Below are 139,177 nucleotides of genomic sequence, written 5' to 3' on the forward strand. Positions count from 1 at the left end.
CTACACTGCAGACTTCTCCCACAATTCCACCCAGTGCTTCCTGCAGAAGTTCTCTGATGACTCTGCAATAGTCGGCCTCATCACTGATGGGGACGACAAGGAGTACAGAGGTCTGACCCAAGACTTTGTGGACTGGTGCCAGCTGAACTACCTCCAGATCAACGCCAGTAAAACCAAGGAACTGGTGGTAGACTTCCGCAGGCACAAGCATTCTCCACTGCAACCACTGAACATCCAGGGTATGGACATTGAGGCTGTGGACAGCTACAGGTACCTTGGTGTTCATCTGAACAATAGACTGGACTGGACTCATAACTCAGACGCCCTCTACAGGAAAGGGCAGAGCAGGTTGTACCTGCTGCGGAGACTCAGGTCGTTTTCTAATGTTTCTAATTTTTGCCTCATAACTTTTGCACTGTCCACTTCCTGCTGTGACAAAACAAATTTCCCACGTGTGGGACTAATAAAGGTTATCTTATCTTATCTTATCTTATCTTAAAAGTTTTTCTCCCTGCACACACTCACACTGTAGCACCCAAAGAAAGTGAAGTCAAGCCTGAGACAGCACAGTGACGATGCGATCATCGCTGTAGACCGTGGAGATCACCTGTGCAGCCCAACCACACCTCAGGTTTAAAATCACTGATGATTATTTTCTGCTCACTGTTTTCTGTGAGAGGGTGACTTGGCTTCAAGAGAAAAGTAGCTGTTTTATATTATTCATTGAAGTCTAATAAGTACAGATCACAGTGCAGAAAACACCCTGCAGGATACATCTGGGATTACACGGTGAGCATCTTTCCTGTAGAGTAAAACGTGCATTGTTCTCAAACTTGAGGCTTAAATTTCCCTTGATTTAAATCTTAGTATCTGACCTGCTGTTTATGATGCTGCATTTGTGTGGATTGTGTTGTTATATTGTTTTTATCTGCTGGTTGTGTTCTCGGGTTTCTCTTGTAGTGTTTAATCACAGAGAGGCTGCCACCAACAGGTTGGATGATTTCTTGACTGGTGCTTAATACATGAGACAAAAAGTGCATAATCATAGTCTTCCTCATTAAATACATTATTTGTGGTGATCACACAGAAACCTGAATAAATCCAGTGTCCCTCTATAATATGTGCTGTTTATTTTATGCCGAAATATAACAGTAAAGGTCAGAAAACAAAGGAGGTACATATCAGCACAGATAACCTTATTTACCCAAGTGTAGGAACATGACATCCAGCCAATGATGGCTGATGTCCAACGACCTGGGCACCACTAACAGCTCGTTAACATTAAGTATAAAGAATAATGCAAAGATCAGCACATAGAGGCAGACCGGCGTTATTCACAGCGGGCCTGTGCTTTAAGAAAACTAACAACAGACAATCCAAAAGAAATATATTTCTGTGTTGCAGCGTTTGTGAGCACCTGTATTTGCCATGTTATGGTAAAAACTCCATCACAGCCACTTTTAAGTGGGTTCATTTATATGTTAGGTATAAATCTGTAGCAGGGCTTTGTGCCCATCTCATGTATTAGATCAAAGTTGAATAGCTGTCAAAATCTACAATTCTTTTTGGCTTTAATACCTATATAATATCCCTCACTTGCTAACATCTATAGATTTATACGCGCTTTTGATTCAGTGCATGTGTGTTTGGGTCACAGCCGCTTCCACCAGGCAGCTTAAAACACAGAAACAGAGTCGAGTCGTCTTTAGCTTTTACTTTATTTGTTTCAATCGCTTTATAGCGTATAGAGGGCAGGCTGAGAGCAGACTGGACCCAGTCGGATTACATCGATCGGTTTTAAAGCAGCAGTGTAAAATGTGACAACAGTGATGTTAAACTCACCAGCAGCAGCTCTTCCTGTTTCAGTAAAACAACAAATCGACCGTCTAACTGGCCTGCGTAGTCCCCGCCGGCCTGTGGAGCAACACCTGTGCACATAATCTGCTTCAAGCCTCTCCACGGCCCCTAAAAGGTTTAATAGACACGTCGTCATAGAGACCAGCAACACGCTTTACACATGCGCATGCGCACGCCACCTGCTAAACGCATTCACAAAAAAGAAAATCTCCATGAACACAGCGTAAACATGAGGGAAAAGCCAGGGGGTGTTAAAAGACCGTAAATATTTAATAAAGTAAAGTTATTAAATGAGTTATCTGTTCCTCCAGGCTGAGGTCGATTAAATTTAAAGCACTATAGATAAACTGGGTCCTTTTGTGCGAGTCTTTCCATTATTGCACATTTTTATGACTAAACAAAACTAAAGCGCACATTTGAGCCCGGATAGGCTGCACTTAGAAAATTGCCTCTTTATCTACGGTGAGAATAAAAAAACAAACCAATTCCAAAAATGTCAGGACGACGTGTAAAATGTAAACAAAACCAGAATACGAAGAGTTTAAACACTGATATGTTTTCTGTGTTATGTTCTGAATAAAACTTGGGTTTGTGAGATTCGCGAGTCTTTGCATTACGTTTTTATTTGCATTTTATACGTCGTGACATTTTTTTTATTTAAGTTTGGGTTTTATTAAAGAATAAAAAAGGCAGGCAAGTAAAACAAAATCAGGCAACAGATGAAAGATTAAAAAGTGTCAAGAGGGCAGAGAAAAGAGAAAATTTACAAGGAAGTCATTTATCTCCAACCACCTCTCTGATAAGAAGTATGTGTACAACACATCAGTGTAAATGGTTAGCACAGGTTAAAGTAAGTAACTCTAGACTTTCACCCCAAAGTAGTTTAAAAAACTTGGAAGTTATACTTTTGCATGCTCTCATTTGTTTATAACAAGCCTTGTGATTAAAGGGTGAACCTTTGCAAAGATGTTTCTCAAAAATGAAACAACTGAAAGGAGCCTTCAGCAGGAAGTGTTGTGGCAGCAATGCTGCAGATGCTGGTGAATGATTCAGGACTTTATAAAAACGAACACATTATATGATGTGTTTACTTTTCAAAAGTAAATTTCGTATTTCTTTATGTATGAGTCAATAAAAAAAACACTCGTGGATGATTAGAATCAGCAACAGTGCACACTACGTGGGTACAAGTTTCTGCCTCTTTGCAGCAAGAGAGCTCGATTTTATCAAGCTAGCAACTGGATATATATACTTAATAATAATGTCACAGTATTAAGCATTAGTAAGGTATTAGTAAGTGTTTAATTCATCATTTATACATCATTACCCAGTATGTCATTTATAAATACAGATATGTTTATCTCTCTGTTACTGTTACACCCTGTATGACTATATTTTAATCATAATCGTCGTCATCACCGTATTCCCACTTTGAATATGTATTTTATTTTATTTATTACCTTCCTTTATCTTCCCCATGCCTCTGCCTTGTCTCCACCCTTCCCCTAACATTTTTCCATCTACCCCAGCCTTCATCCATCCCATCTCTTTACCTCTTATCTGTCCACCTCCTCATAACCCCTGTTTTTTCTTTATTGCCCCCACCCTCTTTATTACCTTTCTACCTTTCCTGTGTCACTGTCAGACCCTTTCTTTTCCCGTTTACTCCCAACTGCCTCTTCTTTAAGTGCGGAGAAACACTGAAGCTCCACAGAACTGACCACCTCCAACAGTGCAGCTCAGTGTGTCAAAACCCTGAACACAAACTTTACACTAATCCGAAACTCTTTCGTTGTTACAGATAATGATAAAAATGTATAAGAAGGGAAGCCATAGAGCCTGGGGATTTTACATCCAGAAATGTTGTGTAAAACCAGACACGTTATAATTAAAAAATACTGAAGAAGAAGATATGATAGGGAGTCTGTACGCACAATGCCAGGACGATCAAACCAGTTTAGATGGATGAAAAAAATTTAATCATTACTTGTTATACTTTTTTCTTTTTCTTGATAAGAAAAGCGGGGATCCAGAGCAGAGATTTGTAATAGTTTTAAATCAGTTTGATCTTATGTTTGTAGGAGCAGTGAAACTTCTGTCAGTGTGAAAATGTTTAACAACACATTTATTCCTGCATTTATCCTAATATAAGAAAAAGAAGTGCTATTTGAACAATATGTCTTTTTTGCACACGATAAACAAATGATGCTATCAGCATGGCTCTCTGGGCTTAAATTGTAAGAAATTACTCAATTACAGAAAGTTCTGGTAGCTCATTGGCCAGGTGGTGCTGTAATTATTAAACACAAAGTTTTTGCTAATTTTCAGAAGCATCCACTTTTAAAATAAAGAAATAATTATAAATATATATAAATATTTCTATAGTAGATGGTCCAAAAAATGTTTTTTCCCCATCTTTTTCTTAATTACTTTGGTGTAGTTTGAATGGCCATGGTGGTGTTTGTCAGTAGAAAAAGCTGTTAAACTTATGAAAGTACAGTTAGAAGTCCAAACTGCCTCCCATCACATTTTCCAAAGACATCCAGTGGGCCATACTGGAGTTTGTGGTGGGCCTATTCTGGCCCTTGGGCCCTATGTTTGACACCCCAAGCTAGGGAATCAGCTTGTTTTATATTTCGACTCACTGATAAAGAGTAATGCCTGATTTACACTTCTGCTGCAATTCTAAGTCATAACTTATGAAGTAAGCACAAACTCCTTTTAACGCTCCCCGATAAACTTCCATGTAACCGGATGTGCACCTCCCAGGATATGTAACATGTAGCCCGCAATGACCTGAAAGCTGTAGGAGGTTGCAGCGTTAGGGTTAAATGGGGTTTCCGCTTACGTCGTCGAAGTTAAGACGAAGATTTCCCGCAGAAGTCTAAAAAATCAATCAATGTTATGAACAATCGTATGAGAAACAGAGGTCCTTAAATGCCTCCCCAAACAGAGAAGTCTTTGAATGCAACGTTTGTGTGGCGCACTGAACTCTGGGTCTTGGAGTTTTGTGTAGGCATGCATCATTCTGAGCCCCGCACCGCGATAATGGAGAACGACATTTCCCATGTTGCGTTTATCTCCTTTGACAAACCACGCCCCTTCATCTAAGACATGCCTGATATCACGTAGGTGAAACTTCTGACACAGTTTTAAGTTGGTGGTGAGAACACAGTGACAGGCCGGACACACGGACAGAGAATCGTGTCTTGTCCACAGATGGCCACCATCGTCTTTTACTCGGTGAACAAAACGGCTCACAGCGCCGCGAGACGATGTTTAACTTCTCCGTTAAAGGGGCTCGCTAGTGCCGGAGAGTCCGTTTCGCGGCTAGCCTCCACTCACAGTCGGTCAGTGCCTTTGCTTCCGGGAACGAGATGGTTTTCGAGGGGTACCGGCGTGAGGTTCATGTCCCATGGGACCGCAGGCAGGTCCGGGAATACCAGGAGGGGAGCCCTGGCGCTCAGCGGAGCCGCAGCAGTAACAGCGGCGGCGGCCGTAGCGGGGTTTCTAGCTAACACTGACCACTTCCAGCGCGCAGAGATGGCAACGAGGGTCCCCCGAGCCGCAAAGGAGACGGGGGAAGAAGCGGACATTCTTCAGAGGTGCCGGGGCTTCATGTCTCCGCCGGTGACTGACATTAGTGTGCTGCAGGGGAACAAGGACGAGATGCGTACGAAGATGGAGATGCTGATCATGGAGACTCAGGCCGACTTCTGCAAAGCCCTGGAGAAAGTGGACGGTGGGACGTTCAGGGTTGACCGGTGGAAGAGGAAGGAAGGTGAGGCGCTTCTGCCTGACATAAAATATCCACGTACAGCGTAACAGAGTGTAACATGATTATATTTGCTTAAAGAAGAACCAAAAGTAAACAGACTGTGTCTGTGTCAGGTGGTGGAGGCATCAGCTGTGTGATGCAGGACGGAAAGGTGTTTGAGAAGGCGGGTGTTAATGTGTCGGTGGTGTTTGGGAACCTGACAGAGGAGGCGGCGAAGCAGATGAGGAGCAGAGGAAAGGTCCTCAAAGGGAAAGATGGTGAGTTTTGACTACTGCGATTTGTGTTCTTGAACACAGCGGTTTAAACTTTAATATTGGTATCTTTATTTTTCCCAGGTAAACTGCCATTTGTTGCCATGGGAGTAAGCTCCGTTATTCACCCCAAAAACCCCCATATTCCCACTGTGCACTTCAACTACAGATACTTTGAGATTGAGGAGGAAGATGGTAAGCATTAGGCCTTCATCACATCAGCAGTTGGCTCTCAGTGTCAGTGACACAGCTGAGTGTGGAGTGAATGATAACCCTTGTTTCCTTCTTCCTTGTTCTAGGCACTAAGCAGTGGTGGTTCGGTGGAGGCACAGACCTGACCCCGGTGTATATAGATAAGGAGGATGCCTTTCATTTCCACAAAACCCTGAAGGAGGCCTGTGACAAGCACCACCCACAGCACTACCCCGACTTTAAGAAATGGTACGGTTTGGTTAGCCCCACGCTCGTCCCCTGCACTTGCACGTGCGTCCTTCAGCACGTACGCTGTGTGTGGATTTGCACTGGGTGTATCCCCACTGTGGAGTTATGATAAGAGGAAGTCTTTGCCTAAAATCTGCAGTTGCAGAAAAACCGTTGAAGCAAGACGTTAGTCAGGGATTGACTTCAGTGGGAAATGATGGGTGTGGTTTATCTGATGTTTGCTGTATGAGGTAAAGTTTTACATTTAAGGAATAATGTGATGTTTTCATAAATATGCCTTTCCTGTTACAGAGACGATTGGCACCCCTCTCATCCACTAAATGTAGCACAGTTTACTGTCTCTACAGACATGCTTTCAGTCGACTTGCTGTTAATTCATTTAGAGCCCATTTGGAGCTTTGATACCTATACTGACGTTTGATGATTTAAAAGTCTGATATATTGGCCGATATTTTTCTTTTTCTCTCAGGAAAAATGGAACATAAACACAATTCATATTTATTTTTAATCCTCACTAAGATATTACTGCTGTTTTGTTGAATCTGCTGAGTTGGTGTGTTTGTGGTGGTCCAAGCAACAGAGAAGTTGCAGAGCTCCCTCTGGTGGACAAACTGGAACATCACTGCTCATAACGTGGTTGAGAGGACATTTTCTCTTTTTTTTAAACGTTTTATTTTACTTTCTAAATTTTCATTACTCGGTCATTATAAATACTGATATCAACATACAGGCAAATCTGTCTTTCAGACTTCATTTGTCGTATGTCATATATTTGGATATTTATTTGGCCCTGCTTCTGTCTCAGTATATGTTACTGCATGTTGCCCAGGTGTGACAGGTACTTCTACGTCCGCCACAGAGGAGAGACCCGCGGTATAGGAGGAATCTTCTTTGACGACCTGGACTCCCCGAATCAGGAGGAAGTGTTCAGCTTCGTCAAGAGCTGCGCCCGCACGGTGGTGCCCTGCTATCTGCCCATCGTGTACAAACATCTCAATGACTCTTTTTCTGATGAGGAGAAGGACTGGCAGCAGGTTCGACGAGGCCGGTGAGTAGCACCAAACGGTAAATAAGAGAGAACCCATCTGATCAGTTTGATTTTCAGATCTTTGTGGAAGTCTACAAACAAGACTTCTGAGGTCTTCAACAAAGAGCTGTTCATGCTCGTCTTGGATTTTGCACAAATAATAAAATTCACACATCAACACAGTGACCTTAAACACACAAGTCTTTGTATCATAGAGGAGTCGAAGAAGACTAAAGGGACCGTTTTGAAGTCAGAGTGAGCGTCCTGACACGCAGAAATGTTGCAGAAGAACCTGCAGTGAGCACGTCATGCAAGGAAACGCAGACGTCCCAGAGGTGATGCTGTGCTTTGCAGAGGAAGAAGCTACAGGTCGGATCGACACAAAGCTTTAGTTACAGTTACTGCTGCAGGAGGGATCCACACTAGACACCGAAACAAAGCTTCACTTATTTTTGCACCTTTGCTCATTTTCTACAACAAGTAAAACATCAAAGTTTGATATTATTTTTATTCAGATTTTCCTTTAAGAATATTTGAGCTCAAATAAACACAAAATTATAAAGGGTTCACAGACCAGCTGATCCAAGTCAGTCCGTCCTGTTTTTCAGGCCACACACTTGCAGTGACTGCCAGTCTCAGGTTTAGTCTTCCTTCACTTGTGTGATTGAGCTACTTAATGACTGCAGTGTGGTCTGAAGCTGGAGTGGATCCTGGCAGGGAGTCGCTAACAACACAGAGACTGACTTAAAGGGCGAGTTTGAGAGGGAAGTACATAGCAAGCTGGAAACCAGTAGAGTGATTAGACTGTTCAGATTAGCTCAGTGTGGTATGTGTTGGCACATACAGAAAGCACCTCACAAAACTTGTGACATGACGTAATTCAGCTCATAACTTTCGCACGTCGGGGCAGTATGCGTCACGTGACAGAGCGGCTGTGGCGTGCGAGGCCTGTCGGCAGTCTGGTTCAGCATTTGCTGCCTCGCTACCAACCCGGCATTTCATCTCCGAGGAAGTTATCCCAGAGAAGTAAAGCAAAGGGGCGGATCTAGCAAAGTTTAGCCAGGGGGGCCGATAGGGCATGAACAGGGAAAAGGGGGCACAAAGACATACTTTTCTTTCTTATTCTCATTTAAAATGTCCAGCTTTTAATAAAAAAATTATCTGAATCTTACACCCAAAGTTTTAATCTGATGTATAGAAGTCCATTACTGTATATACACTCAACAAAAATATAAACGCAACACTTTTGTTTTTGCTCCCATTCCCCATGGGATGGACGTAGAGACCTAAAATTCATTCCAGATACACAATATAACCATCCCTCCCAAACAGCGGTCACAAATCAGTCCAAATGTGTGGTAGTGGGCACATCTGCCATATTGAGATAATCCATCCCACCTCACAGGTGTGCCACATCAGGATGCTGATCTGACATCATGAGTAGTGCACAGGTGTACCTCAGACTGCCCACAACAAAAGGCCACCCTGGAATGTGCAGTTTTGTCTCACAGCAAAATGCCACAGATGCCACAAGCAATGAGGACGCATGCAATTGGCATGCTGACAGCAGGAATGTCAACCAGATCTGTCGCCCGTGCATTGAATGTTCATTTCTCAACCATAAGCCGTCTCCACAGGCGTTTCAGAGAATATGGCAGCACATCCAACCGGCCTCACAACCGCAGACCTCGTGTAACCACACCAGCCCAGGACCTCCACATCCAGCAGGTTCACCTCCAAGATCGTCTGAGACCAGCCACCCAGACAGCTGCTGGAACAATTGGTTTGCACAACCAAACAATTTCTGCACAAACTGTCAGAAACCGTCTCAGGGACGCTCAACTGCATGCCCGTCGTCCTCATCGGGGTCTTGACCTGACTCCAGCTCGTCGCCGTAACAGACTTGTGTGGGCAAATGCTCACATTCGATGGCGTCTGGCACGTTGGAGAGGTGTGCGCTTCACGGATGAATCATGGTTCACATTGTTCAGGGCAGATGGCAGCTGAGAATGTCCCAGTTCTTGCATGGCCAGCATACTCACCGGACATGTCACCCATTGAGCATGTTCGGGATGTGCTTGACCGGCGTATACGACAGCGTGTACCAGTTCCCACGAATATCCAACAACCTCGCACAGCCATTGAAGTGGAGTGGACCAACATTCCACAGGCCACAATTGACAATCTGATAGACTCCATGCGACGATGTGTTGCACTGCATGAGGCAAATGGTGGTCACACCAGATACTGACCGGTTCTGGGTCCCCAGACCCCCAATAGCGCAAAAAACTGCACATTCCAGGGTGGCCTTTTGTTGTGGGCAGTCTGAGGTACACCTGTGCACTACTCATGATGTCAGATCAGCATCCTGATGTGGCACACCTGTGAGGTGGGATGGATTATCTCAATATAGCAGATGTGCCCACTACCACACATTTGGACTGATTTGTGACCACTGTTTGGGAGGGATGGTTATATTGTGTATCTGGAATGAATTTTAGGTCTCTACGTCCATCCCATGGGGAATGGGAGCAGTAACAAAGGTGTTGCGTTTATATTTTTGTTGAGTGTAGTAACTGTTAAGTCTAATATACCCTAGTAAGCTATAGTACTTTTTCCTTTGGGAAGGTACCATCTGTGCAGTCTGCAAATCTGTTGAAGGAAGATGTTGAATCTGTTTAATATTTCTTGAAAAATAATTGATTTCTGTGAATTTTCTTTTACACACATGAAATGAAAGTTGATTACGTCGATTAAGCATCACGAAGCGGAGGGTGGGGGTGGTTCCCTAGTTATTTATTTTTTGTGGGGCGTTTTCAACCCTATTAGTCAGGTTGCTTAATATTTCTGCTAAGTACTCTTTAAAATACCAGAATAGGGAGGATAGAGCAGGTTTACGTTTATTAGATTGATCAGTGTTGCTGAACTATGAAATAGTTTTTACACACAGGTTCAACAGAACAGCTTTAGTGTTTGTTTTTTTAAACTTGAGTATGAACTTGTACAAAATGCAGCAAGATATTAATAAAACAGTCGTACTGATTAAAACACTATCGGATTCATGTCGGTATCGGCAGATATCCAAATTTATGATATCGGTATCGGACATTAAAAAGTGGTATCGTGCCATCTCTACCACAAACCTGTCACAGTAACAAAGAAAACAAAATGAATAAATACGCATTACAATATTATTCCTGTGAAAGTAAACCCAGAGCATGGGCTGCCTTGGTTTGTTCTTATGTGTTTTCATACAGCACCTGATCACCTTAAACAATGAACAGGAAGTTTTGAGCCTACAGTGAGGATGTGTTGCTCTGCAGGTATGTGGAGTTTAACCTGGTGTACGACAGGGGAGTGAAGTTTGGCCTGGCCACGCCCGGCTCAAGAATCGAGAGCATCCTCATGTCCCTCCCACTCACCGCAAGGTAAGCTGCTGCCTCTTCAAAGCACTGTTTGCACCTCGCTTGTGTCAACAGCAGGCTGCCCGCGTCGCGTGGTAACAGAATCACTCGTCATCCTCAGGTGGGAGTACATGCACGAGCCTGCCAAAGGCACCCGGGAGGCTGAGATGCTGGATGCGTTACGAAACCCCAAAGACTGGGTGTGACCGGAGCGCCCCCGGGTTTGGACGTCAGTATGGACAAAAACATCTATTTTATAAAGCTGGCTGATCGACTAGCTGGGCAACATTTAACCCTGCTTTTATAATATGGAGCTGCGCTGTAGATGTCTGAAGAGCTTTTTCATTTTGTCAAACGAGCCGTGGTAAAACGGACCCTGAATAATGTCAAACTCAGTTCATGAGCTTGGTGCCATTGCTTACTGCAAGACCAAATAATGTGACTTAATGGGCGACCTCCTTTTCAGGTCAGCTGCACTTCCGTTGTGCTCCTTTAAACGTGTGTGTTTTGTTCTATGACCAGCTAAATGTGGCTCGCTCTGCTCAAAGCTGTTAAAGCCGTCCTCTGCTCGCTTTCAACAAACACCTGAAAAGGACAAACTGAGCCACTGTGTCAGCTCTGCCATCTAATGTTAATAGAAGCTGGTTTCAATGTCCACAATGACTGTTTCTGCCACAAAATGAATAAATGGATATTCGCCACTCTCTGCTGAGGCCCATTCACTTTGTGCTGGTCTTTGATTTGTGGTTAATGAATCACTTTATGGTTTGTTTGAACAGCAGTAAACAATCTCTGACCCACAGAGGACGAATGTGAGTCACAGGCCAGGTGGAAACAACAATCTGTCTGGATACATCTGTATCCTTGGTAAGAATCTCACTTTGTGAGCGCCTGGAAAACCACCAGGCGATGAATAATTTGTCCCTTTGTGAGTGATGATGGTAACAGTGCGGGGGGGCAACAAGTGCTCACCCAAACAAACTGAACATGTTCTCGAGACGCTGAAAGATTCATGCAGCGAGTTTTAAATATTTTATTACAAATTAATTCAAGCTTTTGCACAAGTGAAAGATTTATAACAAGCTCCTTACTTTTAGTGTTATGTAACGTGTTTTTCCTCGATAAGGCTTTGTAAAAACAGGGTTCGGTTAAGTAACAGTACAACAAGTGGCCGAACCAAAATTGCTACCTCTACCAGCACGAGTCAGCTCAGTGTCGCAGCGAGTGCTGAGGCTCAAAGGTCACGCTGCAAACGTTCAGTGCTCTGCTGCGTGACAGTGATCAGCATTAGTGACGACATATTTGGCTTTAGAGTGTATGCAGCAGCAGCAGCGTTTCATATAGACCGAGCACTCTGAGGATTACAACATCATTGTTACTGCTGAGTGACACAGCAAACGTGAAACAGACTGTCCTACTTTCCATGAAACAGCTCATTCTGAGCTTCGCCCCTCCATTAGTCACAACCGACTGTACTACGGTTACATCAGCACCGGTGCAGTCACTGGCCTTTAAGCTTTAAAAAATGCCTCCCCGTAATGTTTGCACACAGATACACAGTTACATAGATACATTACTCATGCTAAACATAGACTTTATCCACGGTGACTGTAAATACAGAAGCTTCCCCTGACAACCCGTCTCTGCTGCTTTCTGCCCCACATTTATGTGCAAGTCAGTAACTGTAGCACAGCTGCAGCTTCACATCCAGGAGGTCCGTTTGGGAAGGAGGGCGTTCCACAGTTAAAGCAGCTGTCAGAGGCCCCACTAGTGTTCATGGGCCAGTGAGTCCTGACCATTAAATCAAATTAGACAGTACGGAGACACCTCTAACCTCACGAGGACAGCATGAACTACAGGCGTTACCGAAATATAAGCAGGTAATGACGCATAACTGCCCTCCTTCCCTTAACCCTTTGTGTTTACTAAAGATGGACCAATGCTTTGGTTTGGCGTGTCACCTCATGGTTTAAGGCATATTAACTGAGTCATTTCTGTAACTGGGAGACACCTGCTGCTGCCTATCTTGGCCAGGTTTCCCTTGAAAAAGAGGTTTTTAATCTCAGTGGGATCTTCCTGGTTAAATAAAAAAATATATATTATGCCTTGACATCTGTTTACTGTTTACAGGTAAAACCCTCATTGGAGCCACATGCAGGCTCCCGGCCCACCACGAGAGACCGGCTGGTGAATAATGTCCTTTCTCAAAAGTCTGCATTATGTTCACTTATGATCGAGTCACACACGGCAAATGTACAACCACAAACTTGTGGATGAAGTATTTTTGACAAGGACGTATTCAAAGATGAAAAACAAATGATGTGACGCTGCCCACTCGGGTCTCAAACTGGCATCAGTCGGTACCGAGCGCCACTAAAGCATTGGTCTCACACCTGTGATACAAACCCTGTTTGTGAATCTGTAGCTGTGACACAGCGTGAGGAGAAGCAGCAGCGTGGTATTGCACCATCACTCGTTCCTTCAACGGTTAGTGCAACTTCTGTTCCAGCACTGATGATTGCATTAGTCCACTGACCAAACAGTTATTAGTGTTTCTGTCGTGTGTGTTGGATTGCAGGGGGGGGCTGGTGAAACCACAGCAGTAGCACTGCTAAACAATAAGTCTTAGTGTGTGTTAGGGCTTTTGTTAGGCTGCTGGTTAAAAACACGTTCACTTCCCTTGGCCCCCACTGACACTAACAGAACTGCTGTTGACTATGTCCTCATACTGTGGGGGCGGCTCAGTCTCTATTTGGACGTCCGTGTGGCCCACAGCCTCTTCGTAAGATGGCGGCGGGTCGCCGGCGCTTCCGCGCCCTGACGTAAACTCTGAGCCTGGATACGCTGGGCTGCTGTGGATGCTGAGTTCTGATTGGTCACCGTGGTATTCCCTCCCCCAGTGGTCCATAGAGACCACTGACAAGACGTTGTTGTGATGCGAGAGTCCCATGCTGGGGCTGCGCTGTGAGCGTTTGCGGGAGTGGCAGCGCCACACAGTGATTGCGACGCCGGCGATGATGACCACGACCAGCAGCAGCGGCACAATCAGGTAGAGCGAGTGGATCCCGCCCACCGCCGCCTCCGGGCCTCCAGGCGGACTGCTTTCACGCACATATTCTTCCCAGAACTGCCTCTGCACACAGAACATCCACACTGTCAATAAAACAGCCCAAACGTGCACCCCCCCCCACTGCAAGCGCTTTTTATCCACATTACTGCAACGCAAGGAAACCGACAACAGCACCCAAACAAACAAAAAGAGACCACGTGAGCGCACACATGACCTAGCTCCAGCCTCCACACAATGCTGCACTGGGCTGTTCTTCCTGCTGATCGCAATCACTTTCTGACAAACACCCTCGTTCCGCTCTCGGCACAGGATTTCACTGCTGGACACATGAACGCCACAAACTATCACTTGTAGTTAGAGCGGCTGGCGTGGGTTACTCTCCACCGGTGATGCTGACCTGTGGGATTTAGCTGCAGTGGAAGCCATGTTTTCATGTTTCAAGTTTCCCAAGTGCTTTTAAAAAGGGCGAGCAGTTTCAATTATCCAAACATCCTAGTTTTTTGGATGATCATGTTATTTTACTACCAGGGTCAAAATGATTAGCTCCCCAATGCTAACACGTGTCTTCTTCAGTGAATCTCCCAAGATCCTCCAGACTTGATCACCTTGGCCTAGATCTTCAGGCCCCCCCACAGACTGGCACTGGTGTCAGGGCTCCGTGCAGACCAGCTGTTCTTCACCAGGCATGTTTTGGGTTGTTGTCGTGTTGGAAGACATTAGGACCCAGATTTGCTGCTGGTTGCCTGAGGTTTTCTTTCTAAAGCTTCCTTTCAAGGTAAAGTGGTCGCCCCATGATCGCCCCATGATCGGAAGGTCGGCGGTTCGAATCCACTTAACGGCTACCCTGAGGTACCCCTGAGCAAGGTACCGTCCCTACACACTGCTCCCCGGGCGCCTGCTTAGTGGGCTGCCCACTGCTTCACTGAGTGAATGGGTCAAATGCAGAGAAAAAACAAGTAATTTCCCCATGGGGATCAATAAAGTATCCATTATTATTATTATTATTATTATTATTTCCTTCTTTCTTCGCGATTCCTTCCATCCTGAGACTCTCTGTTTAAAGTGGGCTGAAGCATTCCCACGGCATAATACTCCCACCCCCGTGTTTCACTGTGGAGCCAGCGCTCTTTGGTTGTACACCTCTCACTTCTCTCTCCAAACATAAGCATCGTCTCTGCTTTCTACTCTGGAAACTCTGTATGCTTTCTCAACTGATAGCTCAGACCCTCGCTGAAGTTTTTATACTGAGTGAAAATAGGAAAATAACCTTCAGTTTTATCCTGATTCTAGAAGCTCTGAGCATTACCAAGTTAAATCACATCATTTCCCAGCAGTGCTTTGTGCGGTGGCACGATAAAAAGGTCTATTTTTCCAGAAGGGCGAATAATACTGACCCCGGTCAAACTAATCTGAAACAGTTCTGTTATTGTGCACAAACATGCTCTGTTGAAGAAGCACCCGGGAAAGACTTTAAATTTCATAGGTGGGCTAATAATTTTGTCCTCATCTATAAGAATCAGGAAAACTTTAAGCTGTTTATTTCCAGCACTCCACAAATGTGCCCCAATGGGAAATGATTTCCTGTTAAAGAAAAACGACGCGTGGTTCATGTTGGAGTTCTGATGTGCACTGTGTGATGCGACACGCCTCCTCATCCTCTCACCGTCTTCTCTTCGTTCTCAAAAGCTTCCCGGGCCTCCTCATAGGTGCAGGTCTCCTCCCGACACTCCCTCTGGATGTTACCCTGCTTTATTTCCTCCAGAAAAAAGTTGGCCCTGCGCAGCCTCCGCAGGACCGAGTGGGCCGCTTCTGCTGGCAGGAACACTGAAACGAGTGGAGGAGGGAGGAAGCAAAGACAGGAGCGAGTAGGGGAAAGAAAAAAATGCATTAATCAACAAGCAGAGACAGGAAAGGAATGAAGATGACAGGAAAGTGAGGGCGAGTCAGCAAGCAGAACAGCATGGGGGAGGAATTTAGACGGCATTGAAAGGGCGGCAAAAAGGAAAGAGATGCTGGGAAAAGAATAATGAGGAAAATGGGGAGAGGAGCGAGGTGGGGACTGAAACAAAGGCAGCCGAGCCGAGCGCTGGTCAGTGCCCACATTTCTACATAAAGACAAAAGCTCCTTTGATTTAGGCATCCGTCCCTCTGCCAAATAAAAGAAACTGGAAGAACGGACTTGAAGAGACAAGGTGGCTCTCTGTTTCTCACACCCAGAATATAAACATAAACTCCCCCAAGGAAACAGTCAGATGCCACAACATGCCCAAATTAACAAGTAACGGCTGTCTGACTCATAACTTCGGGAATGGGATCAGCAAAAGGCTTAAAAGCAGAAAAAAGGACAAAGAGCAAAATCCAAACAGGAATTTCCCCCCGGACAGAATGGGAATTGTTACTGTGTCAACAAGGGGGGGCACTGCAGTGGTTTAGTAGCATGGACAATGAGGAAAATCAACACAATGGAACAGGAAAAACAAGTAGGAAAAAGAGGAATCCGTGTTTCCGTCTCTGCTTGTGGGTAAACTTACCACTCCCCATGATTCCCGCGGGTCTGTTTGGGGGGGGTTTATCTGCAGAAAAGCAAACAGGCATTAAGCTTCAGTTTGAACCTGCTGATGGAGTAAGATGACAGTTAACAAGAACTTCCACCTCAGCAGCTACACCCTTCCTTTGGTCCTACTTAAAGATGAGCAGCACGGTTTCCAAGCTCCTTCTCAGACACCACATCTCTGCTGTTCTCACACAGACCGACGTTTTCTAACAGGGACACGGTAAAGGGCGTCGTTACGCCATGACCACGAGACATCCGTGGCTGAAGTGACAGCGACCAATGGCGGCTGCCGTCCAGCGCTCCGCACGGATCCAAAAATAGATGACCATCAGCACAATCATCCATCACAAAGCGCCTCCGCCCCAAACAGCCACCGGGGACACGGCGCTGTGCTAACGGTCTCTATCGGGTTAGGTTAGCTTCGGTGGTGTGTGGCTGAGCGGGTTAGTGTCCTGGCAGGTCGATTAGTGGGCTCACGGAGCCTTCACCTTTAAATTCAATCTGGCCATCAACACAGGATCCAAACAAAGACTTCCCGGGAGAGAGTCCCGCCAAACGCTACGGGCTTCACTGCTTCTCGAAACCGCGTGTTGCTGCAAACACAACGCCTATCGCTGCGACTTACCTTTTTTCGTCCCCAAATATGCGCATTAGCGACCGTTCGTCTCCTCCGCTGCCCGAAAGATTTGTTGTACAAACTGCGCAGGCGCACAAGGTCTGTTTGGTATCGCGGCTTCACGAACTGCCCCGAGTTAAAGAGACACACCGCCGTTAGCACGAAGAATAGCAGGTAAATGTGGAAAAAATAACTAAAGATACATAAATGTAACCAATAATCTAATTATGCAAGTTAGTTCACAAATAGGCCACCCAATAAAAATCAAAGGTCATCGATGAAAGGCGGCAGTTCTTGCTGTCTCCATCCTCCGCAAGGTTAATTAAACGAAGCTAAAATCGTATGTGACAAAAAACATAAAGAATAATGAAAAATAATGAAACTATTTTGTGAACTTGGAAAACTAGCTCAAATAAAATAAAAGAAAATAAAGAGGAAATATTCGTAGTTTTAGGTAAAACATTTAAGTCTTATATCTAACATTTTTCACGTTTCTGATAAGGCTTTGATTGACATGTTTATTGAGAGTTTGGACGTCTAAGACTGAGTCAGCTGCTTAGATCTTTCCGCACGACAATAAAAAGACTGAAACTAACGAAAACCAAACCTACATGCCTTCAAATCACAGACGCTAAAATGAAACTAAGCAGAACAAAAAGTGAAAGAAAATATTTAAATAGAATAAATCGAACCCTTGCTATTGTAACCGTGTGTTCTTGCGTGCCTGACAAAGAAAGGTAAAGGAAAGAAAGACGTCCAAGTCATTAACTTACTCGCTCCAGCTCCTGCAGCCAAATACAAACAGGGGGGGTTAGCTCAGCCCATCACAACTTCCAAGCTAGCCAGAATTATATATTCAGCGTTAACGGCGCCTACAACACATTTGTGGCACACACATACTACACATTTATCTAACAAAAACAGGCACAATGATGACAATAAATGAACTAAAATAACAATCAGAAACATCAGGGTGGCTAAATATACGTTATATGTGTGTTGTACAGTGTTAGGAAAGCAATGACGCCAACCGCTCCCACAGGAGAATTGTAGAGGCCAAAGGGGTACACTGTATTTCAAACCCAGTGGGAGTTTCCCCCCAAAGAGGGACAAAGGACCCCCTGATGGTCCTCTTTGGGGGGAAACTAACACTGGGTTTAAATCTGGGACTCTCCACCAGTTAGAACTGAAGAAGCTTCTCGGATGAGAGGTGAAACGTCTTCAAGCAACTTAAAGAAGTCCAGACGCTTTTCTTTCCAAGCTCCTTAGACTACGATGACCTGGATCACTGAGAACCTTCACAGAGACCTTCTGTTTGGTTTGAGATTTTGGGACGTTAATATTTGCCAAGCTGAGACAAATTTCACTTCAAATCTCAGATAGTGAGGATGATTCTAAAATGCAGATCCAGAAAACCATCCTCTTTCACACACCTAGTCAGTTTTGAAGATTAACAATGGCTAACACTGAGCAGTGCTGATTTTCTAACTCTGGAAAATAACTCAAAATGTTAGAAATATTCCAGTGTTAGAAAATCAGCACTGCTCAGTGTTAGCCATTGTTAATCTTCAAAACTGACTAGGTTACTTTTAAACATATAACACTGTCAACAGTGTTGTATTTAACACTCAGAGGTGTGGACCCATATAGACACTCTCCAGTGTTAATTTAACACTGGAGATTTTGCTGTGCAGCGACGTTAGTATTAAAGAATATATTTATCTCTAGCGTTTGCCTGACATTTCATTTTTTGCTCACGTCACCACATTTTCCAATTCCTCGTGGCAGAGGAAGATACAGTTGTTCATTTCACTTTGTTTCCACATGGTTTCCCTCGTGCTCAGTGTTCTGTGTCAGTCATCAGTTCAATCTAAGCATTGATATTTTGTGCCTTAGACGTGCAATCAAATATGCAACTCCGAGCAGTATATTAACACTGATGAGTCATGATGTCGTGTGGTGTGTGTGTGTGTGTGTGTCTTACCAAAGTGTAGGTCAAATGTTCCTGCCGGCAAAGTCTTTCAACATCATTACTGATGAAAACAGATTGTAATCAGGAGAGGCTGGATGGGTAAATACACACGCACACACACACACACACACACACACACACACACACACACACACACACACACACACACACACACACACACAGTACAGTACAGTACAGACCTGCATATAATATCAATGTACTGGTTCATGAAACTTCAAACGTTGTGTTTTATTTTCAGTTTCCTTTCATGCTAACTGCGGTCTATAACCTAAAACTAACAAGGACACAGATGCTGATGGTGCATTTCTAATTAAATGTAGCTATGAAGTTAATTTACTCGTCTACGTCTCTCTCAGGGTGCATTTGTGATCAATATGAATTAATTCCAAGATTCGTCCCTGGGGACAAAAATCACTGAGTTCAGTTAGAAAGAACACGAGCAGCCTTCTAACCGTAGCTCTGAGTCTGTGTGAGACAGAATAAAGGTTTGTCTCACAGAGTGTTTAAAGTGATACAGTCGGTGTCTGCGCTGTGATCCACAACCTCGCACTGCTCAAAGCACTCTTGATGATGTCATTGTGTGGAGACGTCCTTAAAGTAGTTTTATCAGCACAGCAGCTCCACCTACCAGCTTCTCTGTTTGGGAAGGGCAGCCAATCAGAACAAAGCTGGCCTAAAGGGAGGATGATCTTAAAGCCAAAGTGAATGAACAAAAGCCGAGCCCTCATCTTCCACTTCTGGTGACTGCAGAAGATTTGCTGTGGGGTTCACCGTAGCAGATCATCTGCCTCCATCTCACCCTGTCTCTAGTATCCTATACCGTCACACCAACCTTCTGCATGTCCTCCTTCACTACATCCACAAACCTTCTCTGAGGTCTTCCTCTTTTCCTCTTTCCTGGTAGCTTCATCTTCAACATATTTTGTCCAATATATCCACGACCCTTTCTCTACACATGTCCAAACCCTCTCTGCCTTACCTAAGTACACCTCTTCAGCTGCTTGTTAATGCAAATATCCAATGAATTAATCCCATGGGAGCAACATACAGGCATGTAGACATAGAAACGAAAACCTCCTAAAGTTCAAACTGAGCATAAGAATGAGGAAGAACAGAGGATTTAAGTGACTTTGAGCATGACATGGTTGTTGGTGCCAGACGGTCTGCTGGGATTTTTCCCACATAGCAATATCTGGCATTTACAGAGAATGGTCTGTACACGTCACGCGGCTGCAACTGTGTGATGCTATCATGTATGAACCAAAAGCTGCGGGGAATATTTCCAGCATCTTGTTGAATCTATGCCACAAACAATTAAGACTGATTTGAAGGCAAAAAGGGGTCAAACCCAGTACCACCAAGGTGTACCTAATAAAGTGTCCAGTGAGTTTATATTGAATGGTTATATAATGCAATTTGAACAATGATTTCATATAACATAGAGATCACAGACAGCATCTCAGGAATATTCAGCTATGCTTTTTGGACTTCCTGTATCCTACAATAAAACACACCTACTGTCACACTCACACTATGACATGTATTTAGGCATCCAGTGAAAACTGATGATAAATTGTACACAATACTTTAAATTTGTAAAATAACACACAGTTAAAGAATAAAAATTAGTTAATTATTAGCTCAGATTCTTGCACTAACATGCTGCCTTATGGATGCATTGGGCATCCATTGTTGCAAGAATGTAAACTTTCAGAAATGACTTCTTGGCCTATAATCCGTCAAACATATGTCAAACATGCCTCTCGGGAATAACATCAATGCCTTTTGAGCCAGAAAGAACATTCCTATCACCAGGTAGAAGCTGCAGTCAGTTTTTGGAAAAGTGACTTAAGGGAGTGAAAAACTTAACAAAACAACATCGGAAGGCTGCGTCATTAAAAGGTTTTAAGTTGGGGCTTTTATTTGTAAGGTAAAGACCCTACAATGATAAAGAGAAAAGAGAGAAAACTGCACCCAATCAGATGAGCCCCTATGAGCACGCGCTTTGGTGACAGTGCGAAGGAAAAACTCCCTTTTAACCAGAAGAAACGTCCAGCACAAGCAGGCTCAGGGCTGTGACGGGTCCCTGGTGAGGGGAGGGAGACAGGACAAAAGACAAGGTGTCGAACAAAGCCAGGGATTAATAACAAAATACAGAGGGGTGTATAAACACACAGGGCGGGGAGAAAAAACACTCATAGCATCATGGGAAGCCTCCAGCAGCCTAGGCCTTCTGCAGAATAACTGAGGGAGAATTCAGGGTCACCTGATGCAGCCCTAAATATATGCTTCATGAAAAATGTTTTTTTTAAGCCTAAGAGGGTGTCTGGTGCCCAAATCCAAACTGGGCTAAAGCTTAAGTCTCCCATTCTACTTTTAAATATCCTGGAACCACAAGTAAGCCAACAGTCTGAGAACAAAGCGCTCTACTGGGGTGATAAAGCGCTATAAGGAGGTGTGTGTGGTGGACCCAGGTGCGAACACAGGTGAGGAGACGGGAGTGAACTTAAACTGAAAGCGAGCCTTTATTTGGGCTGATATAGAGGGGAGTAGACAAAACATAACAGGGACAGAGAGGCAACTAACCAGAAACCTAAACTGGAAAAACACTAACACGACTGAAAGGGAAAACTATGATCACTGTGAACAGAATGCTGTGCAGATGCATGGAAACTGTGAACCAAATGGCGTGACGAAACAGACATGAACATGACCTGCACGGAACCTCATCGTGCGGCTGCATGAAAAACAACATAAACCAAATGGCAAACACGAACTGCACAGAATCCTGAAAAACACTTAACTTGACCAGAGGGAAGGTACACAGACTAAATACCCACAGGGGTGATCAGGGGAACACATGAGGAAGAACAGCTGCCACACATGAACCTAATGACAGGACAGGGGCACTAAATGCAATGAGCAAGAACACCAGAGCCTTTCAAAATAAAACAGGAAATATGGAGACAGACATGACACGAACTTGACAACAAGGACCACACAGACATGAAACATGACAGGTAGACAGTACAGGGGGAGATGCCAGAAACAACTAAGACACAAAGGACTAAACTGCAACTTAGAAATTAACTAGATGAGCTAAACTAGAAACCAAATTAATACAAAAGATACATAAAAACTCAAACACTGGGTCACACGACCCAGTACCGTGACATTAAGGTCTGTAACATAAGTACACACAGATTTAACTGATCTCAAATCAAGAGCAGGACCACAACAGCTGGGAGCCCCCAAATATCTGAATATGGAAACATAAATCTGTCTGGTTATCAGTGAGAGCATTAGAACACACACACACACACACACACACACACACACACACACACACACACACACACACACACCCTGGCACTAGGACCCAGCAGGTGCAGCCCCGTTATTTTAGAGCTCCGTGGCACGGTTCCGTCGGCAGAGCGCCGGATCCACAGCACACACCGCGGCAGCGTCCTCTGGGCTCAGGACGCAGAGTGAGCGGAGGCTCGCCACCACACTGTGCGCGTTCAAGAGGGAACAACCGCAAGTTATTACTGGTTCAAGGTTGGCGATTTCCCGCATTTGTTTCATTGTTTTTTGCTACTATTTGTTATTTAATGAGTAAGATACTTTAGACATGGCTTCATCCGTGAGCGGCACAGAGGAGGTGCGGGTGACGGCGTTGACGCCCCTGAAGTTGGTGGGACTTGTGTGCGTCTTTCTCGCTCTCTGCCTGGATGTCGGTGCCATGTTGAGCCCGGCGTGGGTCACCGCGGATGATCAGTACTCCCTGTCCTTGTGGGCGTCTTGCTGGAAGCCCGTCAGCTCCGAGGATTGGTCCTGCAACAGCACGCTGGCCACGGGTGAGAAAGACGCTCATGTGCCCGCACAGACACGCTTAACACTGGCGGCTGCTGGCGTGACGTGCCACCATGTTGGCTGAAAGTTTTAAACCAGTTGGGTGTTGTAGTTTTAAAGGATGCTTCACCTTCGAAATCGCAGGGTTGTGGGCGCAGACAGACACCTACATTCATATTCAAATGAAGTGCGATGCACAGCTCTCAGGGATAACAAAGGGTCCCCGCGGAGAGTGCGCTGCTGAACCAATCTGTTCTGTGGGTGAGAATTATAAAACATCACCCCAGAGAGTGCTAGATGTTAATTACTTTATAATTAGCTATTGCCTGTTTAATTTAAAGTGCCGACATTTTCTGCATGAAATAGGATCTAGAACGGTGTGTTGCGCACTGCTGTCCAATTGGGAAATAATCGAGTACAGGAAAAAGTGAAGTCTCACAAGTCTGATGAATAAGACGCGTTGGTTTCTTTCTAGGCCGTTTGACTCTTTTTTGCTTAAAGCGTTTGCTCAGTGCGCCACAGAATGATGTGGGAATGTTGCCTCGCCAGGAGCGGTCCAGCTGGGGTTTCATTTGGCCTTTTGTTGCGATCAAAATGAGCCTTTGTGTGGGTTTCTTCACCGGCCAAGGAGCAGGGGCAGCTCAGAGCAGAGAACTCCCCCGAGATCCAGATGCCTGCAGATTAGTAACCAGGGAAACAAGCTGAAACACTCCAGAAATTTTCTCTATTAGGGAAAAAAAATTATTTATGGAGTCCCCTCACTTAGCTTTTTTTTCTAGAAGCATTTCATATTTCCATCATAGCTACTAATCCACCGAGAGAAAGGAAGAGAGAAGCTGGCTGAACTCTCAGAAAATTGATCCTATCGCTAGTTGAGTGTTTGTAGCGCTGTGCAAAATATCTACTGCATATGTAAAGCAGTGCAACAGCCCTTTATGACATTTCTAACGCACTGGCAGGCTTTCAAGCCACAGTTTGTAGATGACGATCCATCTTGCAACACAATAAAAGCAAAAAAATGTCGAAACTGATCGCACAGAGAAGGTTTGTCATTTTAATTTTCTTGTAAATGTGCCTAAAGCTTACACGGGTTTATCCTGCTGTATCCCTGAGCAGACTGTCTAACATTTCCTGTCTGTGTTTCTGCTGTCTCTGAGCGGCTCCTGCGTGCTGACTGGTGAATTGCATTTTTGTTAGACTGACAAAATGTTTTCTTTCTGTCTGAGATGAGTAACTGCGGGCCACTCTGGCCCCATTCCTCCTCTGTCAGCGCAGATAAAGTGCACTTTGGTGCCATATAAAGACACGTAGTCTCCGTGTCAGCTCCCAGCAGCAGCAGCATACCACAGTAAATGCACACAGTGAACTTCCCATTTCCTCAGGCTCGTGCTTGGCTAGGGCTTATTGATTTGAATCCCAGTAATCAGTTTCTAACCACCCCCTCCCCTCATCAACCCGCGATATTTCCTTGGTGTCATGCTTCGGGCATTAAATAGATCCTGTTAGTCTGAAACAGCAGCTCAGATGTTTTGAACTTGTTCTGCACAAAGTTCTCTTTAAACCGTAATAATGTGCTGTAAGGTAGACATCAAGTATGGCCTCATTACGTGCTCTAGTGTTTGTGCAGATGCATATAGGTTATCCTGTCTGCGTGTTTCTCTCTCAGACAGACACGCACACACATGTAGTCAGGAGCTGCCGGTGGTCAAGTATAAATGCTACAGACTCCACATAGAGCCAGGAATGCAGCAGCAGCAGTGTGTTCATGCCAGGGTGGTGCGAGATCAGGATATCAATGTGGAGCCAGAGTGTGAGCACGTCCAGCTCAGTGAGATGCAGTGATGGCGAAGCGTATTAATAATGTAATATGTTAGCTATCCCATTCTGGGGGCCTGCTTCCTCTTTACGGGAGGTCACAGAACTGTGCAGGCCACATACCGGCTCTGTGGGACAGAGCCTCAGCTCAGCGACACAGAGGACACGAACCTGGAGCCTCCGATTGAAGATGGTGCTTCTTCAAACAGGCCTTCATCCTGCTGCCTTGAGAGAGTGAGGCTGAGATTGTGTGACAGTGCGAGAGAGAGAGACACTCGAGGCACTTCTGTGACACAGATCTTCCACAGTTGTCTGAGACAAAGCAACTGAATCGGGGGCCTTGAAGGATTTATTTGCTTAACACTTCAGCAGTTCCTGACATCCGTACAGAGGACCATAATTAATGCTCAGATTGGATCTTGTGTACTGTATCTCCTTTTCCATCTGTTATCGTGCGGGGCTCAGATTAATAGTTTGGCACTTCCTGCTCGTCAAAGCCTTTAAGCACCCTAACTCTGGCTGTGTCTCTCGCACAGCGAACAGGATCCGTTCCAATTCTGAGATGAGATGACTTTCTGCATCCTGCTGTTTTCATGATAAAGTTGCGCGCCGGCTGGGCTGCGGGCACCAAAATGACCCAGGAAAGATACAGTATCTCAACAGTGATGGGTCTGTGACAGCTGCGGGTCAAGTCAGTGTAACCCTCCCTCTTTGCTGAGAGGCAGCAGCAGCGAGGGGGTCGCTGTGGTTGTGAAAGCAGGAAGGCTGAAGGAAAAGTGGTGCTCTGCTTTTTGTGGGCTCGCTCCAGCATCCTGTGGTGACAGGACCCATTTTTTAAACTCTAAATCCTGAGCCATATTTGGTCAGAAGTGGTTGATGTTTGTTTATATTTGAGCGGCTTGGCCCCTCCAATAAAATTTCCCTCCAACAAGAGTGGGAACTGTATTTTAAGCAGCTTATGTTCCGTCACTTTCTTCTGCTGTTTTAATGATTTTCTGCCTCAGCAGAGAGGAAGTATTCTCAGCCATGCTTAATCTTTTTTTTATTTCCCAGACTCCGTAATAAACAATACCTCGTACACGTACTAAAAACAGACTAAATAAACTTTAGTCAGTCACTGTAAACTTTTCCACACTCTGTAATACTGAGCCGCGTATACAGAGCCCAATCCCCTTTATGCTTTGATGTTTACCTTTTTCCACCCACCGTACTTTAAATGATTTCCTCCTGTGTAATCAAATGCTTCATCATAATATCCTCCTCCTGTTTACATGCAGACCTCCTGTTTCCGCAAGTAAACAGTAAAGCAATGAAAGAGACCCCTAATCTCTAAACAATAACGTATATTGTCTCTCAACAGTCAGTTGGTGTCCCGTGGCTAATTTAGACTAAGAAAAACTGTTTTCTCAAGAAAAAGGCAAGGCATCTAAAAAAGAAGAAGAAGCCTACGATCGTATTTTTCTGCCTTTCACAGCTGCGTCTGTTTGGGGCAGACAGCTATTTCCACTCAAGTGTGGATGGGATGCTGAGGATGCTGCTGAGCAGTCATCAGCCGACAGGGATATACTCATTGTCAGAGTCACCTTTCTGCTCCATTGGGATCCATTACTGGACTGTTGGAAATGTGCACGTGTAACCAGGCGCGTGTTCGTGCCAGAAAAAGGGCTGTGCTCAGTTTGAGGGTTTGCATTCCTCATCTGCACCCCGCCAACGGGTCCCCGGTGGCTCAGAAATGTTCCGAGCCATCGCCGCCATGGCTCAGCCTCCGAACCACAAATAGTTTGTGTTTACACTGTGGCAATTCACCACCAGTGTTATTTACTTTTGAGGGACTGAGTATTGCACTGTTACTGTGGCTAACCACTGCAGTCTGTGACCTATTCTGCTGCCTCTGTCTTCTTCCCTTTATCCGTCCTCATCTTGTCTCTCCGCTTCCCCCCTCCTGTCAGCAGCGCCGACACGGCTCTCCAGAGTAACCTTTTTTTAGCTACCTGTGTCACTCTCTGTTTCAGTGTGATTTCACGGTTTTCCTCCCTCCCCCTCTCCCTCCTCTCTGCCCCTGTGTTTGTGCTCGTCTCAGACTGGCAGATCGCCACCCTGGCTCTGCTGTTGGGGGGAGCAGCCCTCACGCTGCTCGCCTTCCTCGTGGCGCTGTTCTCCCTGTGCTTTGGCTCCAGGAGTCGCTGCTACAAGCCTGTGGCCGTCATGCTTTTCTCTGCAGGTATGTAAAGAAAATACATTTTCATCGAATGTGCACAGGAAGACCCCAACTTTAATGATGCATCTTGCGTCTGAACTGTCTGTTTTTCTTGCAGTTGTGCTCCAAGTGTGCAGCTTGGTTCTCTTCCCCATCAAGTTCATAGAGACGGTCAGTCTGAGGATCTACCATGAATTTAACTGGGGCTACGGCCTGGCATGGGGATCCACCATCTTCTCTTTCGGAGGCGCCCTCCTCTACTGCCTCAACCCCAAAAACTATGAAGACTACTACTGAAAAGACAAGAGGAGAAACCTGGGACCTCACCCAGCTAGTGTCCACATTAGTAATAGCACCTCTGTTACACATCGCACAACCAGAAATAGGAAAAAAAATGCTCATTAAAAATTTCAGGACTGGAAAGGAGCTCTTGTATTTGATACTGTGAACTTGTCTGAAATGCTGTCCTTGCTCATTGGACTGAAGCCCAGAGGTCTCTTAGGAGGGTTGGCAGCGAATCCAGTCATATAAAGAAGCGAGGCACTTTCATTTGGGAGCGAATGCCACCGGTCAGATAATCCTGCGTCCCCTTTAAGTGTAACTCCAGTAGGTCTTAGTTCTGGACACAAGGTGTGTTGTGAACAGATGGATTCGCTGGCCCCATACCCGGAGGAATTGATGGACTAATTAGCCAATCAGAGAAGAGAAGGAGATGTAGAGAGGAAGACATTCTTTTGAAGTGATATCCTGAGGATGACAAACTGAGGAGGCACACCTAAAGAATGCAACATGCCACATTTCCCCAGAGACGCAACAATAACTGGAGGCTGGCCAAGCTTTCTTCTGCTGCCAGCAGACTTTAATATATCGGAGAAAGCATGTCACGGAGCTCCCTGGACTCACTGCATTTGTCCTGTCCTGCTTGTGTCTATTATAACTGGGTCAATAAACAAACAGAAGCTACCTAAGACAGCTAACACCTTCCAAACGGGTGGAAGTAACACAATCCTAGTTAATGACTCACTCACGAGTGTCTTCTACACAAAACCTGATTTACAAGATGCGATCAAGAAGTTCTGAGAACAAAACTATAAAAAAAATCCAAAGCATTGCCTGAATTTAATTTGGTCATCTAACGTTCAAAGTTACCTTTTACCCGCGACACGCCCACAAAGCTTCCAGCACAGCTGTTATTTTTAGATCGCTCCCTGGAATTCCAAGTATCCATGACCACAGACTGCAAACATTAGCTTCTGTTTTCTTCCTGTTAAAAGGGAGTTTTTCCTTCCCACTGTTGCCAAAGTGCTGCTCATAGGGGGTCATATGATTGTTGGGTTTTTCTCTGTATCTATGAAGCGCCTTATGTTGTGATTTGGCGCTATATAAATAAAATTGAATTGAATTGTTTGAACCTGAGCCCTCCGTAGGGAGGACAGTCGCTGGTTTAAGATGTCCAGCTACAGGAGTCGAGCTGAAGAGGTTCCTCAGCATTTCCCAGGATAAACTGGAGGAGGTGGCTGGGCTGTGGAGGTCTGGGCATCCTTGCTTAGGCTGCTGCCCGGCCCCGGATCATAGCTTTTACACTATGGAAGATCCAGCATCAGTGTCAGAGGGCGATCTAAAAGTAGCGGCCGATCGTGAGATCACCTGAAGTCTTGGCTTTAGTAAACCTGCTGTGAGAACCTTTCAAATACCCCCAGTCATACCTTCTTTTTCAGGAAACTGCATCATAAATAAAATAATAAAGCTTGTTAGTTACAAGCACAGCAGTAGCGTTCATGAACTCCCTCCTGCAACATCAAAGTAAATGAATGTGTGCATGCATTTACAATTCCCACTGGTCTGATAAACACAATAAACATGTAGTAGAAAATAAATCAATCGTGCGTGTTTCATTTGGGAAGGAGAGAAACTCTGCACCTGCGCAGGATCAAGTCACATAGAATCAGCTCTTTTATTAAGTACAGCAAGTTGAGGCATTTGCACAGGAAATCAACATCTGTTGAACACATAATACAGGGTGGTAATAATATGCATAAAAGTACCAGGAACATACTCGTATGCAAGTGTCTTTAGTGTTCTTTCAGTGAGCTCTCATACAGAGCCAGATACAGTGTAAAGTCTACATTTCGCATTAGTCACAACTTATATACTCATTGCTTTCATTGTTCCACTGTCAGAATGGGGGAGCTGGAGGTCCTGGATAAAACAAGTGTCTCCATTTGTACTTCGGGAATGGGCACAGTGTAAACAGGGCAGTCATTAGTTCTGCATGGAATGGTCGCCAGGTAAACCACAGCTCCTCCTCCTCAATCCTTAAAGCGCTCTGACATCTCTGAAGCCTGCTGCGCCCGCCGTCTGAGCCGCAGTATGCTCTTACATGTCTGCCGCCGGAAGCTCCAGCCCTCCGTGGTCATTATCCATCAAAGAAAACAAAGGTCAAAGTGCACAGGAGTAGGGGACCAGAGCAGGACGAGAGGGATAAGTGGCTCTTCCTCAGCAGGTAGGAGGGGACGTATACTGATTGATGGGATGAGACCTCTACACAGATTCTGCAGACTGTAGAGGGGCGGGGCTTATAGTATCCAGGGATTTGCAAGGGATGAGGCAGGAGTGGAGATACAGCACAGTGCGTAAGCTCAGGTGTAGCGTGGCATCTCGCACTGTTCACAGCGGTTTAGTGCAGGGTGGTTGAGGAAGGTGCAGCTTTCACAGTTCCACTGGGCGCCTTCAAAGTCCTCGTCCGTCTGGGGCACCCGCTTCGAGGCCTGTGTCCCTTCTGACAAAAAGAAAGAAGCTCATTCACGTGGTAAAACATGCGCATCAGTAATGAAAGGCTGCAACTCAGAGCTGCATTAAAACGAATGCAGGTAATCATTCAAATGGTAAAAATGGTAAATGGCCTGTATTTATATAGCGCTTTTCTAGTCCCTAAGGACCCCAAAGCGCTTTACATATCCAGTCATCCACCCATTCACACACACATTCACGCACTGGTGATGGCAGCTACATCGTAGCCACAGCCACCCTGGGGCGCACTGACAGAGGCGAGGCTGCCGGACACTGGCGCCACCGGGCCCTCTGACCACCACCAGTAGGCAACGGGTGAAGTGTCTCGCCCAAGGACACAACGACCGAGACTGTCCAAGCCGGGGCTCGAACCGGCAACTGTCCGATTACAAGGCGAACTCCCAACTCTTGAGCCACGATCGCCCAAGGGTGAAACCTGACAGAAACATGCATTTACTAAACCGCAGAGCGAATCTTACATCTCTGTCCGAGGTCCTGCTACACTCAGCAGCTGAGCAACAGGTGCATCGTCTGGCCCTGAAGGTTTTTCTCTACATCAGATATTATGATGCTAGATGAACTGCTTCTCATACAGCACCTTCCTACTCTACTCCTTTTGTCTACGCTAAACTATCATTTTATCGAATGTGAGTGAAGCAGCTCTGGGATCAGTATCTGCTATCAAACTGGAGAAGCTAAGAAACCACCAACTTTCCAATTAGTGGATGTCCTGCACTACAGCCAGTTCTACTTTTGGGTGGGTAGTGTGGGAAGTGCCGCATGTTTGTTTTGGCCAACTTTAACTCCAGATGCTCGAAAGGGTTTCAGTGAGGCGATCGTGTAAGCTGTGGGGCCACCACAGCACCTTAGAAAAGCTACACAGCATTTTAATTTCACAACAGTGAAATCAGATTTTTATCCACTAAAGTTCAGTTGAGTCTGATATAATGTCGACACGTTGCCTAGCAACTAACTAACCTAAACTGACCTGATTTTAACGTTTATCTTCCTAAAATCCTTTTTTATAAAAGACTTTTGTTTTAATCTTAAGGCAACAAAAACTCGTTTATAGTTGAATTACACACCTATCGCATCACGATGCTGCCGAGCAACCACATGTTTAAACGGACACATTTTTATGCATCTGCAGCACTTTATAAAAAGCTCTGTGTCATTTAATTTCACAGCTGTCAGCATGAACAGACCAAACAGTAAGAATTAAGACCAAAGTGAGACAAAGATCTGAATGAAGCCTCAAATCTGCACCTTGGTAAAATATTAAAATGTCTCTGACTTCTGCAGAAGTGCTTACCTTTCTTTCCAGATGTGGGTGGCACCACAGGACCAGGCTGAATATTGTCATAAAAGTTGTTCATTGCTTTGGGGTCAAACTTCCCTGCAGAGATCAGACAGAAAGCTTTAGTTTGTTTTAAAGAGAGCCTGTTTCAGCCAGAACTGTCCCAACAGGCAACGACAGACAGAGGCAGCTGTCACAAAGACTCAGTTTACTCAACAACTTGTCGGCCAATCAAACACCTGGAAGAAGACGAGCATCGTGCAGGCCTACTTGAAACGTCTTATCCTACTTTGGGAGCATCAAGTAATTGTTGCTTTAACTGTTTGATGACAAATAATTAAGTGTTTTATCATCTATAGGAAAATATTTTTTCTCAAAGATTTTTATATTAAATTGAAGCAAAGAAAAACAGACACACACAGAATCGTTAAACAACAAACAAGCAGGCTTCACAACGATTGTTTGAACTGAAATAATAGATTACAGATTAATGACACATTCACACATGTTGTGATTGCTTTTATCAGGCTGGTGAGACGTTTACTTAAATAACTGTTGGATTTTCTCTGTAAGCAAAGTCCTCGAGTTTGTAGAAGAAAGTTGTAAACAAGTTTTATGTAAAATGTTTGCGTGTTGTCAAATTAATTTTACCTTTAACAGCTACCATTTCAGGACAACAAGAATCTCACGATGTGACATGAATAACATGAGGCCACATCTCACAGGCACACGAGCTTATCTTGAATTAACGGCACTGATAATCTTGTCTTTGTTAGAAAATTAGGTATCAGACTCCTAACGGTGCTGGCACAGGTGAACACGAGCACTGTGATTTGCTGCCATCCTGTTGAACGAAACGTCTGATCGCACAGGCCAACATTTATGTCACATCCACAGACACACAATGTGCCATGGAGTGTGTTGTGGCAGCATCGAGTTGTGGGGCTGCTCTCTGCAGCACATCTTGCAAAGCAGAGGGTCAGACGAACACAGCCAAATGAATCCTGAAGGAAACGGTCCCTGAGAGTGTGCTGCTTCCATCATCATCATCACTCCTGCTAAACAGATAAAGGATTGGAACTAATGTCCACACGCTGTGTTGTAGGCCAAGTGTTTCAACTGCAGAATCAACAAGAATCATGTGCCAGCGAAATACTACGCAGGGCCCAGAGTGGAGGTCGAGCACAGATCAGCCCGAGGCCTGCAACGCACCGGCCAGTCATTTCACAAGCCTGCATCTGCATGCGCTGCAGCGGATACTCGTCCATCATTCTGGACCCGACACCGTCTGCTTCAGGCCTCGGCTCTTTCAAGATCAGTGCTTTCAAATAAATCAGAGACACTTCAAAGCTTTGTGTGGGAATGCATTTGTGTGCGAGTGATGCGTACATACCTCTAGACTGCAGTAGATCTGTTTCCTTCAGTGTACAGTCAATATCAATTTGAAGCTGTCGGTTCTGACTGCGTAGTCGGGTCATCTCCTCAGGCTGCAGACAGTAAGCACACGAGCCGGTCTGATTAGCCCACTCCCACACTCGCACTCCACTTTCATATGTATTAGCAGTGAAATCAAACCAGTCTTAACACCAGCTTGACCGTCTCAGTGATTTTCTAATACTCCTTAAATATGGTGTTTTTACAGGCAACATATCACCACAAAGTGGTGGCAATATACCTTAACACCACAAAAAGCCATTCACTGCAGGTGTTGGACCGGTGAGGCGTGTGCAGCGGGTGAGATTAGATAATACTGCACAAACAGGACAAACATGCACAGACAAGTCCTTCAGCACATCAACGAAAATGAAGTCAAGTGAAAACTCTGCAAGGTAAGCAGCAGCCACGAAGGTCTTGGGAGAATAATCAAGCAGTTCCCAGTGAATAAAATAATAATCAATAAAATCAGTGATCATTTCACAGCTTGCCTTTATAGCTTTGGTCAGTGAAGCAGCACACAAAGACTGACATGTAAGACAAGCACACGTTCAGGCCTTACTCGGGGGATAAGACTGGTGGAGTTGACTCGTCGGAAGCGTCTTTGAAGGGCATCGTATTCCATGTTGTTGACGTCACCCTTCAGCTGCTCGAGTTTCTGCTGCTCCAGCCGCAGCTCCTTCATCAGACGCTCCATCCTCGCCCGCTGGTGGAGCAGGAGAGCTGAAGGGAAACGCACCAAACACAAAAAGGCTTTTTTTAAAAAGAAAAGAAAAGCTGCAATGCTCTGCTGCGACTCCAATCTGCTATAAGCCTGAAAGTGGTGCAGGTAGAGGGCGTGGGGAAGACTACAATCACATGAAAGCAGTGTCATGTGTACTTAACACGTGCAAAAGACCAACATGCAGCCTTAAATTAAAAAAAGGGCTGACAATCACCTTTTCTCATCACAACACGCAGACAACCAAACATACTTAAAGATGACAATCAAGCACAAAGCAGTAAAAAAATATCACAAGGCTGAAGGTGCAGCTGCAACCACACTGTCCAAACAATGAGCAGCAGAAGTTGTCACGCTGCTTAATAAACCCATGACAGGCGAGATCTTAAGTATTGCAAAGCATAACATATATAAAATGATATGAATATTGAAATATAAGATTTTGATGGACAAACCAAAACAAGAAGCCCTTACCTTGCGTGTAGGCATAGTCATCAGAGCCCGAGCTGGAACGTCTGGGCATTGGCTGAAACTGACTGGTGATAGTCCCCGGTAGAGCGGAGATGGGCAGGATGGGTGCAGGGGCGGCGTTGTGCGCCCCTTGGTCTACTATGTTGAGAATAGGCTCGGCTTCAGTGACGGGTGGTGAGCTCGGGGGCCTCTGAGCCTGGCCTCCTGGGGACACTTTGATTTTGAACGTATAGGCTGACTGCCCCGGTTGAGGGGACGAGGCGGGCCGAGGTCTTCCCTGCATGTACACCCCAGGGTGGTACGACTGCGGACCTGCACTCATTGCAATGCCCCTCGAAGGGGAGCTGGGCGAAGAACTGGTAGACATGTAAAGTTGTCCCTGGGGGTGAGGAGTGTGCACAGGTGAATTGCTGCGAGGCCGCGGACCCTCCAGAGTAATCTCTATCTGGTTCTTAAGGAGGTTCTTTGTTTGGTACGGCCTGTAAACAGGAGGCTGTTGCTGGGGCGGCTGCTGGTGATGGTAGGGCATGCTGGGAAGAGTTGGGGAGCTAATAGGGAGGAAGACATACTGCTGGTGCTGGGGCTGCAGCTGGGGTTGCAGCTGGGGTTGCGGTTGGGGCTGCGCCTGGACCTGATGCTGTGGGGAGCTGTAAGGTGAGCCGTATGTGGGAGTGCTGTAAGGGGACTGCTGATGTTGATAGACAGGTGCACCTGAGGAGGACCAGGGTGCTGGCTGCGGGCTTTGAGATGGCGAGGGTCGAATGTACAGGCTTGGGTTGGTGTTGTTTGCGTAGTGTCCAGGAGGGATCTGCAGAGCTTGTGGGACGTTGGGTATGCTTTGCGAAAGAGTGACTGTTATAGGGTTCATGGTGTAATGTGAAACAGAAGAGTATGTGGGAGACATGCCTGGCATTGTGGGTGGAGGGGTGGGAGTACTGGCCGAGCGGCTCTGATCATTCATGAAAAAAGGATTGTATCCAGGGGAAGGAGCCATGGCGGCAGGGGCTGACAGCGGTTCGGGGTAGTTGGGTCGCTGCGGATCGATGTGACTGTCACTGGTGCTGTGCACTAGGGAGCGCCCTACTCCTCCTGCTCCTCCATTTGATTTGCTTGCATCTGAACCTGGGTAGCCCAAGCTAATGTGTAGCATGTGATTTCGGTTCAGCCGCCCCTCCTCTGGACTGGGATGGAAATCACCATACAGGTATCTGTTACTCTCCTGAGCCAGCAGATGGCAGCAGAGATCCAGGTTATTGTTGTTCTGAGGCAGAAAGGAGTGTGATTAATAGGTATCATGTTCTGATCATAAATATCTTCTGCAATGTTTTTACGATGCAAGAATTAGTGCAAACACATGATGCACTAATACATATATTATAACAAGTCTCAATCCAAATAGCAGCTTTCAATATGTACCTGCAGAAGGCACTGTGACACTACCCCCTCTGGGATCTCTGGGAAACGCTGCTTGAGGTCCTGCAGGATGTGGTAGTCGAGCTGAGAGCCTCCCTGCGCCATCCTGAGCCAAAACAGAGAGTCAACGAGCCCAGAGCTGCAAATGTCGAAATAACCGATCTCGTCTCATCCCCTGATGACAAACAAAGCAAACAAATAATTGAACGTGGAAATTCCTGCAATGATCCCATCAGGACTGTCGGCCTGCCAAATGACAGTCACACACCCTATGTGTCAGCAGTAATCTTAACGCACGTATCAATTAAACAGTCACTGTGCGGCATGTCATGTTGCTTATTTAACCGAATACAGTTAATCCGTGAATGGAAGACACAGACGAAACGAAAACATGGATTATTGTGCCATTTATTCCCATTAGCACACGCGTGCTAAGTAAGGAGGTGGCTGTCAGTCTGTTGTTTGTTTGCCATACTGTTGCACCAAGCAACGACGACATACCAATGCTAGCTAGCAGGCTAGTTATCAGCATCAATTAGCCTCCGTACATCACTCACATAAACAACCGCACCTGTGCACCCTAAAAGACAATCCTGCCACTCCTGGAAGACGCTCCGATGTCACCTGTCACTAACGCAGCGTCATAAACCCCTAAACCAACAATGCGTTTAAACCAGGCTAACTTAATTCAACAGCCTGTCAGCTAAATATGCTAATGCTAACCCTAGCTCGGTCCGGCTGGCTGGTCAGCTGCTGTCACAAGCCCGGGTGTTGATGGATTAGCTAGCTAACTATGCTAAAGCCAGCCAACGTTAGCCACTAAAACGGCTCCATGGCTCTTACCACACGTTAAGAGTCCCCTTCATGTCTCGGGCTGTAGCGGAGTCCCGAGGGATAGCTGTGATACTTCTGAAAAGGTGCGCCGACGTTTCCCGGTTCTTTGTTTGGGCTAAATAACTTATGCTTTTGCATTCCAGCGTCAGGCCCGTGCCGCTGAAGTGCAGAAGTACTAACAGATCAGCCCGTCTATCGCGATAATGTCAGATTTTCCCGGACCAGGAAGTTGTTTATTCGACGTGATGGGCGCTGTCAATAGTGCGCATGTGTGGAGCGTGCGCGCTAAACTGCTTTCAGTATTTTGTCTCGGCACAGGGGCACAAATGCTTGTGAATAACAATGTATTTCCTGTAAATACTGAGCCAGTCCCCCCCGACACACACACACACACACATTTTCATACAGATATATAAATAGATTCTATCTTTTTATTTTTTGCATATTTGTCACACTCAGGCAAATAACAATAGACAGTTTAAATTATTACGGGGAAAAAAGCCATCCAAACCTACCTGGCCCTGTGTCAAAAAGCTTTCCACACAGGGCTAAAACAATGTCTAAGAACTGTGGGCCTCACCTGTTAAGTTATTGTTAGTGTTGATGATTCAACAATAAGGAAGACAGAGTGGGCAAAAATGGAAAGAGCCACTATTAACCAAAAAGAAGACAAAGGCTCGTCTCACATTTTCCAAAAAAAAACATCTTGATGATCCCCAAGACTCTTGGAAAAATAATCTGCGGACTGACGAGACAAAAACTGAGCTTTTTGGAAGGTTTTTCATAAACAGACCATCGTAGCTAGTCTGTTAGTATGATGGTCTGAGCTGCTTTGCTGCTTCAGGACCTGGACGACTGCACACTGTAATTGATGGAATCGTGACTTCTGCTCTCTATTAGAATATCCAGCCATCAGCTCATGCCCAGAAGGTTTAGTGAGACCTTCTATGATGTATAGTTCAGAGATGGCAGCACTGACAACAAGACAGAAGAAGGAGCTGGAGGTGGCAGAGTTAAAGATTTTTGGCCTGAGGGACCAGAACGGACAAGATTAGAAATGAGTACATCAGAGTGGAAGCTCAGGATGACCAGCTTGGAGACAAAATGAGAAAGGAAAAGCTGAGATGGTCTGGACATGTGCAGAGGAGGGACAATGGATACGTTGGAGAAAGGATCTTGAATATGGAGCTGCCAGGCAGCAGGAAAAGAGAAAGACCACAGAGAAGATTCATGGATGTACTGAAGCAGAGCAGGCAGAGGGTTGATGTGTTGGAACCCAAAAGAAGAAGATACTTTAACTCTGGAAGCTGAAAACATGTCAGATGTCACATTTTAGTGAAATAAAGGTAGGTGGGGTATAAGAAAATTGTACTTTTTTCTACAAAAATCACACACACGCACACACACACACACACACACACACACATATATTTGTCATCATTTTATGACAACAAACATCACATTCATTTAACTTATTTTCAATCGATATTTCCACTAGTCCACACCCACACGTCCACTGGCTCTGTGCCCAGCAGCGCCCAGCCCACAGTCTGAAATCCACTGTTTATGATTAATGTTTGACTTTCTTACAGCACTACCAATAAAGCATAAACACACCTGTAGACACATGTTTCACAACATTATGGAAATAAAAGAAACAAGGGTGTTAGTATTCAAAGCTCAAATAAAGTAACAAAAAAACCCAAAATTCAGCAACAGTCAAAGAAAATCTTAATGTTCTCTCCATAAAATCACTTAATTTCACATTTCAGTGAGACTGAAAGGCTCTGATTCTAAAGTGAAGTAACGTGTTTTGTTACTTAATAACTGGTTCAGCCACAGTGACACAAACCGACGACATCAATGCAAACACATACACACAGGCTTTTAATGAAGGGGCTTCAGGTCAACACATCATAATGAGTTTCTTAGTTTGCTCAGGTCGTTGAACAACCTTTAAACTGAAGCATAAAGACATCAAGTGCAGAATAATGAATATTTATAATTAGTCACCAGCTCACATGATATATTTCTTGCCTTTCATTTTACGGTCAGGACTGTTACAGGTATTTTCCCTTTGTTTCCACTAGGGGGCAGTGAGAGACGCTCATATTCTGCATCCACGCTGACAGGAAGGCGCCTCAATGAAGGTCCGGAAAAGAAAAATGTACACAAGGTTTAATTTGTTTAACAGCACAGGAGGATAAACCAGCTTTCCTCATGATTTCAGGTAATAAATGTACACAAGCCCCGGGCCATGAGACCAGCTGCTGACTGATGCACGATTACATATAAATCTGCCCTTGTTAATATTGTGTCCAGTCATGGGTAGTACCATAATAACCGTCCCTCGGAGGGCTGTCACCAAGCCAGTGGTGCAGAGTGGAAGCCAGTGCCTGTTATCAGATAACTGGAATATTTTAACTTTGGGCTGTTTTGAATCATTATTACGGAAATGTTCTAAGTCCCTACTTTAACACAGAAGAGCCAAATAAAACCACATTGATCTCATGTTTGTATGTAACATTAACCCAAATTAGTTATAATGTAGTTCAAGAGAGAAACTGTTAAAAACAACAACAACAAAACAAACACGGATGCTAACAAGCATTCATTCTGATTATTTTGATTTAGACACACGGGGGCACGAGCTGAACAACAGTCTGCTTGTTCTTCTGAAAACAGCACAAACATCTGTTCATGTCTCAGCTGATGAAGGGTTGTTCTGTTCTTTCCGGATCACCTAATTTGATTACATTTAACTATGTAGGCTGGAGAAAAGGCAGAGGCATCACAGAGTTCATGTCCTACAGTGCATTGCCAAGTCTGGCCAGAACACAGCAATTTCTTCTAAAAATGCAATCATCCAGCTCAACCTGCAGATTAGTACTGCTCTGGGCCCGAGCAGGCTGTTGCTCATGATCACACTTTGTTACTTTCCATTTGCCTTTTAACTGTTTCCAAAGCACAACTTTGTATCATGATTGCATGCCACTGGACTGGCCTGTCTGCTCAGGAGGAAGGATTGCTTCACAGTCCGACATGGCTGAGCTTCATCATGACCAAGTGTCAGGAATATATTTTATATGAGGCGTGGATGGAAGAATCAGAGGGTCGCTGAAATGTGTTTTAACTGGTCCAAGTCCTGCTTGTGTGAATCAGCCTGTTTATAAGTGACTTAAATGAAAAGAGACATAAAAGATTTGATGAGTTTTTTTCCTTTTGCTGAGCTCATGAGCGTGTCACGTAGCGCCGGCCTTTTCTATTGACTGCTTGGTTATGTGGTTTGAAATTTGCTCATAAGTTATGTGTACCTTTGCTAGAGGTGTGGACAGGTGTGTCCATTCAGCAGCACATGGCGCAGTTTTGACCCGGTGAGCCACTTAACAGGGGTTTCAGCGTGGGGGCGCGGGCTGTACCACCATGAAATATCCACAGGGGAGTCTGAGTTGTTGTGCTGCAGCAGCTGATGCTAAGGCCCAGTCTGACTCAGGTTAGCTGTCCTTGCAGTGCTGATTAGTTTCCACAGCTGTGGTGCTATTTAAAGCAGTCCCCTTGTTGTCCCTAATACCCCACCGGACTCGGAAACAGAGGAGGACCACGACCCCAGTGCCCCGAGAGCTCACTGAACAGTACCCCTGACCAGCTAATGCTTTAATCTGGGCAGGAAGTTCATGTGATCATTCAAATGCAAACATCAGTCAAAGTCGAGACGCAGATACAACAATCCAAAGTTCGATGCCTGCTTGAAGACGTGTAGTGACCTTGGCAAACTCTCTGTGTTTATTATCTACACTGTGCACTTTTGATGAATTGTGTGCACCGAACGAGTTAACACAACAGCTTAGTCTTAATGTTGTTTCCTCAAAGGACTCCTCGAGCTTTCTTTCTTTTCCAGAGGCACTGTGACTCTCATGTTTCACTTAGAAGTGCAACACTAGCCCGAGTTTTAGCTCTTCAGTTTGGGAGGGGGGGGTCCAAAATATCAACACCTCTCACATAGTCACAGTGTAATTGCTAGAATCATGAAGCTTTCCTACATTTTTGGCATGTCCAAAAAGTAGATATGACCAAAGCTTTGACAAATGAGCAGCATGATCAGCAGAGCCTTTTGTGCGCAGCCTCTCAAAAACTGTCTGCAACATTCCTGGGCCCGTATCCCTAAAGAATCTTTGTGCAAAAAGTGGCTCCTAGCGGCCAAATTCTAAGAAAATTCTCAGAGTCATGACGTTTTCTTAGAATTTCCCCTAAAAGTGACACGACAATCCCAGTTAATATAAAAGCTATTCCTCAAGATTCCTAACGCTTAAAAGGGCTCCTAAGGCAAGATCTGCTAAGAGCAGGGAAGAGGACTTTTAGTGGCTTAGGAGTTCCCCTAAGCAGCTGCACAAAATGGCCAACAGAAGAGGCAGGAGAGATGTCCTGCAAACACTGGATGACAGGGAATTATTGAGACGCTACAGATTGGATCGTGCAGGAATCATGTTTGTGGTGGATCTCCTTAGAGATGCAATTACTTCACCAACTCGACGCTACAACGCTATTACACCGGAGACGAAAGTAATCACAACCCCGAGGTATTTGGCAACCGGGAAAATGCAACAATGCAGCAGTGATGACTTGGGTCTGCAATCACAGACATTGCTAAAAGCTGAGCCGTGTTACCCTCGTTAAGACCACACTGGACTTGTAACGTTGTGATTTCTACTTCATTAAGGACAGCCTCTTGAGATAGGCCATCTTGTTTTCAACAGGGTCCATATGGGAGTGAAAGTACAAAATATGCCAGCTAGGATATTAATATGAGCAAATAAGACACGAATCATTATTTGAACAGGGTGTAATGAGTTTAAGTTTTCACATATTTTAGATTCTAATGGCTATAACCCCTACAGCTTACTATTCATTTTCCAGATATTTTCTTGAATGTGAAATATTATTTACAATTACAGTCAGCATAAGATTAGAGTGTATAATTATGTTTATTGATTTGAGGGTACATCCTTTGCTCATTATCACCAAAAGCTCATTTCCATCAAACTTGTAGGATCAACCAATCACGGCTTTTGAAATGATGACTCATACCTAGCAACGGGGTCAACCACACCTCCTCACTAAGATAGGATTTTCCATCCATTCCTTGCTCAGAGTTCACTGAAAATGTTCTGGAATCACTTCTAAGCTAAAACTCCTGGCAAGGAATTTTTAGGTTAAGTTAGGAGCTCTCTGAGAGGATTCTCAGAATCCTTAGGGATACGGGCCCTGGAGTGCTTGAATGGGGACTTAACTTTGTGCACTTTCTGCCGGATGCCTGTGTGGTCAGTGAGTCAGCAGCTGTGCATGGGGGCATTAGAGCGGGCTGTCTGCAGCCAGGTTTCTATTTACATCCATCTACAGTGAGAGAAACACTTTGTCACCTCAGTTTAAAGAAGAAGGCTTATCAGCACTACCGTGGAGCTGTTATTCAGTTATTTGACTTAAGATAAGTTAAACAGATGCCTGGTTCCTGAGCGCATGTGACACACTGAACAACTGGATTTGTGTTGGCACAACAATGTCAGCACCAACTGTCACTGCATAGCATACTGACAGCAACATCTAGGTCATTTTAGAAAAAAGGAAAGGGCAAGCTGCTGTCCCTCTGAACTGATAAGTCCTGAATCTGCGCTGAACTGGATAACGAGCAGATAATTATAATCTGTCTGCATTTAGACTCCAGTTCTACCAAACAGTCCAAACGAGCTGCTCTTATCTCAGCAGTGCGTCCTTGGTTAACAACAACAACAACAATAATAATAATAATAATAATAATGATGATGATGATGATGATGATGATGCTCATTTTGTTCATTCTAAAAACAAAACAAAAACGTTAATCAGACAAATTAATAAAAACCAAAAATGATAACCTATCCATCTGTTGTCATTGGTATAAAATCAGCAATAATTAGCTCGCTAATTACACTTTTGTAACGATCTTTTCATAAATACATAAATAATAATCTGACAAAAATAACGCTGAGTCTGCAGCCAGAAATCCTCCAAAACAATTACTGTATTTATTTTATTAAAAACAAAGGCTTCGAGCTGTGAATAAATGACCGGGATAGGGCCGTGCGCCGGTGCGCGTGCATGTGTGTGGGAGCGCGTGCGGGGCTGAACAGCTGAACCTGCAGCAGGCGCGCGCGGAATGCAGTGTCCGGTAGAAAGTAACGGTACTTTTAAGGAAACTGCTCACCAACAGGCAACCAGCAACCAGAAGCCAGTCGAGTGGGTGGAAGCGGTCGCTCCTCGCATTGTTCCGCTTGGTCTCACTTTAGGTTTTGTGGCTTCCCAGAGGAATAAGAAAGAAAATCAATCAAAGCAGGAGGACGAAAGCACTGAAGAGGTAAAGTCTGGTTTCATAATTCTGTAGCACGAGGGGGATTGGAAAAGACCAAAGTGTGTGGTTTTAGATTATTTACCTACACCCTGAATTAGGATTAACCAGCTCTTTGGTTACTGCGGGTTTAGCCATGCTCATTGGTGTCGCTCTAGCTTCACTGCTTAATAATAGTTTTAAACGTGACTGAGGTTAGAATCAGGCTTTTATGGCATGATTTTGCCAGCTGTGCACAGAAATCACACTAGCGTTTGTTTAAATATTGAGAGTATTTATTACAAAGCAGGTTCTTTTTATTTATCAGCAGCAATAGAGTTATAATGGATTTCTTTCAAAATCCCTCTAAATTGGAATTTAAACAGTCAGAATATGGCGTGAAGATCCACAAAGGGCAACAAACACTGTCACTGTCTGACTTTGGCATTCACCTCTTAAAACGAGGGTGGAAAATCAAATCAGCCGTCCCTAAATCAAGCTACAACCTACCCTGGCTCCAGCAGTGTGTTGTAGGCCTAAAATTGATAACTATAATTGCTTCAATTAGCCACTCTCTGCTATAATGTAAAAGTGCTTCGAATACTTCTGAAGTCGGGCTGAACCCACCTGTGAGGCCTACAGTGATCCGCCTCAGTGCGTTGACTGTTGGTTCAATGGCAGAGCTTCTGATTAGCTGTGCCGGGTCACAGTGAGATCTTCATATCTGAGTCTGAAAGGTATTTGGGGACGCTGATACACAGCAACAGTTTTAGTGTGGGGTGACTAACAGTCCAAACAGCTCTCATTCATCCAGTTGTCCTGCTCTCAGTTTGGCCATTTTGTCGAGGGTCTGTGGGGCGACATGTGGGTGCCAGCTCGAGCTGTGTCCAACTGCCTATCAGTCATCAGAAATAGTCACGATCACATGCCCTAGAGCCACAAGTGGGCTATAAATAGGGGCCGGCAAGCTTCCATTGCACTCTTTCTCCAGATACTGAGTAACAGCTCTGTTTGCAGTGGTAAAAATGTGACAGTGCAGACAGACAGTAACTGTGAAATGTAGCAAAACGACAGTAAAGTGCTACGCTGATATTCAGCTAAAGGATGGAAAATCAAATTAGGCAAAGATAGAAATGGCATTAAAATGATTGATTCAAAACACAGATTAATAAAAAAAAAACTTTAAAATTAGGATTTTAATCATGTAAAATTAATGTAGTCTGCCATGTTGTCGGCCAAAGGGAGCACTTATGTGCGGCACTACATGGCAAAGGTTAACAAACTCAGCATGTATCTGTCAGTTTAGTTTTAAGCTTTTATTCTGCTGTGATGAGTGAGTTGTGTCTTTGTGTGTTTAACAGCAGATTCTTAAAAACACGTTTGGTGGAATAAAAAAGCAAGGTTGGCTGGTCATCAGTGTTTGAACCGTGACTTGTGTGCTTTGCAGGTGAAGAACTTTAAACAGAGTGTGTTTGTCGGCCTGTCACTGTGGTACAAACATGACTGAGGTGGCAGCTGTAGATGCCCACGACGTGGAAGATAAAGAAAGCGATGTGACAGCCAATGACGTCGAGGGTAGAGGTGAGAGAGCATCCACAGAAGATCAGAAACCTCGTGGCAGGAATGAAACGGCGAGCAATGAGACCGACAAGACACACGTGAACGGCTTGGAGCACAAAGAAAAGAAAGGGCGAAACGAGAGCTCGGGAGATGTTAATGGTGTTTCACAGAAGGAGGAGGACGAGGAGGAGGAAGAGCCTGAAACAAATGAAGACCAGAACATTTCTGATGTGGCATTCAAAAAAGAGGTGAGATGGAAAACACTGGCAGCATCTTTACATTTCTGGTACCATTTTTTCCCACAGTTACATCAACGAACTCATCATTTTTTCGACTGTTAAACCACAGAAACTCCTCAGATCCAGAAAGCTGGTGGCAAGAAGCTACGTGCCAAAGCTCAACAAAGACAAGGAGAACGTGACGAGCAAATTTGAGTCCATGCAGAAGGCCAGGGAGGAGCGCAGCAGGCAGAGGAACAGGGAGGAGCAGCAGAAGAGGAAGGAGCAATACATCAAGGAGAGAGAGTGGCATCGCAGGAAGCAGCAGGTCAAAGGCTGATAACCCCACTAACCTCCCACTGTGATCTGCATGGCATGATGAGGCATGGCGCCGTGACAGAGACTGCGGTTTGTGAGAGAACTCGATTTTTACACTGCACCGACACATCTGTCACATCTCATGTATTAACCTGCTAAACGTTGTAGATATGAGCCCATGTTCAGTCAAACTGGCCTGTGCTTGTTGTTAAAGTGACCTTTTGTAAAAAGCCATCTTTAACCATATTAATATGCACTGAAACAGTCGTGCACTGAACAACTTTCTCACCACTACTTTAAATTCAGAATTCACCATATGTCAAATATCCAGCGGGTCACGTGATAGTGAAGCAGCATGAACGATGCCCGAAACGTCTGAATCCAGTGATCAACTAATCAGATTAGTCCACGATGGTAAATTGCTTTAAATTGATTTAATATATCACCAAAACGTCATTAATCCATTAGAAAAAAGCAGACATCAGTCCCACTGAGAAGGTCAGAGATCAAGAATTCCAGGGTTCAGCTTTTCTTCCTACTCGACTGCAGTGAAATACAGGCAGTGATACGGTGTTGTGTGATTATCAGGCACTCAGACAAAACGCCCTTCCTGTGTACTGCTGTGCTGTAGCTGGCCAGGCTCGGACACCTGCACTCATCCCCTATCTGTTCAACAACACGACGGGCCAATCAGAGGCCTGCTGCAAGCCACATGACCCTGCTATTAGCAGGGATTAGGCTCGTGTTCTTGCTGGGACCAGCATGGCTCCTGAGTGGCAAAGGAGATGATCCCAGCTAAACCGTAACCTCACCTCGTCACACTTTCTATCTGCTCGATCACAGATAAAAGAACTGCTTGCTTCCAGTGATGAGGAAGAGGAGGTGAAGCCAGCGAAGGTGGAAAAATCTTACGTCCCCAAAATCAAAGGTAAGGGATGGTAATGAGCGATGACTATCCAGGAGGAAGACGAGGCTTAAGGCTTGTGTCTCGCTTTGTGAAATCCTCAGGTAGCGTGAAGGGGAAGTTTGCAGAAATGGAAAAACAAAGACAGGAGGAGGAGAGGAAGAGGATGGAGGAAGAGAGGAAGAAGAGGGAGGCCCAGGATAAGCTGGAGAAAGCCAAAATCCAGAAAGAACTGGCTCAAAAAGCCGCTGAGGTCAGTGAACCTGGGCTCAAGCAAAAACAAAGTGTGTTTTGGTGTTTGAGAGGCTGCGATGAACCAGTGTGGTTACCACTGTAATGGTTAATCCTCAGCTGCCTCTCGGATGAGTTGTAATGGGCATTTGAGGTCCAAAGAGTTGGCACAGACTGGATGTAGGTCTGAATCCACCAGTAGCATTGCTAACATGACCAGTCTGTGAACTGCTGGCACACATTTAACCTCACTATGCAGGAAAACGATTCAAGCTAAATCAGACGGAGATTTCCAATTAGTCCACTTTCAGGCTTCTTATACATTCAGACGGTGCAGTTCTTGGAAATGGTTACGTCAGTGATCTCGTGCCAAATAGGCAATTACAAGCAGCAGTGCACTACTTCTTTGCCCTGATTCTGCTGCTGTAGCAAAGCAATAAGGTTCACAATGCTGTCTGAAAATGGGACTTTTATATGGATCCTGTTCAGTGTGAAACTTTGAATGTGGCTGCAAAGCTCTGCCTTAGTCATCACTAATAACACTGAGCCTGAAAGACCAGGAGCGTAACACTGTTGCTTTCACTGAAACACAATCGGAAAAAAACAAACCCAAAAGATGTTTTCTCCTCAAACTTGAAACAATAACTTTTGCTTATTCAAATATCTCGCTGAATCTGTACCAGTGAACAGATTCCATTGTACTTTGTACGTTACGTTACACAATTACGTGTATCTGGGACCCTGATTATGGTAAAGATCAGATCATGAAGTCAAATCAGTTTCTTCAAAGCGTGTCTAAAAAGCTACTCTGACCCCTGACTGCTGCTTTAACCGTTTCCTTTGTGCCTCGTTGACCACATAAGACAATGACGCTTCAGATCACACCATTAAAAAGAGCCTGTTCACATATAGGAATGCACTGATCTGGAAACAGCTGGAACAGAGCTGCCAGGTGTAGACAGCAGATGACTGGCAGCTGTTTCCCACACCTCCCACAGACAGAATTAGCTCGAGCCTTCCCTGCTGCGACTGCTGCTATCTTAGACTGACACCCGTACACTGACCTACTGCGAACTGCAGAGTCGCTCCCTACCCACACACAGTCCCAGTGAACGTGGGAGGTTTGCTCTCTCAGTGCTGCAGACAACACACATAATAGTAATAATAATATCATATCTGACTCGTCACATTTGCTTTAATATAAACTGTGATGATATTGTTGTTGTGAATTCTCTAGACCGTGATTATCGGCTGTTTTAACTTTTTAGGAAGGAGATGACACAATCCTGGTGCGTGTGGTCCCGGCGAAGCCGTCACGACCTCCCGGCAAAATCAAAGTGAATTTTGAAGACATGGAGAAGAATCGAGAGGAGGAGCTAAAAAGGAAGGCAGAAGAGGAGAAAAAAAGACGCTACGACGAAAACAAGCGCTCCTTCCGGGAAGTGAAGAGACGCTCAGTTAATCAACAGGTAAATGAAGATGTCAATGTGAACGCAGTGTTAACAGGAGATATTGTGTTTTACAGCCACAGGTCTGCTTTCTTGCTTTCTTTTGCTTTAGGATGAAGAGGAGAAAGCTTCCGATAAGGTTCAAGTCACTCCTGGAAAGCTGAAACTGACCTTTGAGGAGCTGGAGAAAGAAAGGCAGGAGCAGAGGAGGAAGCAAGCGGAGGAGGAAGCCAAACGCCGCCTGCTAGAGGAGAAGAAAGCTTTTGAGGAGGCCAGGCTGGGAATGGTACACATGACTGCAAAACAGCAAGCATAGCTTTTGTACATGTGCGATTCACTGGCAGATCTCATGAAGGCAACAAGTGCGCTTCAGCAGCTTTAGCATTCCCATAGTTGCTGTACATCTGCATGTCGCTTTGCAACCCTCCTCTGGTACCGCCCTCAAGCTTAGGGCGGTACCAGAGAAACCACACATACATATCTACAGACAGATATAACAACCTTCCTTCTGACTGCCAGCATCTTCCAGTGTACAGTTACTTCAAGCAAGATATAAATCACGAGCCATGTGAAAATATTTCAGAAGTCCTCCTGGGATTAACATCTCATAAAAACAACTTTAGGGGATTTGTGTTTGCGCTTCCAAATCACTTTTGTGTTGTGAAGATGGCCTAATCACGTTTGCGATATGTTTGTGTCCCATCAGGAAGAAGACGAGGAAAGCACAGGACAGGAAGACAAGGAGGAGTTTCGCCCAGGAAAACTGAGACTGAGCTTTGAAGAGCTGGAGAGACAAAGGGTAGAGGAAGAGCGCAAGAAAGCAGAGGAAGAGGCCAAGAGACGGATGGAGGAGGAGAGAAGAGCTTTTGCTGAAGCCAGGAAAAGCATGGTCAATATTAAATCTGCATTTAATACAAAACCTTTCTCTCAGAGTGGATACATATCTGTTGATTATATCAATGAATTTGTTTGCCTTAAAAGTGTAGATTGAACTTTTGTGCGTGAGGAAGCGATCATCTGCCAACTGAACGTTACACTCTAGTCAGCAGCTGGTTGGCCTGGTTAGTGAAACAAACTAGTCTGGATAATTATCGAGCTTTCTGTGCAGAGCTGCCTTTACTGTGTGTACAGGCGGTGAGATCAACTGCTTTTTAAAACCAGGCAGACATTAATGTGGTCTTTGCACCGTTGGGTTTTCACTCAGCTTGTAGACGAGGATGACGAGGTGCTGATGGCCTTGCTGAACCTGGAGGGCAGTGAGCCTGGGAAGATATGTGTCAGCTTTGAGGAGCTGGAACGCCAGAGGAGAGAGGAAGAGCAGAAAAGGGCAGAGGAGGAGGCTAAGAGGAGACTGGAGGAGGAAAAGAGGCTGTTTGCTGAGGCCCGCAAGAGCATGGTAAACGTCCATCACAGTCTGCATGTATTGGACTGATCACTAATGTGTTACTGCTTTTTTGTGCTGTTAAAGCCTCAAGTTGATTTGCTGCTGCTTTGCTGCTCAGCTCTCTTGTTACAGAGCAGGAAAACATGCATGAAAAGCAGTTTTACGATATTTGTAAAACAATCAAACACAGTTTCATTCAGCATCAGTGGATTAAGCCAACACCTTCTTTAAGTGACCCTGCAGAAGTGTTGCCTGTAATAGATTCATGCTGCACATCAGTAATGATGGGCTACAACTGCACTGCTGTTTCCTTGTCTCAATTATTTCTTCAAGAGCCCTGGTCTGGATCAGAAAAAGTCTGCATTTGGAGATGAAACAGTAAGAGATTTTCAGTTTCAGATATAGTATAAATTATTTTTACTCCAAGAGTCTTATTATCAATGTGTTCCCTACACATACAAGGACACAGTGGCCTCCAGACGATGCATCTTGTTTTTTTTGCATGCAGCTGTTTATCTAATGTTTGTAATGCTTTAGATTTGCACTTGCTTTTGCAAATTGAAGATGTTACTGCTGCAGGATTTCATTAAACATTAAAATACTGAAACACTTTTGTGGGTGCTTGTGTGTTTAGGTACTAGATGAGGACGAAGGGATGGTAAAGAGCGAGTCTCAGGAAGCCCTGCACCCCAGGAAACTGGAGATCAACTTTGAAGAGCTGCTGAAAGAGAAGGAGGAAGCTGAGAGGAGACGCAAGGCAGAGGAGCGCAAAAAGAAAATGGAGCAAGAGAAGCAGGAATTCGAACAACTCAGACAAGAGATGGGCGAGGTCAGTCTCGAACAGCTGAAAATATCAGACAGCAGCCAGTCGAGTCGACAGCGTGTCTTACAGAAAAATGTGACTAAATGTTTAAAGTTGTGTTCCACATATCGTTACAGGAAGAAATAAATGAAAGCTCGGATGTTGTAAGCAAAGAGTACGAAGAGCTCACTAAGCTCAAGAGAACCGGCTCCATTCAGGCCAAAAGCCTCAAGTCCAAGTTTGAGAAGATCAAGCAGCTGACTGAGGAGGAGATTCAGAAGAAGATCGAGACGGAGAGAGCCAAGAGGAAGGCCATCGATGATGAAATTAAGGAGAGAGAAGCTGAGCGGTTCCAGGAGGTAAGAGCACTTTATAGCACATGTGGTTTTTTTTCATATCAATGGAAGATGATCTCGGCAGCATGTATTACAAGTTTTTGTTTTTTCCGGAGGATGAGGACCAGGAAACGACTCCAGCGAGGGCCGAAGAGTCACCGTTCAAACAGAAAGTGGACATGCGAGCCCGCTTTGAGCAGATGGCCAAAGCAAGAGAGGAGGAGGAACGGAGGAGGATAGAGGAGCAGAAACTGCAGAGGATGCAGTTTGAGCAGCAGGAGATTGATGCCGCGCTCCAAAAAGTAAATCTTCCATTTTCATGACAAACTGCACCGAGATAACAAACGAACAACTTTTTGTGATTGTTTTGTCCTCTGTTTGCAGAAGGATGACGACGTGGAGGACGAGGGCAGCATCATTAACGGCTCTGCGGCTTACGAAGATGAGGAGGATCACGCCAGGTCAGGGGCCCCGTGGTTTAAAAAGCCCCTCAAAAACCAGTCGGTGGTAGATTCTGAGCCAGTTCGGTTCACCGTAAAGATCACCGGGGAACCAAAGCCAGAGGTGACCTGGTGGTTTGAGGGAGAGGTGCTTCAAGATTGTGAGGACTATCAGTACATAGAGAGAGGAGAGACATACTGCCTCTACCTGCCGGAGACCTTCCCCGAGGACGAGGGAGAGTACATGTGCAAGGCCGTGAACAGCAGAGGCACGGCAGCAAGTACCTGCATCCTCACAATAGAAAGTAAGACCACCTTGGTGTGATTGCATGCCCGTCTGGATATGAACCTCTCTTCACGAAGTGGATCGCATGCTCCTCTTCCTCGTAGACTCTGCCAGACGGCGAGTTGGATAACCGTCCTTCTGTTTCTTTCTTGCAGCTTACGACTACTGATGCCGCCTCGTGATCTAGAGAGTTTCCCTCTGTCTCTCACTCCTTTTGTAAAACGTCGTCCCTCCTGGCATTGTCAAACAGAGGGAAGGAAATAGCAGTATGCTTGGCATTCCTAAGGGAGGGACACATAACACACATATGCAAAAAACAAAGACAAGATGTTGTTTACGTATTGCTCAAATGTAAAGCTGCACTCCCCTCTAGGATGGAAGATGATACCTGTGCCAAAAACACGTGGTTCTTGTTCCCACGACAAGGGCTGCACCAAAACTTCAAAACGATCTCTCCTGCGCGGCCCTGACAATACTCGTCATACCAGCACATTTCCTGCATTGCTCTGGTACTGTTCTGTAAATATCACACGTTTTGGTCCATAAATGGCAAATGTTAAGCTTGAGGTATTGAAATGTTAAATGTAAGATGTGCATTCACTTAAAGAACAGCAGTTATATCGACGATTTAGAGGCAGCCACATGTTGCAGGAACAAAACAGCTGCATCCCTGAGTTTTACTTGCAGCCTCTACAGATGAATTTTTCATGCACCAACCATTTTTGTGTTAAATGTACTACACTTAAAGTTGTCGAGGATTGATAATGAATATAAAAGTAGACATGTCCGATTATTTGTCGTATATTATAAATAGAAAAAAAACCTTTTAATAAAATGAACACAAAGAACTGCATTGTTGATTTCTTTCACTGTTACAACCTTTGCAGCAACAAACTGCAACCTGTTGCCTGAAAGGACGGACTGTCCCGTCACGAATGAGTAACCACAAGCTACACCTGAGGAAACCCATCATCACTCCACAAACACTAGCATCCCAGTGTAGCATGCATCCATAGTACAGCACAATGAATGGAGCTGTATGCCATGGAAATGCAGTGGGTGGTAATTTATCAAAATGAAAAGTTCCCCATAAAAACCATGAAAATGTTCGAATACTCAGAATGATCCGTTAAGACATGGACAGCGCACCATGGCTCCAAACCGTCTGAGGTGGACATCTTTTTGTCCAACACAGAGCTGTGCAGAGAAAACATACAACAATAAAGACATGCACATAATAAAAGAACATTATACATGTTCATAAGAAAAGACTGTGGGAAGGAAACTGCAAATACATAAATGTAACCTTTCTAGAATGAAATGCCAGAATAGGTTCATTGCTTTTTTCTATAAGTTTTATTTTAAGGCAGCAAAGTATTTAAAATGTCTTGTGACCTGACATTGTAAGTATTGTGTTCAAATGCAATCAAAGGGCCTTGTAACTACAGGATAACACTGCTGAGTAAACTGCAACACGCTGTGAACACAGGATGAAGCAGTTTCAAGAAGGAGGCCGCACAAAGTTTTCCTCCCTTACAAAGACATGTTTGGATCCCATCCTTGGTTGACTACACATTAGAGCAGGGGTGTCAAACTCAAACACACAGTGGGCCAAAATTCAAAACTGGAACAAAGTCGCGGGCTAACGTTAATATTTATTGAAATATATTTATTCCTCCAGATATAAGAATGAATCTTTTCTTATGGACACGTTTTGCTGAAAAACTGAATATGGAACAAGCCGAGCTTAATACTAAACAATATATATATTAGCTGTATAATACCAGTGGGCCAGCTCTAATAGTAATTTGGTATGGCTTCGCGGGCCAAATGTAATTAGGCTGCGGGCCAAATTTGGCCCGCGGGCCAGAGTTTGACACCTATGCCTTAGACAAAGCAGGCAACTGCCCTCGAACCGCATCGTCGCACTGCCCGTTCATCAGCTGCACTTGATGAGAACTGCACCTCTTTAGTTGTTGTTCTGTCACAAAATGTAGGTATTAGTTTTGTTATTTTTCTTTATCTGCATCTCTACATTTGTATTCAGAACACGTTCAGCTGAAACGTGATTTCAATACAGTTTGTGTTCAGACTTGAGGAGTTACACAGCAGGAACAGGGCCTGTGGTCATAATGTTCAACCAAGGAGCAAGTTCCTCAAAAAGAGGTTTATAGTCTTAGCAATTTACACACTGTCAGTTTAAAAACATGCATTTGATGTATTTTCTTTTTTAATCATTCCACATATTTGGAGGGTCTACGCCTGTGGTTTGGCGGCCCCTCTAGCCCTCCTTGCTCTGGGCGAGGTTGTGCTAGCATAAGCTTAGGCTAATACTTCTGTATACAGTGCTGCTGCTCATTGCATCCTGCACTTTGCAGGAGGAACTACGTCACTGTCAGACTGATGGAAAAGCTTTTTGTTAATTCTTGCAAGAACACTCTCACTCTTATAATCTGAGAGGAAGATGAGAGCCAGGCCCCTCAGCTTTTCCTCATAGTACTTTCAGACACATGGTTTAGATACAGGGTCACATGCAAGTCAACAATATTTCTCTGCACAGCAATTATTTCATGGTCAGTCTGTTCCTTTGTCGTCTCTCATGTCCTAGAACACATTGTTCCTCGTGCACAGCAGGAGGTGAAACAGACGCACTTAAACGAGCGTTTATAAGCACACAGAGTTCTCAGAACTTCATTAACTTTCCTTCTGTTTATAATTTAGCTACATATTAATGAAAAAGCTTAAACAGTAGTATATAGAAAATATAACAAAGACCGCCTTTTATCATTTGAGGAACATCGCCAAAATCAGACAAGTTTTGTCAAGCGACACTGCAGAGGTTCTTGTCCATGCATTTGTGTCCTCACGTATTGATTATTGTAGCGCTCTTCTTTCTGGGCTACCAAAGAAAAGATTCAGAGGTCTACAGATGTTGCAAAATGCAGCTGCTTGCATTTTAACAAGAACTGGGAAATTTGAGCACATTACCCTGTTCTGAGATCACTGGCTACCTCGTCAGGTTCGAGCAGATTTTAAGGTCCTGCTGCTCACCTACGCGGCTCTAAATGGATCGGCACCTTCATACCTCTCCGACCTTTTACACCTTTATGTTCCATCTCGTGCGCTCCGATCTCAGGACTCTGGCCTTCTAAAGGTTCCTAGAGCCAGAAAAAAGACAGTTGGAGAGCTTTTACCTTTCGTGCCCAGTTTCTGTGGAACAGCCTCCCTCAAGATATTAGGCAGACCTGCACTGTGGAGGTTTTTAAAACTAAGTCGAAGACATGTTTGTTCACCCTATCCTACAGGTCTTAATTCTTTGCCTTTTAGTTTTTAAATTCTTACTGTTTTTACTTGTACTGCTATTTATCTCTTTTATTTATTCATCTTCTTACTGTCAAATAGCTGTACAGCACTTTGTTTGAAGGCACTTTATAAATAAAGTTATTATTATTATTATTATCTAAACAATATCAAGAAGATCAAAATACATGAGTATAAAGGGTAATAATACCTCACATGGAAAGCCATGAACTATGGAGGAAACGTAGAACACGTATGACAACAATGTGAGAAAGAACAGAGGAAGACTGAAGACGTAAACACACACATGAGGTAAGAGCAGAGTGGAAACATCTGGGGAACACAGCTGAACAGAACCCACAAAAGAACCAAAGCTAGCAAAGCAGAACATCACACACGAGACGAAGGACCATCGACGGCTGGGAAAAAGGATCACAAAGGGAATCAACTTAATATGACTGAACTCGGAAGATTAACCAGAACCCAAACAGACTGCAAATAAAATATAATAAACGCAAAAGAAAAGCTACAACCAAGTTCATATGTAAAGGAGCTAAACCAAACACAAAGCTATAGATCGCCAATACTTGGTGTCATCATGGCCACCATCTGCCCATCATGGGTACCTCTGTATACAAAATTATATCATCTATGCAATCTACCTTAATCAGTGCTGTAATAATAATTCTCTGAATCAGTCCTTGAAGACACGGCACACAGCAACAACCAGTAATGGTCAGCTGCTGCACATCACTTAGTTGGAGCTTGGCCCAGTCTGGTTGGAGCAGGGTGATTTTTCACTCTTTGGTTCCAATGCAGTTGAAAGGTTGGAAGGGCAGAGCACATCGTACACCCTTGCTGTCTTCCTCAGCATCACATAGAAATCTTTCTAACCTTGTACCAGCCCTCCTGTTTGTTTAGGCATAGCATGGCCCATGGCTCAATAAGGCTCTCTACAGTTAAATGTGGCTATGTTATCTCAAAGTAGTTCCCAGTGCATCAGACGTCATCTCTTTGTGTGTGGCTTGCTTCCCATTTTGATCTGTTGATCATTTAAATCAGGTCGGGTATCTGTGTTTATAATATAAGGTACAATGTAGTTCTGATAGTTGTTGCTAAGTTGTCTTAAATGGCATAATTATGTCTTGGTTTTTCTGCAAAGATCAGAAGTTATTGAGGATCGGGTTGCAGAAGTTCCCTGTACTTCAATGACTTAACAAGCAAGCTTCTCGTTCACTAACCTGATGGCTCGCTTTCCCTTTGCACTTGGAATTACACTTAAGTCTGATTTTATCATCAAACATTTTCCTGGTAAATTTATTGGATAAGATTCAGATAACACAAATGTTGTCGGACAGGTCTTTTGAATTTGTGGTCAGTGGGAGTAATAAGGTATCCAGCAATGGTCCCAAGGCCTCCCACAATTTGCAGGTTCCTTATTTTTGGCAAAGGGCTGGGATGTAGGATCTGACTTGAAGGAGCGGAATGTCAGATAAATCCAAAGGTGACACCACTTTAATAAAAACCAAGGCAATGGAGACCCCGATCGATGTGCTGAAAGAGCTTTTTCTTTTATTCTTGCAAGAAGAAGCAAAATTGTGATAGTCTGAGAGGACGTTGAAGAGCAGTCCTGTCAGCTTGTTTGAACCGTGGGTTTCCCAGCATAGTTTCATAGCACTTTCAGACACATGGATTAGATACAAGGTCACATAAAGCTCTAAGATATTTTTCTGCAAACACGATTATTTCATGGGCAGTCTGTTCCTTTTGTCTTCTCTCATGTCCTAGAACACATTGTTCCTCGTGCACAGCAGGAGGTGAAACAGACGCACTTAAACGAGCGTTTATAAGCACACACATTTCTCAGAACTTCATTAACTTTCCTTCTGTTTATAATTTAGCTACATATTAATGAAAAAGCTTAAACAGTAGTATATAGAAAATATAACAAAGACCGCCTTTTATCATTTGAGGAACATCGCCAAAATCAGACAAGTTTTGTCAAGCGACACTGCAGAGGTTCTTGTCCATGCATTTGTGTCCTCACGTATTGATTATTGTAGCGCTCTTCTTTCTGGGCTACCAAAGAAAAGATTCAGAGGTCTACAGATGTTGCAAAATGCAGCTGCTTGCATTTTAACAAGAACTGGGAAATTTGAGCACATTACCCTGTTCTGAGATCACTGGCTACCTCGTCAGGTTCGAGCAGATTTTAAGGTCCTGCTGCTCACCTACGCGGCTCTAAATGGATCGGCACCTTCATACCTCTCCGACCTTTTACACCTTTATGTTCCATCTCGTGCGCTCCGATCTCAGGACTCTGGCCTTCTAAAGGTTCCTAGAGCCAGAAAAAAGACAGTTGGAGAGCTTTTACCTTTCGTGCCCAGTTTCTGTGGAACAGCCTCCCTCAAGATATTAGGCAGACCTGCACTGTGGAGGTTTTTAAAACTAAGTCGAAGACTTTATTAAATACTTTAAAAAGGAATGGACTTCATATTTAGACTTTAATGACACTCCCGGAATATCTGCTTCTGTTCTATGGGAAGCAGGGAAAGCTGTGATGAGAGGTAAAATAATTTCTTTCTCATCACACAAAAAGAAAGAAGAAAACAAAAATATTCAGGAATTAGAAAAAAACATCAAATCACTAGAAGAAGCCTACGCGTGCGACCAAGATCAGGAAACATTGAACAAAATATGCAAAACAAAACTAGAATTAAATGAAACTATTAATAAAAAAACACAATTCCTTATACAAAGACTTCGCTTGCAGAATTTTGAACACAGTAACAAATCAGGTCGATTTCTAGCTAACCAGCTAAAAATAAATAAAGAAAAAATAACTATATGTGCTGCTAAAGATTTATCGGGGAACACAATATATGATCCTGGAAGAATAAACAACATTTTTAGGGACTTCTATGAAACTTTATACTCACCACAAATAAACCCATCTAAAAATGAAATTGATCTGTTTCTTGACAACGTAACTCTTCCAAAATTACTAGATAGTCAAGCAATGGAACTGGATTCGCCACTGACGCCAAGTGAACTCCAGGAAGCCCTGATAAGTATGCCCAATAATAAGGCTCCAGGTCCAGACGGCTTCCCTGCAGAATTCTACAAAGAATTCTGGACAATTTTGGCACCAGTATTCCACAGCATGTTGCAGGAAATCGAGGAAAAGGGCAGACTACCACCAAATATGAATTCTGCCAACATTAGTCTCCTGCTAAAACCAGGCAAAGACCCTTTATTTCCCTCAAGCTATCGTCCAATTTCTCTTTTAAATGTAGACCTTCTCTCATCTCCAAGCACACATTGTTCCTCTTTGTTGGCAGGGTGGTGTGGTAATTGAAATAGTGACAGTTTACAATCACACTGATTTCTCCAAACTTAACAGTCACGGAGGGGAAATGATCATGAATCAAATATTTAAAAAAATCACAGTGGTGATGTATTTAAATGAAGGATGAAACATCATTTCAGCAGCAGCTCCTGAGCTGTTTGTTGTCCGTAACAATTTATTATCTGTGGTGCATCTCTGTGGTATTTAGATATGAAATCATCCCAGACTGGTTTCTTGAACATGAGTGACTTCACTGTACTCACATGGTTTCCACAGTAACCACATCTCAATCTATAGAGCCGCTTTGGGATGTGGTGCAACAGGAGATTTGCATCATGTGTAGTGAACAAATCACTACACAAATTGAACGAACGTAATTCAAAAAAAAAAAAAAAAAAGGGGGGGGTCGAATCCAGTGCTACCGAGCTGTACCGGATAGAAGCTGTACCCACAAACCTGAGAGAAGGGCACCAAGGCTAAAGTAGCCCAGGGCATCAAAAAAGCTCGAAGCGTCCGTGAACGACTAGCTTTGCCATGGTAACGCAGCCGTACAGGGTCAGAAAGGGCCGCAGTTTCACGGAGCTGTAGCCCCCGCGAGGACACCCCACGACACCGAGTGGAGATTGCATGTTTTTCACCCTGTTTGAACCTAAACTGTACCCAGCCATGATTTATTAAGACCTTAACAATAAGCAGCTAACTCAGCTCTTCAGTGCTGTCGGCGCAGCATCCCGCTGCTGTTTGCTAACACCATGGCCGCTTCTCGTTGATCATGTATGCTAACACGGACAGACTCGTCCTCGGCATGGTCCCTTCAGTCGAAGAGGTGTCTTCGTCCCTTGTACGGGAGTATTTGAGTCGTAAGGTGAGTCGGCTAACGTGTGGTAATTCAGACTGATAGCCCATCACAGCGTTTCTGTGCAAACCGCTAACACTGCTAGCTAGCCAGCTGCAGCTCCGCTGCGAGTTTGTGTCGATGCGATTCTGGTCCAGCGAGCGTGTCTGTAAGCAGCCCTGCTTTATTTAAAATAAGAAAACGTGCATGTAGTCGTAGCAGCAGTGCACGAGGGAGAGCATGCGACCAAGATGCAAGCTTTCGCAATATGAGGGGAAATAAATAGACTAATTCCCAGTTTGTTTGTTTTTTGTTGGAAATGTTCAGGGGCTGAAGAGGACTATTGCCTGCATGGATGAGGAGCATCCACGCACAGAGGCCAGTATCAACAACAGGTCGGAGCTGAGGCAGATTCTCAGCATTGAGGATCTCTACAGGAAGAACAAGGTAAGCGTTAAAGCTGCAAGGTGACTGCTGTGGTGCGCAACAGGTAACGTGTGTAGCTGATCTCTCTGTCACTGCAGCTTCAAAATAACCCTCTGAAAACATTACTGGAGGTTATTGTAAAGCATCTCATTGAACAAGTAAAGAATGAGAAACCAGTGAGCAGTGAGGTTTCCCCACGGAGAGCCCAAACTAGTTCGATGGATAATGGAGGAGAGGAGGACCGCAGCCCGGCTTCTGTTCCAAGCAAACAGACCAGATCGAGGTATTTTACAGGCAGCGTTTGTGATTATTTTCTACTGATTTTACTTTCTTTTTTGTAATAATGTGCTTAAATGAATATGCTGTTGTCTTTCACAGGCTTGATATAACAGCAACATTCCCTTCTCAAGCTACAAATGCTTCACTGATGCCAGCAAACGATAGAAAGTCCAGTAATAATCAGACAGGTTTCCGGGGTCCTGACTTAGGAGTTCAACAAGACCATCCAGCGATGGATTCCCTCCAAGACAAGAAGAGCTTAATCCAAAAAGAACCAGAAAAAACCACCTCTGAGACCACCCAAAGGAGCAGAACTAATCGCATTAGGAGAGGCATATTGGTTGGACCGGTACCCCAGGTACTAAAGCTTTTATGCCTAAAAACACATGTGATCGCGTGCTCATCTGCTGTTAATCCTCCACTTTCTCCTTTCAGGAATCAAACAGAAAACGTAACAGTCGAAAGGTGTCCCAGCCGCTACTCAGAGGAGAAGAGGAAACCAGACCCACTCAGGATGGACATTTGGTGACTGGAAGTTTACAAGGCAGCAGAAGTGAAATCGGCTCAGCTGACCGTGTACGAGCGGGGCGCGAGGCGCTGAGCGTTTCACAGAGAACACCGAGTGAAAACAGCTTTGAGCGAGTGAGACTGAGCATGGTGACGACAGCAAAGTAAAATAGCTTTAAGTTGTTTGACTCCACATAATAAGTAATGGCCTCATGCTCACTGCTTTCCCAGGCTTTGTTCTCAATATTTACACGTTGTTTTCTTTTTTAGAGCAAAGACCAGGCCAAGTGTGGCTGATCTGGATGCGTCTGCGATGGTCTTGGGTAAGTGCTGTGCAGTACAGGGCTGTTAAAAAGTGCTTGTCCCTTTCTGATTATTGATTTATTGATTTCTTTTGCATATTTGTCACACCTAAGCATTCAGAAAACCAAACAAATTTTAACCTTAGAGCGTGATAACCCGAGTAAATGCAAAGCGCAGATTTTAAAAGTTATCCAAACCTCCTTTATTCATAAATTACCCGTGGTTAATTCATTTTCGGGAAAGCTGAGGTGGATGTCAGCAGCCACACCCTGACTCTCCCTGATGAGTTAGTAGCATTAGTTAGATGGCTGCCTCGCTGCTTTAAGACCCGAATGACTTGCTGTAATTGATGGAACCACAAATTCTGCTCTCTGCTATAAAATCCAGAAGGAGAAGGTTTAATCATACGTTTGTTTGTGAAGCTCAAGTGCACAAAGCCCTGAAGCACACCGGCAGCAAAACAAACAATCATACTTTTGGAATGACCTTAAACAAAAAGGGGCTTGCAAAAAAAAGCCCCCATTGTGACTGGATCAAAGCAATTCTGCCAAAAAACGGGTCCAAAATTCCTGTTGGTGGCACAAGCAGTCATTAGTTTAAGGTTTGGATAATCTTTTCCCATTAAAAGTGAACTCATCGTTTAAAAACGGCGTTGGGCTGTCTTCATCTAGTATTAAAGTTTATTTTAGGGCAAATACTTTCTGTATGTGCGGCCCGGGGCTTCACTGATTGTTTCTCGCCCTTTGAAAACAAATCGGTGCCTAACTTTTGATTTTCAAGGATATATTTGTGTTAATTATTTAGATGACATCGAGGATTATGATGACGATCTGCGAGAACTCTGCGACGCCCCTCTGCGGGGAACCTTACCCGAACACAGCCTCGCCAGTCGCCCGATGGACCAGGGCACTGCCACGGTGGGTGATTTACACCAGGGTTTCTCTCAAGCTGCTGCGCAGACTTTCTGCAGTTGCCTTTGATTATGTCTTTGTTTTCCGTTTATTCCCTCTAGGAATTAAAAACACTTCTTCTTGGATCCAGCCTAAATTGTTTCAATATTGAGTGGAGGAATCAGGGTTTCACATTCTCAGACACGCATGACCTCCGATATGGGATTGTGCAGAGAAAGGTGATTTCAATCAAGCCGGATGCTTAAATTGTTTTTATTTTCACAGGCTTTATTTAATTGTGGCTTTGAATTTTTTAAGGGAGGTCCTTGTGGAGTTCTGGCGTCTGTTCAAGCCTTTGTTCTTAAGAAACTGCTGTTTGAAAGCACTGAGAGCTGTACCACGGGCCTGCAGTAAGTCACCCTTTAGTTCATGGCATGAACCTGCGAGCACTTTATTCCAGTCACTTTCTAAAGCTGTTACTTCACACGGGGGAATGATGTTCAGCAAGTGACTTCTGTATTTCAGTTTCAACCGTACTATCACCAGAGAGCTTCTCGCTCAGATGAGATTTTTTTCCCCCTTCAGGAGATTAAGACCGTCCAACAGCATCAGGAGAAAGTGTCTCGTTTTGGCTCTGGCTGAGATCTTGTGGAGGGCTGGCGAGGAAAAGCAAGCCACAGTTGCAATGTGAGATCTCCAGTTTTACTGAAGCACACAGCCGTTTTATTGGTGTTGTATCTGCAGATATTGTGCAGATGTTAGGAACTGCGTTGGTGTGAGTCTGCTCTCGCGTCGCTACGTTTATGAAGGTGTTGCTGTGGTTTTGTTGTTTGGAAACAGAAATTCAGGGAGAAATCAGTTCACCCCAGCTCGACCCTACAGATCTGAGGGGGTGCTTGAAAAGGTACACATTTTTATATTTGCACTGAAGCTAATCAGAATGAATGTAAGATAACTGGTGAGGTTCATGAAATGATATTTGTCAAACTTACGTAAGATTCAGAGCCGTAACCGTAACTTTGTTCTGTTGACGTTTTACGACTTGTCTTTGTTCTAGATCACCTGTTTGACTGTGGAGAACCTCAAAGATCTGGAGTTGATCCTTGAGCAGCATGTTGAGCAAGTGAGAGAAGCACATTTCTTCTCCTTTTCCCTCTCGAGGGCACAAACGTTTATCCTCCACTTTCCTTTTTATCTGTTTTTTCCCCACAGTTTGAACCTGGGATGTTGGGCTGCGTGCTGCTGACTGTGTCTGCTGTTCTCTCGCGGTCCATTCAAAAGTACTTTTTTAAAAACATCTTTTATGCAGAACAAAGTAGCTGGAACCAGACTGTGAAACAACTATGATGTGGTTCTTCTTTCTTTAGAGTACAGGAAGATATGGATGTGCCCACCACCACGCTGATTGGAGCCCATGGGTACTGCACACAGGTATTGTGCTAGTTGGATATAAGAAGATTCATTAGCTTCAGCTTCTAAGCTGCTTTTAAAGCTGTCACAGTGTTGTTGTGTTTCTGGGCTGTGAATCTGCAGTGATGGTGCGACATCAGGTGTCTTTGAAGTGTAGCTTGGAAGATTCGCCTCTAGGTGTCACTAAATCCTAAACAATACTCTTTAACTGAACAGTGAAAAAGCAATGAACCCCTCGGCCGAGGCCGCTCGCTCTCTGCGCCGTTTGCTGTCAGAGGAACATTTCTTCATTTTGTCTTTGTTGTTTTTAAACATACGTGTTGACAGTACGCGCCACGCTGTCTAAGCTTTACAGGAGGTAACAGAAACACGACGCAGTAATAACTGTGTGTTTTCTCACCAGGAGCTGGTCAACCTGTTGCTGTGTGGCAGAGCAGTTTCCAATGTGTTCGATGATGACGTGGAGCTGGACTCGGGCAACGGCAACATGACTCTGCTCAAAGGAATCAAAGGTCACTGCGACGTCGGCCTGCTGTCCTTGTTTGAACATTATAACATCTGTAAGGTGAGAAACACCGAGCCTCTAACAGACCACATCCCAGTTTGATTCATGTTACACCGACAAGCCCTGACTTCAGGCCCATTGTTCACTCTGATGATGGGAGCATCGCCACAAGTATATTCTTAAACTATTATAGAATCTATATGATATTCAAGTAAACGTATGTGCCGCAGCATTTGGAAACCAGTACTCAAAAATCTTCATTTTTAACTGGATTTTTCGTAATAACTGGTAGCGTGTTGGTAAATGAGTGAACTCCTGACCAGTTGGTCCCCGTCCACGCAGACGGGAAGGCCACCAGCATTATTCTGGGGCTGAATTTCACAGACTGTCTGGTCAGGTCACACCCTGAGGTGAGCAGGGTTTTCCTCTCATAGTTGAAAAGTTTGAATAAGGGGGATATGGGTTTGCGTCACGGCTCAGCTGTTTTTGTGCACACCCGGGACACCAAAAGCTCCAGAAACACCCAAATCCTTCAAAGCTGTTGTAGTTGTTTCTTTGGCCGGTGCAGAGCTTCCAAACTCATGAAGTCTTGGAGCACCATCTGTGTCTGACTTCACTCCTCTGCTGCTCTGCTCGGCGACCTGTTACGTCGACTCTGTCGTAGTTCGCTTCGTTGGCGTCTTACACACGAGACGTCTTTACATCAGGTCGTCGGGAATAAATGGTTAAGATGGGTTTGGCTTACGTACAGAGCAGTAATGCCTGCGTTGCTTTCAGTACACGTATTGCATCACTCAGTGATTCTGTATGGCTGATGTGATCAAAGACAATTGGTTTTCTCCTTCTAAGGTAGGAGCTTACCTGAAGACGCCACGCTACCCCATCTGGGTGGTGTGCAGTGAAAGCCACTTCAGCGTGCTGTTTGGCCTGCAGAGGGAGCTGTTGACCAACGAGGGCGGCGGCACGGAGTTCGACCTCTACTATTTCGATGGACTGGCCAACCAGCAGGAGGAGATCCGCCTCACTGTTTGTACGTAGCATCGTTTATCTGATTGTCTTTGTCTGCAGCCCCGTGTGTCCAGTCTGTCTTCTTACAACCCCCGGGCCTCGGACCGGTACCGGTCCGTGAGTCGTTTGGTACCGTGCCGCGAGAGTAGAGGCTCGGGTGTGAAATGTCTGGTTTTCAGGGTTTTATCGGTTTTCAGCGTTATTTTGTCATCGTTTTTATCGTGTACTCGGTTTTCCTGGGTCTTTCCACGTGTGTTATGAATAAATCTTCTTTTTTTCGGTACCGGTACTAGTTTTATTTTGTTGTATTTATCCGCGACACCTTAAAGGCCGGTCCGTGAAAATATTGTCGGGCATAAACCGGTCCGTGGCGCAAAAAAGGTTGGAGACCGCTGCCTTACATGACGTCTAAAATGTGTTGGGTTAATCGTGACCTGTTTTCAGTCAGATTTTTCAAGTCGTTGCTTCTGAGTGTTCCTAAAGCTGCGAAATAAAAATGTTTTTACTTTTAGCGGTCGGCAGATTGTCCCAGAGCAGTCAGGAGGTGGATACTGACCTCACTCCTCCTCTGGAGCTCTGCATCCGAACAAGGTGAGAGCCGTCATACAGACAGATCCCTGAAACAACCATAAAATGTTTCGACATGTTTTGCTTTTCCTTTTAATCCTGTAACGAGTTCTGAAGCTGTAATAGACGAGTCTGCTCTTCTTGCAGGTGGAAGGATGCATGTGTCAGCTGGAATGACACGGAGCCTATTCTCTGAGCGATCATCTGTTTTCAGTTTGCTTTTGTTATTCTGCTGGTTTATTTCACGTCGGTTTTATTACGTACGAACTTGACAGTGGATACAGAAAAGTGCGATCGAAAGGTTCAGAGCCTGAGCCCGTAAGAAAATGAAAACTGTGACCCGTTTAAATTTGGCCGCCGTCCTTTTCCAAGTAGTTGCTTTGTTCCTCTTCTCCTGCCATGCCTGACACATTCCCTGGAAGTCAGCTTTTTAATGGATGTATATTTATTTATTTTGAATGCCCAAAGTGCTGCTTCTGAGGTCCGCAGTTAAACTTTTAGAGGCAAATCTGGCGCTGGTCACAAAAATACGTGCACTCCTGATGTTGGTTGTGCAACATGTCTCTGAATAATGACTCCGCGTGTTTTTATTATGTACTTTTTCATTTGTTTTCATTCTTTTTCTTTCTTTTTTTTTTCTTTTTTCTAAATGACATCAGAAACAGCAGTATGCGACATTACGTGATGGCAGAGCTTCAGTTCATCCTTTGTCATTTTTTTTTTTTTTTTTAATAAATAGGACAGGGGGAATGAATGAGAGAAAGAAAGAAAACCAAAGGGGAGAAGAGACGGTGAGAAGGGTGGGGAAGAGAGAGGAAAAAAAAAAAAAAAAAAAAGAACTCCTGGGTCACCTGTATGGAGAAAAAAAAAACAAACAAACAAAAAAAAACAAACAGAGGAGACAGCAAACAACAAAGAGCAACATAATAATAGAGAAAACAAAGCACCATCACAATAAACTAGCTAGTCATAGATATCAATATTTACTAAATAATAAACGATATTGTGCAGCACACAACATAGACAGCGCACAGTGTGCTTTGAGGCAGCAGCCAAGAAAGCTTTAGTCCGCGTCTGTGAATACCCATGTGTGCATACCTGTGTGGATCAGCATGCTTGCATTCCAAAGGTTTCTCCATGTAATGATCTGCTAGGGAGTGTGGGGGGGCCACAGCCCCGTCCTCCAGGGTGTGAAGTGGGTATGGAGGAGATCAAAACTCCAGACATCCAGAGGCCCCCAGAACACAAGAGACCAAGGAAGACCCACAGAGGGGCAGCTGCGCCACTGTTCCAGTAAGAGCTGAGGAGAGTCCCAGATGAGGGCTCGCCCAGCAGCCGCGGAGCAGAAGTCAGGGGGAGTTGCAGTGACGCGCCCGTGAGCTCCGCCGGCCCCCAGCTGCGCCTGAGTGACCGAGCCCCAGGCCGAGAGGCCGGGGGCACCCCACCTCCAAAGGGGGCCCGAGCGAGCCCCAGGCCCCAGGCCCCGACAAGCGGCCGCCAAGGAGTGAGCCGGTGTGTACCCGGACGCCCACCCCCAGACACAAAGAACCACCAACACACCGACACCTGAGGGAGTCCGCCACCGGCAGGGGAAGTGGTGGTGGGTGGAGATAGGCCTCCAAACCTTGGAGGGCCTGAGATGTCCCCAGAGAGGTGGCGTCTGATACCCAACCTGACATATAGACACAGACATACAGGCACACACAGACACAAACATCCATTCCCACCCTCATGCTCTCATATGCACTCACTCCACACTCAACCAACGTGGAGACAGACATAAAGAGACGCTGTACACACAATCACACTCCCCAAGCGTACTCTACAAACCGGGTCTAGGTACCCTTGCCCCTGGAGGGGGGAATTGCACCCAGACCCAGGTGGTGTTTCCCTTTTCCCTGCGGTGGGGAGAGGCAGACCGCCCCGACTCCGCAGCAGCAGGGAGGCCCCACACTCCAGACCGCAGTCGGACGGCCAACTCCTCCTACTAGCCCTCCCGCTCCAGCAGGCCGCAGAGAATGGGGGTGGGAGAAGACTCCAAACCTCCCTCCACCCGCTCATTGTAGTGTTGATGCATATGTGTTCTAAGGTGCAATTAAAACCCAGGAGGGCATGGAGCTACCTGCCATGGAGCAGCAGGTAAGCGCATAGTCCCTCCTGCTAGCCCTCAATGACTAAGTGTATTTAAAATTGAGAGGTGGGCAACGACGTCAGGGGTGAGGTGTACACCCTGATGGTAAATTGGACTCCGTGATTGTGCCCACCCCCAAGATCCTATATGTATGTGTAATGAGAGTGTGAATAATGTGAATGTCTAAGTTGTGGGATAAAATTGAGGCAGAGGCAGCCAGAAGGGGATGAATGTTTTCATTCAACAGGGATGATTTACAGACTACTGCCAGTAAATGCCCTTTAGTAAAATGAAGCCGGGGCGGTCCACGAAGAGCCGCAGAGCTCGCCATAATTTGCAGGTTTTGTCCTCAGTTGGCTTTGAAGGTAACAAAGTCACAGAAACATAAAAACGGAGCCGAGAACAGGGAAAGGAAACACTTTGATGTTGACACATTTTGTTCAGGCCAAAACGTTTCCTAATAATAAAGACGTTCTTAACATGACGTTTTTATTTCTGATGGCAGCGTGTGAGCTGATGCACACGACCACGACGTGCTCCATCCACACGTAACGGGAACACTCCCAGAACCTTTCGATTGCACTTCTTGCGTTGCTGTTTTGTCCGTCTGAGACGAAGCGTTGTGCAGACACATGGAAAGCTGTCGGCCGCCATCGTGTCGTCTGTCACAGCCTGATTCTGCTGCCCGCACATTTACCATATTTTGGGGAATAGTTGGTCTTCTAAAGTTTGGCAATAAGAACATGTGCATGTGAATATTTTAGATGTGTTGCTGCAGGACAGTGTTCACCACAGTGGCCTTCTGCTGTCAGCTGGTCCTTTTAACATAAAAGCATCGTATCCACATTTTACACTAAATTAATTTGATTTCTCTGCTGATAAATATTTGGTAAATGGACTCAAAGCGCTCTATACAAAATATATGTAACATGTTATTATTTTAAGGACTTGTGACACATATAATCTAGATGAACTTTTAGTGAGTGTGACATTCCTCATCATTGCCTTGATGCTTGTTCACGTTGGACAAACCACCTGTGTGGACAATAAAATAATTGAATACCTCAGCTGTCTCCATGCTTGATGTTTTCTACACTAAGCACTGTGCCCTCCTGCTGCCTGCCATCCTGATGGAAACTGCAGAACACCGAGTATGTACTGAATACTGCAGTGCAGTAACTTTGTTATGTAAGCTGCTCTTTGTTGTCTGTATCTTGGTAATCAGAAAAGACCATGAACATGGCCTTAAGGGTCAGACTGGGACAGGAAAATCCACGGATACTTCACCACACATACAAAGACAACAGCTTTAATGGAACTACTGGGTTGATGCTCTGTTTCAAGAGCAAGTCTGTAATAGCAGGTCACCGCTGTGAGAGCATGTACTTATTGTTTTTAAAGAGAAATAAAGGAGCAGTCCTGAACACAAAGCCACTTCAGTCAGTGTTAGCTGCTGACTGCTCGACAGGCAGCCGAAGCTAAAACTATACCGAGCTTCATCTTTACATTTATCCATCAAATGCATCCAGAAACGTTTTGGACCCAACTCATAGGAATGCTCTTCAGCATGTAAATGAGACTCATCACCTCTTAGAACAAATGATAAAAATTCAACCACTCAGGAACAAAGGGCTAAATCGTGTTTTTTACACGCCTGTTTAACTGTTGTTTTGTTTTAGGTAATGATTAAATGTATTTTGGGTTTATTGTTTATTAAATAAATGGTTTTTTGTACCGTTTTAGAGCGCCTTCATTCAGACATACAACCCAGAGAGCTCACAGGACAATATTATAAAAGTATAATAATAATAATTAGAAAGGCTTCATGCACCGTTCACCACAAAGTGAATTCCGATTTAAAGGTTATACAGCAAATATTCTTTACATTTATCAAACATTTCGTTAAAAGTTTTGTTTAAAGCTGTTAAACAAACCAAGGAATCCTTAGTTATGATACAGGCAGCCAGGCTGCTGGGATTCCCATGATGCACTGTGTTTCTTCGCATGTTTATACACCACTTTAATTCAGTTATTAGTTCTTCTCTGGCTCTCTTCTCAACGCTGCTTCGTCCCTGTTCTATTTTAAATATGAATAGATTTATCCAGACATTCACGTCATTTTCATGGATAGTAGCTATAAATGACTAGTGGGCAATAAATTAAAATAATCCAGTTCTATGAGGAAACTCTACGGTCTGGAAGCCCATAAAGAAACTCTTGCATTCCTGTCAATTGAGTCGCTTGTCATGAGGCCTCTTGCAGAGCTATGGGAACTGCCTGCAGGAATTAAAGTGGATGGACCGGGCACCTTTTTTTTCCATAACGGGGTGCTCAAAAATAAATAAAATGTAGATGAAAAACAGGCTGCACAAGCAAACCTCAGAGGGACATGACCACAAGGATTTCTGCTAGTGCTCTGTTCATCGGGGGGATTCTCATTAAAAGAGATGGACATGTGCACCCACAGTTTATAGTTGTAAGGTAGCCTGTGGCTATTGCCATGTTGTTTTCTGTTGTCTGAAATAACAGTCTTTGGATGAGAGGACAGCTGGAAAGCTGGTATGGGGCGCCGTTTGTAAACTGAAACATGCCGAAATTAACAGCAACATTTTTCCACATTTAGCTCTAAATCTTACAAAAACATGTTTTTTCGATGAAATGATGATGTCATTACCAATTAAGCAGATAAAAGGCCTGGAATTGATTTGAGACGTAGTGTTTGCATTTTGAAAATTTTACTGTGAACAGACAACATGCGGTCAAAGAGAACATAACAGAAAAAAGAAAATTAAGAAATTAATACAGCCACTACAGTGACCATCAAAACGATGAAAAATATTGACGTAAAATTTATTTTGCGACACCACAGAACAAATGATAGCGTATAATATGAAATGATAGATGTTTTCATATCGTCATATCGAACAGCCCTAATACAGAGGGTTCAATGCAAGGTGCAAGCCACTCATAAGCCTCAAGAATAGAAAGGCTAGAATGGACTTAAAAAAAAAAAAAAAAAAAAAAAAACATCTAGTAAAAGCCAGCTAAATTTTGGAAAAACATTCTTTGGACAGATAAAACCAAGATCAACCTCTACCAGAATGATGGCAAGAAAAAAGTATGGAGAAGGGTGGAACGACTCATGATCCAAAGCATACCACATCATCTGTAAAACATGGCAGAGGCAGTGTGATGGTTTGGGCGTGCATGGCTGCCAGTGGCACTGGTAGTGTTTACTGAATATGTGACACGGGACTGAAGCAGCTGAATGTGTTCAGATACATACTTGTCTGCTTAAGTCCAGCTAAAAGTAGTCACATTGATTGGGCAGCATTTAATAATAAAGATGGAAGATGACCCAAAACATACAGTCCAAGCACCCCATGACTTTAATAAAGTAAAGAAATAGAATATTCTTGAATGGCCAAGTCAGTCACTGGATTTTAGCCCAATTGAGCATACATTTCAGTTGTTGAAGACTAAATTTAGGACAGAAAGGCCCACAAACAAACAGCAACTGAAAGCCAATGCAGTAAAGGCCTGGCAGAGCCTTAGTAAGGAGGAATGCCAGCATCTGGTGGTGTCCATGACTTCAAGACTTCAGGCTGTCATTGCCAACAAAGGGTTTTGAATAAAGTAATAGAAATTATCATTTTATTTTCAGTTATTTAATTTGTCTAATTACTTTAGAGCCTCTGAAATGATAGGATTGTGTTTACAAATTAATTTTTCCCTCTCACATTTTTATGCATTCATTTAGTCCAACCCACTGAATTAAAACTTAAAGTCTGCACTTCAACTGCATTGGAGTAGTTTCATTTTTAATTCATTCTGGTAATGTACAGAAGCAACATTAGAAAATGTGTCTGTATCCAACTACTTATGAACCTGACTGTATATCAAAACCAGTCAGCTAAGATAAGATAACATACCTTTATTAGTCCCACAAGGGGAAATTTCATGATAAATGAATTAAATGATATGTGTAAGAAGGCCTACCGAGCAGTATGGTATCCCAGTGGAGACGGCAGGTCTACTTGGTCCAGGTGCATTGCTGGATTCCTAAGGAAACATTTACATCAAGAACGACTGTTACCTACCTACCAAATAAATAAATAGAGTTGTATGATGTTCGATCTCTGTCTGCTGCCTACCAAATGAAATAATTGAGGACTAGCTAAGTAATTTAGCTTTGCTAGTTTTGCTAACACTGCTATCAACCCGTCCAAAATGCTATACAATAAACTTACCAAGTGCTGCGGCGTTTGTGAGGTCGAGGGTGCATTACCGCTGAATCGTTGAATGGCCGACAAAACGGCTCTTCCAATGTTTTCAGCTAAATCGCTGGACATGCTGGTAGGGAATAGTCGAAGCAGCTCATGGCAGTCAAAAGTGACCGTAAGAGGAGCGCAAACACAGAACCTGACCGCGACCGGTGTTGTGCCAAAAAGTGATTGTCTGCCAAAAACTGATTTCCAATGTTTCTGTGTATTTTTTATGTGTAATATCTTTACGTATGTTCGTAAATAGACTTCGGTGAACAGGGTTTACAAAGGGGTTATATAGAGAATTAAAACAATATCTGTTTTTCAAGTATCTTTACAACTCTCTGCTATTGTACTTACATTATAACCAATCCGGTCCTTTATCCCCACTTAAAATATTTTTACAGAAATATTGTAATATTTGCTGCCATTTCTGCTGTCCTCTTGGCCAACTTACTCTTACAAAAGACATTTTTAATGTTAATGAGATTTTTTTAAACTGGATAAATAAAGGTTATATAAAAGTCACTGCCAAAAACTGATTGCGGCTTCTACCTTGTTACACGAATGTTGTTTGTGGCTCAAGATGACTTTATGTCATCCATGAGGGATGCATTTGACATATGTTTCACATATTATAGCCCAACAAGTTACTTATAGCAGTTTAAATACGAGCAATCAGTTTTTGGCAAATACCGGAAATCAGTTTTTGGCAGACAATCACTTTTTGGCACAACACCGGCACACTTTAGCGCGGGAGGTTTTCTTGAAGCTTTTATTTTGGTATTTCCGTTGACCCGTACAATAAATTTGCATATTAGCTAAATATTTAGTTTCCCGTAACATTTAGATTTAACATTTAACATTTAGATTTAACATTTAACATTTAGATTTATATATAATATTTACATTTAACATTTACATTTAAATATAATATTTACATTTAACATTTAACATTTACATTTAAATATAATATTTACATTTAACATTTAGCATTTAGATTTAACATTTAACATTTAGATTTAACATTTAGCATTTAGATTTAACATTTAAAATCCTGTTTTAAATATGAAAAGTTACAAATATTTTACTAAATGTTGTAAAAAATGACTCGAAAAAACATGTTTTTGTAAGATTTAGAGCTAAATGTGGAAAAATGTTGCTGTTAATTTCGGCATGTTTCAGTTTACAAACGGCGCCCCATAAGATCTGCCTCCTGGATACTCTTTGCAAAGTTGTTGCCAGCAAAGTTAGCGTCCATGGGCAGGTTAGCTTTGTTAGAAATCACTGAACTCTCACATCCAGATGCAAAGTCTTTTAGACTCAAGTAGTTCAGGCAGTTCTCAGGTAGCCAGACCAATAAACCCGCTGAGTCTGTTAAAAACAAACAAAAGAAAGTATCTGAGTACATTTACAATTGAAACGTGTCTGTGCGTCTGTGTGCAACAGCTCATAAACATGTCCTGCGCAGTACTGGAGGCAAAGAGTCGTGACTTATGAGATGAATCGTTATCAGTTTTTAAAGTCACATTTTATTGACCATTAAATCAGTGTGATTTTCACTTTTCTCAATAATCAGTTAACACAGCAGAGCTCTCTAAGATCGTGCTTTTCTCTGTCTGCCTCTAAAACTGTGTTTGAAGCCCCGTCTCGGATGAAAACAGCGATCAGGACTCGATCGTTTCTAAATGACTTGCAACACAATGTTCCCTGGAATAAAAAAGCTTCCCTCACCCTCTCACATGTTCCCAAAGTCATCCAGCTGGCTGGGCCGGACTCGGCACGGCTATAAAACTTCAAACCCGCATGGAGCCGTTATTGTTTCCATGCACAGGTTGAGAAGAGTTTGTAATTATATGATAGATTAATTGCTAAATAAATGAAAACATCTTGTGGAAAATGACGTGTTTATCGTCGGTTGTCTGTGGCTCTGGCATGAATTCAAAACACAGTAAAATCCCCAGAAACATTACTCTAAACGATATTCCACGTGCACAAATCACTTTCATTGATGTCGCTGATGTTCTGTGATGTGAAGCATTTATTTTTAACGATCATGAAAAAGGACGGTTTATGTAATTTCTCCACATAATGGGAACAAACTGACCGTAAATTAACTCTTAACTATATGTCACGTCTGGGTGAAAAAAAAGATGCCTTGAAGTTAATCGGTGCGTTCAGACCTAACCGTGGCAGCACACTCAGTGTGGGGCATGCAGAGGGGGTGGCAGGAAGACAGCTCCAACACCTCCAGGACACGCGATCAAAGAGGCTGGCGCACAGACAGCTGCGGCGGCGCACTTCTCATCAAATCACACGGCACGGCACGGACCGGCCCAGGCTGCGCAGGGGTCACAGAATCCCCAAACAATCTTTTTATAAACACACAAAAGAACAACAGGTGTTTTCTTCACATCACTCAAACCCACAACGGCTCTTTCAGCACGATGGAAAAAGCCACGAAGGAACTGGACTGTGATGATGAAGATGACAATGCAGTCGTCTTTCAGCTGTCAGATTCCCGATGAAGGATGTATTATCTGAATTGACATTATTGGTGACTCATGTAGGATTTGTGCATTTCGCAAAAGACATGAGAAGAGAGATGAATTAATCATGAGACATGAAGTGAATCAATGAACCCTCGACAGCAATTTTACAGTCATCAAGACGACTGCGATCACTATAAATAAGGCGGTTTGACTGAATGAAGCCTTGGGGTCCAAGCATTTGGATCAAAGTGTTCTTCTGTGGATGGGGCAGGGCTTTGATATTTACGTCATAAGAGCCCATATTTAGGTTTTAGCATGAAATATGTTAGTAAGTGCCAAATGGCTAACAAAACTGCAGGAATGGGAGCATTGCATCCACTTGGTGAGCTGGTATCACATCCGAACAAGGCCCGAAGTTTACAGCAACGTGTCCTCCAGCCTCCATCTAAACATGGCTCCATGAACACGTTTCTCCTCACTGGTCTTGAGCTCTGATGGAGCTCGGTACCGCCTGACAGGAAGGAAATGGCATGGCTTTGGTCTCTATTTGCTATTTATTACAGCAGCATTTCTCAGAGGCACCAGAGGAAGGATTTGGTGCTTGTGTGTAATTGTATTAACGCCCTCCCACATACTGTCCCCTGTGCATCTTCTGTCTCCTCTCCTAATCTGTGCTGTTTGTCTCCAGATAAGTGATATCCTCCTCAGATTAGGATCCGGTGTCCCTGCTCTGCCTGCCCGAAGGGAAAGGGATCCCCAGTGTATCCCGTGGGGTGCGAGCAGTATTTTTAGCTTCCTAATCCTTTTATAGTTTGGGCTGAAAACATCACCCTTTTGCCTAATTGGTCCAGTTCATTACCGCACAGTACGCCACAGAGGAAGTGCTTCATCTGGATCCTTTCGGCTATTTGGTTTTGCAATATGCTGGTTTTTGGTGGGGCATAAATTTCTGAGCCGGATTCGTCTGTTCCTAAGCAACTTTGATTTGTGGAAGGGAGGCTATCACCGATTTTATTGCCCTGCAGCACAAGGACATCTCCTATCATGCTGGAAACATTGCACTGATAGGATCTGTACATCATCAGCACTAAAAAACAACCCAACCCGCCCCCCACCCACATATTTTCAACGGAGTTTAAGTTCACAACCCTTTGAACTGATGTCCGCTGCAGATGATTTTTTAACGATCCCACAACAGGCCAAACTTTGTTGAATAATGCATGATCCCTTGTAAGAAACACTTTCCTGCTAAGTCTGCAGAGACATACTGACGTGAGAACAGAGCTGTTGTAATCTTTGGCTTAGGGTATGTTTTCTTAGCTTATCAGCATCCTCACGTGTACGTGGGTCATTTATTTCACTCCCCAAATAAAAACAGCAATCACTATCACTGTTCTCAGAGCACAAATGTACGACATGAAAAAGAAAAATAGATTTCTGACCTTTTTATTTTGTCAGCAGTTTAAAGCACTCTGTACTGTAACCACAGCCAAGTTGACCCCCGTCCCCGAAATTCACAGTGAATTCAATTAAAGCAGCTCGGACGCCTCCATCAGTCACTGAACAACCTGCAGTTCTCATACGGTGTTTGCTGCTTTAAAAGAAAACACGAGAGAACCTCTGGAAGAAAAAAACACACATTTCTTTCTTTCCTGGCACAAAGTCAGACGAGTTGGAGACTACGCTCAGTTTAGCCTGTTAACTGATACAGCAGGTGGCCTGAGGCTTGAACACAAAGCACATTTCAATCAGTGAATTTTGATGATCGTGAACAAACTTTCTTCAAACGGTTTTCTTTCCCTGCTTGATTGCACTTGTAAACTGCAAGAAACTTTCGCCAGAGCCAATTTGTCAAGTCTTCCGCACGGTACACAGATGTTTTCAAAGCCCACCATCAGCCATCGTGCAGCTAATTTAGATTCTCCCTATCAACAGCTACAACTCTGAAAAATGCCTTTCACGTGTGACTACTTGAGGAGTTCATCAAACCTTTGCTGAGCTTATCCAAAGCTGGTTCTTTGGAGCTCGGGTTGCTCAACATCCCGTCGAGTCCAAGATATCTGACAGCTAAGATTGAGTGTGTGATTGCCAGAGACAAGCAGAGGAATCTGCCAGAAATTTTGCAACAAGCTCCAGTTAGAGGAGAGAGTTTAGTAATGGTGGTCCCTGTTCAGAGAGCGTCAGAAAGGTGCTGAAAACTGAAAGAAGAAGAAATACTCGGGCCAGAAGGAGCATAAAGACCCACTGGCTGTGGCTTTCCCACAGCATAACAGCTGTAATGAAACGCAGTCTCTTTCAGGACACCGAACGGTGTTTCCTCTGCAAACTGGAGAGGCTGGCTTAATCCTGAGCTCATCACACTGCTCTCCACCAGCTTCCCCTCATCTTCAATGATGGCGACATGCTGTGCTTCAGTATTCTTTATTGTTCAGTACTGCAGTGCATTATCACCATTGCTCTTATTCCATATATTCTCAATGTCAGCCACATCCTTTAGTTCACTCCAGTGCCAAATAAAATGTAATGAAGTCAATGACAGAGCGTAACATCAGTATAACAGTGGGAGTCTTATATATGGATGAGAAAAGAAGCTTCTTCCTCATCCATAACTGTAATAACCAAAAAAGAATCAAATTTTGAATGACTGTGAAATTATTATATACATTCCTTCTCAATAAATAGGTGCATTTAATATTAAATTAATATTTCTTTACAGATACATGGTATATACAGGTACATCCATTCAAAAACAACCAACGGCGTCCGTCGATGACAGCGAGAACAACAGAAAGTAGAAACACTAGAAACACAACCACGTTCTCATGACTGCTGTGGGTTTGAAGGCACTTCCTTGGCACCACGTCGATCCTTCTTCTGTTATTCTGGGACCTGCAATCAAAAGAAAATACAAAACCTCGATGAGGATGAACCGTCACTCCTTCCTGCATCCTTTCAGACTGCATGTTTGCTTGTGGCTCCCAGAGTTTGTAGAATGGGAGGCAGAGCGTCTTCTGTGGAAGCAGCTCCCACTGTGGATCCAGGAGATAGACACCCCCAGCGTACATGCAAGTTCAGGCTTTTCCTTACAGTTAGGATCAGGTGACCCTGAGGCATCCTTTAGTTCAGCTGGAACAGGCTCCTTTTCACTCCCCACGTGTTTGTGCACCACTGCTGCACGCCATTACACTGCTTCTTCTTCTTCCTGTCTCCCACGCTCTATTTCTTTTCTATTTGCAAACGTGATGGTTTTCAGAAGCTCCTCTGCTAACAGTTAACGACTGCTAGGCTAGCTACAGTAGATTTGTTCATTACTAAAATTTTGCAAATCAGATTTTCCCTGCAAGGCAAACAGAAGAAGGCTAAGACGCCCCCGCAAAGCAGGAACTGTATTTAGAAAACTAAAACTAGAAAACTAATTATACTTCCACGTTCACCTCCAACACCTCCATGCAAATTTTTGTTGTTTTCCACTCAACGATGTAATTCTGCTAACATCTCTATTAAGAAATGACCAGAATGACGACATAACGAATCCTTTAATATTCCCTCTGATTGTTACATTTGTCAGATTTCGCCGACAGGATCTTATTATCTGATTCACTTGAGAAACTGAATACCTGGGATGTGTCAGCCTCTTCAAATTTATAATCACCAACTCCACTACAGAAAAATCCAATGAACCAAGATGACCGCTTGTAGAGATGAACTGTAAGAGCAATCACTCTCCAGCTAATTTCCTGTACTGAATGTGTGCGTTTACGCTGCAGCATTTAGACAGCAGTGAACCCTTCAGACCTGCTGTCACAGAAGATCAATTTTAAAAAGGCCTGACAACGACAGCGTCGTAAATTACTCCACTGATGTCCGTCCTCTGTCCTGAGAGCGGTCGTATTAATAGATTTAGTGTGAGGAAGTACACGAGTGGCGTTTCTCCCACGAACGTCGGGAAGCAGTGACGTTCATGGAAAAAGACTATACACACACACACACACACACACACACACACACACACACACACACATATATATATATATATATATATATATATATATATATATATATATATATATATATATATATATATATATATGTATGTATTTTTACTTTAACCCCTCTGTTGTTGTGGATGCAGGAGACCACGGGTGAAGTCTTATTATCTCTGTGTGCCATTTCCTCACATGTGCTTGACAACATGAATTACATGCTCTAATGTGCATGTTTGGCATAAAGAGAACTGAATGTATAAAATCTGCATCTCTGTTCTTTCTGACTCTCACTCCACTACAGACCTAAATTTAAACCCTGTTCTGACAGGCTAGCATGTCATCAAAGCATACAGTCTTCTTACGTAAAGAAATGTTGAATTTAACATTTCTACTTACGTGAAAAATCCCCCCCCCCCCCCCCCCCCAGCTCTGTATCACACATTCAATTAAACTGACCAAAAGCAACAAAGACCTCTGAATTAATATTTCTGTCTTCTTTAACCTCGTTTATTGTCTATTCAGAGGATGATGACAACAAATGATGACAGTCAGGAAAGCAGGAAAAACTTACATGCAATATCTAGGACTGCATGCAGAGTGGACTCATCGCTAATCGTGTTAGCAATCTCGCACATCGTTTGTAATCTGGGGAGAAAAACATGATGTTAATATAACGCCTCCCTGGTAACCATATCAGTAAAAAACAAACATGAAACGTTTTGATTTGTGGTAAAAATAGTAACGTAGACATGAGGTCTCAGGTTCACAGTGAAATACTTGTTAAACCGTGTTCTGCTGTGGCATCTATAGTAAAGTATACTTAACTTACTGGTAAAAGATAAAAAGCCAATTATATGTATGTATGTCTGTGTATATATATACATACACATACATATATAAAAAGAAATAGACCTAAGAGAAGGTTCTGAGCGCTGCTGCCACATGATAACTCCTGAAATACAGAGTCCCGTTTTCTGACCCTGACATCTGTAATATCTGCGTGACATGAACTGCGTCCCACAATCCTCTGGGCCAACCCAGCATCCTGTATGTGATCCATTGGCCAGCATTGTCTCACTATTGTCAGGCTTTAAATAAACTTCCTTAACCTCGGGACAATCCTGATTATGTGATGTAGTTTGATGCCTGTTTGACTCGGTCACATGTGTGAAAGGCATCAGGAAGAGGAGGAGCTTCTCGCTCTAATTTATTGTGTGACAAACGCACACCACCCAGCATTACCGTCTGCACTCACTGATGTCTGTGGACGGTTTCCTCATAATTCCCATATCATTAATATCCCAGAAGGAAGACCGGGATTTTCATAATACATCACCAAATTGTCTTAACAACAGAATCAAATAATAAAACATCGTGTTTGAGCTTTGAAATCCCTGCAGCGCGTTAGCTCTGTTTACTTTTACTAGAAACCCTCGGCGTTATCGTGTACAGCTCAAGTGTCAAACTCGTTTTATTTCAATGCTGCGTGTGCGCAGGTTTGATCTCAGAAGTAAGAACGATTGCATGAGAACTTAAAAACACACTCACAGTTTTTTTACATAACGTGAACGATTCATTTCCAGTGTAGCTGCGATTTCTGCAGTCAGTCTTGTAAATCACACAGTTTAGTGTGGTACTGCAGGCCGTGGGTCACATCGCTGTCACAGAGAAGGCTGACAGTGATTCAGGCTTCTGTTTGGACGGCCGCTCTGATATGATCCCCTATTCATTAGGGGTGGGGGAAAAATCGATACTGTGTAGTATCGTATATTTTGTTTGCTAATAATGTATCGATGCAGGGACAGCACAAATCGATATTTTGTTACAGAAAAAGTTTGTGCTCTGACTTCAGAGCATGTTGATCCTTTTTCTGAGCAACAATCCTGACGCTGTCCAAATGTGTTTAACTGTTTTTTGGCAGAAATAAACATGACAGTTTACTTATTTTAATTTAAGACATGTTTTATTTTAATTACGTTTAAAACTTTTTTATTTAATGTAAAATTATATTTTGTTTTAATTTACTTTCAAATTCTTCAGTTGCTGAAGGGGCTGCATAGTTTTCATATTGCATAGTTCAGAATAGCTGTAATTGTACCAGATGGTTTCAGTTAAGTTGGACTAGACTGTAATACAAACCGTTCAGTTTGTCAACAATAAAACTGAAATGAGAGAAAGACTGAGTGTGAGACTTTGTTATTAGATAAAATTAATATTGATGAAGTTTAACTTTATGGACAGAATCTGAATATCGCAAAATATTTTAAAAAATTGCAATAATGTCATATCGTGTGTTAAGTATTGTGATAATATCGTATCGTGGGATGTTTGGTGATTCCCACCTCTACTATCTATGCTTCTGGCATAAATACAGATACGATATCCCTCAATCACTACAGTTTTTACTCCCTAAATGTTAGCCAGCGGTGGTGTATATCCCCCTCATCCACAAATCAAAATGACTTTATAATTTAAGAACAGTTTAAAGCAATAAAGTTTGTCTTATTAAGCACAGAGTTTAGCACTCATAAACTGAACTCGGATCAGGTTTGACTGGTAGTTGATTTAAATGTCATAGTGTGACAACTCCAACCCAAACAAACTGTTAAGACGTTACAGTAAACCCGTAAAAGCAGGTTTTGAGGAAGCGCAGAGATCATCGAGCACATCAGCAGAAACAGAACAGGAGAAGAAGTCATACATACATGCTGGTGTCGAGCAGTCCCTCGTGTTGTGATAAACTCTATGAAAGTGTGTTTTGCACTCCGATGAGAACTTGACTGGTCCTGCTTAACAGAAAAAGGTCTCATCAGATAAAGCAATCATTTTTGAATCTTATTTGCAGGTGTAATTAAGCTTACAGTTAATGTGAACAGACATGTGCTAACTAAAGCTGGACCTGGCCTTAGTGTGCAGGGGAATCGAGTCTTCAATTAGAAGCACATCTAACATTTAAGCTTCCAGATTTTCACATCACTCATGAACCCTGCACATAGTTCCTGAGACAAATAATCAGCTTAATGTGCCGCTGCCTTCAGCTTAATACTGTCAGCTTCAGACCATGTGCTGTTTCTCAGCACTGCTGCCCTACAAGCAACCCTTTCTTAACTTACTGCAGCCCCCAGTGTTCGTGATGTTTTCTATGACCTGAGCAGACTGCATGCTGGCTTGGAAAGAAAAGGATTTTTTCACAGGGGCAAAAGGAGGAATTTGCACTGGATTAGTGCCATCAATGCTGGGACAGTTAGTTGTCAGAAACAAACGGTCTTGCATTAGAGACAGAGTTTGTGCTCCTAGTGTCGTCTTTGGTTTCTTACCTCCAAAATGCTCAATGATTTTCTCTTTCATGTTTGCATCTCTGGAAAAGATTTCTGGAAAAGAAACTCACTGTTAGCTTCTCACCATCTGAGCAAAGTTATGCATGAACCACAGTGACGGAGGGATCGTCAGTGTTAACAGTCTCCCTCCTGCATCCTGCATTATGTTTCAAGAATCTCAGCAGTGTCGCTGCTTTACGTGACGATGCACAGCTGCTTTGCATTATTAATAACTTTGAAATGTTTTTGGATTTTACTGCACACGTCCCAACTGCAGAATCATAAATGAACATTATTCATTCTCTATTAAGTTCCTCAGATGTGCACCAAATGTAGTTTTTCTCCAACTGATTGACACACTCGTGTTTTTGTCCACGGTTTGCACTCTGAGGAAATTTTGTGTATTCATAAAGACACCAAGGACCTCTGTTTGTATTAACTGTCCATCCAGGCAACACAATGGCCATGCTTACAGGCTAAAGAGATTATTTTATGGGAGTTTAATGCCCATCAGAAGAAGTAAGTAGCTACATTAACCCTCCAGCAAGAGATTTGTGCAATGCTCTACGGGGGGATAAATATGGAAGAAAATCACTTAGATGCACTAAGAAAAATCACAGAGAATATTACAAAATTAATTTAGGAAGACGGACAGAAGACAACCCATAAGAGCAACACGGGTCAGGTTTTCAGGGTCTACATATGTGGAGGATTAGTGAATGTGTCGACACTGTTTTTAGCTGCCAGTCCTAAACTGTAACAATGTAACAGATAAAACCAGCTAGAAAATAAGTGCCTGGCTTCATGGCGTGTTTCTTGAAACAACCGTAGCTGTAGAGGAAGAGGTGAGTGTGCCGCACACATCAGTGGATTTATCGATGTTTCTCTTTCCTCCTCGTTGTGTTCAAAACATCCATCCTTGCGTGACCACAAATCTTTGGTAGCGTTGCACGCACCGCTTGCTAATGTGCTGCTTTTTATATCCTCAAAAGATGAATTCCATCCAGTCAGTGGTCTGAAAGGTACTTTTCCAACTGCATGAGCTGGAGCCAAGATTTTAAGCTGTATAACGCCTGCACAACATCTCTACGACAGGATCTAATTGATAGTGGTGTTGGACACAGTCTGATATTGGAAATAAACAGCACATTATGTTAACTTAGCCCTTAATATACTCCCACACATACCAGTGAGGCACAGCCCTCGACTACTCTCTGAGTCTGTTAAAGCGATAAAAACAGTTGCATAAAAGGATTTTCTGGATTCCTTTTCTTTATCACATTCGAGCGCACCTTCTTTGCCAGGTTTTAGATATTTGAAGAGTTGCAGCATTAATGCAGATTTACTGAAATGTCTGAGACGACTCAGTTTTAGTAAAAATCCTGTTAAATGTCGCAAGGGCAACATTCAGTAACATGCTCTGGATAGTCTTCCCAGATAAATAAAGTCCAGTGTTTATAGTCTCCTCATACAGGCTCTTCATTCCATAACGGTCAAAAAAGTATTTTAGTTAGAGTATCACTGATGCAATGCCGTGTACGTGACACAGCACAACCAGTCTGCTTTATCTGCTCTGTCTGCAGACGTGAATGTGACCGGAGATGCTTTCCAGGACACTACAGCGCCTGTGTGCATGTTGGGCGCTCATCACTCACGTTAAAGAGTCCAATCATACTGAATGACTCATTCACAAGTTTAGCATCACCATGCCCCTCCTACCTTAATTAGCCTATCCACATCTCCATCTGTCCAACAGTCAGTTAAACACGTGTTGAAGAAACATGGTCAGAAAACAGGTCTTCAAAATGAAGCACACCTGCATTGTGTTCATGGAAACCACTTTAAATTTAGCTGGACACTTGAGGCCAGACGGATGTGGATGCTGACCTCTCTGAGCACCAGTGACACACAAAATTACAAAATTTAACTCGAACAAACCAGTTTCCATTCAGCTAAAAGAAGCTCTTGAATAAGGCGTGCAGCACTGCCCAGAACACTGACAGCTGTCCCCAACTGTAAAATGGGGATTATGCCTTCATCATCAGAACCTAAAAATAAATCTTATCAGCTTACCTGAGAGTCTACTGTTATCCAGCCTAGGGACATAGAAAGGCTTTTCCCGGGAGGAGAACTTCATGTCTTGTGCTGAAGTGAAGAGTCCACTGCTACAGCGCCTGGAGATGGGTTTCTCCCGTTGCTGGCTGTCTCTGATAACCTGTAAGATTAGATCCAACAGGGTCCTTCGTTCTTTCTGCTTGTCCTCCTTGCTGTCCATACACTGACCCGAAGTGATGAGCAGAAAGAAGATAGTGAGCAGTACGTGCCATTTCCTTTCCACCTGCATGACTTTACTGTCTGAAAGCATGAGCAGACGGGTTTTGTTACACGAAAGTCATTACACGAAAAGAAATGCCTCATTTGTTTGACTGGACTGACCAAAAACACACTTGGACAGTTTGCATTATGATTTACATGAAGGGACGAATCAGCACTGATATTTGAAGTCCTTCACATTTTCATTATTACAGCAAAATTAATAAAATCTGCATGTTGGAGATAAAATAGGTAACTTCTAAAAAATCTCCACTTTCCCCTTGTTTAATACAAGAGTAACGCAAATGCATTTAATTGAACTTCAAACTTACTAGTTTAGGAGTTAAAGATGCTTATGTCCTGGAGGGTGGACACAGTTGTCTTCAGCAAATTCTTCCGATCCGATAGGAGAGAAAGCCAACAGACTGTGCTCACCACCGTCTTTCTTGAAATAATGCGTTCCTATTTATACGAGGAGCCACCTTCTTGAAGGTAATACAATCGATTTTGAGTGGGTGGTAAAGCAATGTTGACATCTTTGGTGTAATTTCTTCCAGTGGCACTCGCTCACTTAGGCATGAGCCACTCCTTTACGCACCAAAAACATCACTAGTTGTAGTTGAACGGGACAGGCTACTTGCAAATAAAAACGACCCTCTTATAGATGCAATAATGGGCGAAGATCTGAAAAAGTCCCCCGTGCACTATAACTTCCATTAAAAAAGAAAGAAAAAAAACCCGACAAAGACCGTGGCGCGGAAGCGCACGAGTGTCCACTTTTCCAAAAAGAGCGACTTGTTGGATGTTGGGTGCAGAGAAGTGAAGAATCTGTGGGCATGTGAGCTTCTAGCTGACCTGTCAGCGTGCCGATGTTTTTGCTCACCGATGTCCAAGTCTTGTGACCGCCTAAGCGCCGCAGATATTGCGCCTCCTGGAGCAGCCATCCGGCTTTTTCCCACACATGCTGAACAGAGTCATGTCCGTGTATAACTCTAAAACTTTACCTACAGGTGTGGCAGGGTTACGGAGTGGTGTAATTAGTGGGTCGCTACATTTCAGATGCATCTGATACAGACACACCTGCTGACTCAGCTGCTGGAACTGTGGCTCCAATCCAGTTTAAAATACAAAGTTTGTATGAGTGTAACAATGAGGCAAATCTATTAATGCGTGAAGTCTTCAGATTGATTCATTGTTTCATGTGTAATCAGTTATTAACAGGCTTCTATTTGTGCTTACAGAGATCCACGTTTGCACTTTGCATGCATTCACGTCACCTAGTTGCGTAAAGAGCTCATGTGGAAGCTTTAGATGTGCATTTCGTCATTCGATGTTTATTGGTGGTTTAAAAAGCACAGGAGGAGGAAGATGACATTACTGTTTTTATTATTGTTGTTGGTGTAGATGTTTATATGTTTTTATATTAATTGTGGAGAAGAAGCACTGTGCGTCAGGTGTTGGTCCCTGAACATAACCACTGTCTTCTGGGGCGCTCAACTGGAGCCCAAAGGTATCTTGACACCTTTGGAGGGTATGCGGAGCGAAACACGACTTTCAACGCGGACAGACTTCCTGTGTTACTGTTACTATGGAAACAGACCACGCACTGAAGGCTGAGCTAACGTTAGCTGTAGCTAACCTTGGTTTAGTTTCGGCTCCGTGGGACCTTTCTTTGGTTAGAGACACGTTTTCTATCTAAATATGTCGCAAAGGTAACCTGTTCAAAAGCCACGTGCTTGTTGTTGTGAAGTGTTTAATGTTTGCTTGTTGTGCGTAAAACGTGAAAATATCTGTGCCCAGTAAGTCAAACTAAAGAAAGTATCACAGCAGGGATATTTCAAATTTAGCAGCATATTTGATCACAGAATAAATAAAGGGTCTTATTATTATTGTCAATCCCAATGAGTAATGAGACTCCAGCTGAATAGCAGCGCTGACACGTGTGCTGGTTTCTGCTCTTTAAATATTTAGCTTTGTTGTTATTCGCATTTGCAAGTCATGATCGTTTATTCTTGTTATTCTTTGAACAATCACTAACCTGCATTATGTACCGTTCAGGATTCTCACTCACAGACTGTTCGTTCTGGCACAAACTCATCAGATTGCTTCCACTTTTTCAGGACATACAACCAGCTGTGGGCAGATGCCCAGTTAGAGCTGAGCTGTCTGCTAGAAGAAGAACTACCAGCTGAGCCCCCGGGCCCTGAAAAAGACAGAGTCGTTTTCTTCCAGCGTCTGGCCGTGCTTTTTGTGCGCTACACCCAAATCTTCAGACAGCTGGAGAAAGCCTATGACCTGGTGGTCCACCCTCAGAAGAGGAGATTTATTCACTCAGCTCTTGAAAGTGTGATGGGAAGAGTGTTAGAGCTGAAAAATGAAATGGTGGAGAAAGAGTTTTCAGAGTACCACTACATGGATGATGTGCTTCATGATTTGAAGCTCATACCTGTACGTTTGATTTCTGAGTTCAAGATAAAACCAAAATAAGCTTCTGCACACCGGCGCCCAGGGCCAACATAGTAACCACTGTTTACTCTGATGTCCTGTTAGGCCGACCTCGAGATCCCCATCCCTCGCTACTTTCACAGTGAACGCAGCAAAGAGGTGCAGCAAAGAAAGGCCATGCTGACTGACATCCTGAAAATGGCGGAGGTCACTGAAACTCCTGAGGTGAGTGGAAAAGCAGCCAAATCTTTTAAAGCCCTGAAACTTTCTCGCTTAATTTGTTCCTGTCATTTTGTTACACGCTTATGCAACAACTGTTACATTTAATGAGCCGGCGTCATGCAGAAGGTGTTCCCGTACTTTTGTCTGTTCTATTTTTGTCCCCACAGCCTGTAATGGCCAAGAAGATGAGTCAAGAGGAGGCAGTGAAGATTATTCAAGTGGCAGAGCGGGCACGACAAGGACGTGAAAGGGCAAAGTTCAACATGGAAAACTTAAATATGAACACCATGTACAGGATCAAGGAACCTGGAGCAGAAAGTGCTGAATCCGCTGCAGTCTGCATCCAAAAGGTCCATCGTTACTCACACACCACGTGTCACGTGCCATCTTCTTTTTCTGTGCAAGCACTCGTTCATGCTCACAGGTACAATTGAATGTACTCGCAGGTGTGGAAGGGCTACGTGCAGAGGAAGAGGACAAAAACTGCCAGAGAGGAGGAGATGATTCTTCTGGGAATGGTGGGTAAAATGCGGCTTCATCAAGATACTTTTTAATGTTTATAAGGAAACACTAGAGTGCTGAATTTTTGTTCTAGAATATGGATCCAAAGTATGAGGAGCCACGCCCTGCGGAAATGACGGCCCAGGCCATCGCGGCTTCCACACGAGTAAAACAGATGGAGCACGAGGAGGCTTACCAAAAGGCCACAGTGGATGTCATGAACCAACTACGGGATGTGGAAGGGGACGACATGAGCAAAAGCATGAAGGTGCAAATTCAGCAGTGGTTCACTGAGTGCCGGTAAGCTGGCAGAGAGTTTGTTTCCATGATTTTTCCCTCTGGTCACGGAGCTTTTTCACACTTGGTGGGTTTAGTTTCACGTTTGAATCTTCGATGTTTTAGCAATGCTACAGGAACATTTCCAGACTACCCAGATGAAGAAGATGGAGGTTCTGCCCTCATTTTTGCTGAAAAGACCCCTCAGCAGGTAGAATCCAGTCTGATTTAAAGGTTTTATTCGTGCTTTAATATTGTTCGTAAACAGTGGCGTTGGTGGGTTTTTTAGTTGTTGGAAGAATTTGCTGCAAAAGAAGAAGAAGAGGCCAACGCCAAAGCTAAAGGAAAAGAAGAAAAGAAGGAAAAGGGGAAAAGTGACAAGAGGAAGGAAGACGAGGAGGTGGGGAGACACCGCTGTTTTTAATTTAGTAGAACAATCTGTAAAATGATTATTACTGTATCTTAGATAAGAATATAGCAAAATATTGAGCTCAATCAAAGCAAAACCAAACGCTTCACTTTGTGTTCATCGCTGTAACTGCATCACGATCAGGTGGAGGAGGCAGGGCTGAAGATGCTGCCCTCTGCATTTCTGCTGGACCTCGAAGTTGAAAGTAAAATCTACGCAGGTACGGTCCAGCGCCAAACACTGACAGTTTGTTTAAATGTTAAAAACCTTTAACACTAAAACTCGTGATTCACATCCAGTTTGCAACAAAGCGTAAAGGTTTTTGTTTGTTTTGGCCAATCATGAGTCTTTGTGAGTATCACAGTTTATCCTGATGCATGCTGAGTCATGCAGGTAAGTAACTCTGTAAGTTCTGTTCATCTGGACGTTTTCAGTTTCGTCACTCATCCAGGTGACTTCTTCAGCCTCCAAGTGACGAGCCGCTTTTCCCCCACGCTGCGTCCTGATGAGCAGCGCCAACCTTTCACGCGCATACTTAGAGTCTGCATCTTTGTCATCCTCAGACTTTTGGCACAATCGCAGCGAGTACGGAAACTTTAACCAAATGCACGACCCGGAGCTGATCAAGGAAGAAAAGAGGAAAGTCATTGAGGCGGAAATTCGAGTGAAGGTGCGGCGAAGGCTCCAGCACACGAGCCACCATTGTAAAAGCAATTCTTGGCTCATTTCACAGCAAAACACCCGTTTGCTTCTGCTTAGCCTTAAATTAACATTTCGTTTGGTCTTAACAGAGAGTTCGATGCAATGCTTGGGTTTGCCTCACTCACTGGTGATGTTTTGCTCGCACCAGGTCGATGAGCAGATGAGACACGAACTGGCTGAGTGGAAGCTGTCTGTGGATAAAGACAAGGGCGGTAAGACGAAAGCAAACGCCAAGGTACCTGACTGAGAGACGGCGGCCGCAGTTTACGCTGATTCCTTGAAGCGTGTTGCTGATTGTGTTTGTTTCTGCAGAAGAAGAAAGGCTCTAAGAGTGGAAAGAAGAAGAAAAAGGAAAAAGACCTGACGGCTGATCGGTGAGGTCACGCGCAGCCTGATTGGATGTTCAGCACAATGCAGAAGAGATTTCATCTTTTATTCACATCTGTAGGACTCTGCAGTCTCTGTGTCGGGAGCTGGTGGAGCAGGGCTTACTGAAGCAGACACGTAATGTTCAGCTGCAGGATTTCTTGGGTAAGACACGACACACTGTGACAGAAATGCTTTTGTCTAATTGTAACTTGTTTTTGTGTGCTTGTGCATGATGTGCTGGTACTCCACAGGAAGTTCACCACTGAGCTGTGTTAAGTAGAAACTATGGCGCGTGGATGTGCTGCCCTCTTTTGGCTCGCGTTGCTAAAACTAATCTCACGCAGTCGTTCGATGTAATGTTGATGATTTTGCACCGACTGTCTATATTCATACGTCACAGTTCAGTTAAGTACAGATTAAATAAAATGCTGTAACTTATTACATCATTTTATATCCCAGCCTTTGTTAAGGTGAGATTTATTCACTGATTATGGTTTTGCAGAACATTTGTATTGTGTCGATGTGAAACTAACAAACAGGTGACTTGCTGCATACTCCCTAGGCGACTATAGCTACCTGGGGACCACGCTGAGGCAACACGACATTGAGCCCATGCCGTCATTGTCAGATGTGCGACAAGTCATATCTCTGTACGCAGTTCTGCCGTTAGGTATTAAAGCCAGCACCGATCTTTCACATCAACGGGACAGAAAACATCTGTAGTTTGAAATAACATGCGCGTCACTTTCAGGCTCTCAGGTGGTACACGAGAAGGCTCCTCTGATAAAGTCGGTCCTGCTGGTCGGACCCACAGGTGTGGGTAAAAAGATGCTGGTCCATGCGGTTTGCCACGAGACGGGCGCCTGCCTGTTTGATCTGTCTCCCCTGAACACAGCCGGAAAGTACCCAGGCAAGAGCGGGCTCGCCATGATGCTTCACATGGTGTTTAAGGTGAAACGGCCAACCGCAATCAATGCTTTTAATCTCGCGTGTGCAGCACAAATGAGAAGAATTTGGTGATTTAAAGACTTTAAAAAAGGTAAAATCAGACTGCATTCAGATTTTTCTGTCATTATCTTAAAGACTCAAAGTTATGAAGGCAGAACCTTAATGAACTTACATGACAAACTGGTTAATGTCAAGCAGAATAAAGAAGCCAGTGCATAGAAAAATGCAGCGTGAGTGTAACCCAAATAAGGCGGAAGAAAGAGGGCTGAGGCTCACAGACTAGAGTGCATCTAAAGACAGGCTTGTGTTCAGCTGGCGTAGCAGCAGAAATGACCCACATCACCATGAACATTTGCATCCTGCTAAGTTCCTCCTGATCGTTTACAGGTTGCGAGACTGATGCAGCCTTCAGTGATCTGGATCGAAGATGCAGAGAAAATGTTTTACAGGAAAATCCCCAAAGAGGAAAAAGAGGTAAAGCAGACAAAGGGATTGTCGTTGTGTACAAATGTTGTAAAGCTGATTTTTCCATGTGGTTAATAGTTGGACCCTAAGCGGCTGAAGAAAGATTTGCCCAAGTTCCTGAAGCTGATCAAAGGGGAGGATCGCGTTCTGATCATAGGAACGACTCGAGACCCGCACAGCGCCGAGATCAAGTCTCTGTGCAAAATGTTCAGCAAAATCCTCCTCATCCCAAGACCTGACTACGGCTCAAGACGCAGTAAAGACAATTAAACGTCATGTTTTTGTAATGAATGTAACGATATTTCGACGACGTTGGTGTTAAACTTGACTCTGTTTGCCTTCAGTCCTGTGGAAGCAGCTGATCAGAAAACACGGAGGTGAAGGGACCGAGGCGTTGGACCTCAGTTCTCTGGCAAAGATTTCTGACGGCTATACTCCAGGACACATCGTCCAAGTGATTCAGAGCGTTCTTACCAAACATCGAGTCTTCCAGCAGGCAAAACGACCGCTGACTGCAGCCGAGTTTATCGCCCCGTTAGCCCAGATTGACCCCGTGTTCCAGGAGGAGGAGGAGGCCCTGAAGGTAACGTGGATGTCTTTGATGTAAAGAGTAACTCAACGACAGGCTGAGAAGCAGAATATTGAAGCCCGCTTTACTCTGGCTAAAAATAGACTAAAAGTACTGCGGATCACTTTATATAAAGGTTAGACACGAGATTATTAGAGGTTGTTAAGTTACTCTTTAGGATTTGCTTACATTTACATTCTTTGACAGTATTGTTGTCACTGACATTAAAATCATAAAAGGATTTCTTTTTCCAACAGAGCTGGTATGCAAAGACGCCCCTGGGAAAGAAGAGAAGTAAAGCTGCGTCAGGAAAGGAAGAAGAAGAACCAGCTAAAGACAAAAATACCAAGAAGAAAGGAAAAAAATGATCTTTTATTTGTTGTCTTTTACTGAAGTGTGTGAGTTGTACCCTCAGTGAGGCTGACGCTGTCCTGCGTCAGTAACACACATTAAGCTGCAGTCCCTGTGTTTGCAGCCACATCAGTGAAGTTTCTCTCTTGTGCAGGAGTTACCTGTAAACAGAACGCAGTCGTTTTCAAATCATTAGCATCCTACATTTTATTGAATGCAGTAGTTTGATGATTTTCAATTCTATGTCAGTAAAATGTTTCCAAAACGTTGGGAGGTCTTTTTTTCAGTATGCACGTGGGAACAAGGACGCCCACTTCTGCAGTGCGTTCGCTTTTTCTGCGTTTCGCTCGCTTGGTGTCGGATTTTATCCTCTCAGCTTTGTCATGTTTGTTTGGGTGGATGCCAGGCCGAGACTGTGGGCTTCCATACAAAGAAGAAGATCTAGATGCAGGTTCTTCATCCTTACTTCTGAATGGCCTGTTCTCTCTGAGGTGCAGTTTGTATATATATGTAAATATGACCCTTGACCTGTCAAACTGGTGGCTGTAGCTGTGAGACTGAAGGCTAAGCTGTTATTAGATGTGCCAAGGCGGCTCAGTCAAGGACATTTAATGTTCAGGCTGTGGCTTCCTGGCTGTAGCGCTCAGTTATGAAGGTTAAGGAGATCCTCTTTTCTTTAGGTGTCACACACAAAGCCAGAGTAAAATTCATTTCCAGGGCACCGAGATGACGACAGGAGCCACATTTTAAATAATCACAGCGTGCTGCAGAGTCCTACAGTGTGCTCTTTGTTATTGCCTCTGTGTGGTGCAGAGAGTCAGGCTCAGAAGAAATGCCAAACACACGAGGGGGAGTGTTTCCAACATGATCCAGAGGCTTAGTTCAGCTGTTTCGTCAAGTTCTAAATTCCCTCGGCAGATCTTCACATTGACTTGGTTCCTTTACCGTGACTCTATTTTTAGAGTTTGTACACAAAGATCCACATTTCATCATGCAAAGCTCGTCTGTTGGACATCTTCACAGGATCAAGACATCAGAGGCTGCTCGTCTTTCATCTTCAGAAACAGCGACAGCCTTCGAGTCAGAAATACAACGAAATATTTGTTCCTACACCGACTCGATATTTTACCTGTTAAACATTGCAGTGAATGAGCTTCTGTAAACTGAGAATGGCTTCTGTGGACCACCGTTCTCCTTCGCAGTGATGACAGGTTATTTTCTGTGCCCCACAGAGATAATCTCTGCTGATACAGTTTCACTGGCACATGGGACTGTCTGTCAGACTGAGGTTTACACAATGCTGCCTGGCTCTGGCTTTCTTCTTTTTGATGAGGGAGTCCCACAAATCTGAACTACGTAAAAATGGTTAAAACAATAGCATAAAGGCTGAAGCACGGTTGGCTGCTGGGCTTTGACCGTCTCATTGTAATGTTTCCTGTATTTGGTTTTTGGGGCAAACTGAGCTTTTCAGATCCCAGATGCAGCCACACAGACCATAGTTGTGGTCAAAAGGTTACATACAGTAATCACGGACATGGATGTCAGAGTAATTTGAGGTTTTAATGATTTCTTTGAACTTTTAAAAAACAAGAATTGGTGCACAAGTTTGGATTTATTCTGTGTTTTCCTTAACCCCCGCCCCAAATAACATTAGGTTAAATGTCCCTTAGCAAAATCTATCCAACCATCGTGAAATTGAGGATTTTGGAGGGTCTCCTTCTTAGGGCCTCCAGTACTACTCACAGCAAAACAGCCCCAGAGCATAATGCTACTACCACCATGCTTGACTTTTGATCTTTTGGAGAAGGCATTTGGTTTGTCCATGTGTACGCCTGCAAATTTCAACTGCACTTTAAGGCTTCGATTATGGAGCAGTGGCTTCTGTCTTGGTCGGGATCCTCTCAGTCTGTGTAAAACTTGTTTTGACTGTGGACAGTGACGCTGGTGTTCCAGCGGTTTCGAGTTCATGACACACTTTAACCCTGGTGGTTTCTGGGCTGTTCCTGAACATCCTCTCAGCGGAGGGCGACAGCTTGGCTGGTCTTCCTCAGCAAAGTGGTGACATATCCAAATAACTGGTACTTTTGTCCAGTTGTTTGTGTTTGATCTGCAGCTGTTCTGATGTAGCTCTGTGATGCTTCTCTGATGGACCGTCCCAAAACCCCAACTTCAAATTTACTGACTATGTTTAAAAGGAAACCCACCAGGCCGTGATGAGTGGTGAAATATGCAGCCAGAGTTATGCCCGAGGCTCCAAAGGTGTCTTATGAAGGTGGGACTTGATTTGATTTTACATGTGCGTATGTATGCTTTGACCCTGTGTGGATGACAGAAAATCCTACATTCAAACTTGTTTTGTAACGATTTTAAGGACGTATGCATCTTTCATGACCTTTTAGCATTAACAGTGGAAGAAACCACCTCTTTCCTGTTACCTGTTTGACGTCTGTATCTGTAACAGGTTTTAGACACTGTGGCACCCAATGTGTGTGTGTGTGTGTGTGTGTGTGTGTGTGTGTGTGTGTGTGTGTGTGTGTGTGTGTGTGTGTGTGTGTGTATATATATATATATATATATATATATATATATATATAATGTTCTTCCTCTACACCCCCCCCCCCCCCCCCCAATTTTTTTGCACATGTCAGGCTACATTTCATTGTGTGTTATACTTGTATAACTATGATGCATGTGACAAATAAAGAACCTTGAACCTTGAACCTGTGGGTCGGGGTTGCACAGAGCAGGCGATTAAACCCCATCAGCCTCATGGTGCAGAGACTCGTCTGATGCTGTTCGGTCATTTTGGTCTCATTGTTGAGAGAAAATGCTGCAGACCTTCTGATGCAATACAAAGGTTGCTTTAAAATAAGGTGAATCTACGTTTTGTTGTCATGTTTCTAAGCTGGTCAACCCCTCATTGATGCACGGTGGAAAACCATCAGAGACACTGGGACCACTGTTTACATTCTGATTGTTTTTCATGGTTCCAGTGATGTCGAGCATATGGTGCCTTGCACCATTAAAGCCAAAGCTATCTTTGCCCTCGTACTGACAGAAGGCTATTTTGGAGGTTAGTGTGTGGGGAGAGATATGTCAGCTGTTCAGCACTATGCTCCATAACAGCAGGAAAAAAAGAGAAAGCACTATAGCCTGTCAACTTTGGGAACTGGGATGCACAAGGAGGCATGGACACGCTCTTTGGTGGATTAAATGCATCTTGTTAACCTTAAAGGCTCTGTGAGAAACAGCACAGCACTCCCAAAGGATCAGTGGCCACGCTGGAGGTTTCATCCAGCTCGTGTTTGCTTTGGATAAAGTAGTTTTGCTTTTTTGAAACAGGTGCAGAAACAGTGCATGCAGGCATGTGTTTGTCCTATAGATCACCTGCTTAGTTTGAGAGCTGGTGCATTGGTGCAGGTAAGCTTATGTATTCTTCTTTAATTTGGAAATGTGTATAGAAATGATATTTTTTATTTTTGCAGTTGAATATAGCCAACAAGAAACCCTGTTGAATAGAGTATCACTGGAATATAGTTGAATTATATTGCAGAGTTGTATTAAGCTGGTTTGCTGTATTGCTCTGAAAGGATTTCAGTTTTTATTTCTCTGGTGTTTATTTTGCAGAATAGATTTTAATAGGCTTATGATAAAATATTAGGTAATCTAGATAACTGGTTCCAAAGACAGTGGCGTGTGTGACGCATCATAAAATACCATTTTAGCTGTAGGTAATGTAATGGAGCAGACTGGCCTATGCTTGGAGCGCTGCTGGGAGGAGCTGGCGTGTTTGATGATCTCAAATATCATATCAATCGGTCGATCGCTTGTTGGCTTTTCAGAGCTTTCCCTTCCTCTGAGTTCAGCTCATGTTGCCTTATGGAGGTTTGATCACAGCTGAGTCTATATTGGTGGGGATGAACTCAGCCAAGTGCGGTGACAGAGATTACTCTGCTCTTCATTACTGACTGGCACGCCATCACAGGGATCAACAACATGAGACACTGATGCCATGTATATCAGTTTGATGGGGTTACCATTTTGGACGTTGTGGTTTGATGGTTAGCCTGAAAGGAATTAATCTGTTTTTGCAATGATGTCCAAAAGATTTAAGCACTTATGCAGAAATCAGTAATGTCTGTACCCCTGAACTGTGAGCTGAATGAGTTCGTGGAAAAGCTGATTTCTCTTTTTGTAACACGGTTAGACAACATATCATGACTCAGGGTCACCTCGGGTACGTTTGTATTTGCAGCCTGCTGACTGTGATAGAAAACAAACTTCTCCAGTCAAGAACAAGAGACATGGGAGACAATAAGCCTGGAGGAATAGTAGCAGCTGCAAGTATGTTTATTTCTAAATGCATTTGTGCTTTTTCAACAGAGTTCTCACCATGAGTCAAAGGCCTTTAGGCCTCTAACGCCGCCTGTGTGTGTGTGTTTGCCAGAGAACCGTCTGCAGGTGGTGAAGGGATTGGATGACGCAGAGGTCTCAGAGTGTGAGAGCTGCTCCTTTGAGGTATCTCTTAACCTAGCCTACATAGAGGGCGTGTGGATGAGGGATGGGACGCAGCTCAAATCTAAACCCAACTGTCGCATCAGCACACACGGGAAGAAACACTCCCTCTTACTGAACAGGGTGGCTTTGGGAGATGCCGGTTTGTTCTCCTTCCAAGCTAATGGCATTCAGACCTCAGGCCGACTCACTGTCAGAGGTAATGTGACAGAACTACTTGCATGCTCACAGGATTGAATGTTTTTATATGGCCCAGACCATCTCTGTGTTAGATCCCAAAATCAGGTCAGTGACTTTCTCCGGGGCTTCGATAACCTGAACCACTAACTCGAGGTTCATACGTGTCTTTAAGAGGCTGTAGTTTCTGCAGTGAAGTGCATGCTGTAGTTGAAATGTCCAACAACTGCTGGACTTGGACAGACGGTGTTAATCAGTGTTATGAACCCAACAAAGCTATGGAACCGCAGAACATACAGTCACAGCGCACCGTCTTTCATTTTAGTTCGTTCAGGCGATCGTGGCTCAGAGTTGGGAGTTCGTCTTGTAATCGGACGGTTGCCGGTTCGAGCCCCGGCTCCGACAGTCTCGGTCCTTGTGTCCTTGGGCGAGACACTTCACCCGTTGCCTACTGGTGGTGGTCAGAGGGCCCGGTGGCGCCAGTGTCCGGCAGCCTCGCCTCTGTCAGTGCGCCCCAGGGTGGCTGTGACTACAATGTAGCTACCATCACCAGTGTGTGGATGTGTGGATGACTGGATGTGTAAAGCGCTTTGGGTCCTTAGGGACTAGGAAAGCTATACAAATACAGGCCATTTAGTTCAATAAATAAATAATGATATGGAGTAATATGTCAGATTGCAGTTAGCCAATATTTTAGTGGCAAAAAGCTCTCTTTGGTTACTTTCACTAAGTTTCGAGTCATAGTGTGGATATTTCCTGCCAGCTAGGGACATTCACATCGTGAAGGAGCTGGAAGATGTCGACACAGTCGAGCGTCAACCTGTAACCTTCGTGTGCGAGGTCAGCCAGATGGATGTGGATGGTCGGTGGTACAGAGATGACTGCCGGATCCGTCCTGGGGACAGCATCAAGATCAGACACCAAGGTAAAAGATCAGTTATCTTAGCAGTAGGCCTTATTTTGGGGGAGCTAGCCTTATAGTTGCTTGAACTGATGAGCTTCAGTCATTGGTACCTGAACCATAAGGGGAACTCTGAGAATTAACCGAGGAAAAGGTAATAAGCAGAATAAAATACTGGGTTTAATGTGATTTCAGGTGAAACTCATTCTCTGTCCTTCAAGTCAGTCAGACCAGAACATGCAGGAGAGATCAGGTTCACGGCAGAGCGGGTCTCATCCTGTGCAACCCTCACGGTACAAGGTGAGCCCCGAGATTCATACCTCACACTGGGCATGAAGGAAATCCTGATGAACACACAAGAAATAGCTCTTATAAAACAATAAAGATCATAAAACCCGAGTTTATTCTTCCACTCTCAGAGCTTCCAGTCCAAATAGTGCGTCCTCTGAGAGTAAAAATCGCCATGTATCGCCACCGAGGTCTGCTAGAGTGCCAGGTGTCACGGCCTAACGCTGAGGTCAGGTGGTACAAGAACAGGAAGGAGCTACTTCCCAGCAAGAAGTATCAGCTAATCAGCCAAGATATCTACAGGCAGCTTGCTATCAATGACGTCTGCTCGTCAGATGAAGACACCTATACATGTGACGCACAGGATGATAAAACCTCCTGCCAGCTTCTGGTGGAGGGTGAGGTTCCCACACTTATGAAATCAAACTATGATGTCAGGAGCTGTGCAGTAGAGGTAATATGTATTATGCTGTACGTGCAGAGCAGGCTATCACCATAGTGCGGGGGATGAAATCGGTGGAGGTGATGGAGCCAGAGCCTGCACGATTCCAGGTAGAGACCAACTTGAAATCAGGGAGGCCACCAAAGTGGACGCTGAACGGTGAGGTCATGGAGCCATGCGCGGCAGTGGACATTGACAGGGAGGCCACCCTCCACAGCCTGTGCTTCACCTCCACAGAAAGCTCCATGTCAGGCCCGGTGGTCTTTGTCGCTGGCAAGAGTCGTTCCACCGCTCAGCTTACAGTTAAAGGTGAATCTCCCACACCGCCTCAAACTGATAACATGGTATTCTCCAGTGAAATAATGGAAACACGCTGCTGAACTAAACCTGTCTCCCCTTTTAGAGCGGCCTCTTCAGGTGGTCCACCACTTGGATGACGTGGAGGCAAAAGAGAGCAGCTCTGTGACTCTGAGCTGTGAGTTCGCCCCATCTCCCAGGGTGGTGCGCTGGTTTAAGGGCCGCACAGCTCTGAAATCCTCTAACAAGTACAGCATGAAGAGGGAGGGGAAACGAGCAGGGCTGACCATCCACGGCCTGACGGGGATGGATGCGGGACAGTACCGCTGTCTGGCTGGAGGGTCACAGAGCTCGGCACACGTTAAAGTAGAAGGTAGGTTCAGGGTGATGCAAACGTTAATATGAAGCCTTTTCAGGACACGTTGATGAATTGAGCCTTTGTATTGCAGTGCGGACACTGAAGTTGATCAAACACCTTGAACCGGTGGAAATTGAGGAGAATGGCGTCGCCACTTTCTCGTGTGAACTCAACTACGTGGTGGCCAATGTGGAGTGGCTCCTCAATAATGTCCGGCTCTATTCCAACGCCATCAACAAGATCCACCACATGGGCACCATGCACAGCCTCACAATCAAAAAGCTTCGGCCACAGGAGAGCAGGGTTACCTTCAAAGCGGGCCTTCTCACTGAGACAACCACCTTAAAGGTCAAAGGTCAGTGACAGAAGGAGTTGCTTAAATTTCTCAGAAACATAAATTGCAATGATAACAACACAAAGACTAACCTGTAATGTGTCCCAGAATGCCCAGCAGTGTTCCTGAGGCCTCTGGAGGATGCAGTTGGAGAGGAGCAAGGGGAGCTTTGTCTTCAGTGTGAGATTTCCAAAGAGACGGCGAGCCCTGCTTGGAAGAAGGACGGTGTAGTGCTGACAGCTGATGACAAACACGAGCTGCTCCAGTTTGGGAAGTCCATGGCTTTGATCATCCATTCACTGAGCAAGGACGATGCAGGACAGTACACGTGTGATCTCGGCACAAGTCAGACCAAAGCCAAAGTCACAGTACATGGTGAGTAGAGATGGACCGATACCACTTTTTCATGTCCGATACGTAATATCGGATCGGTCCATCTCTAATGGTGAGTAGAAGAAGAAACGCCATTTCTAATAAGCTCTCAAACCACAGGGTAAATTGTTTTATGCGAGTTTATCAGTAAAAGCTCTTGTATTTCTGAAACCATTTAAGAAGTTAAATAAGGTCATTATTCCTTTACTCTGCACCATGTTTAATGAGTGTTGGTGGCATTAAACCTTTCTGAGCTCTCATCCACAGTTAGTATAGCATTCAGCTGACATATGTGGTCATTCACTGATTGTATTTATTTACAGACTTACACATTACAATTGTCCAGCGTTTGAAGACGACGGCTGTCCTCGAGGGAGACACCTGCACCTTTGAGTGTCTTCTCTCCCATGATCTTGACGATAAACCTTCCTGGACCATTAACGGCCAGCTCATGGCTACCAACAGCCGTATTCAGCTCACCAACAGCGGCCGCATGTATACGATGACAGTTAGAGATGCGTTACTTACTGACGCTGGAGATGTGGTCTTCACCATTAAAGATCTAACCTGTAGGACCATGCTTTTTGTTCAAGGTACATAATCTTTCCTAAGATATGGTCACGCCTGGAGAGTTTATACACATTATACATATCCTACACTAAGTTGTTTCAAGATGTTGAGCGAGCCAATGTGCCCTTTCTCACACAGAGAAGCCAGTGCACATCTTCAGGGACTTGTTGAACGTCAAGGCCGTGCCTGGTGAGGATGCAGAGCTGAGCTGTGAAATCACCAAACCAGAAGTCACCATCCGTTGGCTGAAAAACGGGCGTCTGATCAAGGAGAGCCCCAAGTATGAGATGAGCGTGGAGAAACATCTGGCACGGTTGGTGATCAAAAGCACCACTATCCGAGACTCTGGAGAGTACTGCTGTGAGGCCGAAGGCGTGGCCTCCCGTGCCAAGCTTGAGATCAGAGGTAGCCTCGATTTGACTTTTCATTCATTCTTGGTTAGCAACCATTTACAGGTAGTGGTAAAACACAGGCTGCAGCAGATTGAAAGGATCGATATTGTCTCCACGCTTATATGTCTTTGGGCTTTTCATGGCTGGATCAGCTTTACTAAGCTGCCTTTTCATTTCAGAGTTACAGCACACATTTGCCAGGGAGCTGAAAGACACTCGAGCAGAAGAAAGAGGAAAGGTGACACTCGAGTGCGAGACGAGGCAGCCAGCCAAGCGTGTGACCTGGCTGAAGGGCTTGATTGAGCTGCGGCCTGGAAGGAAGTATGTCATCAGGCAGAAGGGCGTGGTGCTGTCGCTCGCCATCACCTCACTGGAGAAATCGGACACAGATATTTATATATGTGACGTTGGCACCATGCAAAGCCGGGCACAGCTGACTGTGCAAGGTGAGCGTGGATCATTTAAATCAAACTGGGCCATATCAGGCAGTGATGGAAAACACTGTAAAACAAAGGAACCAACACACTGGGAGAAATGCCAATACGATGAGTGCTGCAATGCAACGTTTATCATTGCTGAGTAAAATGTTTGGTAAAAATCTAATGGTGCTGATCGGGTCATGTATGCTGCAAGTTTGTCAGAGTTTTGTCTTTTCCGTCTCGCAGGTCAGAAGGTGGTGATTCTGGATGAACTGGAAGACGTTGAGTGTCTGGAGGGGGACACGGTCACGTTCAGGTGTCGTATCTCTCCCAGTGACTACGCTGGGGCCAAGTGGTATTTGGATGAGACTTTGCTTTATACCAACGAGCTCAATGAGATCCAGGTGCTTTCAGGAGGCTTCCACACCCTGACGTTTAAACAGCTGGCCCGTAAAGACACCGGCACCATTTCCTTCGCAGCAGGGGACAAAAGATCGTACGCCTCGCTGTTGGTTCGAGGTAAAGCTGAGATCTTTGGGTTTTAACGTGTATTTTTTGTCACATCTTACATGTGCTGTGCTTCATCTGCTCATGACACCAGAAAGGCGTCCCACCATTTGTAAGTCACTTGAGGACTGCGAGGCCATCGAAGGAGGTGGTTTGATTTTGTCCTGTGTGACCTCCAAGCCGTGTCACATCCTGTGGTACAAAGATGGCTGTCTCATGTGGAACTCCTCAAGATACTTTACCAGTCGTTTGGGGTGCGAAGCTCGGCTGACCATTCGAGAAGTTTGTAAAACAGATGCAGGAGTGTACGAGTGCAGTGCTGGCTCTGTTACAACCAGGGCCGCGGTCGCTGTCAAAGGTACCAATAGGGATTTATTTGTCACGTGGTTGCTGTGGGTCGAACATTTCTGGTAGATTGTATATGATTACATTGGAGAAATTATAATAAGCAAAGACCTCCTCATTGTCACTCCTAGCCATCCCAGCAGAGTTCATCCACCATTTGAAGCATGTGGAGGCCAAAGAAGGAGAAGCTGTCACCCTGACCTGTGAGTACTCTCTGCCTGGGGTCCACGTCCACTGGAAGAAAGGTTTTGAGAGCATCAGGCCAGGAGACAAGTACGTGATGAAACAGAGGAAGACGATCAACTCTCTGACCATCAAAGCCCTGAAACCCGAGGACGCTGGACAGTACACATGCCAGTGCAGAGACCACCACACTACAGCAAGTCTCAAAGTACACGGTAAAGTCTTCATCACACTACAAACTCACCTGACACAGCTTTACCAAAAACTTCTTCTTTTTTAGCATTTACAACATGTTTCACATCCATTGCGAGCTCATGCAAGTATAAAAGGAGCAGTGAGAAATACAGACGCATGCAACATGCAATAACTTACTGTGCACTGATATATGGCAGTTAGCCACACACAGGTACAGCTGCTAATGCAATAAACTATCACACAAGCTTTTATCCTCTTTTATTCACGTCTATGATGTCACTCCTTATTTTCCAGCTGTTCCTATCACATTCATACAACAACTCAAGAATATGCAAGCAGAGGAGGGCAGCAGCGTCATACTGCGCTGTGAAATTTCCAAACCTGGGATCCCGGTAGAGTGGAGGAAAGAGGATGAGGTGCTGAAGAACAGTGTGAAGTACCAGATAAGGAAACGGGAGACCACACTGGAGCTCCTCATATGGAAACCTGTGCCCGAGGACGGTGGGGTCTACAGCTGTGTGTGTGCTGATCAGATGACATCTGCCACTGTCAGGATTACTGGTAGGACTTTATTTACCAACGAGCTGATAAAGGAATATGAGGCCATCTGTGATTATTTATCTGGTCTTAATGGGTTTCTCAGCTCTCCCAGTCACCTTCAAGCAGAAGCTGAGGAACGTGTTGATAGAGGAGGGCAACACTGCCACGTTACGCTGTGAGCTCTCCAAACCCGGTCAGTCGGTGGAGTGGAGGAAAGGCGGGGATGAACCGATTAGAAATGGAGAGAAATGTCACGTACGACAGAGAGACATGCTCGTCGAGCTGAGGATCTTTGATGCGACCCCCGAGGACAGCAGCATCTACACGTGCATCTGTGGAAACGTGGAGACCACCGCCACTCTGACTGTTAATGGTAACTTATGTTCTAGTGTTTTCTGTGTATCTGGCAGGTACAGGCAGTCACACATTTGAAACCCACACATTACGGCTTTAATTAATTACCTCAGTGAATTTCAGAGCAGACCCGTGAAAGAAGGACGTGCTGCATGTTTGTTTTCAGGCGCTTCACTTATCTCGTCCACTTACTTTGCCTTTCAGCTCTTCCCATCGTCTTCAAACAAAAGCTAAAAAATGTACAAGTCGAGGAAGGACACAACATCACGCTGTGTTGTGAGATCTCTAAACCTGGTGTCCCAGTGGAATGGAGGCTCGGAGGAGATCTGCTTGAGCACGGAGACAAGCACCAGATAAAACAGAGGGGCTCGGTCCTGGAGCTGAGCATCAGAGATGCCGTACCAGAGGACAGCGGTGTCTACACATGTGTGTGCCGAGAGCAGAGGACAAAGTCTACGGTTAAAGTTATTGGTGAGTTTACTCTCGGTGCCACATCTCGTTATTACTTAGCCCTGCTAAATGAGGCCTGCACCGTCTGACCTTTGCTCAGGTGTCACAGACCCGAATGCTCACACTAGCAAACTTCCATCGTTTCTGCTTCTGTCGGTCACACTTCCTGAGGATCAGTTCGTTAAGCACATCACCTGGCTGCTACTTACCTTCTTTATCTCTGTGGAAGCAGTAACGATAAACGTTGCTTTTCAACGTACTGCACAGAGACCTGAGAAAAATGTCTTTTCACTGAACTTTGACCTGTAAATCATATTTGTCTCGTTCTTGCCTTTGTTTTACTTCACACATATAAAAATATATGTGCCTGCTTTGACAGCGATCCCTGCGACATTTAAGGTGAGCCTGAAGAGTCAGGTGGCCGAAGAAGGGAGCAGCGTGACGTTGCAGTGTGAGCTGTCAAAGAAGGGAGTCCCGATTCAGTGGCAGAAGCAGGGGCAGCTGCTCTCTGAGGAGGGATCTCGGGGAAAGTATCGCACAGAGCTCGAAGGAAAGACGGCTAAACTGACCGTTTTAAACATCCAACCGGAAGACGCAGGAAAATACAGCTGCATCACAGGAGATGAGAAAACCACCGCTGAAGTCAAAGTGAAACGTACGTTTAAATCAGTTTGTGACCTTAACTGCATCGGTCCTGGCTATTTAACCTCTGTGCTACATGAAAAAGCAGAAATAAAGACTGAATAAGAAACAAATACAGCGGGTAGGTGTAAACGGCACTTTGCAAATTCAATCACCAAAAAAGATCCATTTTCCAACAGCACTTCCTGTAACATTTAAACGGGAGATCCGGAGCCTGGTGGTGAAGGAAGGGGACAGCGGCGTTTTCTGCTGTGAGCTCTCCAAACCTGGAGCTGCAGTCAGCTGGAGGAAAGGCAGAGTCGTTCTGAAGCCTGGAGAGAAATACGAGATGAAACAGGACGGGCGCGTCACTAAACTGGTCATCAACCACGTGGAGGAGAGCGATGCCGGCAAATACACCTGCAAGACTAAAGACAGCCAATCGACTGCTGAGCTCACAGTCGTAGGTGAGACGCACCCCCGACATCTGATCGTGATTTCATAAAGCACTCTTCTTCCTTCTTTTTGAATTTTGATGTCATTATTTAACAGAGTCACCCAAGCGCAGACGTCAAAGAGGTCAGCCACATAATAGTCAGAATGAACTAAGTAGACCGTCATCACTGTGTGAACCCACTCATGTTTCCATATCGTCACCCAGTTTGTGTCACAGTGTGTCCTCTACTGTAAAGTCCTGCATCATTGAAGCCAAAGCTTCCTGAATCTTATTATGAGCAGCAGTCCATCATTTGTCTCATGCAGGCATCATGAGACAAACACAGCCTGGAATATAATGGATTAGAGTTTAATCCATTATAGCGCATATCGAATACCCGCGTCTCCTCTGCAGTAGCTTTGTAGCAGAGTGGACACTGGATACTGGATTTCTCCACCTGTAGTCGTGTTTTCCACTCATTGCTGAAGTTGTACCATAAACAACCCTCCTATGCTTTATGGATTTCAGTGTGACCTTTAATTTTATCTGTAATAATTGTTTATGTATTTTAAAATCACATCCCTTTAGTGCGCGACACGTGATGTTCTCTGTGGCTCTTGGTTTTCGTTAGAGTTACCGCCTAGTTTCAAGATACTGCTAGCCAATCAGGAGGTGACGGAGGGCAGCGGTGTGGTTCTGCGCTGTGAGCTCACCAAACCTGCGTCCGCGGTGGAGTGGAGGAGAGGAGGAGAGCTGCTGAAGAATGGAGACAAGTACCAGATGAGGAAAAAGGACCTGCAGGTGGAGATGAAGGTCGCAGACCTCTGTGTGGAGGACAGTGGAGATTATACTTGTATATGTGGAGAACAGAGGACAACAGCTGAGATCAGAGTGAATGGTGAGCGCTGCTGCTTTCACTGTAGCAGTTTTCCAGCATCCTGAATGTCATAAAGCAACATTTAAAGATGAAGATGACGAACAGAAGTATGGTGACTCAAAAATGACGCAGTATATACATATATCTTTGTTTAAATCTATTTTATATGTCATTGACTTCATCTCAGTGTCTACCTGTCAGAGCTACAGCAGCATAAAGCTGACGTGCATTTCAGGATGTCTCCTCTGCTCTTTTCTAGAGCGGCCCATCAAATTTCTTCAAGACTTGAAGAATATTCAGGTGCAGGAGGGCGGTGTTGTTACACTGTGCTGTGAGCTGTCCCAGCCTGGGGTCCCCGTGCAGTGGACAAAGGGAGACACTGTCCTTTCAAACGGAGACAAATACCAGATCAAGCAGAGCGGCTGCATCCACGAGCTCCACATCAGGAAAAGCCTCCCCGAGGACAGCGGCACCTACAGCTGCATTTGTGATGAGATAAAATCCACGGCAACAACAATTATTACTGGTGAGATGCATTCAGCAACATCGTTCACGGGGCGATCGTGGCTCAAGAGTTGGGAGTTCGTCTTGCAATCGGAAGGTTGCCGGTTCGAGCCCCGACTCGGTCTTTGTGTCCTTGGGCGAGACACTTCACCCGTTGCCTACTGGTGGTGGTCAGAGGGCCCGGTGGCGCCAGTGTCCGGCAGCCTCGCCTCTGTCAGTGCGCCCCAGGGTGGCTGTGGCTACGATGTAGCTGCCATCACCAGTGTGTGGATGTGTGTGGATGTGTAAAGCTTTGGGGTCCTTAGGGACTAAGTGCTATACAAATACAGGCCATTTATAATTAAGCTTTAACAATCTACAAATGTTTTTGTAATGTTTCTGGCTATCACTCCTTAGCAATACCAGTGACCTTTAAGCAGAAACTGAAGAACCAGGAAGCTGTGGAGGAGGGCTGCGTGACCTTACGCTGTGAGCTTTCCAAAGCTGGAGTCCCCGTGGAGTGGAGGAAAGACGCTCAACTGGTGAAAGAGGGAGAAAAAATACAAACAAAGCAAGAAGGCCGAGTGGCGGAGATGTTAATCAGAAACGTAACTCTGGCAGACTCTGGCGAGTACAGCTGTTCTGTTGGGACTGTTGTGACATCAGCTGACATCAAAGTAAGAGGTAAGCTTCACTACAGCTTCACTACAGCTGGGGTAGAGATACAAACTGTCCAGCTGGGAATGACCACAGGAGAAAACACCCAGCACTTCCTGTTAACCACGGCAGATTTAGAAAATGACTTGTAATTTCAGATTTCACTCACTTTGTTTTCTTTTCTGTAGCACTTCCTGTTACATTTACAAAGGAGGTTGAGAATTTGGAGGTGAGGGAGGGGGACGGTGGCGTTTTCTGCTGTGAGCTCTCCAAACCCGGAGCTCCGGTGGACTGGAGGAAAGGCAGAGTGATTCTGAAGCCTGGATACAAATACGAGATGAAACAGGAGGGACGCGTCACCAAGCTGATCATCAACAACGTGGAGGAGAGCGATGCCGGCAAATACACCTGCAAGACTACAGACAGCCAATCCACTGCTGAGCTCACAGTTAAAGGTAAACCCAGCTCCCACACTAGAAACACTCAATCTGAAAGAATGAACTTTTATAAAAGTCAAATAACTCCATAACTCCTCTTTGGTGCTTCTTGCAGCGCCGCCGGTCACATTCAAGACTAAGCTAAGGAACCAGCAGGTGGAGGAGGAGAACAGCCTGACCCTGAGCTGCGAGCTGTCCAAGCCCGGCCTTGCTGTGGAGTGGCGGAAAGGAGAAGAGCTGCTGAGGAATAATTTCAAGCACCAGATGAAAAATCGAAACAGCGTCATGGAGCTGACGATCAAAAACGCACAACTGGAGGACAGCGGCCTCTACAGCTGTTTCTATGGAGATGTCAAGACTACAGCCAATGTCACAATCACACGTAAGCCAAGAGTGTAGATGTGAAAGTGTCTGGTTCATTCATGCTCCTAAAGCCTACGTTTACCAAATGAAATATGTTCTTTCCTGATCGTTAGACTTCAAATTCGATTTTCTTCTCCACATCCACAGCTATCCCGCTCACGTTCAAAATGGGTCTGAAGAACCAGGAGGCCCCTGAAGGAGGCAACGTGTCCCTGCGCTGTGAACTATCCAGGGCCGGGGTGCCCGTGCAGTGGTGGAAGGGGGAGGACCAGCTTTATCATGGAGGAAGGTATCAGATGACGCTGAAGGGGAGGGTAGCTGAGATGACCATCAGAAACATCCAGCCAGAGGATGTTGGCGAGTACAGCTGCGCCTTCGGGGAGCAGAAGACGACAGCTGAAGTCAACGTGAGAGGTATTCGAACAGTTTACTTTTCTTTATTGCATTTTATTGCGAATTGCTACCCTGGACCCATGGGCTATGTTGTCTGGGGGCTTTTGCCCCCTGGTAGGGCCCCGCTCTGGAGCCAAGCCCGAGGCAGAGCGTCTGGTGGCTAGGCTTTAGTCCATGGGGCCCGGCCGGGCACAGCCCAAAAAGGGGACACGGGCCCATCCTCCTGCAGGTCCACCACCCGCAGGAGGCACCGTAGGGGTCGGGTGCATTGTGTGCCTGGCGGCGGCCAGGAGTGGAGGCCCTGTCGGACTGATCCCCTGCCAAGGCTGAACTCTTATCCTTCAGGCCCGACCTGCGCTGTATAACTGTGCATTAAACATGCTGGAGTTGTATTTGTGGAACCGCAATCCCACAATTGATATGAACCCATTAATTTATCCCTTTCCTGAACCGCTTACCACCCCGGTGAGAACTGCGCCTCTGTCAGACCTTCACGCGCCTCCCTGACCACCGGCAGGCACGGATCCTCACGCGCCTCCTCCACAAGTAGGCGTGAACCCCCGCGCAGCTCCTCTTTTTCCTTCCTGTCACCCGTCAGGCATGGACCCTCGTGCTCCGCCTCCTCCTCCAGCGACAGCTTGGCAGGTTCCCCCCGTGCTCGCCGTGTGCTGACCTCCGGCTCGGGCTGAGCAGGTGGGTGAGCTGTTGGTGGACCCAGTGGTTGTTTCGTGGCCCTCCTCCAGGGAGCAGGAAAAGGCAACAACAGGCGGTACAAGCCGTTCCCACCTGAGGAGTGGGGATGGGTGCGCGGCAGGCTGCGTCCTGGCTGGTTGCAACTTGGGGGCCGGCACGGGCGCCAGAACATTCCCGACGTCGGCCACTCCCATGCATTCGAGGGATGACGGTGGGGGTGGCGGCGATGTCGGCCAGGACTGGATCTGAGCCGCCAGACTCGCGATCCTCTGCATGCGGCACTTAACCAGGTCCTCCAGTTCTTCCTGCTGTGTGGCCACCATCTCAGCCGCCATCTGGGTCAGCTCCTTCCCCGGCTGGCCCAGTCGCGGGTCTGCTGTGTCCCCTTCCTGGGGTTCAGCACCACTGTAACAAACCCACAGCAGACCCGGTGCACGTTCATGCTTTCAAGCATCTCTTTATTACAACTCAAGGTTGACGTTCACGACACACACTTTTTTGCGGATGCTGTGCAGGTGCGTCCGCCTTACCTGCACGGCAGTGCAAGCCACGCCCACCACACTGTGATCATCGCCTCTTTGTTAAAAAAGTAATCTGAATATCTCTTTCTTCACGCAGCGGCAGCATCGGTGTTCTTTGAAAAGGAACTCGAGAGCCAAACTGTGGTGGAGGGGAAGTCTGTGCTGTTCTCCTGTGAAGTCTCCAGTCCTAATGTGCCCGTAACGTGGAAGAAGGGCAACACCGTGGTGGAAGAAGGAGAACGCTGTATCGTGACAAAGAAAGGCCCCAGTCACACTCTGCAGATCAAGAAATTGCATCTGGAGGATGCTGGGGAGTTCAGCTGCATCACCAGGGGCAAAAAGACCACTGCCAAGTTGATTGTCAGGGGTGGGTGTATATGGCAGTCTAATGTCATTATTTGTTGAAGTATTGGGCTCATTTATTTACATGACACGAAATCCAGAGCTGACCCTTCTGAGTTGAGTTAATGTAAACGTATCAAATTCCCCTTTCTGCTGAAGCTGTATCTAGCTCCTGCTTCCTCCACAGAGCGCGTTCGGATCGTTACAGAGCTTCAAGACAAAACGGTGACAGCGGGAGAGGACGCGGTGTTTGTGTGCGAGCTGAGCCACGCAGACGTGAGCGAGGGCGTCTGGTGGCTTGGGAACAGCCCTCTGCAGAAGAACGAGATGAACCAGATGACGTGTCGCGGCCGCCAGCACCGACTGGTCCTCACCATGACAACGCCTGAGGAGACGGGCACGGTTGCTTTTGTGGTCGGGGAGGAGAGGACCTCTGCACGCCTGCTGGTTGTTCCTAAGCCTAAAGGTGAGCATAAGAACACAGTAGAGAGGGTGTATTTAAGTAAAAACTAATAAAATGCTTCAAAGTTATGTACCCCCTGATGATCACTGGGATTTGATATCAAATTCTAGTTTTATTGGAGGAGAAGCCCAAAGACACAGTGGTCATGGAGGGCGAGACGGCAACTTTGAGTTGCACCACCTCTGACCTCACCACCTTGGTTACCTGGAAACGCAACCACGTTCCTCTTCGAAATGGTGATAAATACGAGATGCGCAAGGACGGAAAAGTCAACCTGCTGCTCATCCGTGACGTCGACCCCCTGGATACTGGTGTATACTCTTGTGATACAGGAGATATGCAGAGCACTGCCAAACTCGCCGTCACTGGTACTTCAGGGCAATGAGCTAAACAATCTTATGATCAGCACGTACAGTGAGGCGTTCTTCTTAAACTATTCCCATTTCTGTCCTTTTCCCCCAGAGCTTCCTCCGTTCTTCCAGGAGGAGCTTCAGAGTGTGGAAGCTGAAGAAGGAGCTTCAGCCACCCTGTACTGCGAGCTCTCCAAACTTGGAGTTCCAGTTCAGTGGAAGAAAAACAGCTTGCCCCTGAGAGCGAGCAGGAAGTATGAGATGCGACAGGACGGTTGCTTCCTCCAGCTTCACATCAAGGAGCTCAAACTTGAAGACAGTGGCAGCTACTCGTGCCAAGCAGGGGGTGCAGAGACCAGTGTGACTGTGTCTGTGAAAGGTGTGTGAAGTGTTACTGTGTTAGCATCCTTCCAGTGGCAGAAACATAATGCGTGGTGATGGTGTGACATCACTGAAAACCTTTCAAAAGGACTTTCTTCTCCCTTTTAACACATTTTCCAGAACTTCCTCCATTCTTCAAGAAAGAATTAAGAAGTGTGGAGGCTGACGAGGGAGGTACAGCCTCCTTGTACTGCGAGTTGTCCAGACCTGGAGTGTCAGTGCTGTGGAAGAAGAACAGACTGCCTCTGAGAGCCAGCAGGAAGTATGAGATCAGGCAAGAGGGCTGCAGCTTACAGCTTCACATCAAGGAGCTCAAGCCTGAAGACAGTGGCAGCTACATATGCCAAGCAGGAAGTGCAGAAACCAGCGCAAATGTGTCAGTGGAAGGTGTGTGAATGGCTGATTTGCTTGGTTTGTTTTACAGCATCGTTAATATCTGAGTAGAAATCATTTCTGCATTTCTACATTTTCGTTCATTACTTTCAAGCCATCTTCTTTTTTGCAGAGCTTGCACCATTTTTCCAAAAAGAGCTGCAGAATATGAAGGCAGAGGAGGGAGGTACAGCCTTACTGTGCTGTGAGCTGTCCAAGCCTGGGATATCAGTGCAGTGGAGGAAGAACAAGCTGCCTCTGAGAGCCAGCAGGAAGTACGAGGTGAAGCAGGACGGCTGCCTCCTCCAGCTTCATGTAAAAGAGCTCAAACCCGAGGACAGCGGCTACTACACGTGTCAAGCAGGACGTGCAGAGACCACTGCAGCTGTAACAGTGAAAGGTCTGTGATTATGGCCAGTTACATGGTAAACGTTAGTGTTCACAAGCCCTTGATCACTGGGAACTACTTTAAAATTACTTTTGATCATCTATACTTGTTAAAAACAAGTGGAGCAAACTTTAGTCATCTTTTTACATCACATGTACTTTCTATAACTTATTTGCCCTTACCTTAATTTTTCTTTTAATGATAATCCCTCAACCTTTTATTTTTGCCAGAGCTTCAACCTTTTTTCAGAAAAGAATTACAAAACATAGATGCAGAGGAAGGAGGTACAGCCTTACTGTGCTGTGAGCTGTCCAAGCCTGGGATATCAGTGCAGTGGAGGAAGAACAAGCTGCCTCTGAGAGCCAGCAGGAAGTATGAGATGAAGCAGGACGGCTGCCTCCTCCAGCTTCATGTAAAAGAGCTCAAACCCGAGGACAGCGGCTACTACACGTGTCAAGCAGGAAACGCAGAAACTGGTGCAAATCTGTCAGTAAAAGGTACGTTAAACTATAGATTTGCATTTGGTATATTTTCAGGACATTTTAACGTCTAAAGCATCACTCGGGTAATCCAGGAACATTTTTATTCATTACCTTTACTTCCTCTATTTTTTTGCAGAGCTTGCACCATTTTTCCAAAAAGAGCTGCAGAATATGAAGGCAGAGGAGGGAAGTACAGTATCGCTGTGCTGTGAGCTGTCCAAGCCTGGGATATCAGTGCAGTGGAAGAGGAACAAGCTGCCTCTGAGAGCCAGCAGGAAGTATGAGATGAAGCAGGACGGCTGCCTCCTCCAGCTTCACATCAAAGAGCTCAAACCCGAGGACAGCGGCTGCTACACGTGTCAAGCAGGGACGGCTGAAACTACTGCAAAAGTGTCCGTGACAGGTATGCAAAACAGAATCCACCATACAAACACACACGTTTCATTCTGTATGTTGCTATCTTACATTAGCTGTTGAAAAGATATTTTATACGACTTTTGTTTATGCCTGAAGTATTGTATGTATCCTGTATGTATGATGACTTTTTCTCCAGAGCGCCCACCTGTTTTCAAACAAGATTTGAAAGATGTGGCTGCCGAGGAAGGAGGCACCGCCTTGCTGCACTGTGAAGTGTCTAAACCTGGATTATCAGTGCAGTGGCAGAAGAACAAGCTGCCTCTGAGAGCCAGCAGGAAGTACGAGGTGAAGCAGGACGGCTGCCTGCTCCAGCTCCACATCAAAGAGCTCAAACCCGAGGACAGCGGCAGCTACTCGTGTCGAGCAGGAGCTGCAGAGACAGCTGCAGCTCTGACAGTGAAAGGTGTGTGCAGCGAGAAAAGACTTTTCCCAATCATTTGGTAAAGCTCTGATATTAGTGCTGCCTTCTGTTATTCTATCCTGTCCTATTATTTGTTATTCATAATCTATTAGTTTAGTTTTTTTTAATAAACTCACACACTTGAAATATTTGTAGTTTAAAGAGAAAATATAGTTAGTGATGTATTAGCATGGTTCCTTATACATTATGAATTTTAAATTCCTTGCCTATTTTACCAGAGCTGCCTCCTTTCTTCAAGAGAGAATTACAAAATGTAGAAGCCGAGGAGGAAAGCACAGCAGCCCTGCACTGTGAAGTGTCTAAACCTGGGGTGTCAGTGCAGTGGAAGAAAAACAACACACCATTAAGAGCCAACAGGAAGTATGAGATGAAGCAGGACGGCTGCCTGCTCCAGCTCCACATCAAAGATCTTAAACCTGAGGACGGCGGCAGCTACACCTGTAAAGCTGGAGGTGCAGAAACCAGTGGGACTGTGACAGTAAAGGGTTTGTACACTGGTTTTAAACTCATCCACAGCAGACATTTACATAGTAAAACAATCTATTACATCTTCTTGTACATAGTCCATTGTTCACTATGAGCTAGATATTAAAAACATAGCGTTACCTTCCTTCCTCACCTCAGAGCTCCCTCCATTCTTCAAGCAAGGTTTACATAGCATGGAAGTTGAAGAAGGACGCGTGGCTTCCCTTTCCTGTGAACTGTCTCAACCTGCAGTTATGGTGCAGTGGAAGAAGAACGGGCTACTGGTGAGACCGAATGCAAAGTATGAAATGAAGCAGGAGGGCTGCTTCATGCAGCTGCTGATTAAGGAACTCAAAGTGGAAGACAGCGGCAGCTACACGTGCCAAGCAGGCAAAGCAGAGACCAGCGCAACTGTAACAGTGAAAGGTTTGTGCATGAGTGCATTTCAGCTGCATTCACGGAGTCTTAATATCAGTTTCTGAGCACTTGTGGCACTTTAGCATTATGTAAGCTAAATCGTAGCATTCTGTATTTCTTAGTTGACCCTGTATCAAACTATTTGTTGGGCTGTTCTATCCCACCTAGAGCTCACTCCATTCTTCAACAAAGAATTAGAAAGCATAGAGGCTGAAGCAGGAGGTACAGCTTCCCTGTATTGTGAGCTGTCTAAGCCCAGCGTATCAATACAGTGGAGAAAGAACAAGCTCCCACTGAGGGCCAGCAGGAAGTACGAGATGAAGCAAGACGGCTGCTTCCTGCAGCTGATCATCAATGAGCTCAAACCTGAAGACAGTGGTAACTACTCTTGTCAGGCAGGAAGCATAGAGACCACTGCAATGGTGCAAGTAAAAGGTACGTTGATTTATTGCTGATCGGCGAGGTTACAAGAAGGTAAACACACTCATGTTCATTTCCTTTGTCCAGGACAACAACCGACTCCAGCAGAGGCACAACCTCCAACAATCATGCTGCAGGCAAAAGAAACAACTCCTGCTCAGGAGACGCAGAGACCAGTGGTCCCAGAGGGTAAACCAGCTCCTCCTGAGCCGAAAAAGAGGGCAAGAAAAGCATCAATTGCAAATTCAGAAAAAGACACGGAGCTTGTTTTTGACCTCAGACCGTCTGCGCTGAAGCATGATGATAAAGTCCAAAAGGACACTCAGCCTGCAAGAGCTGTAGAAAAAGGCACGGATGGTGCACAGAACGCAGCACATGGACAGATTAATAAAGTGAAGGACAGGGAGGTGAACAAGAAAGCTGATAAACCTGTGAGACTACAGGAGACTACAGACTATAGGGTTGACGGGGAGGTCGAGGAGCCAGCTAGGCATTTGGAAAAAGAAACTGATGCTTTACCGGAGATGAAACAAACAAGACGACATACTGAAGAATTAGCTAAAGCTGACCACGAAGAAGTTCAATCAGACAGGGCTTTGGATAAAACATGTTTTGCACAAAGGAAACAAAAAGAAAAGAAACCTGGAACTGAAAACAGCTCCGAACAACTAGAAATACATTTGGCAAAAACAAGTGGAGTTGAGGAGAAGCAGAAACATCCAGCTGCAGAAGTAGGAACGATAAGCCAGGATGACAAGTCTCCTGTGAAACCACCGCAAGGGTTGATTAGCAAAGAATCAATGAAAGATCAAAATATGACATCTTTAGAAAATGAAGGTGAACTAGACAAGACAGAAGGAGAGCCTTTGAAACCACCAACAAGATCTAAAGGAAAACTGACAGATGGAAAGCCACCAATCAAGTATTTACTGAAGGATGGTGAGGAGATCCTTCCTACAATGTTAAAGATGACACAGATCGATTCTGAAGAAGACAGCAAACAGAGAGGTCGTCTGAATAAACAAGTGTCCAAAGAGTCAGAGAGAGGAACAAAGCCAGAAAAAGAGCCGACTGAACAACCAGAACGGCCGGTAGAAAAGGAAGATGCGTTTACTCATCCAAAGCCTCCTGTGAGGACAAAAAGCAAAGTAAAAGGTGTAGAAAAACAAGTATCACGGGACACGGAGACGGATCGAGAGGAACAAGAGCCAACAACAGCAGTGGTAAAAGTTCAAGACCAACCTATGAAACAGCTTCTAAAGCCGTTAATAAAACAGGCCGAAGAGAAACCAGCATTTGAGAGGAACCAGTCAGCAACTGAGGAAACAGAGCAGCCTGCCAACCCTCCATTAAAACAGCCAGTTCAACCCATGAGAAAAGAACCGGAAATGGACCAGGACGTGAGACTGGCAGTGAAGCTAACGAGGAGGGAGGAAGAACAACAAACACAGGTGGCAGAAGACATTCCCCTCCTTTATATTTCTGAAGATGAAACTTTCTCAGAGGCTCTGACTGAGATACCAGCTGCCCACAGGGATGTCCAGCCCCACGAACCCTTTGTTGAGATTGCACTCCAGACGACAGAACCATTGAAGGAGTCTCCGCCGGAGATCGATATCAGCACCGAGGATGAACCACAAATGCAAGAGGCTGCGGTCAAGATCCAGGCTGCCTTCAAAGGCTTCAAGACGCGCAAAGACATGCGACCTGTTTTTAAAGAGGTTTTTAAGAACCAGACAGCAGATCTTCACAGTACGCTCACACTAATGTGTGTTGTCGAGGGAAAGCCCAGCGCAGTACGGTGGCTCAGAAATGGGCAACAAATTTGCAACGACCGGAGATGCAGGATTACGACCACAGATGATGGAGAATGCACACTTGTGATCAAGAACCTGTTAAACAGCGACAGAGGAATTTATACCTGTGAGGCGGTCAATAAGTTTGGTGTGACCTCCTACAATGGAAACATAACAGTGGTGCAAACCCCCCAGCCTGCTCCTGTGGCACAGAAGCCCGTACACCCACCTCTTGCAGCCATTACTCCTTTGCAGCTCGCCCCAACAAAGCCCGCAGCCCCGCCCAAAGACCAGAATGAGAATCTGCCACCGAGTCAAGCGCAGGTGCCCACGTCAGCAGAGGACTATGCAGAAAGCATGAACGTGTCGCTGTGGGAGGCCTACACGCTGACAGAGCATGCGCCCCAGCAGACCCCCCGAGAGAGGAGACGGTCCTCTGTCATGGCTGCCAGCTCCAGTGAGTGACTTAGCTTTAAAAACTTGACTGGGTCACATTGAAGCACTAATGATTCATTACTCTGCCTTCAACAGTGTCGAGTCCCTCCGATTATGACACAGCTCCCGATATGATGGAACCTGTTGAGATGTCCACAATCACACCGAGGTACCAGATAAAACATTTGATTTATTCTATGAATGTCATTTTGTTTGGCTGTAAAGATGCCAAAAATATGAATATTGTCACAGGGAAGAACCAAAACCAACAGAACAAGCAGCTCCGAAGGATGATAACGAAGAGACAACCCAACCTCCGAAGACGCTATTAAAGATCAAAGGTCAGCAAGGTTATTTATTTAATATATTATTTATGCAACTTTCTGAGCAGGTGTACTGAAGCTATCCTCTATTACAAATGTTTAGGGGCCCATGACAGTAAAATGAGGACACCATCTCCAAAACATCGTGCCCACACGCCCTTGGACAGCACAGTCTCTGGATCTGAGTCGGAGGGGGAAGAGGACAGACGAGAGGTGATTTACGTTGATTGGATGCACGTTATCGTCTATTTTTATGTCCTTTTTAAGCATCAGTGGAACAAATCTGAGAAAGTCACTGTATGACAAAATAATATTGCACACGTCCCAGGCATAAATAATGTATTTGCTGTTTTCTTCCTCAGACGTCTGAAATATATGTGGCTCGAGCTCACTGTAGCCCTAACAGTGGCAGTAAGGAGAGTTTTATTCTGAAGGAGGGCCAGTTTGTAGAGGTGCTGGACTCTGTTCATCCTGACAGATGGCTGGTGAGGACCAAACCCACCAAAACCAACCCTGCTCGGCAGGGATGGCTGTGTCCAGCATACCTGGAGAAGAAGAGAAAGGTGGGATGTAGACATCCGCATGACAAACATGTTGAAAATCTATACTGTTAGTTTATTATTATATCAACAAAGACGTTGAGGATTTAAAAAATGAGCTTTTAATAGTTATAACTGTCATTTTAAACAGGAGACCTTCCCTCAGCTGAGAGCACGTCAAGAGGATCTTGATGGAATTGGATGTACAGGAGAAGAGTACAGGAGAGGCCTGAGGTGCGTCATACTGCCAGATGAGCTTTACTAGTATTGGGATACTGGATGACTTATACTGATGATGACTAAACTGTGTCAGAGTAAATACATGCATACATATTTCATGTATGTTCATGCACTTCTACGATACTTTGGTGTTGGTCATCACAGCTGGTCCTGAATAACATCTTGGCTTCTGTGATGAATCCATTTGTTTCCCTGTATCTTTAGTCAGTTGATCCAAGGCCTGATTGACGGAGAGGAGGAGTTTGTGAGAGAGATGAAGATGTTTATATCTCAGCAGCTAAATTTTCTGGACTCCAGCTACCGCATCCCCGTTAACGTCCTCAACCAGAAAGAGCTCATTTTCAGGAACATCAAAGACATCGTGTTGTTACACGAGAGGTGATACACACGTGCTAGATCAAAGGCAAAACGCATCAACGTGTCAAATCACAGTAACAGAACTCGTGTTTTCTCAGGTGTGTCCTTCCTGGGTTGAGGGAGTGTGCCACAGATGATGACGTGGCCATGCATCTGATCAAACACAGAGAAGACTTTGAGAAGTATCTGCACTACATGGTGGGTCAAGCTCAGGCAGAGGCCTGCATCGCTGACAAGGCCATCCAACAGTTTTTCAAGGTATTCACAACTGAATTCAAGTATAAACATTTAATGCTGCTGAAACAAAGGTGTGGAGAGCAGGATTACTACATCAGTCTAATGTGTTGTTGTTTCCTGGCATATTTCAGGAGTTACCAGAAGCTGGTAAGCTGGACGGTGCTGTTATGGATGTCCTTACATTCCTCCAGCAACCAGTGGAAAGAATTCAAACTTACCAAGCATTACTAAAGGTCAGCATATAGATTTAATACCATTTAACATTTAAGGCTATTAGGGCTAATCTTCTTTAAAGTGTGTCACATGAAAAGTTCAACTTTTTACCTGCAGGAGTTAATCAAGAATAAAGCTAAGAGTGGCCAGAGCTGCCATCTGCTGGAGGATGCTTTCTCTTTGGTGTCCTGCCTTCCCTGGAGGTCAGACAACCTGCACAAGGTGTCTCTGATTGAGAACTACCCGGCTCCTCTTATTGCCCTGGGCGAGCCCGTGCGTCAGGTGGGCAAAAATGACTTATATACAGTTTAGATCTGGTTCCAGCATGAAACAAGCAAACCAAAAAAACTGTCGTAACATTCTAGTTGTGCAGAAACGCACAAATGATTTCACGTCTTCTTCTCTTTAGGGATCCTTCACAGTGTTGGAGGAGACTCCAGAAATTAAGACCACCTCTAGAGGGCATCAGAGACAAGTCTTTCTCTTCAGGGAATGCATTGTACTGTGTAAACTGAAAAAAGACACCAGCATGAACCGAGACACCTACACCTTCAAGAACAAAATGAAGGTAAGGTCATTTGTCGTTCTGCGTCGCACCACGCCGTACACTTACTGCTTTTCCTATTCTTCATGTCGTCCTCCCACTTACTCGTCCTCCTCATTGTCTCCAGCTGAATGATGTGGAAATAAAGGAGACTGTGGGTGGAGACGAAAGGTCTTGGGGCTTGTGGCACGAACACAGAGGCTCCATAAGGAGGTACACGCTGCAGGGCAGCTCCACGCTGCTCAAACTGTCCTGGCTTAAAGACCTGAAGGAGCTACAGCAACGTTCCAGCCTGCCTACTAACAGTAAGTCTGTTAGTCCAGGTACTGAACATCGAACATTTTTATGATAAAACCATAAAACTAAATACTGTTTCATTCATTAACCTAACACGGCAACATTCAGTTCTGAAACGCTGGATTAAAAGTTATTTCAGTGATAAACAGTCAAAGATAAACTGATGGGTCCAGTTACGCTGTGTGCTTGATGTATATTTGTGTGTTTGCATCCACAGGTCCCCCAGTGTTTGGCTCACTGCTGTCTGACTGCACATCGAAGATGGGACAAACAATCAAGCTGACCTGCAAAGTGTCAGGATCTCCAAAACCAGAGATCAGCTGGCTCAAAGGTTTGAAAATAGACACATAATAGAAAATTATACTTCACATGGTTGCATCTGTTTGATGTTTTATCAGATCAGATTGTTTGCCCTCATTCGCATACATATCTTGTTATTTATGCCGTCGTGTATCCACATTTTGCATTCAAAGTAACTCTGACTTATATGAAGAACTGACAGTTAAGCCAACTTTTACATACTGTGCTGAACACATTTATCAGACGACCACCTAATGTGAGGCTTACACCTGCCCTGAAGTACCAGCATCATTTTTATGCTTCTGTAATGGTTAATCCAACATTTAATACATTTGTGTTTTCGTGTTTTTATATCGGGTTGTCTTGTAAGTTTGTTGCGCACTTCATCACGTGCCAATCCTTTGTCATCTGAACTCGTGTTAGGTATAAAACTGCATTTCACCTTTTCCACTTTAAAAATCAACCCAGTGTCTCCAAAAGTGGATTCTGTTCATCTGGACGCAGCGTTTTGTGGGAGAAACGTTTGGTCACTCATCCAGGTGACTGCTTCAGTCTCAGCTGACTGCAGGTTTCAATCTTATAAAGAGTACATATGATGACTGAAACCAGCCCACTGAAGGAACAATGGGCTGGGAGGTCAGTTCCTTCATCTTAATTATGCAAATTATCTTCTGAAGAAGTCACCTGGATGATGACGAAACGTTTCTCCCACAAAACGCTACGTCCAGATGAACAGAATCAACTTTTGGAGATTTACTTACCTGGATGATTGAGATGCATCAAGACAACCCAAAAAGGTGGTTTCACTTTCAGGTATTACTGTGTTCCTAAAAAGAAAAGAAAACGTGTATTTGTGTGACATGTCACGGAGACAGTGTCCAGAATAGCAGACGAGTTTATCACCACATAATTGAGTGTTATGGTCACAGTGATGAACCTACCTGGATCCTGATCCCTTCCTCCTAGATGGCCTTCCTTTGGAGGACGACCCACGTCACATCATCACCGCAGACCGGTCGGGCTCCTGCAGTCTCATCCTGGACAGCCTCACTGCGGAGGACTCCGGAGAGTATGCGTGCTACGCTACCAGCTTCATGGGCAGAGCTGGCACTCTGGCTAAGGTGGTGGTGCAGGGTGAGTTACCAATCCGAGTTTAAGCTATGCTAACACTGGGGCTCGATTGATATGTGCGCATGCGTCAGACGGCACGCAGCCTGTTTCAGCTGCTGATGCTTTTGTCTCCTTACTTTAACTTTTTCTTACTTTTGTCTTTGTCTTTTACTTTGTATGTTAGTGTTTGTTTTGTCTTTTCAAACATGTGGATCGAGAAAGTTTTGGTTCTCCTTGTTGTCAGGGAACTACTTTGTATAATTTCTCAGCGATTGATAAAGTTTTGTGATGCTGATTTACTTACAAACAAATCTGTGCGTAAATCACGCGACTGTTTCACGCACGTATCCATGATTGATCAATATTAGGAACACATTTAGACGTAAAACAAATAAAGAACTTCTTGGTTGCCTTAGGAATTTAAACACAAATCTTTAAAATGAATACTACACCTACTACTGCTTTCACCATTACTTCTACAACTAACAACAACAACAATAATTATTGTTTTTATTATTGCCTTTTGGTTATTATTTACAAAAATGTCCTTTTTTTAAAACAGCATAAACAACAAAATGCACAGAATTGCAACAAAAAGAAAACATGTAAATTAAACAAATTACTAAATGTAGCGATGTGGCCTTTAACCTTTGTAATTTAAACATATTCCCCTATACGTTATTTTATTTTATCATAGCTTAAACATTACCTTTCTTCAGGATGACTTCCATCACGGCAGCGTGATTTCTTGATGCTGAGAATTTGGATCTTTCTTTTCATTGTAGTGAGTTTTTGTTTTTAGGTTGACACACGGCACCTTGTCCGTGTCTTCCACCTGTTTCTCTTCTTTCTCGTGGTCTGTTGGGCTTTTTCGTATCAACTTTGTGTTTTTTATTTAAGCTGCAGTGATCTCAGGGGAAATCATATTCGGCGCTTTTTATTTATTGATTTATTTTTAAATGTTTCGTCACTCCAGTCGAAACACTTTGAAAAGCTACACCTCTTCCGTCTTACTCCTTGGACCTCAGACAGCATTGTGTAATTTTCTATAGTCTGACCTTATTCCCTGCCTGAGAGGTGCGGGCTTCGTTCTTACACCATAGTCACCTGTTTTGCCATTTCACATCTGTGCTTCTTTCTGCAGAGAAATGGAGCGGGGCAGTATGCAGATAGTATGCAGATAGTATGCTGATTGCACAACGCTGCTGTGTCTGAATGATTTTGATTTACTAACATGCAACAACATACACCGTTATGCACGTTTCATAAATCCAACTTTAAATTTGCCTACAAAGGGTAAGGGTAAGAACATTTCCCCTGAGAGCTCCGGAGTTACTAGAATAGAATAGAATAGAATAGAATAATCCTTTAATTGTCCCACAAGGGGAAATTTGGTTGTAACAGCAGCCAGAAAGACACATATACAAACAAACAGGACACAGGAAAGAAACATACAGTTTTATTCTTACATCAAGGACAGTGGTTACTATAAACAGAGTACTGTACAGTTATTAAATTAAATAAAATTACAAATAAGAGGCAAACCCAGGTTGTAGTGTGAATACTTACCTCTTATAATATTAATATAATAGCTGCTGCTTTTGGTTGTTTCTAGGCTAAACCTGATCTTTTCATGCTTCTTTTCTCCAGCTCCACCCAGATTCGTGAGTCGACTGGAAAGTGCTTGTCTCATTGAAGGAGAGGACATCCAGTTCTCCTGCTCCACATTCACCACTCCGTTACCGAGAATTAGGTATCGCAGCGCAGAGCTGACCGCTGTAGTCGCTTTACGATTTTGCAACTATTGTGTTTCTGAATGCAGCGCTGCTTGCTCTTGACAGGTGGTTGAAGGATGGCAAAGAGTTGACTGACCAGCAGAAATACTTGATTATGAATGATGCACGGAGCGGGATCCTGTCTCTGACCGTCGTCAGGGCAACTGAAGCAGATATTGGGCAGTACGAGTGTGAGGTATAAAACATCGTCCATGTGTGAACACAGCTGGTGTCACTAATGTCAGAGCTCTGCCTTTGATATGTATGAAAATGTTTTATTTTGTTCAGCTTTGGAATGAACTTGGTGGCGTCAAGTGCAAGGCAGGTTTATGCCCCGCCTATGTCCCCCCGACTGACCGCGAGAATGACCAATCACAGGACTTACCTCCTAAAGGTAAGACAGTTACAGCCAATGAAGTTAACATCCTCCACCTAGGATGGGAACCCATAAGAGCCTTTTTAAGTGGGTGGGGGTCACACTGTCACTAGTTCAGCTGCGTTGGAGAAAGGGTGAAGCACATGCCATTGTCCAGTCACCCTGTTCTTACATCACACCATGTGACATCTCTTCCCTTCACTACAAACAGTTTGGATCAGTTTCACCTTTCCACCCTTCATTCATTTGATCAAGTTTACACCATTTTCAGACTTTACTCACGTTTTCCTTTCCCCGTTTCACACACACTCACATCATGAATAGTTCCAACCACCCTACCAGCTGTCACTAGATTCCTAAGGATTATGGCGTTGGGTGTAGTCTGCACTGTAGCTGCATGCCACAGAGTTGATGCAGTTTCCATTTGCACTGTGCAGCAAATGCAAAATCCTAACTATTAACTGTCATATATCACACGAGATAAAACCACGTCAACATTTATTCACCATCAACCCATTTCCCATTTGGCACGTCATGAAAAATGCACACTTCATATCCATATCATCTCAGTATCTGTAACTACCATCTTCCAGCAAAAACCAACTTACACATAAATATCTCATCCTCTCTAATACTAATCTAAAACCTGAGTCATTGTCTGTGAAGCTTCTCAGTCATCCAGGTCATCGGAGTCTAAGGAGCTTGGAAAGAAAGGCGCCTGGACTTCTTTAAGTTGCTTGAAGACGTTTCACCTCTCACCTGAAAAGCTTCCTCAGTTCTAGGGTCAAATGGTGGGGAGTCCCAGATTTAAGCCCTGTGGGAGTGTCCCCCCAAGTGTTCGTGCTCCCCGCTGTCGTGACTCTGCACACCCTGTGCGTGCTGTCCTTCCTCTCCACGCTCCTCCTCCCGCGGGCAAACACGATCAGTACTTCCTGGATTAACACACTGACTTGGAAGTTTCACGCAATGATCCCGCGTCGGAGAGAGCTCCACCACACTCTCAAGTAGCTCCTCCGACGAGGCCTGATCAGCTGCAGGTGTGTCACGGACTTCAGGTGTGGCCAATCACTTGCCAGGGCCACACCCACACACCTACATACACACATATATCTACAAGCAGGGAGAACGAGGGACAGCAATAACAAAATACATATATAATAATAATAATATAATTCATAACTGCTCCGGGACCTTGGGTCGCTCCGACCCAGGACGCTGACACCAAGAGGGACATGGACCCCCTAATGATCCTCCACCTAATCGCACGGCCAAGGTGTGTAAATCTGGGACTCTCCACCATTTGACCCTAGAACTGAGGAAGCTTCTCGGATGAGAGGTGAAAGTCCAGACGCTTTTTTCTTTCCAAGCTCCTCAGACCTGAGTCATTGTTGATCTTCTCTAATAACTGACTGTAGAGCTGTAGCACGTCACCCTCTGCATGTATGGGACGTCTGAAATGTTTTAGGGTCACATGGTGTTCTCAAAGCTAACATTTGTTCTGTTGCCATAACGATGGGATCTAGTGGCTACCATTCAACATAGACACCATACCTTACTGCACAGCATCCCATGAGAAGACCCCGTATGCAACGTTTTGTGTGTTTCATCACATTTCCACTGTTCACAGAAGGCATGGATTCAAACTAAACAGATAAATATACAAAGCTTGGAAGTAGCTGTTACTGAATATTATGCAGTGATTTTCCAACTCTGCTAGTTTTGCTACAGAATCCACACTTAAAGCAGAGCAATACAGTAGAATAGAGCAATCAGTGTAAGTATAGCATGTACGATCTGAGTATATCTATATTTTCTGGACTGTTGACGCCATGTTTGTCCTTCCATTGTCCGTAACTTACGTATTTTCTCATCTTCCCTGTACTGGTCCTAAAGCAGGAGGTTCCTCACATGGACAGTTCCATGTAAGTCATCATTGTCATGATAACAAATAACCACTCAGCATCCTCCTCTCTCCTCTTGCCAACGCATGCCCAGCTAACTCTTCACTCCTGTGAACAAAAGATGGTCATGTGCTGGGCAAGTGTCACTTTTGCGCCCGTCTAGCAGGGGGCATGTGTCCATGTCCTGTTGATGTGGTGGGTTGGTAAGATCCAACCCAGAGGCTGAAGGTAAGGATCACAGCACATTGTTGCTGTTCCTGCGCTGTAAGGTAATGTACCCTACGTGTTTCCTTTTTCAACATATTAATAAGGGTAAAATCCTTTGAAATATATAATTACTGCCATTGTTTTCTGTCTGAGTTGGTTTTGATCTTCGTAGATCCCGACTCAGAGGGCTGGTCTGCTGCATTTGTGAAGAAATGGTTACAGGCTGATTTCAACCCAACTTCTATTGCAAGGATGCTTTTTCCTCCCGAAAGTCCTGAACAGTAAGTTCAGCTTTATGCACTGACATTCGCTTCCACATTACATCCCGATCATGTTTTGAATGTTTGTCTCTGTTTAATGGTTTGCTTGTGAAACTAGATCTGGATTTTAAGCATTTACTGTGTAATAACCAGTGTTGGTCAAGTTACTTGAAAAAAGTAATCAGTAACTAATTACTGATTACTTCCCCCAAAAAGTAATCCTGTTACTTTACTGATTACTTATTTTTAAAAGTAATTAATTACTTAGTTACTTTTTAAAAACATGATTTACAACCTGAGTAGGTGATAAAGCGATAGATCTTTCAGCCCAATTCTACTTTTTCTGCATAATCCATCATACAAAATGTAATCAAATGGAAAAGTCTCTTTTTAAAACTTGTTTTATTAGTTTTAATCTTTTAACTTTATGCATCAAGCAAAAATTTAATTATCTGCAACATTCTCTGACTGGAAGAAATTAGTTTAACATTTAAACCTATTTTCTGCACATTCCACACAAAATAAAATATTTTGTGTGTTTACACTCAGTCTTTCAAATAGATGCAAGTGAAACACAGCAGAAAATAAATAAAGTCAAAGACTCAGCGGTCCTGTTGCTCTATTTTCACCTGTAAAGCAGGAGTGGGGTAGGCGGAGGGTTACCCTGGCGCAGGTGTGCCGCGGTCAGTGGAAGAATCCGTGAGTTTCTCTGTGAGTTTCCCATTACGTCGTAGCTACTCGGTGCTTGTTGGAAGTTTAGGGGTTTTTTCGCTGTAAAAAGAAGTTTTCTTCCCACGCACAGCGGACACTAATGTTTTTGTCACTTTTTATGGAATCAAACTCAAAGTAAGGTCAGTACTTCCACGCTTTAAACGCTGCACGCTCATACTCTCTCTGCACTCGATATATGATCCACTGTTGATCTGCACACAGCTGTTGTCACGAACGTCACACTCGCTTACGTCACTGTCATGAGACATTCTCGCAAAAAAATCAGTTTTAGTAACGCAGCGTTCCTACGGGAAAGTAACGGTAATCTAATTACCGTTTTTGCAATAGTAATCCCTTACTTTACTCGTTACTTGAAAAAAGTAATCGGATTACAGTAACTCATTACGCGTTACTGTCCATCTCTGATAATAACTGTGTCCTTAATCTAATGTTTTGTCTCCAGCGCTGAGGGTGGTGCTGAAGTGAGTCTTTACGCCCCCACGTCAGCCGATCCAGCAGCACAGCAGCCCATGTGTTACCTCGAGGAAGAAGAGGAGATCTACATCTCAGAGCAAATACAAGAAATTGCAGATGGTATCCTTGCCTCCTACTCATAACATGCAGAATAATATCACATTTTACATGATTAGCTCATGAATCAAATTTCTTGTTTAGCTCCTCCCTCTATCCAGATACCCATCGAGGACCTGTTTGTAGAGCCGGGTCACCCATCGACATTTACAGCCATCATCACAGGAAGACCAGCACCTAAGATAAAGTGGTACAAGGTATGAGCAGAGTTTTTTGAGTTGTTTTCTAAACGGATTTTTTGGTCTATATCAACTCTTCAAAGGTTGTAACAGGGAATCACATTGTTCTAAGATCACAAACCGCTGGTTTCAATCTGAAAGCTTATTTATAAATGAAACTGCTGGTTCACATTAATAGGATGAAGAGGAGCTTGCAGCCAATGAGAATGTGAGGATGGGACAACATGGTGCCCGCTGCTCATTAACCATAGTGTGCACCGAGGGTGAGGACAGTGGGATGTACGCCTGCTTCGCTCACAACAACTCTGGTTATGCATCGTGTCAGGCTGAGCTGACAGTGGAAGAAGGTAACACGGGAGCTCAAAATAACCAAAGGGCTGCTCGTCGCTGTAGCATGCGTTTGTTGTTTCCAGCGCTGGAGTTAGTTGCAGCTTTAGTTTTTGCCTGCAGGACTCCTGGAGTTCCAGGAGAGAGAGGTGGAGCTGGGAAAAAGAAGGAAGCTGTTCTCTGTCTATGACGTCCACGATGAAATCGGAAGGTGAATCTGCATTTTCTCTTTAGCATTATCTTTGCCAAGATTTCATGTGCAGTAAATCATCTTTCTGTGTTTTAGGGGAACGTTCGGAGTAGTGAAGCGCGTCGTCCACAGAAGGACCGCTGAAGTCTTTGCTGCCAAGTTTCTGCCTCTGCGGAGCAGCACTCGGACCAGGGCCTTCCAGGAGAGGGACCTGCTGTCCCGCCTCGCTCACCCCCGAGTGGCTTGTCTGCTGGACTTCTTTTGCACCAGACGCACCTTGGTGCTGATCACAGAAATGTATCCTACCTCTTACGTGTTACAGTTAATTTGTGTGTTTGACCACATATTGAAGCTGTGAGTTCTTTAACAGCTTTTCTAGCTGCTGTTCTCACGGGCTTCTGGATCATTTATTACTGAAAGGATCGGTCTCAGAAAAAGAGGTATATTTAATTTACTTTATTAAATGATTTGAGTCTTGCAGAAAAGGTGCATGACACGTGTTGTGTCTTCTTATTTCAGATTCAGTCATTCATACAGCAAATTCTGGAGGGAGTTGGTCACATTCATAGCATGAACATCCTGCATCTGGACATTAAAGTGAGCGCTCTGCTGCATTGCATTATTTACTCTGGGATTTATTTTCATGAAGTCTCTTTTTCATGTTTCTTCCTTTTAGCCTGAAAACATCCTCATGGTGTATCCCCCAAGAGACGAGATCAAAATCTGTGACTTTGGCTTCTGCCAGGAAATAGACACATCCAGGCACCAGTACAGCATGTTTGGGACGCCTGAATTTGTTGCCCCAGAAATTGTTCACCAAGAACCAGTAACTGTGGCCACTGATATTTGGTGAGTTTAACGGCTACATGTATTTTAGATATAAATCAAATACTGTATATTTCTCTACATCCAGATGCAGAACCAACCCTCTAGTTTTATACGGAGATTTAAATAAAAGTAAACGATTATTTGCAGTAGTGCACAAAAGTTAAAAGTTGAAACAAAACGTTTGAATCGTTTCTGTCTTGTCAGGGCCGTGGGGGTTGTCGCGTTTCTCTGGTATGTATCTCCGCCTTTTGAAAGCAATCTTGAAATCTTAAAAACACAGAACATCCAAAAATGTAACGACTCTTAAACTTTATCTGGACAGTCTGGTGTGTCGGTGCCCTTTTGTGGGCGAGACTGACCGCGCCACACTGCTGAGGGTGGGGGAGGGCACTCTGAACTGGGCCGCCCCTGATGTCATGTACAGGAGCCCGGAAGCCAAGAACTTTCTCCACACGCTCCTTCAGCCTGACCCAGAGTAAGGAAGCGCTTTTGGTGTTTTACGTGGGCTCGTGAGATATTTTTAAAGTTATGTGCAAACGACAGAAAGTACCCTGTGTCAGTGATGCTAACGCTGCTAAGCTTCTTATAGCTTCATTATGTTGGATCCAGTTGCTTTAAGGTGAAACAGAGAATGTCTCTGATGTTTCTGTACCTAGGAAGCGACCGTCTGCCTTTGAGTGCTTGGGCCATGACTGGATCCAGGTGAGGTCATATCATCAGGTGTTTCCTTTAAACTGTGAATGTCAAACTTACTGAACATTGGGACTGTTGTCAGGATGAACATGCAGGAGAAGACACGGATGAAATCAATACAAGGAGTCTGAAAGCCTTCATTTCAAAAAGGAAGTGGCAGGTGAGTTCCTGCTGCAGCTTTAATACCTGCCTGGATACAAAAGGAAATACCAGATGGTTTCCTGTAGTGTTAAACATCTTTGTCTGAGTGTGCTCTCTTTCTCTTCAGCGTTCTCTGACATGCATTGGGTCGGTGCTCACGCTGAGGCCCATTCCTGAGCTACTAGATGCTCCTCTCAGGGAGACGGCAGTGACGGTGCCCCGAGAGCCCCAAGAACACAGCAGTACCTCCCCGAGCAGTGGCTCTTCGTCGGAGTATGACGAGGCTGACTCCTGGGACTTTTTCCAGCACTGCAGCCAGACTGAAGAGGAAGAGGAAACAGAGGAAGACTATGATCCTTTAATGGAGAGAGCACAGATCCCAGATCCTTTTCCCAGCTTCCACCGGGATGGAGAAGAGGAAGGGGATTTGACACTAGGCGAGGAAGAGGATGGAGAGATAGTAGGAAGGAGGACTGTATTAGAGCGGAGTATGAGCAGGCAATCGGTCGCATCGTCGGAAGTATCGTGTCAAAGGACACCTCAGAGGGAACGTCGGTCCAGCAAGGACAGCAGTCCATCGCTCTACCTGTCGGATGGGGACGAGGGTTCAGGGAGTGACGGAGGTCGTATTCCTCGGGGAAGCGTCATCCGAAGCACTTTTTATAGCAACTCTCATCAGCTTTCGCCGTTGTCTGCCAGACACATGACATTAAGGGACAAATTTCAAGCTAAGAAGCAGGAGAGGGGCCGCAAGCCGCTCAGGAGGAGCTTCTCAGGACGCCTCAACGAGCCTCTTATTGAATATGTGGAGGATGAGACGGAGACCAGCCGTGGCCAGAGACGGGCATCCGTTCAGACCGCAATGCAGAAGTCCTGCTCGTTTGACAGCGGGGTGGGTTTCGCCCATGCTAACGCACCACCTCACAGAAGGAGCAGGTCTCTAGATGAGTATTCACGTCGGTCTCCCACTTCACCCAAACGTGCGAACGCCGGTGAAGAAGAAGGGTCGCAAAGTCTAAAGGAAGATTTCACAGACGATGAAGTGGCCGGGACAAACTTGCTGACAATCCCAAATTCTCAGCGAGCCACGAGAAGAGGCTCTGTCACTCCTGTGCAGGTGAGGCAGGCTTTTAGAGGAGCCTCTGTTCCTTCGAGCTTGGACCAAGCACAGACGGAGGGAGATGACTTTGCTGGCTCCCAGGGGTCTCTGGCTGAGTCTTTTACTTTGGAGCATGGTGGCTCTGAGTCTTCAAGTAGACTCGGCTCCAGTGAAGAACTGAGTCACGGTCGTCTCAGAGGGAGATACAGATCAGGAGACGGCGATGGATATGATGATCAGGGTGAGCGCCTCGTTGCACCATCGCCTCGCTCTTTCCAAGAAGTAAAACCCCGAAGCTCGTTTCCCCGGGCACCACCACGTAATCGCACACGCTCCAATCCCAACCTGTCCACAAACAGCAGAGGTCAGCTGGGGACGCCGCTAATGCCAAGCCCCAGTCCCAGCCTCTCTTCTCTGCAGGCTCCAGAGAGGCCTCCCAGAGCCCGGGACAAGAAAGAGGGTCACGGCCTCCAGAGGCACGCATCTGCTCCAGCCCTCGAAGCTCCACCACCTACAGGAAGGTCACCAAAACTGGGACTGCTTAACATCTTCCGCAGGCAATCCTGGACTGGCCATTCCTACTCCCATCTGGAGGACACGGAGTTAGGACCAACTCTGGGCGAGATCATGAAGCCTGATACACCCACCATGTCTCTAAGGAAGAGAATGAGAGCGTCAGCCTCAAGTCTGACCAAACTCTTTTCCAGATCCTCCAGTAAAGAGGATGTGAGTGAAGGAGGTGAGGCACCGCAGATGCACCTCAGTATAAGCACTACGTTGTGTTACTGTTGTGAAATGATATCCTGTATTATTCAATCTGAAGTTAAAACCATTTGCTCTTTCCTGTTTTATTTATAACAGGTCCAATAGTGAAAGGATCAGCTCCCGCTCCACCTGAAAGGAGGCGCAGCAGCAGCCTCGAGAGTCCCAAAAGGAGGAGCTCAAAGCTCTTACCATCCTTCAAAATACCTGCGTTTAAAAAGAAAGGTCGGACAAAGGTTACATTCTGTGACTGATCTGCTTTAAATTTCACATCACAGTTGTTGCTTTGAGAACATGCTCTTTTGTTACCCTTTGTTAATATTCAGACCTGCCCGTTCGCCCCAGCAAGGCTGAGGTGCTACAGTTGGATGGAGGCGGAGTCCTCCTGGCGTGGAGGCCGGTTCGCTCAAGCGATCCCGTCACTTACTGCGTGCAGTACTGTACGGACGGTGCGTTCGCAGACATGGCAGGACAGAAATGTGTTTTTTGTTGTTTGTGTGAAAAAGAAATTATTTAGTGTTTATTCCATTATGACTAAACTATATTTTTATGGTCTAAAATAGCGGCTCCAACCTTTTTTGTGCCACGGACCGGTTTATGTCCGACAATATTTACCTTTAAGGTGTCGAGGATAAATACAACAAAATAAAAACAGTACTGGTACCGAAGAAGGAAGATTTATTCATAACATACAGGAACAGACCCAGGGGGAAGGGAACAGAGTTAACCATCAAAACGATAAATAAATAAGGCTAAAACCCTGAAAACCATAAATTTCACTCCTGAGCCTCGACTCTCGAGGCCCGGTACCGGGGGTTGGGGACCGCTGGTCTAAAACACCAGGGAATTTTAATAGCACTGTGTTATTGGTGTTTTCCATTGCCTAAATCAGGGGTGTCCAACTCCAGGCCTCGAGGCCCGGTGTCCTGCAGGTTTTAGATGTGTCCCTGATCCAACACAGCTGATTTAAATGGCTAAATCACCTCCTCAACATGTCCTGAAGTTCTCCAGAGGCTTGAACTCATCATCTGAATCAGCTAGGGATGCACCGATACCAATACTGGTATCCGGTATCGGGGCCGATACTGTAAAATGCGTGTGTACTCATACTCGTAAAAGTTAACCGATACCATGAACCGATAGGTTTTTGTACTCTGTATCGGCCAGTACTCGGATCCAAGTATCGGTATTGTAGCTTGCCATCACCAGTGTGTGAATGTGTGCGTGAATGGGTGGATGACTACTAAGTGCAATAATCCTTCTGTCATCGTTGTATTTTTACTCAGTTGTATATAGTATTTGTATTCTATTTTTATCTTATTGTATATTTATTTTATTTTATTCTACTGTATATAGTATTTTATTTTATTCTATTCTGTACAGTTGTGTACTGTATTTATTCTTATTGTATTCTAATTTTTGCCTCATAACTTTTGCACTGTCCACTTCCTGCTGTGACAAAACAAATTTCCCACGTGTGGGACTAATAAAGGTTATCTTATCTTATCTTATCTTATCTTATCTTATCTTATCTTATCTTATGACTGGATGTGTAAAGCGCTTTGGGGTCCTTCGGGACTAGTAAAGCTATATAAATACAGGCCATTTACCATTTATTGTATCGGTTTGAAAAAATCGGTATTGTTGCATCCCTAGAATCAGCTGTGTTGACCCAGCGTGAGATCTAAAACCTGCAGGACACCGGCCCCCGAGGCCTGGAGTTGGACCCCCCGGGCCTAAATTTAAACAGTGTAGTTGAATGCAGCACTCCTTATAGGAGGTCACAGGTTATGAGCAGAGGGTTGGGTGGTGATTGAGTGTGATGCTTACGGAGGAGTGCGAGGAGTGTACCTGTGTGTGCATGTATTGCAAACACATCATTTGTAAAACGGCACCAACACTGGTGTCATGGTTTCATGTCTCCACAGGGGCGGAGTGGACAGTCCTGTCAGAGCACGTGGCAGACAGCTGCTACGTGGTAGAGGACTTACCGAGAGGAGCTTCTTACGTGTTCAGGGTGGGTCGTGTCACAAAGACGGGAGCAGGACCGTTCAGTGACGCCTCAGCTCCCGTTGTTATGGCGACTGATCCTGAAGGCAAGAGAAACGCTGTCTCCTATTGGACGTTGTCTTTTTATGATTTCACGTCATTGTTATTATGCTCTTTTTGAAAACATGGTGCAACAGCTGTTTGTGTTTGTTATACAGAGATCCACATTCCTCTCATTCAGACTGAGTCACTGGGGTCAAAGGTCATTGGATCAGAACACAAGAACTACAACTTCCTGTCTGAGATCAACAGGTGAGACATCCAACAACGAGCTGCAGCAGTTCAATAAAGTTATGTTTTGTTTCTCTAATCTTTATAACTGAAGAGCTGATTCCTTCTGTTGGTAGTAACAGTGTGCATGATAACACAGGATACCAGAACCAGGCCCAGTAAGCCAAACCTCACTTTACACGCTCAGGTCTTGGCCTTACTATGCAAAGTGCCCTTGGGTGATTTATGTTGTGACTTAGTGCTGCATCCATCCATCTTTCAGGGGTCGTTTCAGCGTGGTAACCCTGTGCAGGAACGCCGAGACCAGCCAGGTGTTTGCGGCCAAGATCACCCCTTACCAAGCAGAGCAGAGGCAGCTGGTGTTGAAGGAGTACCAGCTGCTGAGGAGGCTTCACCACCCCCACCTGGTTCAGCTGCACTGTGCTTTCATCACCTCCGGCTACCTCGTGTTAGTAGAAGAGCTTTGTCCCGGCAAGGAGCTCCTCTACAGCCTGGCTGCGAGGTAAGCGACGCTCAAAAACATCAGCCATGAAGGAGGAGCATAGTTCCTAATAACGCTCGTGTGTCCTCGTCTTTCAGTCTAGCTTCAGGTTAGAACTTGTACATATGAATGAGCTTGAGATGGGAAGTCTAAGAATTTAAATAGACGTTATCAAGCAGAACAAACAGAACTGTATATCAAAATGTAAAAAAATCAAGCTAAGCTAATATTTCTGTGCTAATTCATTAGTTATGGCACCTCGGGTGCTGACGTCAAGCTTGACCATCACGTCTGTGTTTGCGTCCTCTCAGAGATCTGTACGCAGAGACTCAAGTGGCCGAGCTGCTCGTTCAGATCCTGAGTGCGGTCGACTATCTCCACGGCCGCCGAGTCGTCCACCTGGACCTGAAGTCGGACAACATGCTGGTGGACGACTGTAACCACCTGAAGGTCGTTGACTTTGGCTCGGCTCAGTCCTTCACGCCCGGACAGCCTTTAAACATCGAGCACATCCAGGGCTTTTCTGACAGCAGAGGTAATGATGTGTGTTTTTTAAATTCACACTAAATGTTGTACGCTGCATTCTGATTGGTCTAACATACTAAACCTCTGACTGTCGTGGCCTTCCGACAGACTCCTGCAGCAAAGGTACACGTTGTTTTACGGAGGACGGATTGATGGAAATAACTCCGCCTAACTCCATCCACCTCAGCTGACCCTAGCTCCCATAGTCTAACAAACCCAAGTCTATTCTTATCCTTTTATCCATTTCTTTTTGGTCTGAGCCTTTTTCCTGATACAGAAAGATGCACTGCCTGTAAATGTGCCACTCTCTATAAAGATATTCTGTCTGTCTGTTCTCTCAGTGTATATTATCCTTCCTAAAGCTCCGGAAATCCTCGAAGGTCAGGGTGTTGGGCCAGAGACCGACATCTGGGCTGTTGGAGTTTTGTCGTTCATCATGTAAGCAAAGAGGTTTATTCAAACTTGGATTACATCTCATCATCTGAGAACAATCCCACACGTAGCAGGGCTGTTCTGTTCTGATAAATGTGGGTTTGTAGACGTCATGGTGTGAGGAGGCTACAGACTGACTTCTGTTATAATAAGAATTACTATCATCTTTATCCTTCCCTACGTTAGGCTGAGTGCTGACAGCCCGTTTCATGCGGAGCACAGCTGGGATCACGACAGAAACATCAGGAAAGGGAAGATCCAGTTTGGACGCTGCTACCCGGGTCTGTCTGAGGGAGCCCTGAACTTCATGAAGAGCAGCCTGAACAACAAATCCTGGTGAGTCTTTTCCCAGAGTGTACTCACTCACACGTTAGCACTCATTCTGACATGATAAAAAACTTTGCAGGGGGAGACCCACTGCAGCCGAGAGTCTCCAGAATCCGTGGCTCCGTGCCCATCGCGCCCCACACAAAGCCCGTCACTCCAAAGTGTGCTTCTCCACCGACAAACTTAAAGCTTACCTCAAGCAGAAAGAGGAGAAACGAGATCAGGTGCGCACCAAGCTTCAGGGTCCCTCCTTCTGCCAGTGACGCCACGATGCCAAAGTTACCATCGTCTTTCTCAACGAAGAAGAAAACCTGCAGCTGCAACGACGTGTCGGTGCAGCAGTTTGTGCTTCAAGTGTTGCTCTGTGTCTGCCAACCTGGAGCCCGGTTAGAAAAACGTTTGATTTTTAAAAGTTGATGCGTCTTAATGAGTTGCTTCTGTGTTCGATTGTGTTTTATAGTCTGGGGATTTATTTTGTGCGTATCAGGGATAACGTGTGATCACATAAGGTGTGCACGGTGCTGCTGCATGAGCTGGAAAGTTGATCAAAATGTTGTTTTGCTCCTCTGGCAGACGGACGGACATGCTTGGCTTTGCAGTTCTGTCTCCGTAAAACTTATTTAACGCAGTATTTTATGTGAAGCTTTACAGGAGTTAGTCGATTAAATCATTATTAAACAACTCAAAGTGCTCAGTCGTTGTCCTAAAACTCTTTATTCTGTCTCGTTTCAGTTCAACACACGAACATTTCAGCTCTAACACATTTTAGATTAAATCTACCACAAACGGTGATTTTCAGATGCTCTGTGGTTCATGTGCACGAGTCCATCCTGATAATATACTCGACTAAGACTGAATTTATTTCTACTTCGGGTAGAAGTCATAGTATCTGAACACTTTCTAGATGTGGAGCTAAAGCAGATCTGTGCCAGCCTGTGAAGACCGAACGTAGCGCTGGATGTGGCGTTTTATTCGTACCTGCTGAGCCAAATGTCAGAAATCTATGAAGTAGGACTACACACCTAATATCAGCCACTGCTTTTACTAAATCTAACACAAAGGACATGTGAGACACGTCGGTCCAGACTCTTCGTTTCCATCTGTGTGTCTGAACTGCAGCTGGATGCAGCTGAGCGTGAGGAAGAGCTTTTCTTATTTCACGTGTTCCAGTGAAGATGGAGCTTTTCCAGTCAGAGACACATCAGTGTTCCTGTCCACCTGCTGAAAGCCTGCTTATTTCCTTATTATGATTTGGCCTCCTGAACTTTTTTAATTTCCTGTGGAGAGAGAGAGGTGACAAATACTTCAACCAATCATCTGATGAGTTTAAAGTAAAAGGAGCAAAGAGACTTTCTGCTTTTACTTACTTCATCCAGGATTTCTTTTAGCTCCTCGTAGGCCTTTTCTAAGTCGTCGTTGATGATCACAGCATCAAACACTCCGGGCTCCTTACCTAGAAATTAAATCAAATTGCAATAATTGGCTTTGCATTCGGATCACGTTCCGCCGGAAATGATGGGAAACTTACTGAGCTCCATGTCGACGCGTGCCGCTTCCAGACGTTTCTGTAAACTCTCCTCTGTTTCCGTCTGCCTGTCCCTCAGACGTTTTTCCTGAGAGACGACAGAACAATCACAGCACCTACCTGTAACTGGGCACTGCTTCTTACTACCAGGTGAAGTCTTGTCACACTTTTAAAGCACGCTCAAAGTGCAAATATGAAGAAATAATACATCTTAAAAGCGCAAGAAAAGAATCGATATATGCTGTGGATTAATCACAATAAAAGGATTTACCAACACGTCCATAGATGGAGGCTGGATGGAGACGTAGATGGGGTTCAGGTCGGTCTCTTTGATCCGCTTCACCCCCTGGATATCCACGTCCAGGATGCAGATCAGGTTTTTGGCTCGCACGTCTTCCACAGAAGCCTTACTGAACAAACAGGAGTCAAATAAGCCGTGCCGTTCACGTGAGCAGAAACATCCAAGCAGGTACTGAATGTAATTTTGTGCTTCTCACACGAAGTGACTGGTAAGAGGATAAGAGGATCGCTGCACTGATCCGAGCTGCTCAGACTCAGAGAGTGAGCGTTATCTTCAGAACAAGAGGAGGAGATTAAATGTGACACAAGGTGCTGAGCCGCAGCGTTGCTCTTTTTGACCTAATGGGGGTTAAAGCTCCATCTGTCACCAGACTATTATGTAGCCGCTTGATCCTTGTTACTAAGCCCACAGTGTGACATTTATGTAAGGCTCGGTCTTCATTTCTAATGACTTGAGTTCAGCCTGTATGAGGACACTGATATCTTATTGTATTTTCAGCAGAAATGCGTTTGGTTTGATCAGTCAAACCCTGAATCCTGGGTGTGGAGCGTCAGGCAGGACCAGCCCACTGGATCACTTTGGAAAATGTAAAGAAAGCTTCAGACTTTTCTCCAGTGTCACAGCTTTTCCTACTGATTTCCACTCACACTCGCTGCATAATTCAATTATAGATTTCTGTCATTTCAGACATTTTCTTCTCACAGTTTAGGCCCAACGAGACGATTTCTTTCATTTACTGCAGCTGCATTTCTGTAGCATGTAGTCAGACTCTGACACACTGTTGACATCGTGGCTCTTTTTCTTACATTAAGATGTCTCATTGATTAAATGTGTCGGTAATTCTCTGCACAGAAAGACTGTGCGTGGCTCGTGACGTAAAACGAGCTTCACGTCCCTGCAAATGTTTCCTCAGCAAAGTTTGATCAGTTCTGCTTTTAAATAAACTCAGTTCAGTTCAAATGAAATCGCGCGAGATTAGAAGCTGTCGCGTCAGAGCGGTTTGCACACGCAGTGTTACAGAGAGCGGGTTAACTCGGGGCTAGCCCCCCTCTGAGAATATGCATGCAAGTCATAGTGTTTATGAATCTGCGTGAAATATCTCACACATCCATTTACCTTGTTCCATACATGTTGCCAGAAAACTCAGCGTGCTCAATGAACTCTCCTTTGTCGATACCCTCCTGCATGGCCTCCCTCGTTGTGAAGTGATAGTCTGTGGGGAGCAACGTGTGGAATGAATCGAGCTCTGCGTGGAAAACGATCTATCAAAGCAAAATCAAGCAGGAGCTCACTACAGTGTAGCAAAGCTGTCACGGTGTAACAGCCTGTCACAGCTGATCACGCGTGTCGGAGCCTAATTTCAACTGTGATTGTCATTCTCCACGTGTGTCCACACGCGACCCACAGACCCACACAGGGCAGTTTCAAAAGCAAACACGTTACTACGAAGCAATCATTACATGACAACATGAAGGAGTCAGACTGAAGCATCAGTTTGGAGAGAAACACTGTAAAACAACGAGATAATAAGCACGAGAACAGGTCACGGGGAGTTAAACAGCGCAAAGTGCGGATATTTCTGCTCATGTTAAAATCCTCGTTTATTAAAAGTTGGAAACCTGTTCATCACTCAGTATTAGTTTAAAGGACCTCGACTAAAGAATGCAATAAAATGGATGCAACAAGTTCTAAAAGGATTTTAAAAATAACCTTTTGTTCTCCTGCATGTTGCCAATGGTTGTTTGCATCTTGCCTATCGGGAAAAAGAGGAAATGGGAACACCAGTGTGGATCTAAAGACGTGTGGGAGTGGAAATGGGAATCACTGCTGAGGCATCACAGGGGGCTATTTTCAAAAGCTTGTTACTCCAAAGTGTAAACTGTCGCGTCTTCCTGAGGTCATTGTACTTTTTAAAAATATATATATTTACATGATTTTCAATTTTTTGACCAGTTCCTATTAATCCAATCACAACGTGCCAGGATGATGAAAGTAACCCCCATCCATCTGCGGTAAAAATACACTGTGATCAGGAATCACACTGAGATCACCTTCATCTGTGGTTTCTGATTCATTTGGACATGAGGCTGACATTTCTATGTCCTCAGAGGATAAGACGGCTGCTACGGGCAGTAAAGTAGCCCCCAGAAGCATGGGGAGCTTGTTCAGTCCTATGGAGAAAACAAAAAAGGCACAGAGAGCTTTATCCCAAACCAAGGGAGCCTCACAGGGTGGCAAACCAGTCCTGCAGTTCACTTGGGAGTAAGAAGTGCTGTGGGTGTGGAGTGGGTGGGGGGAGGCTAGGAAACAAAATGAAAAGTGTTGTGATATTTTGATACCACGGTTAGCATTTACAGGATATTGTTTTATACAGGAAAACTGTTACTCAATAAGGCCCATCTACTAGTTGTTTTTCTCTTTCTCTCTGACCCAAGAATTAATGTGTAAGACTCACAGGCTGGTACCCCAAGGTCGAAAACACCACAGAGACGAGACCACTTCCTTACTCCCATCCTCCCTTCCTTATCTTTTAGAAAAGAGCTTGTTAAAAAGCCAGGTGGTTTGTTTCAGAATTCACTAATGAAAGAACTCTGTATTCTATGTCTAGGAGTGTATTTTGCTGGGATGATCATAAATTGTAACTGAAGAGATAAACTACACACAGGATACTTCTTTGCTCACAAGGCAGGAAGACGTTTCCTTATTTGGTCTGTACCGGTTTGAACTGAGAACTTGCTGACACACGAACCTTTTTTTCCTCTATATAAGCTGTTATGTACTAAATAAACCTTTGAGTCGATTTGGGAAGACAACCAGAAGCAGTCTGTGTTTTCTTGTTCTCCCAAGCTGCTCCCGACGTCGTAACTAACCCAGCTGAATGGCATACCTGAGTGTTACTTTAAATAATTAGGAATCTTAGAAGGAAAGGACAGAACTCTGCTTATCGCTCGTGCCTTGGAGGGAAAACCGGGATGGACATTTTTTCCTTCAATTTGGCATCAGAAGTGGGATGGACTGACAGAAGGTAAATATGCGTCTTTCATATTTATATAAAGACCGTATTATACCTCTCTCAGTGATCGATCCATAAAAAAAACGGGATATGCTGACGAAGTTTCACTTAGTGATCCAGAGAGATACACTGACGACTTCCTCAGTCCCCGAATAAAGTAAATTAACCCTTGTGTGGTGTTGGTGGACCCGCTAGAGTTGTGGCTTTCCAAATTAACACTATCAAACAATTTTATGTTAAATTACTATGAATTAATGTGCTTCTCGTTTTTCTTTTATATAAAATGTTATAAATAAATCAGTTATAATCAAGTGGAAAGACACAACACATTTATACGTAAAAAAATAATAATAATAATAATTAATTGTTTAATTTTTCTTTTGAAAAAAAAAAACAAAAAAAAAAACAAAACAAAAAAAAAAAACACGGGTCTCAAGGGTTAAAAGCAGTAAATTAAAAGCAGAAAGACACAGGGAGTTGCCTGTTGTTTTGCGAGAAGTTGCTCGTTAAGTGAGAGTTGCTCACCCAAACAAAAATTGCTAGCAATAAATTTAAAGTGACCTCAGCTGTGCCGCAGCGAAAATACTAACCTAAATCCTCCTAGCGTGTAAACCCCTCTGGAAATCACTGAACATGGGTCAGAATTATTCAAAGACCACAGACAGGTCCGATAAAAAATCTAAAGTACCTGTAAAACCAAAAATTAATAAAATACAAAATAAAGTCTCAAATAACGGCTCAGTACAACTCCCATTTCCGGTTACGTGTAACCTACGTCCGCGAATCGGTGAAGACGTCCATGATCACGTATCCAGAACATGCGGAAGTGCTTATGTGACTGACTTTGTTTACAACTTACGGACTGTAAGTTCAATGCATTCTAATTTATTTCCGGAGCCCTATCCCGAACGATTATCGCCAGAAAACAGGTCGGTAAAACTGAAGGCCAGTGCAGATACTACCACGAAAGCTAAAAGTGTTAAGATAATGTTGAATTTTGATGTAGAAGGCTCAGAGGAAAGTGAGAAACTAATGTATGCAGGATTACCCGCTCCAGCACAGCAAGGAAGTTTCAGAGGACGGAAGGATAAAAGTAGAGATATGTGTTTTTATTGTGGCTCAGTTTTCCAGCAGCCGCAGACACCCAGAGCAAAAATGAATTTGTGTATTTAATTTAACACAAAGTGTGAAATGTTTGCTGACACTGATAACAGCTTATGTTTTCTCTGCCCTATGTACCGACATGATGGAGAAGGAACATCCTCTGTGTCAGCTGGACCCTCAGCAGAGAATGAACTCAACATCCTTTTTGTCCGGTACTCTATGTCACACACTGTGCCAAAAAAACGTGTACAGACGCCACTACCAGGTAATCCCATGACTGGGAGCCACACTTTTGTTTCTCTCACACTTTTCAACAACATGATAACTGCTCACACAAGTGAAGGTCAAACAGTGATTTTGTCACATAACTCAGACATAGGTTATGACATAACTACACCATGTCGTCACATAGATCTAACCTATCCTATCCACTGTACTATTTCTGCACTTACGTTGCCAGCTGAATACCAGAATATGACATTGTGGTCTAAAAGTGAGAATGATATAGGATTTATTGACTGTACACTTTATCACGTACACCTATTAAAACACAACAAGCCAGTATATGTCAAGCAACATCCCATTTCTGCCGAAAAAGCCGCAGCCCTAGATGTCATGATAGGAGATTTATTGACTACAGGAGTAATAAAGCCCACACTCCTGTCAATCCTGTGCCAAAGCCTAACAAACCTGGCGTATGGCGTTTCATACAAGACTTAAGGCAAATTAATGCAGTCAACATTCCTCTGCCACCTCTCGTTTCAGATGTTCACAGCATATTGACATGCTTTGCATACACATTTTACCGTGGTGGATTTATGCTCCGCTCCTTTTTCTCAGTACCTGTGCATGAAGACACACAGCCGTTATTTGCATTCACACATAGAAATAAGCAGTACACTTGGACTCGTTTGCCCCAAGGCATGGTAGACAGCCCTGCTGCTTTCTCAATGGTGCTTCACTCCTCCAGGGCTGCACCCTGATCCACATGTGGATGACCTCCTCCTCTGTGCTGAAAGTGAAAAACTATGTCAAACTGCTACACACATGCTTCTCCAGCACCTCCAAAAGACTGGCCACAAAGCATCAGCAAAGAAAATGCAGTACTGTCAGACTTCTGTTCAATATTTGGGATTCACACTGTCTCACGGAAAACGTTCCATGACTGCAGACAGGGTCAAAGCTGTGACCTCCGTCCCTCGTCCCACTACACAGAAGGAAATGTTGTCCTTCCTGGGCATGGTGAACTATTGCAGACAGTGGATACCAGACTGTTCTTTTCATGACCACATTCTGCGTGACTGTTGTAAAAAAGACAAGCCTCCTTGAATACTGTGGTCCACAGAAATGACTGCCTCTTTCAATGCATTAAAGGGAGTGCTGACCTCCGCCACTCAAAGGTGCTGCCTGAATTGTTCAGGGGATGCCGGCCTGCCTGAGGGCAGTAGCAGCTTGCTCTATCATGATAAGGGACTGCGAGAA

The 139,177-nt window shown here is 44.6% G+C and overlaps 10 protein-coding genes across 13 annotated transcripts in view; 6 read left to right on the forward strand and 4 right to left on the reverse strand.

Moving 5' to 3' along the window:
* Positions 1-4,979: 4,979 nt before the first annotated feature.
* On the forward strand, positions 4,980-11,470 carry cpox (coproporphyrinogen oxidase). Its single transcript, XM_085347580.1, has 7 exons — positions 4,980-5,638; positions 5,749-5,892; positions 5,971-6,081; positions 6,186-6,327; positions 7,157-7,375; positions 10,678-10,782; positions 10,880-11,470. The coding sequence occupies exons 1-7, from the start codon at positions 5,077-5,079 to the stop codon at positions 10,962-10,964; spliced, it is 1,368 nt and encodes a 455-aa protein (XP_085203706.1). The 5' UTR covers positions 4,980-5,076; the 3' UTR covers positions 10,965-11,470.
* A 286-nt stretch (positions 11,471-11,756) lies between these two features.
* Positions 11,757-17,073, reverse strand: prrg1 (proline rich Gla (G-carboxyglutamic acid) 1). 2 transcript variants are annotated; one of them, XM_085347582.1, is made up of 4 exons: positions 17,008-17,073; positions 16,360-16,401; positions 15,492-15,652; positions 11,757-13,891 (listed from the first exon to the last, which is right to left on the reverse strand). In XM_085347582.1, the coding sequence occupies exons 2-4, from the start codon at positions 16,367-16,369 to the stop codon at positions 13,430-13,432; spliced, it is 633 nt and encodes a 210-aa protein (XP_085203708.1). In that variant the 5' UTR covers positions 16,370-16,401; positions 17,008-17,073; the 3' UTR covers positions 11,757-13,429. The 2 variants fall into 2 exon arrangements, with proteins under 2 accessions (XP_085203708.1, XP_085203707.1); XM_085347581.1 differs by having other exon boundaries at positions 16,360-17,061.
* Positions 17,074-22,436: 5,363 nt separating this feature from the next.
* Positions 22,437-28,719, forward strand: tmem47 (transmembrane protein 47). Its single transcript, XM_085347536.1, has 4 exons — positions 22,437-22,549; positions 22,621-22,848; positions 26,739-26,879; positions 26,974-28,719. Exons 2-4 carry the CDS (start codon positions 22,623-22,625, stop codon positions 27,150-27,152), a joined length of 546 nt encoding a protein of 181 aa, XP_085203662.1. The 5' UTR covers positions 22,437-22,549; positions 22,621-22,622; the 3' UTR covers positions 27,153-28,719.
* A 74-nt stretch (positions 28,720-28,793) lies between these two features.
* tab3 (TGF-beta activated kinase 1 (MAP3K7) binding protein 3) lies at positions 28,794-35,998 on the reverse strand. Its single transcript, XM_085347907.1, has 7 exons — positions 35,825-35,998; positions 34,985-35,156; positions 33,572-34,829; positions 32,939-33,099; positions 32,336-32,429; positions 30,958-31,041; positions 28,794-29,634 (listed from the first exon to the last, which is right to left on the reverse strand). Exons 2-7 carry the CDS (start codon positions 35,084-35,086, stop codon positions 29,495-29,497), a joined length of 1,839 nt encoding a protein of 612 aa, XP_085204033.1. The 5' UTR covers positions 35,087-35,156; positions 35,825-35,998; the 3' UTR covers positions 28,794-29,494.
* A 6,078-nt stretch (positions 35,999-42,076) lies between these two features.
* nexn (nexilin (F actin binding protein)) lies at positions 42,077-50,944 on the forward strand. Of its 3 annotated transcripts, none has more exons than XM_085348123.1 (14): positions 42,077-42,203; positions 43,621-43,981; positions 44,082-44,279; positions 45,113-45,197; positions 45,278-45,426; positions 46,673-46,873; positions 46,965-47,138; positions 47,559-47,741; positions 48,057-48,248; positions 48,871-49,065; positions 49,176-49,397; positions 49,490-49,675; positions 49,758-50,118; positions 50,255-50,944. In XM_085348123.1, exons 2-14 carry the CDS (start codon positions 43,673-43,675, stop codon positions 50,266-50,268), a joined length of 2,469 nt encoding a protein of 822 aa, XP_085204249.1. In that variant the 5' UTR covers positions 42,077-42,203; positions 43,621-43,672; the 3' UTR covers positions 50,269-50,944. The 3 variants fall into 3 exon arrangements, with proteins under 3 accessions (XP_085204249.1, XP_085204250.1, XP_085204248.1); XM_085348124.1 differs by lacking the exon at positions 50,255-50,944 and adding an exon at positions 48,570-48,614 and having other exon boundaries at positions 49,758-50,231; XM_085348122.1 differs by lacking the exon at positions 50,255-50,944 and having other exon boundaries at positions 49,758-50,231.
* Positions 50,945-57,295: 6,351 nt separating this feature from the next.
* On the forward strand, positions 57,296-64,072 carry mindy4 (MINDY lysine 48 deubiquitinase 4). The gene is made up of 18 exons (XM_085347886.1): positions 57,296-57,613; positions 57,911-58,030; positions 58,108-58,292; positions 58,388-58,646; positions 58,724-58,959; positions 59,066-59,118; positions 59,903-60,015; positions 60,111-60,227; positions 60,307-60,398; positions 60,574-60,675; positions 60,829-60,892; positions 61,046-61,111; positions 61,201-61,268; positions 61,356-61,419; positions 61,802-61,963; positions 62,753-62,933; positions 63,424-63,502; positions 63,626-64,072. The coding sequence occupies exons 1-18, from the start codon at positions 57,521-57,523 to the stop codon at positions 63,672-63,674; spliced, it is 2,103 nt and encodes a 700-aa protein (XP_085204012.1). The 5' UTR covers positions 57,296-57,520; the 3' UTR covers positions 63,675-64,072.
* Positions 64,073-75,222: 11,150 nt separating this feature from the next.
* On the reverse strand, positions 75,223-82,368 carry alkal1 (ALK and LTK ligand 1). The gene is made up of 6 exons (XM_085348758.1): positions 82,315-82,368; positions 81,743-82,024; positions 79,670-79,723; positions 79,058-79,138; positions 76,924-76,997; positions 75,223-75,255 (listed from the first exon to the last, which is right to left on the reverse strand). The coding sequence occupies exons 2-5, from the start codon at positions 82,011-82,013 to the stop codon at positions 76,933-76,935; spliced, it is 471 nt and encodes a 156-aa protein (XP_085204884.1). The 5' UTR covers positions 82,014-82,024; positions 82,315-82,368; the 3' UTR covers positions 75,223-75,255; positions 76,924-76,932.
* A 1,315-nt stretch (positions 82,369-83,683) lies between these two features.
* On the forward strand, positions 83,684-89,255 carry LOC146607143 (dynein regulatory complex subunit 11). Its single transcript, XM_085348125.1, has 19 exons — positions 83,684-83,694; positions 84,103-84,430; positions 84,533-84,652; positions 84,817-84,999; positions 85,096-85,167; positions 85,245-85,450; positions 85,553-85,637; positions 85,716-85,826; positions 85,980-86,055; positions 86,399-86,505; positions 86,686-86,772; positions 86,850-86,911; positions 86,986-87,068; positions 87,469-87,576; positions 87,658-87,857; positions 88,242-88,328; positions 88,398-88,575; positions 88,664-88,902; positions 89,145-89,255. The coding sequence occupies exons 1-19, from the start codon at positions 83,684-83,686 to the stop codon at positions 89,253-89,255; spliced, it is 2,454 nt and encodes an 817-aa protein (XP_085204251.1).
* A 3,075-nt stretch (positions 89,256-92,330) lies between these two features.
* On the forward strand, positions 92,331-132,439 carry obscna (obscurin, cytoskeletal calmodulin and titin-interacting RhoGEF a). Its single transcript, XM_085348717.1, has 79 exons — positions 92,331-92,658; positions 93,494-93,582; positions 93,686-93,952; positions 94,694-94,855; positions 95,027-95,131; positions 95,251-95,517; positions 95,601-95,870; positions 95,965-96,231; positions 96,308-96,571; positions 96,659-96,925; positions 97,246-97,515; positions 97,631-97,897; positions 98,064-98,330; positions 98,550-98,822; positions 98,905-99,168; positions 99,287-99,553; positions 99,828-100,094; positions 100,177-100,446; positions 100,632-100,898; positions 101,257-101,532; positions 101,699-101,965; positions 102,566-102,832; positions 103,071-103,337; positions 103,712-103,978; positions 104,140-104,406; positions 104,504-104,770; positions 104,899-105,165; positions 106,456-106,725; positions 106,888-107,166; positions 107,274-107,531; positions 107,626-107,892; positions 108,015-108,281; positions 108,400-108,666; positions 108,885-109,151; positions 109,273-109,539; positions 109,690-109,956; positions 110,193-110,459; positions 110,599-110,865; positions 111,025-111,291; positions 111,364-113,529; positions 113,604-113,676; positions 113,760-113,848; positions 113,934-114,043; positions 114,193-114,393; positions 114,521-114,603; positions 114,814-114,987; positions 115,065-115,224; positions 115,335-115,436; positions 115,534-115,698; positions 115,826-115,984; positions 116,088-116,265; positions 116,475-116,588; positions 117,524-117,691; positions 119,318-119,420; positions 119,509-119,638; positions 119,731-119,836; positions 122,099-122,207; positions 123,361-123,491; positions 123,573-123,685; positions 123,846-124,014; positions 124,118-124,205; positions 124,281-124,481; positions 124,564-124,624; positions 124,704-124,781; positions 124,861-125,033; positions 125,217-125,243; positions 125,335-125,487; positions 125,669-125,714; positions 125,788-125,865; positions 125,974-127,684; positions 127,807-127,932; positions 128,034-128,156; positions 129,636-129,803; positions 129,915-130,008; positions 130,250-130,489; positions 130,780-131,003; positions 131,335-131,431; positions 131,612-131,761; positions 131,832-132,439. The coding sequence occupies exons 2-79, from the start codon at positions 93,543-93,545 to the stop codon at positions 132,013-132,015; spliced, it is 18,501 nt and encodes a 6,166-aa protein (XP_085204843.1). The 5' UTR covers positions 92,331-92,658; positions 93,494-93,542; the 3' UTR covers positions 132,016-132,439.
* Positions 132,440-132,996: 557 nt separating this feature from the next.
* Positions 132,997-139,177, reverse strand: part of guk1b (guanylate kinase 1b) — a 10,510-nt gene continuing 4,329 nt past the window's right edge. The window contains exons 3-8 of the mRNA XM_085348207.1: positions 135,630-135,749; positions 134,695-134,791; positions 133,549-133,687; positions 133,281-133,365; positions 133,120-133,205; positions 132,997-133,029 (exon numbers count right to left, since the gene is read on the reverse strand). Of these exons, the coding sequence (XP_085204333.1) occupies positions 132,997-133,029; positions 133,120-133,205; positions 133,281-133,365; positions 133,549-133,687; positions 134,695-134,791; positions 135,630-135,749 (560 nt within the window). The remainder of the gene's footprint in view (positions 133,030-133,119; positions 133,206-133,280; positions 133,366-133,548; positions 133,688-134,694; positions 134,792-135,629; positions 135,750-139,177) is intronic.

This window comes from Diplotaxodon limnothrissa, linkage group LG23 (genome assembly GCF_057381915.1).
Source record: "Diplotaxodon limnothrissa isolate DT_005_m linkage group LG23, D_limnothrissa_male_GT1.1, whole genome shotgun sequence".
In the NCBI taxonomy this organism is placed as follows: domain Eukaryota; kingdom Metazoa; phylum Chordata; class Actinopteri; order Cichliformes; family Cichlidae; genus Diplotaxodon; species Diplotaxodon limnothrissa.

Excerpts from the sequence above, each read along its gene's own strand:
- alkal1 (XM_085348758.1), bottom strand. The coding sequence starts at position 82,013 with ATGCAGGTGGAAAGGAAATGGCACGTACTGCTCACTATCTTCTTTCTG. Across the intron at positions 79,724-81,742 it reads GGATAACAGTAGACTCTCAG|AAATCTTTTCCAGAGATGCA; the intron begins GTAAGCTGATAA and ends TTTCTTTTCCAG. Across the intron at positions 79,139-79,669 it reads AATCATTGAGCATTTTGGAG|GACCAGTCAAGTTCTCATCG; the intron begins GTAAGAAACCAA and ends TCTGTTAAGCAG.
- LOC146607143 (XM_085348125.1), top strand. Across the intron at positions 86,056-86,398 it reads TGAAAGTAAAATCTACGCAG|ACTTTTGGCACAATCGCAGC; the intron begins GTACGGTCCAGC and ends TGTCATCCTCAG. Across the intron at positions 86,912-86,985 it reads AAAGACCTGACGGCTGATCG|GACTCTGCAGTCTCTGTGTC; the intron begins GTGAGGTCACGC and ends TCACATCTGTAG.
- obscna (XM_085348717.1), top strand. The coding sequence starts at position 93,543 with ATGGGAGACAATAAGCCTGGAGGAATAGTAGCAGCTGCAA. Across the intron at positions 113,677-113,759 it reads ATGTCCACAATCACACCGAG|GGAAGAACCAAAACCAACAG; the intron begins GTACCAGATAAA and ends ATATTGTCACAG. Across the intron at positions 131,432-131,611 it reads GGAGTTTTGTCGTTCATCAT|GCTGAGTGCTGACAGCCCGT; the intron begins GTAAGCAAAGAG and ends TCCCTACGTTAG.
- cpox (XM_085347580.1), top strand. The coding sequence starts at position 5,077 with ATGGCCACCATCGTCTTTTACTCGGTGAACAAAACGGCTCACAGCGCC. Across the intron at positions 6,328-7,156 it reads TACCCCGACTTTAAGAAATG|GTGTGACAGGTACTTCTACG; the intron begins GTACGGTTTGGT and ends CATGTTGCCCAG. Across the intron at positions 7,376-10,677 it reads CAGCAGGTTCGACGAGGCCG|GTATGTGGAGTTTAACCTGG; the intron begins GTGAGTAGCACC and ends GTTGCTCTGCAG.
- nexn (XM_085348124.1), top strand. The coding sequence starts at position 43,673 with ATGACTGAGGTGGCAGCTGTAGATGCCCACGACGTGGAAGATAAAGAA. Across the intron at positions 45,198-45,277 it reads TTACGTCCCCAAAATCAAAG|GTAGCGTGAAGGGGAAGTTT; the intron begins GTAAGGGATGGT and ends TGAAATCCTCAG. Across the intron at positions 47,139-47,558 it reads AGGAGGCCAGGCTGGGAATG|GAAGAAGACGAGGAAAGCAC; the intron begins GTACACATGACT and ends GTGTCCCATCAG.
- prrg1 (XM_085347581.1), bottom strand. The coding sequence starts at position 16,423 with ATGCCTGTTTGCTTTTCTGCAGATAAACCCCCCCCAAACAGACCCGCG. Across the intron at positions 15,653-16,359 it reads CGCGGGAATCATGGGGAGTG|TGTTCCTGCCAGCAGAAGCG; the intron begins GTAAGTTTACCC and ends CACTCGTTTCAG. Across the intron at positions 13,892-15,491 it reads TTGAGAACGAAGAGAAGACG|AGGCAGTTCTGGGAAGAATA; the intron begins GTGAGAGGATGA and ends TTCTGTGTGCAG.
- tmem47 (XM_085347536.1), top strand. The coding sequence starts at position 22,623 with ATGGCTTCATCCGTGAGCGGCACAGAGGAGGTGCGGGTGACGGCGTTG. Across the intron at positions 22,849-26,738 it reads CAACAGCACGCTGGCCACGG|ACTGGCAGATCGCCACCCTG; the intron begins GTGAGAAAGACG and ends TGCTCGTCTCAG. Across the intron at positions 26,880-26,973 it reads CGTCATGCTTTTCTCTGCAG|TTGTGCTCCAAGTGTGCAGC; the intron begins GTATGTAAAGAA and ends TTTTTCTTGCAG.
- mindy4 (XM_085347886.1), top strand. The coding sequence starts at position 57,521 with ATGTATGCTAACACGGACAGACTCGTCCTCGGCATGGTCCCTTCAGTC. Across the intron at positions 60,016-60,110 it reads TGGACCAGGGCACTGCCACG|GAATTAAAAACACTTCTTCT; the intron begins GTGGGTGATTTA and ends TATTCCCTCTAG. Across the intron at positions 61,964-62,752 it reads AACATTATAACATCTGTAAG|GTAGGAGCTTACCTGAAGAC; the intron begins GTGAGAAACACC and ends TCTCCTTCTAAG.
- tab3 (XM_085347907.1), bottom strand. The coding sequence starts at position 35,086 with ATGGCGCAGGGAGGCTCTCAGCTCGACTACCACATCCTGCAGGACCTC. Across the intron at positions 34,830-34,984 it reads TGTCACAGTGCCTTCTGCAG|AACAACAATAACCTGGATCT; the intron begins GTACATATTGAA and ends TTTCTGCCTCAG. Across the intron at positions 31,042-32,335 it reads AGATCTACTGCAGTCTAGAG|GGAAGTTTGACCCCAAAGCA; the intron begins GTATGTACGCAT and ends TGATCTCTGCAG.